The following is a 114,297-nucleotide window of genomic DNA, read 5'->3' as shown; positions in this document are numbered from 1 at the left end:
TATTCCGACGGGATGAGGGCTTGATCGCCGTGGCAGCTGGTTGAGCTGTGGGGCCACGGGTGGTACAAGGACGGGCAGCGCACTGCGGACTGTGGACTGTGGAACTGCGCACATGACAACGGCCGTCCTGGTTGCTGGTCCTGGTGCTGGCACGTGCGAGTAGGCGAGGGGGTGGTTTGGATGGGAATGGGGGATGAGGATGGGCAATTCCAGCAATTCCAGCAATTCCACCGTGATGGCCCCAGGCTGCCAGCTGCGAGGGCAGCCAGGCCGGACCATGATCTTCGCCGGGCTGGCGCTGGTCGACGGCTGTCCCCATGGGATGGAATGGATGCGCAGGATGCTTGGAACGCAACGCAATGGTGGCTTGCGGACCAAATGGTGCGTCCCTTTGCACAGATGGCCCGCAGGAGCGAGAGAGAGCCGATAGCTCTCGGTCCGCGAGCCACGGCGTTAGCCTCTAGGTAGGGACAGCTAGGCCCGTCCCAATCGAGCTGGTGCCCATGCGGACGAGAGGTGTCGCTAATGAGTGTCATATGCTGCATGTAGTCATGGTAATGTGATGTGCATCGAGGTGAGGCCCGAACGTCGACTGGGTCTGTTCGGGGGTGGTGTGATGGTGGTGAAGGCACGGTACGGTACGGTGGTGGTGGTGGTGGTGGTGGTGGTGGTGGCAGTCAGGGTAGTGTCGCGGTAGTGGTGGCATGAGAGATTCCCTTCCTCGGCCCCTTCCCAGTTTGGGCAATTGGAGGCTGATGTCATTCGAAAATGAGGCTGCCCAGCCCAGCCTGCCCAGCTGCTCTGACCCCCCACAGAATGGGCGTGGGACTCAGCTGAGGAACAAGCCATCATTTCTCTCCTCGGCAACAATGCTGGGGTGCATTAGGATCAAGCACTCGTAGGCAGCCATTATTACCGTGCATCATCCACCATCGCCTGTTCTCCTTGCTCGTTCTTGCTGTGAGGACCCCCCTTGCATCGCAGATGCATCACAGATGCTCAAGCCCGCCCTGAGTCGCACCTCCATTTCTCAATGCCAGTGGTACATATTTATCACGTAGATACCACATAGTCCACCACGTACCACTGACCACTGCCTGCCTGCACGTCCCGGCTCGCTCATTCTGAGATTGAGGAAACAGCGACGATGGGAAGAGCGAAAGAACAAGATGAAAATTGTGACGGCCCTCGCCAACCCTAAAACAAGAAACGTCCCAGGGAAACGAAGAACGGGCCTGGCCGATGCTGATGCCGCTGCTGATGCCGAGGGCTGATGCTGATAACCGGGACCGGGACTGGGATGAAGATGAGTAGATACGATGGCGCCCGCACAAGCCAGCACAAGCCCGAGCCCGCGTCTCGTCCGCATTCCATCCTACTTTTTTGTCTCCCATTACCACAGGAGCACGACACGGCGCTGCACCGTCCTGCGCCCGCACTCGAATCATGGCCCAACTCCATGCGCCGATCTCTGGCAAAATGGCCCGGGCCTGGCCTGGCCTGCTCGACTTCCCACTTCCTGGGCATGACAAGCTCCTCGCCCAGAGCATCCAGGGCTGCCGGGCTAGAGGGCAGGGGGGCCAAAATCTCAATTCCAGCGCATTCCATCAATCACCCGGACTCTGCAGAAACCACCACGGCTGAGGTCATCGCCAGCAGGGCCCTTGTCAGGTACTGTAACCGTGCTCCCACAACAACACGCGCGTCTGATGCTGGTGGCTGTCATCACCACTCGATTGGACCTGGGCCACCACAGCGAAAATCAAGACAATACGGTGAACAGCTTGTCCGGGGACAGGGCTCGGTAGCCACGGCATCCACTGGACGTGCTGGCCCCGAAGCCGGCAGCTCTGGGCTCGACACCATGCAGAGAACCGCAGAAGTACGGTGAGCGTGCAGCACGCAGCATTCAGCACGCAGCAGGAATGTGCTGTACACGCTCCAAATCTGGCATGCAAGCCCCAGAGGCCTCATGACCTACCTGTCAATGCGACAAAGCCGCGCTGGACAGGTTGCATTCATTAATCGCCATTTCCGTCGAGGTCCGACCGGACGGGACACCGCATCTTCCCTTGCCATAGAGCTTGGTCTATCGCCAAACGCTAATGAGCTGCGGGCGGCGACCGTCACATCGGTGCAGCGTCGTGTTCACGATGCTAGATATTGGCTTCCGCTCTTGGTCGCAGGTGTGAGTCGTACTAGTGGCGCCCTCATCCCCGGCGGGGGCCAAGTTGAAGATCCAAATCGAACGTAGACCAGACCGCCTGTGCATTCTCGCATACCTGGGACCCATGCATCGTCTCTAATGACGAGATGCAAGCGGCATGCTGCTGGCATGGGAAATGCTATCACCACCGTCTTCCCTCTATGCCGCACTGTTACAAGAGCCACCACCACCATGAGCGTCGATGGCTTGAGAAACTCGTTCTGCGGCCCTTTTTGGGCCAGGTTCGCCAGGACCCGAAACCAACAGGATCAGAGAGCCATGGCACCGCGCAGATTGCGACCTCGGACGGCTGGCGGGAGTTGAAACAGGACATCGTCCCTGTGCAGTATGATACAAGACGCATAGCCTCGCTGGTCTCCAGACGCAACAGCCCCAAGCAGCCCACGCTCAGATGAGGTCTCAGCATGGGCTTCCGGGGGCAAGAGCAAGCTGCAGACGACGGCCGCCCGTAATGATCCACGGCTCGACTATGCTGAATGGATAGGGATCAAGGGTTTTGCCACGACGCCCATCACGGACAAGCCCCGTAAGCTGAATAAATCCTCGGATCCAGGTGCTCGGTACTGGGGCGCGAAGGCAAATGGACAGAGGCAAGGAGGCTGCCACCAGGGGTGGTCTGTCGGATTCGGCCCAACCCAGAACGGTAGGACGGGGGCCGATCTGAGGAGCGCTCGCACCGTTTGTTTCAATTTCCAGAATACGCCCTGGACCATGTTAACCGTTGCAGTGTGTGATCTATTTTTTGTTTCGCATTTCGCAGTTTTCGGGCCTGGCCATCCCAGCCTCTTGGTCCGCATTCCTACGGTACTGTGATCCGTACAGCATAGCAACAACCGCAAGGTTCGGCACGTACGGCTGCTTATTACCCACCATCCACCATCCACCAACAACCACTCAGGCCACTGTCCGAGACAAATTCTACGGATGCAGATTAATTGGGTCTCAGGAGTCTGTTCTCGCGTTCCTCCTCCGGCCCCTTGCCCGCCGCCGTCAAACATCTATGCTATGCAGTACGAGCCGGGCATCAACAACAAAGCAGTTCGTCCCTGCGGACGCCAGGTGCTACAGTGTGACGCCTCGACACTGTGGCGTGCGTGATGCGGGGGGCTGTGATGGCCCCAGGAGTGCAGCTAGCCGCATCCAACGACTGCATCCGCACCCTCATCTGCACAGGGCGACACGAGATGCACCACGGGGCAGCGTCAACGACTTCTCCTCCTGCAGGCTTGCCACTGTCTAGAGCCGTGAGAATAGACTCACTCAGCGCCCACTTGCGTGGCACCTACGCCTGCACCGCGCGTCCAATGGACTGCGCGCGTTATCTGCAGCACGTCTTGTGAGGAGGGCCATGGGGCGTGGTTGGCCATGACGTCCCTTCAACCAGCCTCAACACCACGGCTCAGATCGCCACCGCCTCTTCCAGTTGGTGGGTGGGCCCAGGAGGGGATATCGCTGAACCCGGCCCTGGACGTGGCCGGCTCACTGCGACTGATCCCAGCAGCGGCCATGTGGCATTACAAGGTCGGGCATCGGTATTACCGTGTCGGCCACCCTGCCCTTTCTAATGTAAGTCCGACGCCAATGGTCCAGTGGGAAGTCTCAGAAAGATTATGGTGCAGCCGCAAATTGCAGTCACCTCAAGCACTGCATGGCATAAACGAAGCGACCCAACAACAGCGGCAGACATATCATCAAACATGACCTTAGGGTGGTGATGGTGGCCTTCTGCCAGCGAACTCTGCATCTTTGGCCCGGACAGTCAACAAATGTTGCAATGATCCACCGCCAGCCACAGCTAATTGTTCAGCGCTTGAGCCTACACGTGCATGTTACCCCGCGAAGCCAGGAAGCCAACTGAGCATCGTCACCCAATCTCTCTGTGACACCACGGAAGCAGTAAACGACGGTCGTCAACGTCGAATCCACACCTGCCACTACGGCATCGGTCATGCTACGTGTTCGCGTTCGAAGCAGAGACCACAAAATCGTGCATTCTTCCGCATCAGCGTGTGGTGGCTTTTGTCATGACGCGGTGGTGAACCAATCATCGACAGAGGTGGAGAGCCGAGCGCGACGGCGACCGCTACAATACATTGGCAATGCTGGGAGACGTCGACTACCACACTGCGTGACTCCGAATTGACGGTAGCCATGAAAGCTCTTCAGCTCGCCGCGTGCTCGCCGTCTTCTGTTCAGCCACAACTCGGTCGCGTCGTCCTTAGGTTAAACCTCCCTCTGCCAGGCACGTGGACATGCACAGACTAGGTTTGTCCGTGGTGGTATCCAGAGACGCTTTTGCTGTTTCAGAGGCTAGCCAACATGACTATGACGAGAGACCAAAGGGGAACTGGGTTCTGTGTCTCACGAGTCGTCACTCATGATACAACAACTCAGTGGCATATCGGCGCACAGCCGGAGCCGCGTAGCCAGCACAACACAATACTCCACCTTTCCTCGGTCCAGGAAACTCTGCGAAGGTCGTCCCGCTCACGTTTTGTCCTTTGCCTCAGGTAGTCACCGATTCGGAACATGCCTAGCGAGTGCGGTCTCGATGATCAAGATGCCCTGACTCGTCCGTGCAGATTTTCCTGGCCCTAAGGGCGTTTCATCACCAGGACCATTCAGCCCAACCAAACACTCGAGTCTTTCCACCAACCTCACTGGCGATTGGAGTTGCCCTACACGTTGTTTGCCTGGGGACAACACGTCAACCCCCGGCAGGCCCTTACACTCGAGCATGCTAACCTTCGGCGCAATCGGACGAGGCATGGTACACACCGGAGGGCCCTCGACGCCGTAGGCATCGGAAGGCTTCCTAGTGCAGAGGGTGACCGTCCCCGGAGGCCCGGGTCGTTCCCAGGGTCAGGGGACCGAGGTGTTAAAATTAGCAATTAAAAAAACCATGGGGGAGGTGGGCTCCGCCGAGAGGTGCTTGGGACAGGTGCCAACTGAGTAGCTGCAGACCCCCCTCGACGAACCAACCCTGCAGCCCCGGGGCGTCCCACTTTGTGAACCCTTCGATTCGGCCTTCTCGAAGGGTTTGACGCATCCAGTCCCGCCCCGCCGAGGCTTATCCTGCGGACGCTTAGAATGATCCACACACTCCTGCGTCTTGCGTCTCGACCGCTACTATGAGCTGACCATGCCCTCGGAAACATTGCGCCATTCGAATGTCCGTGTGGCTTTCCCGTCGTTTTGAGTCATCAAGGATCTTTCTCATTCCGGGGGCATTGAGCACACAGAGAAGGAGCAGTGACGACGTGGTACTAGCGGTGACCACACGCACTCGGCTTCGCCTCATGTTGCAACTCCAGGCTGAGCCGTGCAGGGAGGATGCCGGTCGCCAGCTTCCACTGGGTCAAATAGCGACGAACCATGTACGGACAACCTGAGCCTCTGTGACAAGGCCGGCTACTGAAGCATCGCGATTGGTTGTTTTGTAAACGGGTCCGCACGCCTGTTGCCGACGCAAAGTTTACGCCTCCTGCTTTCACAGAACTCTTGCCTCTGTCCAACGTTGGATATCCAATGGACCTTTTTCTGAATTGGACGGAGGCCGATTACTAGGCTGTGCTTTACCGCAACCTATTCACCCGTCTGGAACATGACGAGTCGGAACATCTGTTTCTGAAAGGAGACTCGGCGTTGTGCGAGGGACCGAGGGGGTTACAGAGCACAGCTATGCACCGCAGAGGCGACTCTGGTGATACTCGATCGTGCTCTTTGCGGGCCACATCTCAAGGCACAAACCTCTTACGGGCCATATCTGAATACACAAGCCGGTTAGTTCTCGAGACTTCGGGGCATCCATCCAGCTGTATTCCTGGTGTCTGTACAGTTGACATGGTCAATTTCAGTTCCCTCAGCCTTTTCTTCCACCAGCAGTAGAAAATAGGCAGTGATGAGTTACTGACCCGCCGCGCAAGGGCTATTCCCAAGCGTGTGTACATCGACCTGACTTCGAGCGACATCAGGAAGATGCCTTGAGAGCTCTACTACTCCATGGTTTCACAACATGACTCCGTCTCGTCACTTTCACTCGATTAAGGCGACTGATACAACCCGCCGTTGCAGTGCTTCATGAAGGTGAAGCCTTGACGAGCATCTGCAGAGGCGTATCGGTGGTCACTCATGACCGTGTCGTTTGTGGAAGCTCCTGGCCTTCCCGTTGGACAAGAGGCTATGGTGACAGTCGCACGAGCAGTGGGCTGGGTTTTATGCACATAATCACACGACAGGTGGGTGGACTTGAGACGAAGCCGTCCTAGGTGATACATGTCGTCTGAACGGTGAAAAAATTGTAAAAATTGGGGGCAAAGCGGTCCCATCTTGTAAGCACACCAACTTGGGGCGTGTAGTACTGGCAAGCCCATTGCGCATGCCTTCATGCCCAACCAAGTCTGTGAGCTCCAACTTGCTTCACCCGCCCACACCTACCCATGACTTGACTTGGTCAGTGTGCGTGGTGGCAGCAGAAACGCCAACTGGCTCAGCATTCTGGCACGCGACAGTTGCATTGACGCAGGTTCAGGACTCGTGGGGAAGTAGGTATCCTTCAAGTACTATATACGAGCTATAGTAGGTTGACGTCGAGTTACACAAAGCTTCAAACAATCACACTTCGCGAGAATGGACGATGGCTGAAGGGCAATGGAAGCCAAGGACTCGTTGCTGCCATCGCGACCAACCTTCCCGTAGTACCCTGTAGACATCCCGAGAAGAACCGGCACCGAGGAAGAATCTTTGATGCCACGTAGACATGAGAGGACATCACGGGACGAGACACTCGGATAGGGATGATGACGAGGTGAAGAACATCAGATTTCTTGCCCAATGATAGATGGAATTTCGGAGCTGGTTTGCCGCAGGCAGGAGCCAAAGTGTCCTCGTGCACATCAAGACTCAGTGCCTCGACCTTGCCATGACAAGGTGTCAGGACACCGAGCGACAAGCAACTCTCGCCTTGGCATTGCTTCGGATGTCCCCCTTAGATCATGATTCCCAGCCCTAGCCGGTGGCAGTGATGTTCTCAAGTGCGCCCCCGAGATGAAATGCCTCAGTAGCATCCAAAATAGACGTGTTGCCTGGCAAGCATCGAGCCATCATCAGACTACCTGATCGCACCATCCCCTTAAATCCTAACAAACGCCTTGAAGCTCCGTATCGGGTATGCCGTTGAAAATGGAATGATATCGTGTCGCCAATCGTCTGAACGTCTCCTGCAGTCTTGCCCGCCTATACCAACAAAGACAGCTGGAGCAAAGTCAGTAATGTTGCAAGGGCCACTCGGGAAGAATAACCATGGGTTCCTATCTTTTTGCTTTCAACTTACAGCCATGCCGACGCAGCATATACTTATGTAGGGGCTCAGACGCTCCCCTATCCGGGCGCATTTCCAGAAGACGCCCATGGGGCCGTCCTTTTTCCTGTCGAGGATGCTGGGGAACATATCGTGCACGTAGGCGCATGTGCAGATCAGGAGGAGGATGACGAGGAGGAGGGACTGGAAGTTGAAGAGGGCGGACTGCATCGCGGCGCAGCTGGCATTAGCATAGGTGTCGTTGACCTGAACTGGGGGGGTAGGGGGGAAGTACCATGGCTGCTCGCTGTCAGTCTTGCGGAATGCCGTGATTGTTGGCTTGTCTCCTTAATCGCCCTTTCTAGGAGCGATGTGTGTTGGCAACGTGAAGTTTGAGAGGTGAGGCTTGTTGTTCTGGACACAGTGTTGGATGCCGAGCAGGCGGGAGGGCAGGTGTGTCGTAAGGCCTGCCTGGCCGTCCTTGATTGCATGTGGTTGCGGCTACCTCTACCCACTCACATTAGGATCCCTGCAAGCTCCTGCATGCGCGTGCCTGAATACGTAGGTGGTCTGGGCGCACGGCCCCACTTCCGACCCCGGCGGCTCTCCTTCCCGACCATCAATCCACTCTCGACCGTCACCAGCACAAGCAGAGCGAGCTTCATATCCAGGCGCAAAGTTGTCGTCGCACAAACATCAGCCCTGTCTCGAAGCTGACGGCTCGGAGTCTCACATTTCGACGACGGCGCATCATCTTGACAGATCCTGGACGGCTTTTCCTTGGTCTCAACTCAAGGCGTCAATCAAAGATCGCAGGTCGTTCGTGGCACGCCACAGACTGCACTGCTCGCTCTTGTCTCGTGCCACGTCCGCTTTGGGACTCGTTCCCCGAAGCATCTTATCAACGGCCACCACAGCCCTCCAGGGACCTCGCCAAGATGGAGCCTCGAGCACGAGCTGGCAAGAATGTCGGGAAGGCGAACTTCAGCCATCAAGAACGTACGAGGCTTTCCCCAGGGCTCTCAACCCTCTTGCGCTCCATCGGCTAACCCGGACCCCACTACCGCAGTGACCCAGTTCCTGATCGCTCACGGCGACTCGCGACAGCCCCTGCCCGAGACGATCCGCATCCTCGACGAGATCCTGACCGAGTTCATCCAGGGCGTATCCTTCGAGGCGACGCGCGTGGCGCAGCTCGCGGGGCGCCAGAAGGTGAAATACGAGGACTTCCAGTTCGCCATGCGCAAGAACCCGGTGTTCCTCGGCAAGGCCGCCGAGAACAAGGAGCTGCGCGAGATTATCGACAAGCAGCGCAAGGTCTTCAACGAGGACGAGATGATTAAGGAGGACCTCGGCGCCGACGGCGCGGGAGGCGGCCCTGCCGCCGCCGCAGGTGGAAGCAGCGGGCCCGGTAGGGGCCGGAAGAAAGCCGCGCCTGGTGGTGGCGGCGGCGTCGGGGAGAGCAGCCAGGCGAATGGCGCGGGCGAGCGGCCGGCCGGCCGCCAGAACGGTGTCGACGACGAGGAGCTGGGCGAGATGGACGACGTGGACGACGCGGAGCTCGTCGGCGCCGGCGGCCGTAGTAGGGCTTAGGAGGCTCCTCAGGGCGGCGGCCGGGCTGCTCAGCGACGGAGGGTTTCCTTCTCGACACATGTTACTTCCAACACCAACAACACCTCATGACTGAGCATAGCGACGGCGTTTTTATTTGAGGGTCATACATTCATGCAGGGACGCACAGGATCAGGGCACCTGCGCAGGCATAGGTCTCTCGCACGAGAGGAACCAAGATGAGACTGGAATTATAAGCTGCCTCAATTCAAGAAGAAGCAGGAGCACGTCACGCAGAGTTTCAGTTACGGACCCAATTGCTTTGTGATCTCCGCCTAACCTACCTAGTCCACCTCACCATGAGGTCTCTCCTATTCCGACTGATGCTCACAACCTCGTAGAAGCTCACAGCATACGCTCATGAGCTTGCCTGCATTTCCTAGCCTTACCAAATGATGCGCTGGAAAATGTCACCCTGTGTAGTGCACCTGTGACCTGAATCCAAAGGCAGTATTGAGCCGCAGGTGAGCATACGTCCGACGAGATTTTGTTGACTTGGAGTACCAATTATCATCTCGAACCAGAGCATTACAACCATTATCTTCGCAGGCCGACAGTGGAAGCTTGACGGAGGCGAGTTTGGATTGAACAAATGTCTCATAGCTTGTCGGTGACCGAAACCACGAGAGCCATTCGACAGGAAGTAAACATTCAGTCTATCGCCCGCTCAAAACTCCATTATGCGATGTGCCCTAGACCGCCACCGCACGCCAATAATGAAAAATTATGTAAAATACAGCAGTAACCCCCCTAGAGCCGTTTCATTCACGAGTGCCCCTTATCGAGCCACCTGCCCCAGCCCGCGCCGTCCCTCGCCTCCACCTCAGTGCCAATGCCGTGGGCGTATTTGCTCTCCTCTTCCGAGAACTTGCGCCTCTCCATCCCCTCCCTGGCAAGGAAAGCCCTTGCAAACTTCCACGCCTCCGTGTCCGCCAAGTTCCAGGCCTCGATGGCGGTCCTCAGCGCCAGGTTCTTCTTGTCCTTGGTCGCGCCGACGACGTCCTTAGCCCTCTTGAGTAGCTGCGGCTCCCTCTTCAGTTCGTCCGGCTTGGCGACGGGCCCGTCGGTGGGGTCGTGCGCCGGCTGCGGCCTTCGCTCCGGGCCGGGTACAGGCGTCTCCGATTTCCCCTGGTCGAGGCCCTCCGTCGGGACGTCAAAGCCGAAATGCCAGTCGATGTCGTCCGGCAGCTCCTGCTCGGCGGTGAGCCAGATGGATTTTGAGGCTGTGAACTCTGCCGCCACGGCCTCCTTGAAGCGCAGCACACGTGGGGCACCGCCGACGCCGGAGCCAAGGTACTCCTTGGTCACCTCGGCGAGCCAGACATCGCGTGGACAGTCGCGGCGAATCCAGGGGACGTCGAGGTCGTCCTTGAGCTCGTTCAAAGTGTGCAGGGTGTATGGGTGGGGAACGGTGCCGATGGTGTATATGCCGGTTGTGTTGCGGTACCTGCTGGGACTTGCTATCTTGAGGGGCGAGGATGAGACGCAAGGAGCACACTTCGGGTTGTTAGGTGGGCAGGAAGTTTGTAAGGGCGACTCGGTACATTTCTGCAGCCGATTGGCCAGCTCGACTGCCGGCTGGACCATGGTCGTTGTGTGATGTGGAAGTGGCTTCAGCACTGCGATGCCCTTCTTGAAATTGTTCTGCCAGGTGAGATGCAGGTGGGAGGTGATGAGCTGGTTCAGGCTGTCCAGGCCCTTTGCACCGTTGTTGGCGATGGCCTTGGCAACCTTGTCGTACTTCTCAGATAGAGTCTTGTCGCTGTAGTAGGCCAACGACTTTGGGGCTTCGTCCACCCAGAACAGCTTCTTCTCGTCATCCTCCTGCTCGGCAGGCAGTGCAGACAGGAAGTCCTTGGCAGTCTTCGCCTTGGAGCTGCCAAAGACAGCCTTGATAGCGGCCGTGATTTCCTGCTTGGATCCTGCAAACAGCCCGTCCTCGAGACCCTCCCAACGCGTCAAGCCCTGGTATTCGCCACGGCGCAGATAAGACAGCAGCGGGTCGTCGTGGGCCGCCATGGGGAACAGACGATGGTGTGTGAATAGGCCACCTCCCATGTTCTCCCAGGCCAACCACCTCATCAAGTCGGCCTTCAAGGCCGGCTCGACATCCTTGATCCGCGTCAGCTCATCGTATAGGGGGTTGCTCGTAGCTTCTACATCGCTCAGAATGATGGGCTTGAAACCCTGCGCCCACCACGCCCGCCTCCATGACAGCAGAATCTCATTCTCGGCCTGCTTGAGTGTGGGGTCCTTCTTGGCTGTAGCATCATAGTAACAGTACACCTCGGGCCTCGTCGGCATGTAGGGCAGCAAAGCCCTAGTCTCGTCCAGCGTGTAACTCGAACTGAAGGGGATCGCGAGCCATCTCCAATCGGAGAACCATGAGGACTGGCCGTCGGTGTCGTTTGCTTGCCGCTGCGGGGGATGGGGTGGCGACTTGAAAGGGTTCCATGAGGGCGACTTCCACTTAGGTATTGACATGGAAAACTTGTGGTCGGATATGGAGAGCGTCGGCCCTGGGATGGATGAGGGCGCCGTAAAGAGCAGGCTGAAGACGGCGAAGATGGAGAGACTGGCCAGGAGAACAGATATGCGACGGGACGAGAGCCGCGGCAAAGGCCGGCCGAAAATGACGTGATGCTTAGGCATCGTGAAAGTTCGTGAGGTCGAGTTGGAACGGCGTGGTCAAAGATGCGGCGGGCAGAGCGGGAGTCGAATGTTGGGAGTGGCCAGCCCTTTGACCACGGGCCGGGCAGTCGGACGCGTTAACACGACACAATCGACGGGAGCTGATCGAGGGAGCGGCTGTGGCCAACCGGATGATGCCAACGAGCACTAAGCCGTAGGCATTGAACGCAACAACATGTGTAGTTGCGAATGCCTGCTGCGGGCGTAGAAATCAGAGAGAGAGAGTGTGTGTGTGTGTGTGTGTGGTGTAGTCTGGAGTCGGAAGGGAAAGAGGAATCGGGGCTGCGGTCACTGACTCTGTGGCCGGTGATAATCCAGATTGGACCGGGCCAGGTAGTTAGTTACGCAGTCAGCACGGCGGCGCACTTACATTGCCCAGGTACTTTATGCGGGTGGAGGCCGATCAAATCAATTGGGAACAACGCTTGGCAGGGACCGGGCCTGTCAGAAGCAAGGGACACTCCCTCAGTGTGGACCGCTTACTTGGAGGACAACCGCTTACGGGGACCTGACCAGCACCCTCTTCCTGCCTAGGCACGGGATAGCCACGAATAGGATAGCCACCAGTACGATAACTACCACCGGTGGGATGGCTTGATATGGGATGACCTCTCTAGCTAATGGACAACGGCTGTGTTAGCGGTGTCTTAGGCAACGGTCTACCGTATAGACGAACAGAGATTCCAGCAACCCTGCATCGCCTGTAGATCAGTCGATAATTTCCAGGCGCAAGCATTTCAGTATCACGGTATCTACGGCATTGTGTCATTGCCTTTTACAGGATCCTGCTCAAATCAATCATGGCCACCGGAACACTGATCAATCCGCCATGGCCGATTACACGAGAAGCGTGCTCCATTGCAACATGAGGTTTCGCCCCCACACATATATGCCGTCTTGAATACCCAGATACCCCAACAACAGCAGGATAGCTAGCGTCAAGTCATCGGAGCCAGCCCCATAAAGACCCCAAATCCGAAAAGGACGGGCACCTGGACGCAACGTGATATCTGGATGCCCAGGCAAAAAAGTTGGCAAAGACGGAAGGTAGTAACAAGAGCGACAACCCCGCTCAGCAGTCGACTGATTGAATGGGTATAAGAGACACGGCGCGTAAGCCGTGAGAGACATCTCCAACGCCCTGCTCTGTCGAGTATAGACAGTCAAGTCCAGCCTTCTGAACCTATTCAACAACTGGTGTAGATTGACAAAATAGGAGGAAAAAATTAAAGGCAATCCCTCTTTCCAGTCACAATGCTGTGGTACGGCTTGGCACATACTCTGCTCTCTTCTCTGCTGTTCTCCAGCTCTGTCAATGCGGCCGCAACAACTGCAATCTTCCTCTTCAAAGATGTGCTGCAGTCCAACACGACGGCACTGAAGACGTCTGGCTTCAACACACTGCTCATCTTCCGCATTGGTGTGCTGGAAAACGGCGACCTGGTCTATTACTCTACCGGCGATGCTGGTGAGGCCGTCGACGCACCCGTTATTACGGGCGGCGCATACGTTGGAGGCTCAGCCCTCGCCGACAAGATCAAGTCGTTCAAGACGGGGCAGACCCTCATCGACCGCGTCGAGGTCTCGCTCGTCTCGCACGACGCGACCTTCGTCAACATACGCAACCTGGTCAACGCGAACGGCACCGGTGCGGACACGCCTCTGTACCAGAACTTCGACGCGCTGAGGACGGCCTGGGACCTGGACGCCTTTAACAACGACGACGAGTCCGTCTACGACGTGAACAGCACCGTGAGCTTCGCCCAGCTGCTCGGCGGCATCGGGTACAAGTACTCCATCGCGCCCTACACCAACACCGGCTTCTGGGCGAGCGTCGTCCAGCAGCTGCCCGGCCTGCTCGACCGCGTCTATCTCCAGGTCTACGACGGCGGGGCGGGCAACAACCCCGGGTCATGGCAGGACTCCCTCGGCCTCAAGGTGACCCCTCTCGTCTGGGTCACCAACGACGCGGAGCCGAGCCAGGGCAATACCCCTGAGCAGGCGCAGACCAAGTTTGCCAACTGGAACGCTCAGTATTCCGTAGACGGAGGAGGTATGTGGAAAATGTCCCTACCAGTCTCTCCGATACTGTTTACAGTCAGCTAATTCTTGCTGCTAAGGATACTGGAATGATTATGATGTAGAAAAGATGGGGTCTTCTTACACCTCGTACGCCCAGGCGTTGACCAGTGTCTTTCAAGAATAGGTGCTATTCATGACAAGACAGATCACAGCTGTTTTGCCAGACCACTTGGAGAGGAGTGTGCCGATTGCTTATATTCACATTCTGTGTAGTCTCCTTTGCAATGCAATGGCAGGTGCCTTCTGGGTCTTGCAGCGTACCAGCAAGCTCTTAGCACCAAAGAGACAATTCGTGTCAAAGGCAGATCACTACCCCAAGAGAATCTGTATATACTAGATTTTATTGCCATTAAGGCGCCCCCCAGTCTACGAGATAAACAACCATTGCTATGAATGTGAAAGCCCTGCCCCGTGCGTGTTACAATATCCAAGAAGAGAGAATCGGAAGAGCGATTAAACATAATACACGCCGCCGGATGGCTTATAGATATCATGCACTCGACCCGGGCTATGAGTCCCTGGGCCGTTTCCAGTGTCGTTACCGTGGCGTGAGCGGGCTCGAGCCCCGCCCGGCCGACTTCTTGAGCGCCCGGAGCTCCTCCTCCAGCTTTCTGCGCTTGTTTTGTTCTTCCTGCAAAGATCGTTAGCTCTCAAACTCTCGAGATAATGACTGAGGAGACAACGGTCGAGGGAGCGCCTTACCCTGATTTCTTCCTGGAACTTCCTTCTCTCCTCCTTCATCGTCGCTCTGAACTGCTCGCTGAGCATAGAAGCGCCAGCCCTGGGGCCTGTGCCTGAGGCATTCGTCCCGGCCTTGAACTTCTCGGCGTCCAGCTGCTCCTTAAGCTTCGTGATCTCCGAGTTGTACCTGGTCCTCAGCGCAGCAATATCACTCTCCAGGGTCGACCGCGTCGACTCGGCGTCGTCCAGGCGGCCTTCCAGCTCGACCTTCTCCTTCTCAGCTGCGAGCGTCTCCTTGGTCAGCTCCTCGAGGTCCTTGAGCGTGGCGGCCAGCTCGGCCTTCAGCTTCTCCGACTGCTCCACCACGCTCTGCATCTGAGAGCTCTTGGTCAGCGCGGCCGCCTCGGCCGCCCGCTCTGAGCGAGACCCGTAGGCTCCCTCGAGCTCTGCCCTGGCGATGGTCAGCTCCGTCTTGATCTCGACCATCGTCACGTTGAGCTGCTCCATCTCCTCGTCCTTGACCCTGATCTGCTCCTCGAGCTTCCACTTCTCATCCTGTGCGGCCTTCTTGGTGTCATCCGCCTCTTTCAGCTGCTCATTCATGCTGCCCAGCTGCGCCTCAATAATCTCCAGCTTGTCCTGCAGGGCTTTGGCATCCGACTCCAGAGACACAATTTTGGCGTTCCGCTCCCGGAGTTGATCCTGTACGGCTGAGGTGGCAGCAGTCTCGTTAGCTGCTTGCGTAACCTGTAATGAGTCCAGATCCGCAAGGGCCCGGGCCAGCTTCTCCTGAGCTTCTGCGGCCTCCGTCTTGGACTGTTGGGCAGACTCCTCGCAGAACGCCAGGAGGTTCTTGGTCCGATTCAGCTCCTCAACCTTGTTTCGTAGCTCCACGTCCTTCTCGGAATCTCCCTTGCCATTCAGATCACGCTGCTGTCTGATTTGTCTCTTGAGCACCGACTTTTGCTCCTTTAAACTCGTTGCCTGTCGGAACAGCCACTGCACCTTTGCAGAGAAAGCGTCCAACGAGTAGGGCTCATCGAAGTCAAAGGCTTCATCCGCGGATACGTCGTCTTCATCGTCTGGCATTCCTTTGCCGAGACGCACTTCTCTTCGAGCATTCCGTTGTCGGTTGATATCCGCGTATCCTGATTGGATGATATCCCACAACCCAGTAAGAACAGTCTCGATCTGTGCGGCGCTTGCTGAAGAGTCCTTGTCCATTGACGTTTGCAAGACTGGCACTGCCGACTCGATCCAGTCGAAACGCTCCTGGATGCCCGAATCCTTAGCCAAGGGCGGAGGTGGCTGGCTCTCATCGACAGCCTGAACGGCTCGAAACACCTGTCGGCTCAATGCGTCTAATCTGTCCTCGACCTGAAGCATTACCATCGAGTTGTTGTCAGAACGCGGCTGTCCTTCCTGATCCCGCTGAATGGTTGACAAGGCCTCAGCGAGATAATCAAGCTGACTGCTGACCAACTCGCCAGGCTCGAAGTTCCCGGCAGGGGCTGGCTTGTAGCCTCCGTTGTTCGTGGGGTTCATTTGAACCACCAAGTCTCGCAGACGGTTGTTGAGGTCCTCGAGACTTCGCTCCGTAGTAGTAATAACATCCAAGTGCCCAGAGTTCTGCTTTTTCAATGTTTCCACCTCGTCACGCAACTGATTCGAACGCTCCCGCACCGGTGATCGCGGTGGTATCGGTATGTCGCTCTTAAGCGACCGGCCAAAGGTCTCGGGCTCATCGAGCGGGAAGTACAGTTCCCGGTCCAGATCATCGCTGGGGAATTGCATGCTGTTCCGCCCATTTGTGTACGTGTAAAGACTCTCCGGACTTCCGGGCATGCCATTAAGCATGGCCGGAGGTGGCTTTCGTTTGGAGGACGCCTTGTGAGTGAGTTGCAAGATTGCAGCCGTATGCTGAAGCAGGCGGCGTTGCGGCGCCAGTATTTCTTTCTCCAGGTTGAATAACTCTGTCGCCAGTTCCTCACACCTTTGCTCGCTTTCCTGTCTCTCAACCGCCGTTTCTTGGGCGGTTGGATCGGCAGTGGCTCGGTTTCCCCTTTTCCCGGCCGTGTATAACTTGGACATTGATATCGCGGCATCTCGATATTTCGTCTGTATCGCCAGGTTTGCCCGCGCCTGCTCGATGCGCACCGTCAAGGACTGGATCTGTTTCTTGAGGTCATCCACCTCTTCCTGCGCCAATATCTCCCATTCTTTGCTGTCAGTCAGGGCGGTCTCGGTGAGCAGGTGCACTTGGATGGGATCCTTGAGGTCGACGTGGGGCGAGCTCTGTGTCCGGTCTACATTCAACTACGTTCCCGATTAGCTTGAGACTGGGCGACGCGCTCGTGGAGGTACGAACGGGATTGTAGCGCGGCTGGTCCTGCGCGAAGCCATTCATTATGTCTTTCCTGTATCCCTCCATGATCTGTCTCCCGCCCGGACCCACAGCCTGGGTCGGGGATAAGAGGCTGGCGTTGTTGCCATAGTTCCCATTCATTCTGGCCTTGCAGCGTTGTTACAGTAGGTGACTCGCCGTCAATGCATGGTACAGTGTCCAAAGAACAGGTTGTGGCGTATCGGTGACTGGCGAGGATGCACAAAGGATGACGGTTCGAACTCAGGAAATATGTTGGTCACAAGATCGCTAAACAAGGAGTCGAGGACGTGACGGAGACGAGGACAGACGAGTGGGCCGTGGGCAAGCGAGCTGAGGGTATCATAGGATGATGCAAAAGAGTGACAAGTGGGACAGGGCAAATGAAATAGACTTCAAGCACGCGTCTCATACGGCTTTCATTGTCCCAGGGCCTTTTCGAGCGTTCTGGAAGGAGAGTGACGGTGGGAGATGGTGAAAAGAAGCCGACCGCCAACCGGAGGAGCTTTATGCGACAAAGGCAGATCTCAATTCGACCATGTTCTCAAAAGGGGCGGACACTTGAGCAACCCCCCTGAGGCCTTCACCGGCCGCTAACCCCAAACTATTGGGTGCCTATTTCCTGGCACGACAACCCGCAGCCTGCCAAGAACTGTCAATGCATTGGCCTCTGAGATATCCCAAAGTGAGCGCTAAAGGTTGTATCATTGAGCATTGCGCAAGTTGCCTGTATAGATAAGTTGGCATTTGTAATTGGCATTTTTGTTGAATTATTGTAAGTTGGCCAGAGTATTCAGAATGTACATTCTGTATGCATAGTAATGTACCTACGGATGCATCCGTACACGCTTGAGGGGCGGCAGGCTCCCTGGGCAGGTACCTGGTTACCCAGTTCCCCAGTACTGTCCTCCGAATCGAGAAAGACCCCTAGTCTTGTGGAATGTGGGTCCGAGCGTCCAGTTGGAGCCGCATGCAATTCGTACGTAGCGACTAGGCGGGAATCGTATACTGCAAAACTTCCCGGCGCATCCTCCCGCCGTCAACCCTCGACTCTCGCCATCGTCGTCGAGTCCTCTTGAGTCACGCTCATCCGCCAGAATCATTTAGCCATCTGGTTCCGGCTAAGCAGGCCTTGTGGAGGCTCTTGCTCGCACGCTGCTGTGACTTCTGGGTGTTGAGGCCCTGTCGCAGACTGACCCGCGTAAATTGCAGGTAGAAACCTGAATACCTCGAACCCAGGCAGCTGACTCTCAGCGCAACGACCTGGACGACAACACCAGCAAAGGGAGGAACGACATCGCGTCCCATCGTAAATACCTCTTCCCACACGAAAGTGATCGCACCCGAATAAGCGACTCTCCTTCCCCGCTCGACTAAGCGCGCATCCAACTTGAGGTGCTACATCTCACCACTCCAATCCTGATCTTTCGTCAGAGGCCCTAGCCGTCCACACACGACAAGATGGGTATTCCCGCGGCCTTTCGGTGGCTTTCCACCAAATACCCCAAGATCATATCTCCTGTCATTGAAGACCAGCCCGTGACCATGGACGACGGCTCCGTTATTCCGGTCGACCATACGCAGCCCAACCCAAATGGTGAAGAGTTCGACAATCTTTACCTGGACATGAATGGTATCGTCCACCCTTGCTCACATCCGGAGGACAGGCCTCCTCCAAAGGATGAGGAGGAGATGATGGTCGAAGTCTTCAAGTACACCGACCGAGTGGTCAACATGGTAAGGCCGCGCAAGCTGCTCATGATTGCTGTCGGTAAGTCACGACTGCCCCTAGCCACCACCCTCACGTACCTTACTGACCCATTTACGCCAGATGGTGTTGCTCCCCGTGCCAAAATGAACCAGCAGCGCTCCCGTCGTTTCCGTGCCGCCCAGGATGCCAAAGAAAAGGAAGAAGACAAGCAGCAATTGCTCACCCTCCTGAAACGACAGAACGGTGGTACCCACCCTGCTGAGTCTACCGAGGAAGTTGTCAAGAAAGCTTTTGACTCAAACTCCATCACGCCTGGAACGCCCTTCATGAAGATTTTGGCAGCCAGTCTGAGATACTGGTGTAGTTACAAATTAAATACCGATCCAGCCTGGGCGAACATGAAAGTCATCATTTCAGACGCGACTGTCCCTGGAGAAGGCGAACACAAGATCATGAACTTTGTTCGCTCCCAGAGGGCCTCGCCAGAACATGACCCCAACACCCGCCATGTTATCTATGGCCTAGATGCCGATCTCATCATGCTTGGTCTTGCTACCCATGAGCCTCATTTCCGAGTGCTGCGTGAGGATGTCTTCGCACAAGATAGCAGGGTCAAAATGTGTAAGTTGTGTGGGCAGAAGGGCCATGATGCCCAGAACTGCAGAGGAGAGCAGAAGGACAAGGATGCCGATTTTGACGGCAAGGACAACGCTCATCCGTTGAAGCCTTTCATCTGGCTACATGTCTCCATTCTCCGCGAATATCTCGCTGTCGAGCTCGATGTGCCCAACCTTCCCTTTCGTTGGGACATCGAGCGCGCTATTGATGACTGGGTCTTCATGTGCTTTTTCGTTGGCAATGATTTCCTGCCCCATCTTCCTGCCCTCGAGATCCGGGAGAATGGAATCGATACACTTACTGCCATATGGAAAGACAACCTGCCCCACATGGGGGGCTATCTTACCAAAGACGGACATTGCGATCTGGAGCGGGCGCAACTCATCCTGGCTGGTCTTGCGAAACAGGAGGATGCTATCTTCCGCCGCAGGAAGGAGACAGAAGACCGGCGCGAAGCCGGTTTCAAAAGGCGCAAGGCGGCTGAGCAAGCTCGCGCAGCTGGGCGTAACAACTCGGGCCCCCAGGGAAGGAATAAGCATCAGAAGGTTGACAACATGGTGCCCGGCCTTGCCCCCGATGCAGCTTTCGTGCCGATCTCGAGCTTGCCTGGCCCTCTGTCCAAGCCGAACAGTGCAATCACGCACGATATGGTTGTTAACAAGAGTTCTTTGCAGAATGCAAACAATGCCAACAAGAGCGCTGCCAGCGTTCTTAAGAGCCAGATCCAGGGTCTCATGAACAAACCTACCGAGTCCAAGGAGGAGACGGCGAAGGGTGAAGAAACTTCGCAGGCCCAAGAAACACCGCCTTCAGCTGCACGCAAGCGCAAAGCAGACCTTCTGGAGAAGGATGAACCTGGCACACCGAGCACTGACAGTCCTGACGCCGTCACTCCGTCCACCACGACCGAGAATGAGGGGCCCGTCGACACAGTGAGGCTCTGGGAGGACGGGTACGCCGACAGATACTACGAACAGAAATTCCACGTGGACCGTAACGACGTTGAGTTCCGTCACAAAGTCGGGCGCGCGTACGTGGAGGGTCTAGCATGGGTGCTGATGTACTACTTCCAAGGCTGCCCGTCTTGGGATTGGTACTATCCTTACCATTATGCGCCCTTCGCCCAGGATTTCGTGGACCTACACAAGGTCGAGATCAAGTTCGAGAAAGGAAGAATATCCAAACCATACGAACAACTCATGAGCGTTCTCCCTGCGGCGTCCAGGCACGCCATCCCTGAAGTTTTCCATGACCTCATGACAGATGAGGACAGCGAAATCATTGATTTCTATCCTGAGGATTTTGAGGTCGACCTGAACGGGAAGAAGATGGCGTGGCAAGGTGTCGCGCTCTTGCCGTTTATTGACATGCCGCGGCTCCTCGAGGCCATGGCGAAGAAGTATCACTTGTTGAGTGAAGATGCTTTGGCACGGAATGAGCCTGGAAATGACGTTCTCATAATATCAGATGCGCACCCAGGCTTGTACGACGATATCATCATTCACTTCTACTCAAAGAAGCAAGGCGCGCCGAAACACCAGCTCGACCCGAGGACAAGTGGTGGTCTGGCGGGTGAGATCAAAAAGATCGAGGATTACCTCCCTCACGGTGCTCTGACATACCCACTTGAAAGAAAGTCAATGCCTGACCTTGACTACGACCGCTCCCTGAGGTATGCCAGCACACTTTTCCCACCTTTAGCTACTTGTAGATGCAGTCACTAACAGTGCGCAGTGTTAACTACGAAATGCCAAGCAGCGCACACACGCACAAGTCTATGCTACTTCGCGGCGTCAAGCTACCGACACCGGCCCTCGACCGGAACGACATGGACGAGATTCGATCGAAGGGCCGCCGGTCAGGCAGAAGCCATGGTGGCGCGCCTCTGGGACGCCACAACTATCAGAATGGCCGTACTGAACCGATCAATTACGGTCCCGGACGCGGCGGGTATCAAGGTGGCCGTGGTCGTGGAGGCTCAGGAGGAGGCTATGGTGGACGAGATAGCTATCCTCCACCTAGAAACGGTGGTGGCTATCCAGCCCCACCGGCCAACTGGGTGCCACCTCCTCCTGGAACAGTGGGCTTCGGTAGCGGTTTGCCGCCACCACCACCGCCCGCTAATTTCGGCAATGGCGGTGGATACGGTGGATACGGCGGCGGATACAACCAGGGCTATGGCAATGGAGGCGGATATGGCGCACCACCAGGGCAGTATGGTGGAGGAGGAGGAGGAGGTTATCAAGGCTATCAAGGTCAGGGGTATCAACAACCGCCGTACTCTGGTCGTGATGACCGTCGACAGGGGGGCTATGGAGGGGACAGGGGCTACGACCGTGGTTACAGTGGCAATGGTCGTGGCTATCGTCGCTAGGTCTGGGTAGATGTTCACAATACCTTTGCGTGCCTTGAGTAGATGTGATTCCACAAAGGCGCCGAATAGAAACGTCTATTGAGCCCACGGCGCTGTCTACTTTCTCGCGACGGTCAACTGTACTTCATGTCCACCGTTTTTAGGAGTTCTCATTGCTTGTGTTGTTTTTCTGGGATGTTTTCTATTTCGCACGTTCTGATGAACGCTCGGGAATGCCTACTGTGACACACTCATACGTGTGGAGCAGCAATTCCTGGGTTTCCTTATCAGGGCCTGTGGCCACGGTTGTCATCGTCATTGCTTATTCTATTGGTTTTGTTTGCCATCAAAAGTTTGACCAGGATAGTTCCTCGGAATGCTATAAAACGAGCTCGAAAATTACATCTTTCTTATGAACCTATTGGCACAATCAACTCTGTAGACCGTCTGGATGGCGCTGATAGAAATCCATTGCTTACTCGAGATTGTCTACAAAGTAGGTCTCGTGCAATGCTCAGCCGGTGTTTGTCATGACTAGGCCGGTATTTGTATTTTGGCTAATCATTATGTTTCCCAGCCTCGCCGATTGCCTTGGAGGCCCTATAGATTTATGTGAGGTACCAGCAGAAGACCAGGACACCCAATGACACTTGGAGGTGATATTGTGAATACCCGGAACAAGAGCAAAGTGGCTCTTGTAACGCGAAAGCTGTCAAACACATGTCCGTATTCAAGTCTTCAAGCCCATCGGGTGCTTCTTTTCTTAAACGTGCTGCTTCCTGGATATACTTGGATCCACACCGTGTATGGGAACAGTTGGTGTACTCCAGGCGAACGAGTATCGTAGTGCCTGATCTCGGTATGAATGACCTTCCACCCACCCACCTCCACCGGGCCATGCAAAACCCCGTCAATTAACACTTTGGTTGATTTAGGTTGAGGCGAACGTGCCTTGGGAGCAGTGGCGGCTTAGGAGGCATCGGAACATGCGCCTCCATCATACAAGCCAGAGTCTGCTCGTAAGCTGCTATGGCTGATTCAATGCGCCCCTGTGTCAAGTCGAAGTGCACCCTTCCAGGTGGCGTCAAAAGGCTCGACCTCCTTTTCAGCCATGCTTTGATGAACGAGCAGGTTGTGAGCACAACTGGCAGGGAGGAGCCTTATGTGCGGGTCCAAAGGAGCACAGCCAGCGCTGATATGCTTTCCGAGATCAATCGTACGGATTGCGACTGAGCAACGGTATCAGGGGCTGCAAAGGCAGTCTCTCTGCGCTGGGGAACGAAATACGGCGACTGAGTGCATCAGTCATCATATGCCACACACTTGCTCAGGTTCCAACGCCAATCGGTTGCGTCCCAGCAAAGTTGTACTGCAACGACCCCCCATAGGTAAGGTTGGAGTATCCCATCTGTGTGTTGTTGTTGAGACCCGTGGCCAGATATCCACTGTTGTCGCGTCCCGACGGATTTCCTGACCCAACCGTGGTATACCTTGGACCATTCGAAGCCCTGCCCTGCTGGTTTGTGCTATTTGCGACGGTATGCCTGGGATGGTACCCTGATGACCCTTCGCCAAAGTAGAGGTAGTCTGACGGCTTAAACTTGTCGTTGTTTCGGTCGCTGGGGGCTGTAACGGACTCTGCTGGTGGTTTCTGAGCTGCGTCTGAGGGTTTCCTGCGGCCCGTGACTGGCTTCGGTGTAAGGGACATCTCGTCGGAAGGGGGCCTATTTGCTTGGGGGCGAGCGGCCTCGTGTTGCGTGTCGTCCTCGTATTCCCTCCCAGAAAAGCAGCACGCGAACATTGCGGGTGAGGATGGTTGTTTAGAGTTTGGGGGAACACAAGCAGAGGTGAAAAGAAATCCAGCCCGGCGTCCTCACGCACTGCAGATTATATGTAAAAAGACGACATTGAACTGGAGGAGCTGGGATTCGTCCATTAATAGAACACACTCTACGAGGGCCATGGTGGCTGAGTCGGACATGACCTGTTCCTGCTCCCTAGTAAATCCTTCCCTAAATGCGCCTTACCTTGTCGCATAGTAAGGACAGCAGGCACATGGAGGCTGGCCTGGTTATGTTGTCAGCAGGGCAGTTGATCAGTCATTGGTCGTTGTAGAGTCAGTTAGTTGTGCCCACGTTATTGCTCATGTTTGTGGGATATTCTCCTGGGATAAGGCGCCGTCACATTTTAGGATAGTCCCTAGCCCAAATGCAGCCGTGATATCCTTTCCTGGTAGTCCAGATGTGACCGTGGGCTCTTGGCTGCCTTGGGCACGCACAGCCCTATTGCTCAGCTTGGACATTACGTGGACTGGAGCTGCTTCTAGAGCTTGAGCTTGAGCTCGCCCTCGTCCGAGACCAGCTCATCCCTCGCGGTAATTCCATTGTTCTCTCGGGAGAAGGGGAGTTGTCACATGCTGGGCTCGAGCCTTGCGGGTGGTAGCCCTGCCCGGTTACTCCTCCAGCCCTCTGGCAATATACCAGACTCATGTGTACCTGCATAGGTACGTAGATGCAAGGTCGTGCGTCTGGAGGTTCAGTTGCATCGACGGCTGGCCCAATCTGCCGCGGTCGCTGGGTACCAAAGGGTGGGTTTTGTGTTCCAAAGTTGTCTCTCTTGTGTCTCTCCCTGCGTGTGCCTCTGGGGTGCAATGCAAGGGACCAGGGGCCAGCTTACCCCTGGGCCATGGGGGGGACGCCTCACCCGCAGCTCAGCTCTTGTGCCCAATCTTGCGCTGCCTCCCACGCCGGGCCTTGCTCCCCACTGCAGTACCGAGCTGGTCAACCATTTAAGCTTAGCGCGTGCCGCGGTAAGCACGGTACGGTACCCTACGCACACCGCAGTCTGCTGCTACCCTGCTGCCCTGCCGCCCTGGCCAGGCCTGGTACATGTGCATGTACACACCCAGCAGCCTTGGGAGGTCGAGGACACATGCAAGACAGGTCCATTGGGCGAGTGGAGGGAGGCCAAGGGCGAGTTCATGCATCGTCGACCGTTGCAGTACATCCGGCCCCAGACAAGCCCCTTCGCAAAACCACAGACGACCGATTGCTCAATCGAGGGGCGCCATCATCTGTTTCTTTGTGTCGATCCATTTCTGCTAGCCTGTTGTTGAGAGACCACGCCTACTCCACTCTTCAAACCCCATCGCGAGCTCCATCGAGTCAACGCCCGCTGCCGTCTCCCAGCCTGGCCCGTTCCCAAGCACCGACGCTGTCCCGACGCTCTCAATTGCCCAATCGCCCAATCGCCCGATCCCACACCATCCTCGCCCCGGTGTCACGCACGCATCGCGATCACTAGCCCGCTCCGACACCTACAAGCCCGTCGACTGCCTGGCGCTGCAGGCGAATCCCCCCCGGACCGCGAGGGCAGCCCGATCCCAGAACTGCCCAGGAGAGGGCATGCTGCTTTAAACATGCGAAAGAGGGAGACACACCCCTATGTCTCTCAGCACAATGAACGGTGATGGCAGTCTGGTTCGGTGTCTTGTGGAGAGGCTCACTACAAGGGTAAGGAGACGAATGACAAGGGGACGCCCCGAGGATCGCATTGGATGCTGTCCCGATCTCTGGATGCGAAGGATGGCGGAGAGAAACACCCGTGCTGACTTCCTGCTCGCCCCGATGTAGCTTCCGCACCGGACAGGCACCACCAGCCAAGACCTCGCTCAAGATGACATCGTTCTCATCACCCGTGCCACCCTGCTGAAGGTCAGCGCCGGATCCATCAATGTCGTCCTCGACGCTCTGATGGGCTTGATCGAGGACCTAGGACGACCATACAAGGCCGGAGCAATCTCCACCCACCCACCTCACGTCCTCATATCCGAGATCTATATATTTGGCCTGATTGCCGATTGCTGCACCAGCCACTGGAATGCTGTGGGTTCTATTCCGCCACAGCCCGAGTCTTGGCGAATGAGAAGTGCCCAGAGGGCCAAGTTGCCTCCTCCGCAGACACTCGATTCCGCGCTGGTGACCAGGGTTCTGGATATTTTGAGACTGTACGCCCGACCTCTCCCGGAAGGATACAGTCTGTCGACCCAGACCTTGCTTGATGAGTTCAATACCGAGCGCACCGTGGTGGCGGACCACCCCGAGCTGGCCACCTCTCTGCCGCCCGCCGGCAGCGAGCAGCCCGTTGAGAGCCAGGCGCTATTTGACTCGAAAATCGAAGGCCTGGAGCGCCAGGGCAGGACCATCGCTGAGTTTGTCAGTGCGTCCAACTGGACGAGCTCGTTCGAGTATCTGAGGAAGCTCATCTACATGGTCCGGACTGCCACGTCTGCGAATATCGCAACTGTCCAAACCCCAGCGAGCGCCGACGACGAATACACCGCATTAATAGTGTTGCGCCTAATCGGATGCTTCTGGGTAGACAGTCAGAAGCTCGGACTGATCATCCAGGAGATCTGCTCCAGTTATCTTCATTTTCGGAGACCGTTCCAGCACACCATCGCCATCGTCACCCCGCTTTTGATCACCAGATGGTTGGATCGTTATCCCGACGAGTTTGTTGAGTTGCACACAATTCACAAGAGGCTAGATGGTGGGCCGGATACCCTCTTTGATATGACACAGACAGTCGTGCATGACAATGGAAGGGCAGACTCGGTTGCCGATGGTGTGAGGCGGAAGTTCTTGCTCTACCCGTTGCAAATTACCTTACTTTTCCTCCTCCCTGATGTGTTCGAGGTTGCCAGCAACCTGCGAGAGGCCAAGAGTGGTAGCATGTCCAAGAAAGTCGCATTTCTTGACGGTTTGAGGAAAACCCTCAGGAACAAAAATGAACAGGCGGCGTACTGTCTTGTGCTACTTCTGCGTGCGGCCCGGCATTTTGACCCCGAGAGTGATTCGGCGTTCATGAGTTACGCCCTGGACGTGCAGGATGAGATTCGAGACGCTGTTTTCCGTCGCAACAGCTCGGGGCCGGATAGCGGGCTGTTCGACCAGGACATCATGACCGCTGCCTTTATGAGCCTAACTGACCTTAACTATGAGAGCTGTGTCGAGTCCTTGGCACCATCCTGCCTCGCCCCGAACACTCCGCTTGGTTTCAAAATCGCTGTGATCCAGGCCTGCTCTCACTTTGCGGGTCTTGAGGAGGCGGATCATTACACGCAGCTCTATACGATCGGGTTCGAGTTCACGCTGGCTCAACTCAAGGTATGTAACACAATGCTCTTGCACAGTCGAACATGAACTGACTTCGGCGGTAGACCATGTCCACAATATTTGTCGTGGGCGATCACGGGTCTTCGAGAAAAGCCCTGGAGCTAGTCGACAACAATAGCATGCTCCATCACATCATCTCGTTTCTCTGTGTCTGCCCACTGGGCGTCTTTGTGAAGATTCCAGAGCACAAGGAAAAGAATGAGTACTTTGAAGAGAGCCTCGAGTCTTTCCTGCCTTGCCTGGTCACTTCAAACGAAGAAGTGCGCCGATTGGCCGCGCAGGTAACCGTGCGCGTATTCGGCAGTACGATCATCATGGAGTCTCTCCGTGCGTCGAAAAGGATATGCTCTCTTGCATTCAAGCAAAAGTTCTGGAAACTGACCTCGCTTGTTCTAAGCGACCTTCTCGACAAGGTCGACTCTCAAGACCTTGGTGCAGGTATCAATTCGATTCACGGGTATCTTGAGTCCAGACTTGTTTTGCTGCGGAAGCTCTCGGAACTGGCCAACTTGCCGGAAGAGATACCCGAGAGAGCGGCCATAAATACCAGGCTGGAGACACTTTTGCTGGTCTCCTTGTGCTCGGCGAATATCGAGACGTGCCAGCTAGTTATCAGCTGCTTCGGCCTGTTCTTTGAGGAGAGTCATATTGTTGAGACTGCCTCCTCGAGCACCGCGAAGGCGGCATTATCTCTCCTTCGAAATGGCGATGTTTTTCGGGAAATCGGCTCGCGCGCGTTCCGCTTCACCGGACTGGTCGCTTTCCAGAAAAGAATCCGCGGCCTGCTACGGCGAATGCAATACCCAAGCGCGGGTATCTTGGATGCGTGGGCTCTAGCATTTGATAGGTGGCTGCATTTATCAAGAGATGTGTCGACCGCAGCCCTCGAGACTACATCGGAAATGGCAGTCGCCGAGTGGCGGAACTACTCTGGCTTCCTAGCCTCTCTCGGCGGTGTCTGCGTAGCCGACCAGACTGCGATTATCGACGACCCATCTCTTGGAGGTCTGAAATGGATTGATCGGCTGTCTTCCGACAATCAGGAGGAACCAATACTCAATAGGTATCTGAGGCTCAGCATCCAGCTCCTGGCTTGCAGCAACGTACGTGTGAGGGAGACCACGCGGGAGGTGCTCTCCTCGGAGATCTCGCCCGCATTGTACCAGCCTCTCTTCAAAGCACTCGAGTCGGAGCTGGATATTCTGTTCACAGGTGCACTGGAGTCAGCTGTCAAGGGCCTTGATAGCGAGATCGTTTTTGCCGAGCAGTCAATTTCCCTGCTCCGCGCCCTGGTGGACAGACTGGATGGCCCTTCCGATTTGGGAGCAGCGTCGTCTGTGCATCTAGGTGCACTCACGCTCAACTTTGCCAAATTCCTCGACGGCGTTCCAGACACCAAGAACAGCCTCATGGTCAAGATCAAAGTCTGCCAACTTTGTGAGGCTGTCGTGAAGAAAAAAGAGCATCTGAACCTGAGGGATGATGTTCGTATCCGCAACCAGCTCCTGGAATACATATTCAGTTGGATCGCAAGGCCACGCTCCCCAAGGGCGGAGTCTGCGGCGGCGTTTGGGCCTGCGCGGCCTGACGATTCACTGAGAATCCAGAGAGATCTCGACAGGGCTTGCCTCAGGTCGCTGGCTGAGCTAACGTATCGTCTCCCACTGCAACCAGGCGACGGACAGTCAGATGTTGGAACAAGTGAGCTCAAGTCACAGATGTTCCACACTTACTTCAACCGGTTTCTGTCGCTTCTCAATCTGGAATCTGCCGAGGCGAGCAGGCACGATCATGGGACGACCGCCAGGGACGACAGTATTACAAGCTCTGAACTTGCCATCACCGTACTTTCCAATCTCCTTAGTGCGAACATTGACGTCGGTCTGAAGCACTCTTTGAGTATTGGTTATCACGAGAACGTTGAGATAAGAACAGCTTTCGTGAAAGTTCTCTACAACATCCTGATGCAAGGCACTGAATTCAACAACCTGTCCGACACTGCCGTCACGGAGAAGTACGACGAATTGCTAGATCTTTTGACTACTGATACGACTCTGGCGGCTGCTATTAGCGCAGTATGCCCCAGCAGCGAGGTCGACGAGGTGACAATATCGCTGTTGAACATCTTTGAGACCCGGGGCATGAGCTTCGCCCTGCTGGAAGCTCTTGTGAAGCAAGAAATTGAGGATACGGAAAACGAATCCGAGCTGCTCCGGAGAACTTGCGTGGCCACGAAGATGCTCTCGATTTATGCAAAGTGGAAGGGCACAGCATACCTGAAAGCAACATTGCAAAAAGTCGTGGAGCGGCTCATGCTAACTTCAAAGGATCTTGACCTTGAACTGGACCCAGCCCGTGTCACGTCACAGGAGGAACTCCAGAAAAATGCGCTGCAGCTTCGCATAGTCGCCAAGGTTTTCATTGACGATATCTGTGCTTCGTCGGCGAACATACCGTCGCCATTCAGGAAAATCTGCAGCATCATATCGACGGCAGTCATGCCTAGATTCCCGGAGGCTAAATACACTGCCGTTGGCGCCTTCATCTTCCTCCGGTTCTTCTGTCCAGCTATTGTGGCACCCGAGGTCGAGGGCTTAGTATCTACTGCACCGTCCAAGGAGATGCGTCGAGGGCTTCTTCTTATTGCGAAGGTTGTCCAGAATTTGGCCAACAATGTGCTCTTCGGGGCCAAGGAGCCGTACATGTTCCCTCTCAACGACTTCCTCACGCAGAACATATATAGGGTGACAACCTTCCTGCGCGAGATTTCTGTGTCGCCTGAGAAAACAGATCCTCCCAGCACGAATGAATCGTTCGACTTTGGCTCCTGCGTGGCTTTACATCGCTTCCTCTACGACCACTGGGACCAAGTGCGGCAGCGCCTCGCCTCCCAGGAGAGAAGAGACTTTGTTCGAACTCCGGCTGAGATCTCTCGCATGCGGTCCCCTGTCCTTGAACCCCTTAGAAACCTCATCTCACATCTTGGTCCTCCAGCGCTGGCCGTTACTTGGAATAGGCCGTTGATCTCAGCCAACAGTCCACCAGCTTACTCTCGGTTCCAAAATTTTATGCTTCGCAATGCGTTCCGCAGTACCGAATCATTCGTCACGGCGAGGGCTGTGTATGATGGTGGAGAGAGCAAGGTAAGCCCACAAAGATCCTCAAAAATTCTGACACTTCCGCTATAAGCCACGGCTGACGGCTGACATTCTGCGTTCAGGATGGCTTGTCCATCATCTGCATCATCTTGAGGAACATTGATGACGAGAACATTGATTATGATACTCTGATATACTGCTACTTGAAGGTAAGTGCAGACAAAATTTTGTTTGTCACGACTCTATGCTGTTGCCCGTGACGCTGCTCTTTGCTCAGAATTGGTCATCGTACTGACACATGGACAGATCGCCAGCCGCCTGTGGCATCGACCTTTCGGACTACTCATCGACGCAACCTGCTACAATGGCCAGAACGACGAGCCCCAGGACGAGCTCTTCCACAAGCTCGAGCTTCTCACTCCCACGGAGCTGTCGAAGCAGCTTAGTCGTGTCTATATTTACAACATGAACAGTGCATTCCGGTAAGCAGAGTTTTGACTATACAAGGTGTGATATGGACGTCGGAAGGACTGACAATGTACAGCAAATGCCTGCGTCGTGTTCTTCGTGTCTCGACAAGAAAAGATGCCAGTGTCTTCAACCCCAATAACATCGAGTACCATCTCGTTGGCAGCATCAAGGAGCTACAAAATCACTTCCACTTCAACCAGCTACATCTGCCAAAGGAAACAATCAGCGTCTTTGCAGACACGCGCTACGACTTTAAGCCAGTCGTACGACTGTCGAAAACGAAAGGAAGGATCGCGTGCCGGGTCATGGTAGGCAGCCAATTCGTCCAGATAACAACAGCCGAGAAGCAGGAGGTACACCCCAACTTCCGCCTAAGCGCCACCATCAACGATATATTCCGCCTTGGTGACGTTGATGAGGCGCCTACGAACGTGAAGCCTGATGATGAATCAGCCTTTGGCCTCCGGGCTGACAATGGCAAAATTATCATGTACTTCACCAGCCCTAAGAAGGCGGAGATTTTACAGACGATCCGCGCCGCGAAGGCCAAGTACGGCAAGGACACGCGGTCGCTGAAGTCATTTGAAAGACTTATTCGGCCACAGGATGTGCCGGGTACGCTTTTGAATCTTGCCCTAACGAATCTGGCCAGCCCCGATCACGTCTTGCGACTTTCCTCATACAATCTGCTGGGCGCCCTATGCAAGGCCTTCAACTTCACGGTCGCATCAAAGGTGGTGTGCACACGAGGTAAGCCAAAATCGATTGGGACACTCTGGGAGCGGATTGTTGGAGCGCGCGCCCGCTGACTTGTTCTAGACATCGCGGTGCCGCTAGACCCGTCACGGTTTATCGTGGAAATTAGCAAGACGCTCGCTCAGGCCGAGCCTCAGCTCACGTCGGATTTCCTGAATGAATTCTTTGTCGGCTGGGATAGCTTTTCCGAAGAGCAGAAGCCTTTGAGTCTGGCCTACCTGGCGCCATGGCTGCCAGGCCTCCGATCATCAGTGCTGGCAGCTGAGCCCGACAGTGACAAAGGTCGCGATAAGATTGCGAGTTTGTTCCGGAAGTTAATCGACGTGACGCTGTCCGACCCGACTTTGAGCTTCACATTGGAGCAGACGATCTGGCCGGCCATCCATGGAGACGAGGTTCTCCTCGATATCTTCCTCGAAGAAGTGATCAAGACGGCTTTGAGTATAGGTCTCCACGATGAACAGACAGAGACATTAACCTCGATCGTTACGGCAATTGGCAGCATCTCGCTGCGTGGCAAGATAATCACTCGCTTGCGGAAGGCCATGAACCGGTCTTCTATGCGCCAGAGCAAGTACCTGCCTGACAACGTCGTCTGGCCAGAGGTCTGCATTCTGCTGCAGTTCTGCGTATCGCTGTCCTTCGACAGTGGGATACAGGCGCAGATGTTCTTGCCTGAGATTTTCCACATCGTAACGATGCTTGCGAACACTGGCTCGCCGGACATCCGCATACTGGTGCACAGGCTCCTGGTCAATTCCATCCACGCGGCCTGTACGTCGTTCCATCTGGATGAGGCCCGCCAGGCCAAGCTCCGGGGCATCCTCGAGTCCTTGTCGGAAACCAGGACTGATATCTGGAGCATCACGCCCGCATTCCCTGGGCGCGATGGGGCATCAATGTCTACGACACAAGAGTATGGCCCCAACCTAGCGGCCACGGAGATTTTGGCTGGTATCATGTTCGAGGTCTGCTCTATCGCAGCAATTTCCACGGATATTGCTAATGCTTGGCGATCGCGCTGGATGAGCCTCGTGGCCAGCACCGCCTTCCAGAACAACCCTGCCATCCAGCCTCGTGCTTTCTCCGTCATGGGCTGCCTCGCGAGGGAAGAGGTAGACGACGATCTTCTGTATCAGGTTCTCGTCGCCCTACGGATCAGCATCACTCGCTTCAGCGGCGAGGATAGCAGCAGCGAGATGCTGGTGGCGATTGTTACAGCACTGTCCCGGATGATGGCCAAGCTCCCGTCGACCTCCCGCTACGGTGTGCAGTTGTTTTGGCTCGCTACCTTCTTGTTGAGGCTTGTGCCAATCAACCTGTTCAACTGTGCGGCGGTGTTCTTGGAGTCGGTGCTCACAAATATCAACACATCAGGCGACACTCGCGGCCCCAAGCTCGTGGCACACCTGCTGCAGGGCCGTGAGCAGCTCGAGGAGGTGGCGCTTCCGCTGGACGCATTCTACGGTATCCACTTCACTGCCGAGAACTTCCACTTTGCAGTGTGCGCATGTCTCGTGCGTGGCCTGTCAGATACGATGACCAAATCTACAGCCCTACATGTGCTTGCTACGTTTTTGGACATGACAGAGACGGCTGCAAGTCCAATTGAGGGGCAAGAAGCCTCTTCCAAGAAACTGAAGGACGTGCCTTACTCTCCATACCTGTCGCTCATCCTGTCACGGGTGGTCACACCGGACGAGCTCAAAGACACCCTCTGGTTGGCGGGTATCAAGCCACCGTCGAGCCTGGCTGGCGTGCACAAAGCGCGGACCCCTGAGAAGCTCAGCACGGTCAAGGACAAGGACTTGCTGCTGAACTCTGCGATCGAGCTCATCGACTTCGCGTACCTCGAGGACGCCGCACAGAGCCGCACGCTACAGTGGATGAATGAGCTGGCAAGTGGACGGCCGAACGTGATCGTGCACCTGTGCGGGCCGATACTAGCAATACTCGACGAGACGCTGCTGCACTGCCAGAACTCGGCGACGCTCGAGTCGGCCCACGGCCTCCTGCAGACGTTGACGTCGAACCCCAAGTTCGCCTCGGCGATGGAGTCTGGGGGTGCCTCGGGGCTCAACGAGATCCTGGAGGACATTGGGTTCGGAGGCCTCTGGCGCTTCTGCTCGCTGAACCCGCAGCAGGAGCCAGACAAGGCGTGCTTTGCGCAGACGGAAAAGTTGATCGATGTGAGTAGCCTTTCAGAAACCCAACTCGCCACCAGGGAGTCAGACCAGACATGCTAATATTACGGACCAATAGTTGATAATTAATGCCGGGACGTACTGAGTTGCCCGTGCCCGTAAAACCTGGTTTGGATTCCACGACCGCAGCGGCAGACGCTTTCAGGTGTTTAGATGCGCTAAACCAGCCTGCGCGACCATTGCATATGGGCGCAGGAGCATGGTACGGAGTGGGTTTAGAATGGTGGCAAGATGTTTTGGATAGTCGCGAAGCTGGGTGTTTGTACGCAGAGATATCCTGACGATACAGTCGATGGTTGAATGGTTATTGGACCCCCGTGTGCATGTGTGCATGGGATGATCTTGCAACACCATGAAGGCAGTGCAGTGCATAGTCTAAACGCCCGTTTCCCCCTCCCTCTCTTGCTTGTGTAATCCCAAGCAACACCACAGCTAACTACTCGCATGCATGTCATACGTGAATGATCAAAACTTCCTACTTGGGCTACTTGGCCCGAGGATCCAGCTTGGAAATCCATCCACGGTGTTGCCACAGCCCTATATGCCAGGCCTTGCCGCGATCCTGTCGTGTCTCTCCCGCTTCCGAGATAGTTGCGGATTTTCACCGTCGCACAGATTGAAGGCACTGCCTTATAAATCCCTTCACCTTAAGGCGTGCGCGGGTTAGGCCGTGCAGCCACCGTCCTACAGTCGTACTAGGGCGCGTGCAGCACGGCATGCACGTCTGCACCACCTAGTGTGCACCTGCTGTGCGAGAATGGGACAAGGATTGCTATTCTTAGGGGGTGCTAGTTGCCACACGAGGAAACTCTCGCCTAGCCCACTCCACCCCACCCACACCTACCTTTCTTCCCGCAGAACCCCGTCAGCGGCTGAGTTCTGCATGCTGCTGCAGCACAGGATGTGTGTGTGTGGGTTGGGTTGCTCTAGACCCGCAGACTTGGACGCTGGGCCAAAGGCTTTTCCGACTTGACAGCCAAAGACCTGCGTCTTACACATGGAGAAGGGATTTTCTTGGAAACTCTTTTGCGCGTGGCCGAGACACCGAAGTGCGAGGTTTTCCCTGTTTTTTTTTTTCTTTTTTTTTTCCTTGCGTCACTTGCGCTGGAATATACGAAGCCTCATGTGTGGGCGGGCGGTGGCACCGCATACGCATGTACTATACTGTAAAGTAAAGCTTTCTTGGTGTTCTGGCAAAGGTTGAGGGATGTGGGTCCCCCGCCCGGGAGCCCAGGACAGGGCGGCGGCGACCACATGACAATGCTCTCTCTCGAGAATTGATTGATACTCCTCCCATCGCTCGTGTTTTTTCGTATTTCCGCGGTATGGGGTGTACGGTTGCACGCTTTGGCCCGAGGAAGCCCCCACTTGCCATCTATCTATCCACAACTTCCTAGTTGTTGTTGTTGTTGTTGTTGTTGTTGTTGTTGTTGTTGTTGTTGTTGTTGTTGTTGTTGTTGTTGTTGTTGTTGTTGCTGCGGTTGCTTGCTGCTGGAGTAAATACCTGCAGGCTGCAGTGCTGTTAGGCCGGCTGGCCGGGGAGGGTATCGATGTCGAGACGTCCAAGTAAACACAACTCCGTCGCCACCTCGACAACCGACACCCACCGCCTTTCCCCACACACGGGGTATCATGAAATCCGAAAGTCCTGGGTCATGTGCCTCGGAATCGCAGTGAATTGTGTAGGCTTCCTGCGATGTCCAGAGACCGTTGAGCGTCCCCCTCGGGGGGTTTCGAGGCTTGGGAGGCGGGTCTTCTGGCGCAGGACGACTGATGTTCCTTCTGCCTGGACATGACCAAGCATTATTATCTTCTTGTTCCTTTTCTTTTCCGCACGTGAACATCGCTGCATGTGTGATTGCTCATCAACGCTTGCTTGTGCTGCCTCGCAGGGCGCCACAGGAACGAAGACAGCCTATTGAGGGCTTTATGCCCCCGGAGGTGAGTAATACTTGGTGAAAGCCCGTCGAGCGTATACATGTAACGCATGCAAATGCACGAGCACACGCGGTTCCGCAGTCGTGGGTTGAGCTTGCAACATCTCCGGGGCGCCGGCCGCGGGAAATCCTTTTTGGGTCACACCGGGGTGGCTCATGTGACATGCGTCAGAGGGGGCCGCGTTTGAATTTGTCGATTTTATCGATTTTAATTCCTGGCATTTCTTTTATTTATCTAGTTGTTTTATTTTGTCGGGCCTGCTCTACCTGCTGCATGTCGGGCCTTGCAGTCGCTCTGGCCGGGCGGATCGAGTATAATTGTCGGAACGAGGCTGGTGGTCTGGCCAAGGTGAGAGTGGTGAAGAAAAAAACCCAATTGAGCGCGCGCGAGGGCCGAATGGGAGTGCGATTGGGGGATGTCTCGACTGAGCCCCCTGTAACGCGGCTGCCCACCACCACCCTCCCGGCGTGGGCTGGTTCACAGTCGGCCATCGGGGCCGCCGAACCACACCCCCAACGTTGTGTGCTGAGGTAACACAGCGAGTTCGGCCGACGGCCCACTGATTGGCCAGGCGCTGCTGCGGGAAATCTTTTTTTTCTCTGGCTTCCTTCTCTTTTTCGCTCCCACCTCTTATAGTATCTATCGTGCATTTCCGCGCAGCGCACCGCGACAAGCCGACCTATCGCCGATGTGTGCGTGCACTAGTTGTGTTTCACTTGCAAAGCTATGTCCTGGGGCAGGGTTAGGAAATAGAACAGAGAGGAAGTAAATGGAAGGGCCTGGAGCACGGTCGAAGCGTTGGGACTTGATGACCTGAGCTGAGCTGATCGAGTGAATCATGATGGGCCATGACCAGTGCGAGGGCGAGAGCGAGGGCGACGTGTAACATGCGAGGCAGCGGCTAGCGCTATTCATCGCGGTTAACGGCCTCGTTTGACTCCCGAGGACTTTTTTTTTTTTTTTTTTTTTTTTTTTTTAAAAAAAAAAAAAAAAGCCCCTAGCAGAGATCCTTAGATCTAGTGTAGATCGCAAATGACGGGAAGTATCATGTTCCCCACAATCCCACTCCCACCCGAGCTGGCTGGCCGTTCAAATTGTCGGGACGAAGTACAGCATGTAGGCTACATAATAATTCTATAGTGCTGACACATCCGGCCAGGAGCGTACCGAGGCTTCTTTCTTGTCCCCAACAGAAGGACTTGACCGTTGCTGCTGCAGCCTGGCAGGCCCGGCTGGGCCCTACCGAGCCCCCCCGCAAGACGTCGTACCAGGGCGCGCGGCAGCTCGGCTTGCCCTTGCATGAGAGCGACAAGACCGACGGGCCAAAGCGTGGACAGGTTGCATATGGGCCTATGGTCTCGGCCTGGTCTCGGCATGGGTCTTGGGTATGTCTGATGGAACCATGCGACGATAGAAAGAAGGAAAAAAAAAAAAAAGAAGAAAAAAAAGGATAAAACCAAAAAAAATCAATAACCAGCCAGGCTACCAGCCGGGGGAGAATTGAGGTATTCAACAACATAACCGCATACCCGGCCGGCCAGGCAGGCAGCTCGACCGAGGCTCGTCGGGATTCCGACGGACAATATGAGTCATCCGTGTTGATGATGGCTTCGTATGCAAAAGCGAGCGCGTGACCCGTGGCTTAGGCAGTGAGGATAGATTAAGGTAGCCTGGCCTACGTGGAGTCTGACAACGCAATGCAATGCGGTACCAGCACTGCGCTATGCACTCCTGGCTGGCAGTAGGGCTGAGTAGAAACTGGGTCACGGGACGCGGAAAAAAGCGAGCGTGAAGAAAAGACCTGAAAGGGGGAAAGAAAATCGGTAGAGACAGGGTGACAAGCGGGACACCAGGCGCCCGCCGTTCCGCGTTCTCGGGTCCCCCCCGAACTGGCCTGATTAATCAGTTTATTTAGAGCAGGTCTTAAGGCTGGGTACGGGCGACAGCCGGGGCGCCAACCCCAAAAGCTCGGGCACGCTTGTGGGGGAGAGATGGAGAGGCCCACAGGGGCCGCTGCGTGCCGAAGAAATGCCAGGCCTGGCACCAGCGACTGAGCCACAACCGTCGGGCTGGCCCCGCTGCCAACGCACCTCTGGCAGCGGCAGGCCAGTCTACCTATGTGTCCCAAGCCCAACACCAAGCCCGAGATGGACATGTGTCGTCGGTCATGGTCCTTGTCCTGGTCCTGGTAACCTAACCTCACAAGCTTGTGTGAACCAGGCAGCCAGGTAGGTGGACTACGGCACAGCCACGAGACAGGTGCGTACTCGCATACAGTTGACTAAAGCCACACGGATGATACCCAGCTAGGCGAGGGTGTTGATGCTGATCCGTCGACGTGGCACTCAATGCAAATCCCAGCAAGGCGTGGGATGGCATTGTTGGGAAACCCCATGTGTGCGGATGGACATGTGGTTGGTCCATCACATGCGAATTGGCATCTTGCACAGGGAAGGAGTGAGAGAGGGTCTAGGAGAGAAAGAGGCCTTGGGTGTGGCGAACATCTAGACGACAAGCCACACCTCGCGTGCCTGCATGCAAGCGTGACGATTGTTCCTGAGAAGAGTAATCACTAGCAGTAGTCTAATCTGGGGTTCATGGTCCTGTAAGATCAAGGGCCGGGCGGCTATACCTGGCACTTGCTTGTGCAGTGCATGTGCGGTATAGCGATCCCCGTTTGTTGATCGAATTGGTACGAGAGATCCGGGTCCGGAGACGGGTACGGGTACGGTTATGGGGTCAGGCCACGGGAGGCGACCCTCTTGTGTGGCTCGGCTGAGCCCTATCGCTGCGTACTGCAGGGCTGCAACGCGGTTAATCGTCGGCCGGTGCCTCACAAACCTGCCAGCTTGCAGACACCAGATGCAGCAAGAGCCAGCATTTGCAGATCTCAGCCCCTGTTTTGCGGTAGTCGAAATCTTGTTTGGGGTCAAGGAACCACGTGGAGGTTGCATCCGCCCATCCCACGCCGTCGTCGAATACCATGGCAGCAGATGGAAAAGTCGAGTGTGGCTGTGGCGGAGCAGAAGCCCCAACCCTCCCAGCCGGGAGGGAACTGACAGCGGGCAGCCTCGGCAAGTCAAGGGTCCACACGGCAGAGGACCCTGGATTTATCACCCACGGCCATTTGGCACCATCCAGGCCACGCCTAAAAGGGAAAGTACAGCAGAAACCTGTCTTGGGCCCGGGCCCCAGGTGGCCCTGCCGTGTTTGATGCACCGGCAAGAAATCGCAGCGACCAGGCTTACAGAGAATTTCTGATCTGTTGAGAGAGGCAGCCCGTCAAGCCAGCCTGGTCTGTGTTGAGGATGCTGTAATCAAGCCTCCAGTTCTGCTCCGGCCAGCGCGGAACCTTGGTGGAGGCTCGGACCCTCGGAGTTGGCGTGTGTAATCCTGCACCTGTCCATGACTGCACAAAGTAGGTAGGTACCCAGGTACGGTTTGCTGTGTAAGTCGGAGTGGGCAGGTGCAGGGCAACGCAACGGCCAGTGTCCTGCCACCCCCCCCCCCCCCCCGAAAAAAAATCCAACGTCACCAAAAGAACCACCCCTAGTGTGTCTACCACAACCTGGCACGAATGAGCAGCGACCCCAATCTTTCAACCGTCCGGCTCCGCGGCGATCAACCCGAGGGGCAGCAGACACACGACCCTGTGAAGCCAAAAAAAAAAAAAAAGGTCTTGTCCCTCCCTCGATTTGGGGTATTGGAGGAGGGCAGCCGACCATTGGCGACGTCACCACTGCATGATGGGCACGCAGAGGGGGCTCGATTGACGAATCAGATGCCTATCGTTCGCGGAAACAGAGAAAATCATGACGATCGTTGTTCATTTGGAAACAGATCCCCAAGGCTTTTTCACGACAGCCGCTGCGGCACACAAATTATGTCCAATCCAGGGTCCCCGACGAGCCCTGGAAATTAGGTTATGTATGACATCGCTTCGGTTGGGCGTCCCTCGACAATTCTCGATGCAGGACTGGAATTATGGTTCAGGTGGCTTGTTTTGCATTGCTCTCATCGCCATTCAGGATTTCCCATCATCATCAGCATCATCACATCATAGGCCTGACAAAGCCAGGGGAAAACGGCATCCCCAGAAAGCATCAGCCAGCCCCTCGTAGCCCTCGTGGGCCCTGGGGATGACCGCGCACACACAAAGACATGCCAAGTCATGCGCAGCATCATTCCGACGGCCACGGTACAGACATCCCCCCAGGTAGGTAACGTAGTACGTACGAGTGCTTGAGAGACCGGCCTGCTCAATGAGAGCAAGCGATCGCCCAGGTCAATTTCCTTGTATGGTTGGGCCGCCCGCCCGCTCGCCCGCGCGCCCGCCAACCTGCTTAGCAGCACCAGTCCCCGGGGCAGGGCAGGGGGGGATACGGTTCCCCCAGGCGAGGTCATCACACTATCTGCATCTCCCCAAGCTGGATACCACGCGAGATAAACCCGCTACTGAGAAGTGACCGGCCCCGAACAAACGGCTTGCATTGTCATCCACAGCCCACATCAAGTTGAGGTCAGCCACGAGGATAAACTTGATCGTCGTAGGTATTCAATCTGTCCGTCAGCCCCGGCCTCGCCCTGATGTACAGGCGCCTAAGTCCGGGTCTCCACGGATCGACAGGAAGATGTCAGCAAGTCCTCCTGTTCAGTTCTGTTAGCCGTCCAGGCCAGATCCTGTGCCTGGCAGTCTGACGCACAGCTAGCTTTCCCATGCTGTTGTGCATGGTGGTTCCTCACCCACCAGCATCGGCAAAGATGTTATTGACGACGACAACAATAGCGAGGCACATTCCCATTTAGCCTCTGTGCTGACCTGAGTGCCTGTCACCCGATCTCACAGACGTTGGTCTGATCGGATGTCCACACCTCGATCAATATCAATAAGCCTTCGCAAGTGGCCGGTCCCAAGAATGACTCTCCTGACATGACGGCTGACAGAGCCGTGGGCGGACGGCTATGACTGACGGATGACCACTCCCACTGTCGCACACGCTTGCATGGCTTACTCAAAGTCAAATCAGGTTAGCGAGCTCGTATGGCTCCCCATGGGTACTACCCCTTTGGGCTTAGCTCCCCGCAGGCCTCTAGCGGCCAAATTGTCATTCGGTGCCTATGACAGTAAATCCGGTCCTTCTCCCGGGGGGGTTAGGGGGCCTCACCAGGTCCGTGTGGGAGACAATGCACCATGTCCACACACACACCCTCTGTACGTAGGTACTTGGGTACGTACCTTCGAATCCCGGCTCGGGCGACAAGGGTGCCTCCTTCCCGTTTCCTGCACTTACGACATACCACATCTTACAAACTCGGCCCACGCCCTTATCCCCCATTCCCTCTATATATACAAACTCCCCGTCACCACAATGGCACTGGCCAACCTTAAATTCGCCACTCCCCCCTCGAACTCGTTATTTCGACAAAACCCAAGGACAACCTACCCATATAACCCGCCGTGATGATGTGGTTAGCCCCAAACAGTTCAACATATAATAACAGTCTCTCCTCGCATCAACGACAGCGATACTACACACAGCAAAACCCACGGCTGTCCGCCTTTCTTCCCAACACCACCGCCACCTCTTCAGACCCGATTCTTGATATCGACTCCGAGACCCAGTCGCAAAGCGCCTCTTCGTCGCCTCAGTCGATCTCTCAGTTCCCGCTGTCGGCTTTCGATAGCGTGCCCGCCGCAAGCGTCCCGCGAACACCTCAGGGTGACCTGTTCAGATTCTCGGCACCCTCCACCCAGGCCCAGGCCCAGGCACAGGCTTTGCCTTCCGTCAACATGATGTACGCAGATTCCTGGCTGGGCGATAACAGCCAGTTCCCAGCAAAGAACAGCCACAGGAACATGCACCAGCGCGAGTCCTCGCTCTCGTCGCTCGGGTCCCTTGGGCCGGCCTCGCCTTTCTCGTTCAACTCGACAAATCCACAGATCGCCATCAACGAGTCTGGCGAATCCTACCACGGCCTGCCCATGGCCGATGATCAGACCTACCACCTCGCCGCCAAGGCACCAAATCCAACCACCCACGACACCTTCTACACAAATATGCCCTACTCGTCTGATTCTACGTCGGTTCACAATTACGCAAACATGCTCGCACCACAACGGCAGCGAGGTGACCGCAGCGGCCTCCTGCCTCCTCCAGATTTCCCTAGCGGCGGCTCGACCAACTCACGTCCCGTGTCAGTGGCGAGTTCTGTCGCAAGTGACTCACCAGTCACACCGGCTGCCCCGGAGCCAGAAGAAGACAGGAGGCGAAAACCTGGTGAGGACTATATCCTGGCCGACTTCCTGAATGATGTCGACGAGAACACAGGCTTACCTTTCTTTAATCAAACAGCCATCCATACTGTCCCCAAGTTGGACCGTACCATGACCGATATCTACAGCGACGAGTTGTACAACCCTAACTTCTCAATCACTTCTATGTCGCCATCTCAGCCCAGCCAAACCACAATGTCGCCAAATCATGAGGTATTCGCGCAGCGGCTGCAGGCCGCCAACAGCCAACATCTCAGCGCAACACATTCCCCGATCTCAATATCAAGAGGCCGCTCGCCTTTCCGCCAGGGTTCCCCCTTGGCACCCGCACCCGCTCAGGACTTCCCTAATCAGACTCCCAACATGCGCTTCAACACTGCTCAGCACATGAGGGAGAAGAGAAAGGCGGAGCAGGATGCGGCTCAGGCCTTGCGCCAGGCTATGGCCCAGCCCAGCACCAGCACCGGCACGCCACAGACCATTTCGCCCAAGGATGCAGTCTTGGAGTTCAACGATGGGGATAACAACAACAACTTCCCGTTGTTCTCGTCTCAAGACTCGACTGGATTCGATGCGAACCAGATGTCGAAGGCCACCCCTCAAAGCAACAATTTCGGCGCTTTGTCGCTCGACACCTCGTTTGACAACTACCTGACGTCTCAGCTGTCCTCAGGAGGAATGCAGCTACCACAGCAGTATCCATTCGTCGCAAAGCACAGGCAACAGAGCAGCTTGCCGTCTGTCAGCAACGGGTCTTACTCGGTATCCTCTCGGCTTAGCTCGAGCACATCTGCATCACCTGTGTCGACGGCACTGGGCAGCCCCCAGAGGCCGGACGCAGTTGGCGCGGATGGCGGCACATACACATGCACGTACCATGGTTGCACGATGAGATTTGAGTCGCCAACCTTGCTTCAGAAGCACAAGCGTGAGGGGCACCGCCAAGCTCATGGCCTGAACGGTCTGCGCAGGCCAGAGGCGGTACCAACCACCTTCCTGAACACGCAAGCGGGACCTCACAAATGCGAGCGCATTAACCCGAGCACTGGCAAGCCATGCAACACGGTATTCTCACGACCCTACGACCTGACGCGGCACGAGGACACTATTCACAACGCACGGAAGCAAAAGGTCCGGTGCGATGTGTGCACCGAGGAGAAGACTTTCAGCCGCGCCGACGCGCTTACCCGGCACTACCGCGTCTGCCACCCAGACCTGGAATTCCCTGGCAAGCACCGCAAGAGGGGTGGGGCGACCAGCTGAGTTGCGCCGGACGGTGTTCCTGTCCGCCTTATGGTGCGAACAGGCGCGCTTGACGGCACTCTCATTACTACGCACGGGTAGTTGCACAAGACGAACCGCAGTGATAAAGACACACCCACCCTGACAGGAAGGGTGGGCTAGGCATGGGCGCGCATTGGACGGGCTCTGAGTCGATGACCGCAGCGTCGAAGATTCTTTGACGACATTGGCGTCATGTGGTTGGGAGATGGAGGGTGGGGGGAGGCTCTTCCGCAATGCGTGCTGCAGGCGCTACGCCAGGGTGGGCAGCGGGGATCCGGCCCCATCCCTGTCGCGTGGATGCCAGGGCTCATCATCCTACGTCATCCCTCTGCCTTAAGGGTCCTGCGCAGGGACCAAGCACGACTGCAGCATGACGTCACGCCGTCGCCGATCAGGGTCCTCGCTGACTTCATCCTGACCCAGCCAGCCAGACCCGACATCCGAATCCAAAATTGGGCACCCTGGCGCTCCTGGGCACGACAGTCTGAAGTCATATGCAACCCCACCGACACCATTCCAAAATACCGGCATGATTGTTATGTCCTGTCTGCTCCCGTCTCGTCCTGGGCCTGGGAATGGGAATTCTGGAAATGGACACGGGACCGGAACCGGAAACGGGGCTGATGCTGGAACAGGACATCATTACCGCATGGTGCCTGTTTCCTTCCGCTCTGTCTCGTCGCGGTCCCGGCCGTTGCTCCGACGCGCTCTGCGCCATAACATCATCGTCGTCATACCCATCTCGATGCCCCCAGTTGCATCGATTTTTGTTGTGGGGTGAGACGGCATGTCCCGTGTTGTGTCCATCCGAAAGAGGTCTTATCACACCACTCAACAAACAACACCACCAAGTCCCGATTCACTGGCACCAGCGGGCTGGGTCACCCTTCAACCCTCAACATCACTTCAAACACGAAAAATGGGACTTGGGACGTCACCGTAATATGACCTTGTGCGACTATTTGTGTACTATTATCTGGAGGGGGTCGGTTATTCACAAGGACTGTGTCACGGTTCTAGACATTTGTGCACTTGGGTCATGCATGGCGTGCTGGAGGAACTATAGAGCAGCTGCTTGAATGGTTTTTTTCCCCTTGCTTGTGTCTAGTTGAAGCATTTTGTACATGTGTTACTTTTCGAAGCTAATCGGGTATCATGATTGTCGGATGTTTTTTGAACTGGCACGGAACTCAAAATGGAAAACAGGGGACCATAGAGAAAAAAGAAAAAGAGACTCGATGTTTCCGTGCTCCCGCGCAGGAGTATCGGACTGTCACACGAGAATGCATTGGCGCCTCACCCAGGTTGGGTTTTGTTTTGGGCTTCCTTGATTAACCGGGCAGGGTTGCACGACATTTTTTGGGGCCAGCAGCACTTTGGTATTGGTCTTGATCTGTGTGGCTGTTTTTCATTTTCATTTTTCTCTTCCTCACGTTATGGGAACGGGGAAATGGGTTGCTTTCGGCGCATTCGCAAAAAAACAAATACCCCGCGATCTGCACCAACTATGACGACTTGCAGGAATCGGGTAACACACACCCCCCAATTTTGGATGGGGGTTGATCGTTAGGGGGGGAGCAGGGCATGATTTCCAAGGCAAATTTTTTTTTTTTGGGGGGGGGGGGGATACAACAGGCGCAAGACAAAGACTTGCGTAAGCTGGGCAAGGCGAGCATGGGCAAGCAAGGCAGGGCGAGCGAGCGGAGAGAGCGATTCAGGGTCCTTAGAACATACATGATTTGATTGGCGACTGCTCTGAAATAAACTTTTGCGTGCCGTGTAGGACTTTCGAAACACCGAATCCTTCCAACTCTAAATTCCTCTTCCCTACCTACGTATCTTTTTCCCTTCCCTCCAGTCCCCGACGCTGGTGGGGGGATGTCGGGCAGTCCTTGTGGCTTTGCATGCATGCATGCAATGCAGGTGTAGTTCGTAAAAAGGTGCTAGACATGTGTATATGCCTTACCGGTGAGGTTTATTATTATTATTATCATGTCAGTTGTATGTACGTTAACCTGATTCTTGGTCTCACAAGCAGGGCTGTCAAACCGGTCCTCATGCAGGCATGGCCGGCTGTTCCTGGAATGCGCCTCCTGGCATTGGTCATTCGCACGCCTTCATCCGCCGGAATGAGTTTTTGATATCGTGAGTGAACAGTGGGCCTGAATAAACGACCGAACGAGTGCGTACGTAGTCCAAGTAAGCGAGTTTTGCCTGCCTACCTGACCTGGGGCGCAGCGCCTGGCCATTTCCCGCTCCGTATAAGCTGTGGCTTGCTCGGGCCCGGAGTATCTTTCAACTTGGTACAAACTCTATAACGTGTACAACAACCAACACGCACTCCCGCAGCGCGCAGGAAATAGACTCTTCAGCCGGGGGGTCTTCGTGCGACACCTGGGCTGGGATGGGGGGGGGGGGTTCCACAATGATTCCTGCATTACACCTCTCTGCCCTCGGGGCGAGGCCGGCAAACCCGGGGAGAGAGTTCAGAGAAATGAATGTGGGGGCCCATATGGAAATCAAATCGCACCTGGGAAGCACAACTCCAACGTTCACGTTTTGGCCTCCCACTTCCCACATCACTATCTATCCGCGCCTCCAAAAGGGTTCTCGGCGAGCAGGGCTGCCGGCGGCGTTTCGTTTCCTCTTTCCCTCGCGGACAAGTCGCATCAGGTTTCCTTAGAAACCAACTTGATATCATTGGCAGCCTTGGTAACACCCTTGGGGGGTGCCTGGTTCGGCAAAGTTTCCCCCTGCCCACTTATGTCGTACGGACGACAACAGGGTCGTAGACAGCTCCCTCAGAATGCGAATGCGGGAAGGACGTAAAAGTAAAAATAAGGGGGAAAAAAAAGAAGCTTCAGACCGGCAAAACACCGACGTGTCCTTGCTTGCCGCCCGATGCGCGACATCCTTCCCTCACTTGGCTCCCCGCCCCCGCGTGTATCTTGTTTTGTGTTGCGTCTCCATTTCTCAAACCTTCGACAGAGAGTACCTGCCTAGTCAAGCAGCTCCGGCAATTAACCCCCCAAGTGATCTCAAGAACAAGAGTCTTGATCGGAAGGGGGGCCGGTGAGGGTGTGGGGCCGGCGGAGGGGGCGGGGAGAGACAAAACTATGGTCGACCTATGTTTCCAAGGCAGGGTAGGTCAGGGCACAATTATGCATTGTAACTGAACATGACTCCCGGCCCCGGATCATGTACCCCATCTCAGCTCCCGCTCAGCTCTGGCCAGGATAAGCTTCTCGAGATCTCGGTTGCACAGGTCGCGTCTGTTCGATCTCGTCCAAGTTTTTCTGTGGCAGCTTTCAATCGATGGGACGGCCTGCAATATGATGGTTATAAGTTGCCACTGGGCGAACGGTCCCGTATATGCGCACATGTTATTCCCATGTCGCCCGGAGATCATCCCATATGTGGAAATTCAAGAGACGATGGCCCCATGTTGGCACTGACACTGACACTGGCATACAGACACGTAACATGAGTTGATCCGATTCTAGACATTGTACCCTCTACAGTCTACGGACCCCCACAAATCATGGGAATCTCACATGCGTACGCTCGATCCCTCCCTCCGAGGGGCTAGATCACGCGGTACCGTTGGAAGCTGCCTCTTCGTCAGCCATGACCGCCTCCCTCGCATCTGTGTACAAGGGTGAGATCCCCGTCCAGAGTTGAAACTGTTATGTCGGTAGTCAGCTTCGATCGTGTACCTCGGTGAGCGAGAAAGTCAGGCATGTGCACTCACCTGGAACCACCCCTGGGAAGCGAGGACTTCCAGCCCGGGAATCGTCTGCCAGCCTGCTTCCTCCGCCAACGCCATGACGTCCGTGCGCCGCGGCTTGTAGGCCATCTCCAGCAGCGTCCTCTTCGGTACATTCCTCCCACTCGCCTCGTGGTCAGGGAGGTTCAGCACCTTCGAGACGATGTCGCTCATCCCTCCCTCCATCGGCAGGTCTGCGGGGATGGTGCTGACAACCACTCGCGGAAGTGGGCCGGCAAAGTCCTTCTCGTCCGCGCTCGAGAGGTGCTGCACGTGGTACTCAGCTGGGAACATCTCGGCCAGCTTGGTGACGCTGGCTGAGTTGCGAGCAACGACGTAGATGGGCGAGTAGCCGAGTGAGTGCAGCGCGTAGATGGACGCGCGCGTGGTCCCGCCGCTCCCGATCACCACTCCAGGCCCCCCTGCGGAGGACGTGCGGATGTTTCCCACGACGCCGGCCTCGCGGAGTGCGAACACCATGCCCATCCAGTCGGTGTTGTCGCCGAGCAGAGTCTGCTGGCTACCGTCTTCAGATGGTACGGGTATGACGGTGTTAACGGCGCCAATAGTCTTGGCTGCGTCCGACAACTTGTCGATAACCTCGATGATGTCGAGCTTCAGGGGCCTCGTCACCGAGGCGCCACCAAAGTTGGGGGATCTCACCAGCTCCTTCACATCCGGCGCATGGTCGGTTTCGAACCGAGAGTAGACGTGCGGTAGGCCGTTGGCCTTGAAAAGGGTGTTGTGAAGGGCTGGAGACCTTGACTGGTCAATGGGCTTGCCGAAGAGGTAGAACTGACGCTCATCCAGCTCCCCAATCAGCGTCAGAGCCTGGCGGATCTCAGCAGCAGACAGCTGGCCTGGCGCGGCCTTGAACGGAAGCGCGGGATGTGAGACCGGCGTTAGGAAGCCGTTGAGGATGCGGCTAAGCTTGCCAACAGGTCCCATGTTGATGGCGATAATTGGCGTCTCGTGAGCCGCAAGCATTCGTTGCTTGAAGCTCGCCAAGGCAAAGTTGTCGTCCTGACTCCGTGCCACGCCGACCAGCTTGATAATGTCACCAAACTGGAGCGCTCTATTGTAGAACTGTATCCACGATCCATTTTTCCAAGACAAAGTGCCCTGGGGGTCGTGATGTGAGGCAATGATGCGAGAGGAGCCCTTTGCACTCACCACACCTTGGATAACATCTTCCGGCCATGTCAGCTCGACATCAATGTACTCACATCCCATGCGTAAAGCGACATTGTAGAGAGCTGCAGCGCCTTCAAAATCGTTGTCCGGGAATTTGCCGCCCTGACTTTGGGTTCGAACCGTGAAGACGATTGGTATCTTGGCAGTGGCCCGCAAGATAGCCACCTGGATACCGACAAACTCAGCCGAGTAGTCCTTCAGCAGATCGACCCGCAGTTCGACGGCGTCTGATCCCGCAACCACCCGAGGTATCAGCTCCAAGGAACCCGACACGTCAGGCACAGTAAGCGAGACGAAGAATGAGTGCCTCTTGCTCTTCACCTTTTCGAAGTGGTCGCTGTGGCCGCACATAACAGCAATGAAGCTCCTAAAGTCCACTGGTGCCTCCCGGACAGCTGAGGAGCCGGCTGGATGAGGACTGTGATACTTGAAATTGCTGCACTCCTCGAACCAAGGTTTGCGACGCTCATAGACCTCGCGAATCTGCTCTGTGTAGGCCGGTCGCGACTTGTCTATGAGCAAGTAGTCAATCACTTGGTCCGTGTCGCGATGCACCTGAAGTACGTATCCACCATTCCCCTTGTGGGAAATCAACATCTGCCTGGCTTCAGGGGCCTCGACAATTCCACCGCCACAGGAGAAGACGTGGCCATGAGCGCGGTTCGTCATCATGTCCTGAAGGAGATCCAGTTCTGCCTTTCGGAAACCCTCCCAGCCGAGATCACCACGGATCATCTCTGGGATTGTTTGGCCCACCCTCCGCTCCAACTCCTCGTCGAGGTCGATGAACTTCCTACGCAAGGTTTTCGCCAGCCAGCCTCCTGCAGTTGTCTTTCCCGCACCTCTCATACCGATCAAGAAGATGGACCGATCTGACTGGGGCTTGGGTGCTTGGCCGTGGTGCGCGTGCTCTGACGCTGGCTCTTCGCCATCCAGAGTGGCTTTGAAAGACTCGGACAGGACATCCCACCAGCCCGGCCAGGTCTTTCCTGTGCATTCACGCTCCAGTATGAGGACAGGCTTTGGTGTGACCACAGAGAGCACACTGAAACTCATCGCCACACGGTGGTCATCATAACAGTAGATGCCGTCAACTGGCTCCTTCAGGCTTTGGTACGGCCGGCCGATGACCTCGATGCCGTCATCGAGCTCATTGCATTGCACTCCGAACTTGGCGAGCTGGTCCTTCATTGCAGCAATGCGATTGCACTCCTTGACCCTCTGGTTGGCAATCCCAGTGATCCTGGTTGTACCATCGGCAACAGCAGCCAGCACAGAGGCAGTCAAGAAAGCATCGGTCATGGGCTCCATGTCGACGTGTGGGATGGCCTTCAGTTGCCCGATTTGCGGGCCGGTCACCGTCGTCGTGTAGTCTGTCTGCTTCACGGTGGCGCCCATTGCCTGGAGCACATCTACGGCGAATCGTGAGTCGCCTTGCAGCGATTTCGACCCAATGTTTGGAACTGTGCAAGTAGTGCCAGTTGTAGCCGCGATAGCCAACGGGTAAGTAGCCGAACTTGCATCGCTCTCGATCTCATACTCTGCCGGGTTCTGGTAGGTACCCTTCGGGATGTGGTACGTGTTTTCTTCCTTGGCTGATCGCTCGACTTGTACGCCAAATGCACTCATCATGGAGATGGTCATGTCAATGTATGGCTGTGAAATGGGCTTGCCTCCTACGAGCTTCAAGGTGACTGGGTTCTTGGCGTACGGTGCAGTCATCAGTAGCGACGAGACGTATTGAGAGGAGACGGTGGCTGCAAGCTCAATCACACCACCCTCGAAGCCGCCGGCAGCATCGACCTGGACAGGCAAGCTGCCTTCCCGGTTGAGATACTTGACCTCAACTCCATTGGCACGCATAGAGTCGACCAGTGGTCCGATAGGTCTTTGTTGCATTCGCGCATTGCCAGTCAAGACCGTTGAAGAAACGGACGATGGCGAGGCCAAAGAAACCACGCTCGTCAAGAAGCGCGACGCGGTTCCTGCGTTGCCAAGGTAGAGAGGCTCCTGGCTCGCCTCAAGCTTTCCGCCCTTGCCTTTCACGACGAGGATCTCGCCGCCGTCCTCCCAGGAGTAGGTAGCCCCATTCAGACCCGAAACCGCAGATAGCATGTACTCCACATCGTCCGAGCGTAGGAGGTTCTTGATGCGCACCTCTCCTTCGCCCAAGGCAGCCAATACGAGAGCCCGGTTGGAGATGCTCTTGGAACCGGGAGGGGTCACATTGATTTTCAGGTCCTTAGGGACACCAGGCGTGACACGGATGGCAGGTGTCAGGACGACGCGGATATTACGGTCGTCAACCACACTTGCCTTTGGCTCGTAGCATTTTCCGATTTCGGACAAGAGAACGATCTTCTTGTTGGTGCCGTGGTTCTTCTTGTCGACGGCCATCTTGTCCAGCAACACATCCACAGGGCATTTCTTCCCGGCCGACAGTCGGACGATGCGGGCGTCCTTCAGCGAGGTCGGCAGCTCGTAGCTCGCAATACATTTGACGAGACGAGCAACGGCGGCGGGGCGCAGGACGCCGAGGAAGCGGGCAAGCTCTGCCTCCTTGACCATGCCGATGGCGACAGCCTCGCCGTGGAGCACCTGGGGTGTGAGAATGGCCTCGTAGGCATGGCCAATGGAGTGTCCAAAGTTGAGGATGTTCCGCAGGCCACCCTCCCTCTCATCGGCGGAGACGACCTCGGCCTTGGTGCGGGCGGACCCGAGCACGATCCTCTTGAGGATGTGGCGGATGGGAGCCAATCGGTTGTCTGCCTTTGATTTGACGGCCGCAAGAATGGTAGGCGCGTTCTCCTCAAGGGCGGTGAACTCGGTCTCATCCCAGATGGCAGCCGTCTTGACGACTTCAGCCATGCCGTTTATGAACTCCCGAACGGGCAGCGTCTCAAGGAAGGCCAGGTCAATGTAGACGCGGCTGGGCTGCCAGAAGGCGCCGATCAGATTCTTGCCCAGGGGCGTGTCAATGGCAGTCTTGCCACCGATGGACGAGTCTACCATGGCCAGGAGAGTGGTGGGGACCTGGACAAACTTGACGCCGCGCATGAAAGTAGCGGCGACATATCCAATCATGTCGCCAATGACGCCTCCGCCCAGGGCAATAACCACAATGTCCCTGGTGCACTTTTGTGACAGCATCCAGTCCTCAATCTCGGCCTTTGTCTCCCTGCCCTTGGAGCTCTCGCCCGGGGGGATCGCGTAGGTGAGGAGGCGCACATTGCCGGCATTCTTGGAGGCAACGGCAGCGGCGAAGGTCTTCTGGAAGGAGGGCACATAGAGAGGGAAGAGATTCGTGTCGGTGATGAGGACGTAGGTAGCCGAGGGGGTGTTCTCGAGGAGGTCGTGCGCGACAAAGCTGTTGAGCAGGCCGTAGTTGATTATGATGTCCTCGTTGCCCAGGATTGGGATTCGCGTAGGGCTCGAGGAGGCACCACCGTTCGCGGTGCCATTGGCGGTGCCATTGGCGGCGGCCATTGTGGCGTGAGGGTGGGATCAGCTGCCCGCAGCTTGCTCAGCTCAGGGCTCCAGTCGAGCAGGGCAGGGCAGAGTAGAGGACAGAGGCGAGGAGAGTAACTCGAATTGGTGCCGATCTCGTCTCCTTTGGCGTCCAATGAGTGTAGGAGGAGGGGATGGGATGGGATGGGAATTGGACCGTGGACCGTGGAGCGAGGAGGGGCGAGGAGCAAAGGACGGCCGGGAACACAACGTCCAAGATCACATCAGACGAGGTCTGCTCGAAGGGATGCTGTGGACTGACCGGGCTCCCTATGTACTGACAGGAGTGAGTACTGAGCAGTCTGCTGCCGAGTATGTGCCCACGGTGGCTCTACTGTGTATGCGGTGACTCTTCAGACTCCTTTGCGATGACTCTTACAGGGCTGTTGGTTGAGTAATAACCCCAGCAGCACGCAGCTAAGCTCCACCGCGATCGGACGGCCGACCGGGTTTGCTGTGTGGGCGGTATTTTTTTTTCTTTCTTCTTCCTCTCGCTAGCCTTGCATGATGCAGGGGTCGCAACCACTACCGGAGGGTCCTCCCCCACCTGCCAAATCAGTCCATCTACTACCCGCGCCCGCAGCGGGAACAGCCTTGCCTCTGGCCTGCCTATTTGTATGCAATTGTCGCGATCCGCATATATATATGTATGTATGTATACGTTTAAATGTGTATATATGTATAGACAGGCTAGACTGCACACTTCGATAAATCCACCGTTATCATCATCACCATCCAAGCTCAGCATGAGTGATATACATGCAGCCCGACGACTGTACAGTGCAACCCTGCCTGGGCTTGCATGCGAGGGGCCATTCAACAGTCGACAACAGCAACGAACTCTTTCCCGGCCCGAGATGTCAATACAACTCCACCCACCCATATCATGCCCTGCCATGCCCTGCCATGCCCTGCCATGGCTCGCTCTCACCCCGCTACTGCAGGCACAGACAGACAGCCCGCGGGACGCCATAGGCTACCTACTCAGCACGCTGTGTACCCTTCCGTATAGGCTTTGGACGCCCGCACCGAAGATGGCTCCACCTTACTCGTGCCTTCGCACCGGGCCCAACATGGCCGATTGATAGACTTACTCTGCACAACTCTCTCTTGTTCTGGCGTCTGACTTGAGTCCAAACTTCCCCATAACACAATCTCGCAGGCCGTGACTCAAACGTGATCGCACCTGAGTCCCACGGCTCTGGTAAAGCTGTCTAGCCGTCCAGTTTCGTCCGACACATGCCTATTATCCCCTGGCAGGATTTATCGATCTCTACCCGCCTCAGACCACATAAGATTACAAGTATTACCATGGAGTTCAATAAATGTATTTGTTTATTCGCCGTATAATGATCGCTGGGTTTGGAAACTGACCCTCATTATACTCCCTCGTCCCCATCCTTGTTCATACAAGTGGCCCACAAGTCAAGCAGGCCCACGATCGAGCACCCTCGTCGACGCGAGATTTCCAATAACCACTGTTTGGAAATGGCCGGGGTTTTAAAGTTGATCCCTACTAAGGAACATAACCTTATTGCCATCTCAGATGAGGTGTCTTCGCACTGCGACACTATCTTCCTTCTTACTCAGATCTATCTGCCGCCATTCTCGCCCACTCCGGGACAGACATGTTTCACGCGAACTAACCTTTGATCTACGGCGATGCTTGAGTAGTGGTAGCCTGCAAGAGCGTCTGTCAGAGACGTCCATGACTGCGTCCTTATGGCTTCCATTGCCGGCTGACCGCCGGGGCGGCCAACGGACGAACCGCATAGCTGCGTACTGTCCCAAGTCGGTGCGTCCGGTGTATGCACGAGGCAGGTTCCAGAAAGAGTCATAGTCTTTGCTCCCTTGCGGCCTGACGGCGAGATATACCAGACTCGTCAGCGCAGGTACCTTGATGAACTACTTGACAGATGTAGATAATCAATTGGCATGTAGAAGTCTACTACACACTCACAGCCGACATCTGTGCCACAGGTTGAACGCCATGCGGAACCAACTCGTCAAGAACTCCTACTAACCACTCCCTGCGGACACCATTGGCGGAAGGAACAACTAATCCTCCAAATCATCGGCCGTTCCGTACATTGAAATGCTACAATCAATATGCTCTACCTGAACTGTCCTTGCTTTCGTTAAGATGTGCATGATATTCCTGCTTCTTGTTAGAAGGCGCACTGCAAATGTTAGTGTAGATGCTGCGAATGCCTGCTTCAGATGGTACACCCATATTACACAAACACCACGTGCAGATCCTCATAGGCGAATGCAAGATTCCCACGAAGTATGAGATCTTAACTTTCTTCCGGACACGATTCAGCTTTGTCGGAACACAGACGTGACCCGGTTCTCTGTTGCTTATTTCACTGACTGGCTGATGCATCCCGTTGTACCAGACTCCCTATTGTACGAGTATGCGGCTTGAATGTGCTTCCCCCCCATCAACACAGAAAAACGAGACGGTCCCTACTCCTCCACTTTTCGTAGCATCAGACAACTACGCACTCTCAGCTCTCCTAGAACCCAAAGTTATCCAACAAGGACCCGGCGTCCGGCTCCTCGAACATCGTCGGCGGCGGCTGTGGCCTCTTCTTCTCACCCGTCGGCGACAGCAGCCCTCCCAGGTTCATGTCCGGCGGTCCCTTGCCGGATAATGGCGAGACCGGCATGTCCTGGACGACCAGCGAGCTGCGGCGCTTGAGCAGCTTCAGCGGGTTGACCTCGCCGCCCAGCTCCGGCTTCAGGCTCGCCCCGGGGAGGAGGAACTCCCAGTTGCGGACGAGGTCGAGGCCCAGCAGGTCGCAGCCCATGCGGTCGTAGAGCCTGGCGTTGTGCAGCACGAACTGCCACTCCACCTTTGGCGTCACCTTGGACGCGCCCCGCAGGGTCTGCAGCGTTTTCTGCCGCAGCTGTGCATACAGCACTATCAGGGCCGGGTCATCTGTCAGGAAGAGCTTCGAGTTCAAATTCGGCGCGATCGGTGTCTCAACCAGCGTATACACGGGCGTCTGTGGTCAATTGTTAGCACCAGAGCTAAATTTCGTGACAGACGGATGGAAGAATTATTCACAATGAGAGCGCGCACAGCCATATCCCTGCGGTGGAGCATCCAGAACGCCCATGATGCCAGCCAGCGGTTGCCTTCTTGTGCAGCGATGTTGAGCACCTCCTCTTCCAACAGTTTCCGCAACACTGGTCCTTGATCACCCTCGTAGACCCGAGTGATGGCGATGGCAAGCTGCAGGTCTTTGAGCTGGTTCAAACACACGTTCACCGCATCCTGCAGCCTGTCGGCCAGCAGGAAGAAGGCTGCACTATATTCTGTCCGGTATGTCAGATAATAGGAAGCAGGACCAGACAGCCGATGTCTATCACTCACCAAATCGCCGTTTGCTGAGTAGCGCGTAGGCATTCTTCAACGCTGAGGTCTTCCACTTTGGGTCTTCGAAATTGTTGGCAAGCAGTCTCTGCGTGCCGGCTTGCTCTCGGTTCCAAGATGCCATGCGCCACAGGCCCTGTAGTACTGTTTTCTTTCGTAACGCCAGGTAGTAGAGACTGCAGTCCACGGGATTCTTCACCTCGTTCTTGGTGTATTCATTGCGAGCGATCATTTCAAATTGCGCTTTCTGTTGCATAATGTCAGCGAGCTTGGTCTCTTTGCTGCCGCCGTCTGTAGACTTACCACGGCCGCGTTGTCTGTCAGCCACATGAACATGCCACTCTCCCGAGCGTGCTCCCAAAGGAGCCCCCCTGAGTGTTGCCGAGCCACAAAATCGGTCAGCATGTCCTGGCTGGTAGAGTGATACGCCCAATTGATCTCCCTCCATGACATAGTCACTTCGTTAGTCCGTCTTTTCCGGAGGGCGTGTTGTCTGTAGTATATCATGAATCTGGCACCATTTTCATCCATTGACCGACGATGTTTCTCTACCATGCCTATACACTCAATCATGTCCACAAGCTGAATTTGCTCATGGCCTGACATTTGAGGCAAGGCAATATTCGTTAGCTTCTCATTGATGGTTTGGGCGACATCCTCGCTGAAGACTTCATCGTCATCGTCCGGCAATGTACGGTCGTCGAAATAAGAGCGCGTCTCCTTCCCTGGCGTGAACGCTGCTGTTGACTTGTCAACGTAGAACTCGTCTAGCTCCAGCCCTAGATAGTCATCAAACTCATCTCCTTCAACCCAAAACTTGAGTGTCTTGTGGAGTGCCATGAGAATTCGATGTACAGCCATAACTTTGCCAGCGAGCATGCATTGACTGAGAAATTGTGGGTGAAACACAGGCAGGGGGCCGTTCAGTCGCTGCACAACGTCGAACAGGTCCCATTTGCGGTCCTTCTTGTATGGGAGGGAGACATCTTTAACAAGTGCGTGGGAGGCATCGAATTTGCGGTCATTGACGAAAAGTTGATTGCCAGCCCCAATGACGAGATTTCCATCACCCAGCCAGGTTGAATCACCGATGGGGTGTGGTGTGAACTCTCGGATATTGATTTCTCGCACCGGGGCCCATGCCGGGCCCTTGTTCAGGTAGTCGAATCGCATTTGCGAAAGTAGCAGGACACGCGATGGGAATCCAACGGCCAGAATAGACTGTAAGTCTGGGGTGGACGTCCAGTCCAAGTCCTGAATGGCGTGTTGTGCCTCAAATTGCTGGTTATATTCAAGCTGCGCGCCGCGTATGTCCCAGATTGTGACAGCACTTCTACTGCTGTTGACCAATGCCGCCTTCTTCATGGTACTGCCACTGGCAAGCGCAGGTTCTGAGACACCTGTCTCCATGGAGGCGGTTGACAGCCAGTCAACCTTGGCATCACCCACGCGAGCCGTCCAGAACTCAACGCGACCAGTATGTGTATAAGAGATGGCCACATCGCGTGCAAACACGTCAAGAAAGCCCTGTACCATCGGCGCAGAGCCTGCTGGGTCCACGGGAAGAACATAGGACAGATCACCGGCATCCTTTAGTTCAAATCTGTGGAATTCCTGAATTGATGGAGGTGCATGGCCGTTCGTACCACCATTTTTTTCAACTCCGTTTGTTGCAGACGAGTCATATGCAGGGAGCCTGATTTCCCATACTAGGCCCTTCTTTTCCGAAGTAATGGTGCCGATGTGTACCACCGAAGATTGCTCAGCGGTTCGCCTGGGAAGGACCAACAGGCACAGAGGCTTTCCCGAGATTTTGTAATCGATCTGGGCGACCAGAGACGGTGTGAGCTGTCTGCAATCCCAGACGGCCAATCTGTCATGGTGTAGGAAGACCACAAAGCGGCCCTTCCGTATCACTGCTATCCGGTGGATGTGATCTTGCGAAGATATTGTGCTCTGCCGCGTGAGTTTCGTCTTTTCGGTGAAGAGCGGATGTTTCCATACGACGGCCTCTCCTCCACTAGTCCTCGATACCACTGATCTCCCACTGTAATTTCTCACTGTTTTCGCAATGGACGCCGAATGGCCTGTCCATACGCATCTTGGCCTGATACGGCTCTTTCCAGCAACAGGGTCGAGGAGACGCGGGAAATTGGCCTCGAAAATTGCGATCCTGCCGTCGAAAAAGTGGAAGAGGAAATTCAAATGCCCGTCGGGTTTGTTGCAATATGCATGGATCTCAACGTGTGATGAAGTTCCTGGCGAAGTGTCCCTAAGGAAATCAAACTCGTTTGAGGAGATGTCCACCACTAAAGGCAGAATCTTCTTCTCGTCCTCTTTTGATTTCGATCGCGACTTAGACGATATGTTCTCCATAGCCCAGGCGGACATTCTTCCGTGCCCGTCAAAGGTGATGCAGATCTCAGGGTTCCGATTAGCCAGCTCCACGACATTGACCAGCGGCCCATCTCCTTTGCCATATTCAGAGGGCCCCTCCTGCACCGCCGTCTCCGTGGCAGCCGAGAAATCCCTTCCATGGACAATGGCAGCCCATCGAAGACTCGATCCAGCTGCCGATGCAGCAAGATCAATTTTCCCCCACAGCTGCAACTGCTGATGGCTGTGATTATCCGAGCCAGTCCAAATCCGAAGCACATTGTCGAGACATATAGTATAGAGGACGTTGTCCACGGTCTGGTCGATGTGGAAAGGCTTGCGCCACTGTAGGCTCGTGACGGCGAGAGGATGGGACAGGTACATAAAGTCGAAGCGGACCTCGTCCGAAACGTAACTGAGTCGCCGCCATACTTTCACCAGTCTGTCATGATATCCCACAGAGGCAACATACGCTGAGTCGTACGACAGATCAGCGTATTTGACGGGGCTCGCGAGGACCTTGCGCCAGGTGCAGGCAAGGTCGGGAGTTGTTTGATGCAGCGTTAAAGCGTATCGAGACACGAGTATTTCTTCTGAGCCGCCCCATGACAGGGCCATTGCGTATCGGACGCCATCGTGTGTTTCCTCGTCATCAACGTCTGGGGAGAAGGACGTTTCCAGCGCCCATTTCAGCACGCCATCTTCGTGTGCGAACGGCCTGTATATCCGGACGCTACGGTCTGTGCATATTGCTATCTTTCCGGAGGCTTCGTCTAATGCGACAGCTTCGAGGTGGGTTTCGTCGTCGTCGTAGATGGTCTGCAAGAGTGTTTCATGGTCGGACAAGATCGCGATAGCATTGCCGCTTATGTACGCCTAGTGGAAGCTTTTAGCACAGTCGGTCAGGGTCAAGAGCTGAGACCACTCACGATGATGCGCCTCGATTTCCAGAAGCCAGTAGCTAGAGCTTGAAGCCTGGCTTCTGGCTTTCCTGGTAGGACCACCTTCATGCTACCAGGGCCGCGCGATTTGAGCAAACATAGCAGGTGAATCGACAGGTTTTGACAAAGGACAAAACGCAAGGCGGCAGAATCCGGGGCGCTTCTCCTCTTCTAGGAGAGACCTGCAGACAAACGAATGAGGAGAAATGCAGACCGAAACCCGCGATGAAGATGGAGTTGTAGTCTAACGAGGATCTGACTTGGAGCTCCGAACAGCTAACAGCTCGCGTCATTCAACGGGTTGCACCTGACAAGTACAGGGATACGCTGGCGCTAGTCTACGTACTTAACAGGGGCCCCTGGCACCTTTGTAGGGGTCCTCGTAGGCTTGGCCGCCCGAAAGGCCCGTGGTATTTCATACCCGAATATCACACCAGGCAACATGCATGGAAGGGTATCTATATGTCATTGCTGTACTGGACCATTGCAGACGCGACTTTAGAAGGTTGTGAGTGGTGATGAATGGTATCTTCTGTGACAGACGCAATTATTGCGGTTATCTCTCCAGAATTCTCAGCAACAACCCAAAGCCAGCATGCAAAATTCACATGGAATGGCTTCGAATGCGATGCTGTTCCAAGCCGAGTGCTAGGCCTCTATGCTCTTCCCTTGGGCTCGTTCGTTGTGGCTCGAGGGAGCATCTCAGTATTCGAGGTCGACGATTCGTCCCCGACTAAAATTACTGGCAAGAGAGCCGGGCGTTTCTGCGAGGCATCGACAGCTTGATGGCCCCAGAAAACAAGCCTCCCACTGGCGAGTGCCATGATGCCTCGTATAGAGGCATCACGACCTTGGGAACACATTTATGTTTCCGTTATCATCATACTTGGCCTCTGTTCCGGACAATTAGCATTCGATGTTCGCAGACAGTTAGCGCGGACAGCTCGGATCAACTCACTGAAGAACGTGTAGCTCAGCGTGACGGTCTCGATGCCCTTCATGTTCAGGTCCGTCAACATGTCCGGATCCAGATAGAAGAAGACAGGCATGTCCACCGTCTCGCCCGCGTTAAGCCTCTGCTCCTCGAAGCAGAAGCACTGGATCTTGCTGAAGTACGGCGCCACCTGCGCCGGCGTTACGCTGTACGTCGCCACGCCTATTATGTCTTTGTCGCTGGTATTCGTCGCCGTGTAGAAGGCGAGGGCGGTCTCGCCCGGGAGGACTCGCACCTCGCGCTGCTGCGGTGTGAATTTCCACGGTAGGACGTCGGACACGGACGCGTTGAAGGTGACGCGGAGACGCTTGGCACCCTCGACGGGTACAAGTCGTGATGCGAGGTCGTCCTCGGAGCCCGATGAGCCGCCGTGGCTGGGCGCGCGGACGGGTTGCCCACCCCAACCGGTGGTTTGGCAGATCTGCTGAGGTCAGATACTGCTTCAGCAACAACGGAACATGACGCACCATCTTGTACATAGGCACCGAGCCGTAGGAAAGTGCCACCGTGCCCAGGATGATGCTCAGCGTGTAGAACCTGTTGGACAAAACCGCCTGGTTAGCACCATTCTACACCCTCGTGCCAAAGCAAGTGATCGCGCACATTGTTGTCCGATTCCTCCGCCTGTAAACCTCGCGCGCCTGCTCCATGCTCGGCGAGATGTGCTGAGGGGCTCTTGCCCTGGCCGTGGTGTTTTTGACTTCGGTCGCATAGCTGCGCAGATGCTGTCGGCAGCTGAGGGTCGGCAGCTCAGATGCAGGTCGAACTGCGGCACCTGAACAAGCTGGGCGCGATAGCGCCGTAGCCAAGCTTCGTAGCTTCCATGTTGCACCTCGGAAGCTGGACATCGTTGTCATAACATTGTCGAGACCTGGTTTGCAAAGTGGTACGGTTCGCAGGCTGGACGAGATCCCTTGCGGCATGATGCTTCCCCGAACCCTGACAGCAACGTCCGGGGGACCCCCTTACCAGTGCAGCAACCAACATATTGAAAATCCGCTGCAAGTATCACCAGTACATGAGCAATGCTTTGCTAATGATTTAAATTACCAAATTGTTTATGTGGTGCCTATTTATGCCTAAGGATACATGCATAAAGTCATGAGCGGTCATTACTGTCCCTTCAATTTCCCCAAGTGCCCATTGATGTGACCAACAACAGCCTTCTTCTCAATTGAGCCCAATGTTGCCACAATCCTCTCCAACGGCAATACCACGAACACGTGTATCAATAAGATGATGAGCCTCACAAAGTGATCCATCAAACCCAATACTGGAGCCCTGCCTCGGCTGTATGTCGAATCGACAAAGTCAAACGGCAATCGGGCGCCCAGGTGGTTCTTAGCCACCCGCAGCCCACTGCTAAACCCATCCTCGTGGAATCCGTACTTGGTCCACGCTCCTGCATAACTTATGCCCCTTCGATTCTGTATCTTTGGAAGCAAGGCCTGTGCACGCACCGAGTCGCCGTTGTATAGAGGGTGCGCGTACTCATAGCGGCCCTGGACGGTCTTGGGATCTGGCTCGTGTAGAGGATTGAGGGTGACAAGGACGTCGCCGAAGGTCGAGCGAGGGATATGCTGCAGGATGTTCATATTGTAAGTGAGCGAGACCTGGTCGATATTGGACTTTCCCGACCAAGGAGATGACAGGGTCATGTAGTTCCAACTTGACCAGGCCTTGCGAGAGGCAGGCATATGCGTGAGGTCGGAATGGAGAACCGCCGTGTTTTTGGAGGTCTGGAACTTGGACATGATCGACCTCTCTTCAGCGGTTGCAGTGTCCTTGATGATTTGATAAGCCTGATCGCCGTGTGTTGCGAGGATAACATGGTCGTAAACTTCGCTGTTGCCGTCGTGCAAGTGCACCCTCACTCGCCCATCTCCTTCGTTTGTAACTGACTTCACGGGGGTGTTCAGGAATAAGTGGTTGGGCGGGAACCCCTTCATCACAGCATCGATGTAGCTCTGAGAGCCCTCTTTGATAGTGAGCCATGAAGGTCGGGTCGCTATCGTGGACAGTAGGTGATGGTTCCAGAGGAAGCGCACCAGAGTGACAGCAGGAAACTCCAGCGTGCATTTGTCGGGACTCGTGCTCCACACCGCGGCGGTCATGGGGATGAGATAGTCGTCACGGAAAGCATCCGAGTAGCCCTCCCTTAGGAGATATTCCCCAATAGTCTCTTCGACCTTGAGAAACTTGGGCGCGGGCCCACCATTAACATTGCCATTCCCGTTGACCTGGTACGCTGTGTTTCGTTGGCCATCGTCATCGGCCAGCAGATCCAGAGCGAACTGATTGAAGCGGACAATGTCGAACATCATGCGCCACATCCTCGGAGAGAAGATGTGCCTTCGCTGGGTGAAGATAGAGTCCAGACTCGTGCCCGCCCATTCAAAGAGACCATGATCGCGTGAAACACCAAAGGTCATTTCCGTTGGCTCCTTCTGCACGTCGATCTTATCAAGAAAGTTGATGAAATTCGCTGTGCGGGAGCAATTAGTCTCGACGGTGGAGTTCGAAGCAAGACGGAGGAACCAAAAAGACTCACGATATGTTGCCGAATTCATCACAATGAAACCAGTATCAACCGCTGTCATATACTTCCCCCGGGTCCATGGCACGGTATTTGTGTGGCCGCCGAGGCGATCGGCGGCCTCGTAGACGTAGACATCGTGGGGTGTGCGGTTGAGAGCCCAGAGAGCTGCTATGCCCGCACAGCCGCTGCCCACGATGGCCACCTTCTTCCTAGAGACTGAGTTAGGCCGGCTCATGGGAGATGAATGCGACAAATATGAGTGGTGGTATGTCCGATCCTGAGATTGGGTCTCAGCCCCCGCAGACCTCGAGAGTACCTAGTGGCTTTACTTCAGGTGCTGGACGGGGCCAGTCGGCACGAGACTCTTCAGATTGGGTGACATTCCAGTGCGAAACCAGCTGACCAGAAATGGTTGTTGATGGTTGCGGCAGAACAGCTGAACAAGTTCCCAGGTCAACGGAAACATGTGCATGAAGTGACAAGAGTCAAGTCATGACGCACATGCAGCTGGTCAGCAAGCAGGAGTGCGGACGATGTTTGATCGAGGCGCAAGCAGCTCAGGGAACAGCGTTTTGGCTTGTTGCAAGTCGCCGCCATGACGCTACTTTCTTAGTCAAGCTCCTTGAGCTGGGCCGATGAGAGAGAGAGAGCATGCGGGAAACGGTTGGGGAAAGAGCATGTGAGACGGCTTGCGACTTACTCTGCAGCCATCTTGCACCTAGTGACGGAGGGATCTGGCTTGGCACGTGTATGGTCGTACAGGCCGATGGAGGTCTACAAGAAGCCTGCTGGTCCCAGAAGTAATGTGCACTTTTCGCAAGATGGGCTGACCGTGAGTGCATGTGAGAGAGACGAAGGAGAGATTATATTGTGAGAGCCAGAGCTGTCCATTTGGGAACAAGTTAAGCCAAATCAAGTCTATGAGGTAGTCCATCAAGGGAGATGAAACGGGAGCCACCTGTGGCTGGTTAACACAACCTCGGACCGGACGAACCGGGGTGGCAGCGGAAAGTCGAGCAACCGGTCTAACCTTCCGTGCTGGATTTGAGCTGAACGGAACAGGGCTGCGATGCGCTGGTGACTGATGGGAGCAGGCAGGGCACCACGATCTACTGGCGACTTTGACGGCGAACTGGAAAGTGCAGCTCGCCTCGCCTAGTCCAGAAGCATCACAGTCTGACTGACAGTCGCAGGCCGTGATGCCAATAGATGTCGAGACCCAACGGGATCGAATACTCAGGGAGGAGCGAGCATATTCAATTCTTAGGAGCGCCGAAATTTAATCTGCCCGGATTATTTCAACTCGACAATCATCACTGAGTCCCGAAGAACACGAACGTCGAGCCTTATTTCTGCACCGGGGTGTTTCAACTTTCTATGAAGAGAGGAGAGAAAAGGAAACGGAAAGGCAAAACTTGGCTGGACCTGATATAGCATTTTTCCTGAGAAGTGCAGCTGCGCCTTCATTGGCTGAGACCCGGCCGTTCTGCCCCACCCACCCATCAACTCCGATCAGTTGGGTACAAACCTGAGTACGTTACCCTGATCCCCTTACCCTTACCCTGAGAGGCCCCTACCAGTGAACGCCCCCTGACCGCGCCATCCAGGCATGGCGATTCACTGCTGACGCACTTCCCAGACCGGGACCCCCAACCGACGACGAGGCGATAGTCTGAAGCGTAACAGCCGTTTTCGACATCGACACGTCCTAGGAAGACTCACCCGCTTGCTGCACCATCCACCATTCATAACCACAACCTGCCAACTTGCTCGTCGTCCTCTGCCCTTGACAACACGATAGTCCTCGCCTCGATCGCTTCCAGGTTACCTCTCGAGTACCAGACAGGCACACCCCTTCCGCCCTCTTCCGCTTCCGCCTCCGCGCTCGCCACATCCACCATCATGTCGAATCCGCTTGACACCGACGCCGGGTCGGAGCTCTTCGAGAGCTACTCTGCCGAGTTCAGGCTCGTGCAGGCCGACCTTCAACAAAAACTGGACCAGATACCCGAGCTGAGCGGTGAGCCGCGAAAGGCGGCTATCAGCCAGGCCGAGCGGGCACTCGAGGAGGCAGAAGAGCTGGTCAGTAACCCAATCCTCGAAGCGATGTGTCCATGATACCGCCATCAGCAGACATGAAGGCAGGCGGCCGGGCGGGCAAGAAAAGACAACAAGCTGACCTATCGTGTTTCGAAAACCGTAGCTCGGACAGATGCAGCTCGAAAAGCAAAACATACCCACCTCGGCCCGCACAAAGGCCAACCAGCGCTTCCGCGACATGCAGACGACTATCGACCAGTCCCAACGGAAGCTGCGCGCCCTCGCCGAGGACCGCTCCGCCCTGTTCGGCAGCCGCGAGCGCTACTCGGACGACCCCAACGACGTGCAGCTCGAGCAGCGCCAGCAGCTCCTCCAGGGCTCCGACAGGCTGGACCGCAGCACCCAGCGCCTCAAGGCCTCCCAGAGGCTCGCCAACGAGACCGAGTCCATCGGCGCCTCGACCCTGGCCGACCTGCACCGGCAGCGCGAGACCATCCAGCATACTAACGACACCCTGCTGGACTCGGAGGGCTACGTCGACCGGAGCGTCAAGACGCTGAGGGGGATGGCGCGTAGGTACTGTGCCACTCCTAGATCACCCTCCTGCTGGACCTGAACCTATCAGCATGCTAACGGTGGCATCGTAGGATGGCTACAAATCGGGTGATCACGATCGCCATCATCACCATTCTGGTTCTTTTGATTGTTGCGGTAATTTTCAGCAAGTTTCGGTGAGCGAGCGAGCGAGCGGGTAACAACTGCCTGGGTGTGGGCATAAATCGCTAGTTCCAAGGTGTTTCTCGAAGGCGTTGTTTGGGACGGCGTGACTGTATTTTTCCTCAATTTAAATACGAAGAACGGCTGTGCGGATGCAGCCGGACTGTAGCAGTATCGGAATGAACAAGGATACGACTTTTGATTCATATATCTCACCAAACGCCGGTACTCGTAAAGCAACCTTCCAAGGCGACCTCGTTCAATCCTAGATCGTGACGAGTAGGAAGGCCCGCCTATTGCCCAACACAGGCAAGCCTCAAACTGGTGAGACGGTGATATTCACCTGCGTCCTCCCCTGGGCTTCATCACCCTGCCGTTTGATGGCGGGCCCCGTCGCTTCTCGCCCAGTCCTCTCCGCCCTGCCGCGATGCCCTTGCCAGACCTGTTCCCGCGAGCATGAGCGCCTCCGCGCGCGGGAGCACCTCCACGTGGCTTGCTGTTGCCCTTGCTCGTCTTCGACTTGATAGCAACCGCATCATTCTCATCAACATCCATGCCATCCTCATCGTCATTGTCGTCCTGGCCCTTCTTGTTCGACCACTTGAGCTTGCCGCGAAGCCCCTTCTTCGGGGCGTCCTTGCCCTTGAGCGCGGACACGTAAGCGTTGACACCGCTCTCCCCGGTCGGGGCAGCATCGATGTCCATCTCGTCAGCACCCGCATTGTCATCGCCGAGGATAAGCTTGCCGTCGAGGTCAACCTTTACCTTCGTCTTGGTCGGACCGCGCATCTTGACAGGCTTTGTCGACGAGATACTAGCCAACGCCCCGCGGTCCAGCAGATCGAGCGGCTCGTCCTCGTCCTCGACGATGTAGGCCTTGCCCTTCTGCTGCTTGCCCTTCTTTCCCCTGGGTGCCGGCTCATCATCGGACTCGTCTGAGTTGGCCTCGTCCTCACTGCTGCTGTAGAGGGCCTTGTCGAATTCGCTGTCGAAAGTCCTCCGGCCTCGCTTTGGCTCGTCGGCCTCCTCGCCGTCTTCCTTGGCGGCTTCCTTCTGCCTCTTGCTCCGCTCCTTCGTTTTGCGGATGTTGTTGATGAGCTTCCGGTCCTCTTCGGGGCAGTTCTTGTTCACGATTTCATATCCAAATCTGCGGATCATCCGCTCCAGGATGTGCTTGACCTTGGCACGGAAGTGGCCCTTGTGTTCGTGACTCCAGATCATAAGGTTGGGTATGAGAGTGCCCAGTCTTGGCTCCACCAGCTCCTTAGGAAGGCTGATGACGCAGACTTTGACAAAGCCAAGGACGCTCTTCACTATCTCTCGGTTGTTCGACGTCAAGAACAAGTCCATGGTCTGGACGATCTCGGCGAGGGTTTCGGGGCTCAAAGAGTCCTTGAAGTCGTAGAGGATGCGGCTGATCGCGGTGATGGAGGCCGAGATCATGTGCGGTGTGCTACCAGCAAGACCAGCGCTCACCATAGTGAAGAACTCTTCAATGTTCGCGGTCGCCGATGGGGCGTCTTTGGGCATGTGAGGCACTTTGCTGTTGTCGATAGTTGCACCGGTGGCTGACTCCATCTTCTTGCCCAGAAGGATCAAGAGCTCAAAGGCAGTTGACCTCGCTCGTTCATTCTGCTCTTTGCACCCAATCACAACCTCGGACAGAACTGCCGGAATGAAATGCAGCGAGTCGCTTGGAATGAATGGCACCATAGCAGACATCGCTGCCAACCGTTCTCGGCGGGCTGGGCCAGAGCATTTGTCTCCGCTGGACAAAATCAAGGCCTGCAGCTCGTTCTGTCGTTCTTGTAAAGCAATCTTTCCAATATCGGACTCTGCCAGGCGAGGAATGAGCTTGTATGCCTTCTTTTGCAGCTGTGGGTCGCTGTCTTTCATGATGACCACCGAGGAGATCTCGAACAACGCCGCAAAACTCTCCCTAGGCAAGTAGATAGACATAGTTATGACAAGGTCCATGAGAGTATGGGTGGTGGCGGGCATCTTGTCATTTCCTCCCTTCTTGCCTTCCTTTTCTGTCTTCGTAGCTGCTTCTTGGAGTGAGGACGCCAGCATCTTGCACACGCGATCAAAAGTCTCCATCAGCTCAGCCGATGGCGTTATGCTCAAGTAAGCATTGATAGTCTGCAGAATCGAGCCGCGCGAGTGTGGAAGAGTTTGTCCATAGACGTTAAACAAGACAGCCAGGAAATTGCCAGATAAAGAACCCAGGTACTCAAGGTTCTTTCGTGCTTGCTGTTTGGTTACACGGCTTTGGAGAATAAGGTCGTCTTCTTCCTCGATCGACGCAATGGCTTGGTTCGACTCCACAAGCGCCCTTAGGCCCTTGCAGATATCGAGGCGGAGCTCGACCTTTTGGTAGAGAAGATTTGCCAGGAGTTCGGCGAAAGACTGGTCGAAGGCTTCGCGAAGATCGAGCGGCAGGTCGCAATATCCGGGCAAAATAGACCAGATCTGATGGACGACAGTTTCGAAGATCTTGACCTCCATGGTCTTTTCCGATCCCCCATGGTCCAAGACCCTCTGGAACATCAGCTCACTCAGAGGTACGAGCTCAGAACGGAAGTGCGCCAATTTCGTATTTGTCGTGTAATCTCTGAGCAGGGGAAGCAACCATGCCCTGCCAGTCTGTCCCTCTGTTGGTTTGGCAAGGTTCAAGGGGAGGATCTCGAGTACTGCATCTGGTCCCATTGCCCTGATGGCTTTCCCGAGCACCTCGTCTGCTTCCTGCTTGTTGGCGAAAGAGTCACTCCCTCGCATGTCTCCGACTATCTTCGTAACGTTGAGAAGGTAAGGATGCGCCCTCCATCGGAGGCAGTCGAACATAGCTCCGATGACTTTGAAGGTCTCCGCCCATGCAGCTTGATATTTGACACTGAAAAGGCCTTCTACCACTTTGATGACCTTTTCTAGTGTCTTTTCGTCGTAGACAGAGGGATCTAATATGACCTGATTCGGTATGCAGGTTGCGAGGAACGACACAAGGCATTCGGACGCCGAGATTCGGATGTTTTCTGACGAGGACTCGAGGAATTGCGATATTAGTTGGAATAGCTCAGGTAGTTTCAAAAATGTGTCTTCCGGCTCGACCTGAGCCGAGACCTCGTACCCTCGGGACAAAATCGCTATCCAAGACGGCAGAAGTTGTGTGTCGTCGGACGCAGGGCGCAGTTCGGAGATGATGTCGAGCAATCGAGGCAGTTTCGCCGAGGCGACTTCGTCCGCTGCCATGCCTTCGAATATCATGTCGAATATCTCAAAAATAGCCATTGTCATGTGCTCGTTTCCAGTGCGGGCGATGCCGATGAGGAGTTCGCACAAGGACTCTATCTTCTTGCTTGGCCACCCCCTACTGCCGGATGCAATGGTCTTGATCAATTGAAGCGCATGGATCGTGACAGGGTCTTGGCTTTTATCGATGGACTTCTTCTCCTTGCGTGAGCGAGCCGCACTCTCTGCCAGCTCGGTCAGGCTCATCATAGCGGCCTCAGCGCACATGTCGGCTGCAGGATGGTCGAGAGACGGGGTAGGCGGGGGATTCTTGAGCACATTTTTGAGAGCTTCTTGGGCTCGCTTTCGGACTTTGGGACGCGGATCCAGGGAGAGATTCAGGAGACCCGAGACGGCACTCCGAGGCCCCATTTCTGAGACGGTCAGCTCCCACGATGCCGAGTCCTGGGCTAACAGAAGGGACTCTAGGCATCCAATCGATGGTCTGAGTAGCGGTGCATCTGCTTCTGGTTGTGACACGACAGGAGCGAGAAGCTGGAGGATCTGAGTGAACCTGGCGCGGAGGAGAGGTTGTGGAGCAAAGGGCGTGACGACGTCGAGGAGGTATACGATGGCCGTGGCGAGATCCTTCTTCTGGCCACCAGGAGGAGTTTGGCCAAGAAGCGCAAGGAGAGCAGCGAAGTACGCTGTTGGGGTAGGTTCGGAGTTTTGCTCTTTCAGGGTCGACTCGACTGCTCGCAAGACAACGGACGTCTTCAAGAAGTATAAGTCAGTTTTTCGACGCACTCGGGACCGAGAAGGATTGGGAAAGCCGGTGGTGTACTGACCTGCTGCTGGCTTTGCAGATTCGGCGACCGAATCTTGTCAAGCTTCTCAGCCAGACTTGGGGCAGACATCGTAATACTTGGCTGGAAAAGTGAGGACGGTCTGATGTTGCGAACCCTCAATGTTGCGCCGGCGGGACTTGAGAGCCCCAGAAAGTTTTTGGCGGTGGGGCCTTATCGTCGATAAGCTCGACGGGTTCTGCCGGGTCCCTCTAGAAAAGGTAAGCGGGATGGGCGGTGGCAGACCATCTATAAGCCAACTTGTTAGTGGCAGAAGCCAGGCTACGAGACGGAATGCGCTCATTTACAACTCGGAACTTTAACACTTATATGCAGCTCAACAGTTTGCATACAACCTGACCAGTATACCCCCTCAGCAGTACAACCTTCCAGTGATATGACTTTCTACAGAATAAGTTCCTAAGCCTTGATGATAAACTACACGATATCGCAATCTTCCAACTGTGCTCCAAGGTCTTAGCAGGGGAACAAAACACATGGATAATACCTAGGTAGGCAGCAAGAGCTGCAGCCTGCAGGATTGATGCCGCCGCTTTTGTATGTCTAGGCAGGCAGGCGGTGAGGAAACGTCCGCCTGAGCGGCAGAATGCAGGGTCCATGACTATATAAACCAGCTCCCCTCGCCCCTCTTCCCTCCCTTCTTTCTTTCCTCTCCAGCTCTCTTTGCCTCAATGGCTTAGATCAAGTGTAGTATCTGTTCTTTTCAGTTTAATCTCTGAAAGTGTTCCAACGGAGCACATTCTTGATTATGCTCATTTTTGCAACCGGGTGGGCGGCCCTCTGAGCTCGCTCATAGCTGACCTCCACTGTGTCCTCGGTACCACACTGTCTCCGAGTGACGCGAACTACCCTCTTCATTGCGGTCGTGGGCTTGCCCGCGACGTGGAGAAGAAGAAAGGAACTGCGTTGATCGGTCTGCTCTTGACGGTGCGGCTCGCTGGCCCCAAGGCTAGCATGAGCCCATGATCTACCTAAGGGTCTTGTGCCTGGTGCCTAAATGTTTGGCTGCGCAGCCAAACAAGACGCTATGGCGGGATGAGTCACAGCTGTCAGCATCGCCCTGACACGAGATTCCCACTATCAATCTGCACTTCTGGAGGTCGCAAAGGCTGACCGTACACCATTCCGTAGCATTCCGTACGAGGCACTCCAAAATCCCGCTGGTCAAGGCATATCTCAACGTGTGATTGTCAATAATACTGGATATCCTATGTAGTATATAGCCTTCCTGAGTGGATTTCTATGAAGAACCGATCTCATTCATACCGCGTCTTTGTTTCAAGGCCAGCTATGGCCAGATGCACCTCGTGTCTTCGGAAGAAACTGATATAGGGGCCAATGTACACGCCTGGGCAGTCCCAAATGGATTGTGTATTGGTGTGGAGCTTACACCTCTCATAGAGATCATGAGGGTTGCTCATTCCCATTGATATGAATATGAGTGGCCAGCTACTGGACAATTGAGTGAACGTCTGTAATGCCGCAATTCCAACGCCGTGTCAGCAAAAACAGGGAAGCAAAGAAAGTCAACCGCCCCTCCCCTCCTTCCTCCGACTCTGTCTAGCCGGAGCCTAGGAGAACTCATCCTGCTCGCCTTCGCCGCCTTCCACGATGTTGCCCTTCACCCTGAGCAGTAGAGCAGTCTTCCACTTGTCGAGCTTGCTCATCTGGTCATAGGCGTAGAGCTTGTCGGCGAAGCCCTCCGAGTCGCCGTTCTCGATGGTCTGGATGACGTCCACCAGCAGCTGGTGCTCGCGCTGCGTCCCGAAGCTCGGGTCCATGTCGCGATACTTCTCGAGGGCCCGGTTGGTGGCGATCAGGTCGTTGGTGGCGAGGTGGCAGATGCCCGCCTTGAGGAAGTACTCCTTGACGCTGTAGCGCATCAGGTTGTTGTTAATGGACTGCTGCGCGACCTTCTCGTAGTGCTCGATGGCCTTCTGGTACTCGCCGTCGAGGGCGGCGAGGTCGGCGACCTTTAGGTAAAGCTTGTTTGCAAGACTAAGGGAAGCCTGTTAGTTACTGCACACCTCGTGAAGCGTTTGTCCGGGAATCATGGACGTACGCAGCAGCTCCATCGCCTTCATACCACCCAGCAGCGGCCTCGTATGCCTCGAGAGCGCGCTTCATGTCGCCCAGCTGGTTCTCAAACAGGTCGCCCAGGTTCTCCTTGTGCGAGGCTGCTCTCCGGAAGTTGCCCTTGGTACAGTATTGGTTGATGGAGAAGTCGAGACACCGCGCGGCATCCTCGGGGTTTTCCTGGCGATAGACCTTGAACGCATCGACATAGGTGTTTGCGGCATCGTCTGGGTCCTTCAGGTTGTTGAGCTGGACTTGTGCGGCCTTCTCGAATGCTTGCCCTGCTTCTCGGTCTTGGTGATAGTTAGCTCCCGCTGCGATCAAGAACCTAGTAGCAGCACCCAGGCAGTAAGACTCACTGTTTTTTTGCATCCTGTACGCATTGGCGGCTTGACTGTAGAGGTCGGCGGCATTCTGATACTTGTCCTCCTTGTTGTTAAAGAAGCCGAAGCCGCCAGATGCGCTGGCGAGCAGCTTGTCTGCCTTTACCAAAGACGTTCAGCATGGAGCGAGTGTCTTCCAGCCCTTTGGAAAGAGGCCAACTCACCTTCTGCAGCAACGCACGAGGATCCTGCGCCATTGTCGCAAAGTGTTCAGAGGTCTATCGTCGATATCGGTGTTGGGATTCTTCGGGATCGGAAGGCGCTGCGGGGTCAGTGCCAGGAGTATGAGCTCGGAAGCCGTAAGGAAGAAGCCGTCTTGAAGAGGGTACGAGGATTTCGTCTGCTAGGAGAAGATCACAGGTGGCAGGTTGGCTTCAGTTGATGGTGCAGGTCTACTTTGGGGAGACAGAGTGGGTGGTTGTTGGCTGGCCGTGAAGCTAAGGTATGACGCCGCACCACGGCCGCAGCGCGTCAGATGGTGCTCCGCCTCCTGAAGTAGCTCTACCTTGTCTTTGGCTGTGGTGCACCCGTTTCATGACACGGGTACGTTCCTTTTTCTCGCGCGTGGCACTGGGGATCCCAGCAGGGCTCTCGACCAATCGCACCACATCAGCTTCGTCCAACGTCGACCCTCGAACACGGCCGTGGCCTGCCAAACCAGGTGGAAAGCCCCTATCGGGGCCCTGGGAGCTATTCGTCTAGGCCTGCTGGCTAATCTTTTGGGGGGGCCCCTGCTGCGTAGCCCCCCCCCCCCCCTACGGCGCTGCGCGCCTCCGGCTCACCCCCCCCGGCGAGGCCTACGGCCTTGCCTGTCCATTAATGGGGGTTCGGGTTTTGGAATAAGCCAATCAGCTTGCAAGTTTTCAGAACCATGGTTTCTCTCTGCTATGCACTAATTACTATGTGCTCCGTGCATGCCTGCGGCGGTTAATCAATTAGCTTGCAACTTTTCTGACCCATGGTGCGTTAACCGAGTTCCCATTCACAGACTATTCTAGACGAATAGCATATGGACTACAGCACGCTCGGCATCACTCCCTCAAGACTCGATACGTGCAGGGACAAAGCACATCTCCACAAAGACCCCGGATCAGGACAATTTATATCTTCTTCTGATAGCGCATCCACTCACAAAAGAGACTACTTCGAGGAAGACATTTTACCGGCTTCCAAAAAGGGGCCTTGAAACCTTTTAGCGATGGGTCCGGGTCGCCTTCCGTTCATGAGGCCGCTCATGGCCTCGGGCCTTCAACTTCAGGCCCGCGCGGCCAGTCCTGCCGTACCAACAGGATGGATACGCCGCCGTTGCATGTCACAACAACCAACAGACTCATCAAAACAACAACAACCAGCAGCAGCAGTAGCGGCCAGTCCCGAGTTATCACAGCCGTCAATAGGCGAGGAAACCAACAGAGCCCAAGAGCCTCATCCCTCACCCTCACACCCGCAGCAGTCCCCAGAATCCCCAGACCTCACCTCCATATTCGCCAACCCAACCTGGTCCGTCCGGTCCCTGCTGCCCTCGTCACCTCCCTCGGCGGACGAGGTCACCCCGGCCACCCTGCACCACCTCCTGCGCCTGTCCGCCCTGCCGCCCCCGGGCCAGCGAGGGGAGGAGGACCGCATGCTCGGGACCCTGCGCGCCCAGCTGCACTTCGTGCGCGACGCCCAGTCCGTCGACACCCGCGGCGTGGAGCCCCTGCGGAGCATCCGGGACGAGACTGCCACGGGCGTGGCCGAGTCGACCGTCACCCTGGACACGCTGCGGGAGGCGCTGTCCCGGGAGACCGCCGTTGGCTTCAGGCGGAGGCCGCGGCGGGTCAAGGACGCCCAAGAGAGGGTGCAGTCCGAGGAGGAGAGGCTGGTTGAAGCTGCCACGGTGGAGAGGAGAGACAAGAGGTACTTCGTTGTTGCCAGTGGCAAGGGAGCTGAGAAGGGGGAGTGATGGCTCGTTGGGAGGACAATTAACCAAGCACATATTCTCGTGTTCTCCGAGAAAACTTCTTGCCAGTCAACGTGCCCGACATTCGAGGAGATCCCGTCCTCAAGGTATTTGTACGGTCACGGCAGGGAAGCAGCCAGGCTTGCGAGAGTCTTTTGCTGATATCTACTTCCGGGGCCTACTTTCCACCGGCTTTTGAACTGCCATCAGGCGGTGACTTCCTCGAGTTCATTGATCTATGTGGCCATTTATGGCTCCAAAGCATACCGAACTCCTCCTTGGGCCGAGTCTCATGATACTAAAACTTCTTTGAAGCCGAAACCTTCAGTCCTGCGAAACCCAACTTTTCGATACTAAACTTTGCCTGATGCTACAATCATTTTGGTTTCGTTGCGAAACCTGACCGACGCCTGTACTTCAACTCCGTGTCGATGCCGAATATGCCGTGTCCTAAGATGGAATGATAGGGTGAGTGAAGGTGCAAAATCAAAGTGCCCAACCCTACCGCCGCCTTCCAGGGCTTCTTTTGGTTAATGTATGAATTTAGGACTAAGTGTCATGCGTGATAAAGTCGCCTTCTCGTTGCAGTCGTCGAGTCGTGATGCCTGTCGTTTGGTGGTGGTGGCACCCTGGAGTACTGCCCCTGTCCGGCTCGAGACGTATTGCCCTGTCCGCCGCGGCTGGGCCGAGCATCTGCATACCTATGGCCACGGCCACGGCCACGACCCTGACTACCACCCCTCTCAAAATTTGGCCTCCACTCATCTGGACCAGGATATTTGCGATGCCGGTCCTACTTAAGGCTCATCTTTCCCAGCTGCCCAGCGAGGCGTCTATCGCTGTTGTTGCGACCATTCCTGCCACCACGACCCTGTGGCTGGGTGTTCTCCTTGTTCTCAAAATGCCCAGGAATTTGCCCGCGTCCGCGCCCACGGCCCTGGCCCTGAGTGTGCTGGACCTGGCCGGGTCGGTTGCCCGCAGCAACAGGGGCTTTCAGCACAGCAGTTGAGGACTGTCCGACCGGGTTTGACGGAGGGGGAGCTGTGATCTCAAGCTCATCCCAACCTATTCGTTGTAATATGTCGCCGACGAGGGATGGATACTGCACATGAGCATCCAGGATATCGGACACATCGTGATTCTCAACGCCTCCCACACCCTCGATGCAGCCCAGGCCGGCCATACCGAAGTAGCTGGGTCCACTTCTCGATGCGAATGCCAGCATGTAGTCGTTCTTAGCAAAGACGTTGACAAAGCGGCCCGTCACAACGCTCTTCAGGGCAGTCCATGTACCAGTATCCCCAGGAATTGGTGCACCCATCAAGATGACAGAGTCAACCAGGCCGTATAGCTTCCTCTCGGCCAAGTACGTCAGGGTCAAGTAGATCGCGCGAGCGCCAACACCGTATCCGATGAGACTCAGTCCTCGCTCTCCGTGGAGATGTCCTGTGATCAAATCAGACAGACAAGAGGAGAGCTTGGTGCTGCGTGTCATGCCCATGATCCAAGCATTGTCGACAACCTTGCTCGATCTCAGGAGAGAATTCGGCCAGTCGTACAGGAGCATTTTGGTCAGGACTTTTTATTGTCAGCCTGCACACACGAGAACTTCAAAGGGGCGACTTGAGCTTACTGGGTGTGCGATTGAGGTCCTTTTGGCACTCAGCCCAGGCCTTACTCTTGAGCAAAGTTTCAAAGGCGCTGCCGATCTTCTGAAGAGTTTCGGTCTCCCAGCGAACAGCATAAATCTCGTTCTGAGATCCGAGTCGCTTCCAAGGGCTGCAAACATCGTCATTGGGTGTGAGCAGGCCGTTGACGCATAAGACAAGACGCATTCGCCGGTCCTCGGGCGCAACATCTTTCTGGTTCTGAAAGCCAGATTCCTTGGGACTGTGCAGCGGGATGAAACCAATGTCTTGGAGTGTGAGAGCGAAGCTGTCGATGGACTTGGTGGACGGCCGGTTGGGGTTAACTCCGAAAAACGTGGCAAGCGCGCTCTCATTATCACTCAAAGAACCGAGCAGGTTGGCCACCGTGACAGGCGGGAGGCTGACTGCTGGAAGGCCCTGTCCAGCAGGCACCATGCCGAGGCCAGCTGCAAGAAGGGTGGTGCCGGCCTGGGCCGGGTTCGTGATCGGGCGATACTTCCTGAGGGGCTTGTTGTCCTTGACCGGCCTGGTTCCTTGGACCTGCTTGGTCTCCTGGACCACCTTGGTGTCCTCAGCATCCGTGGTGTCGGTATGCTCGACAGCATCCGGCTTCTTGCACTCGTTTGCCTTCTTGAGCTCCTCGAGCTTCCTCTGTTCCTCGGCCTCGCACTTCTCGGACTCGTCGCACAGGGTCTTGTATATCTTGCCAAGACTTCGGGCGACTCGGTTCTCGTCCTCAATGAAGGCGTACATGGGAATGTGCAGTGAGGATGCGAGATGCATCATGAATATGCGGGAGTATGCGATGTAGTGCTCTGTGGACAGCAACATGAGCATGATGGAGTGGAGCAGCAGGCGTCTCTTGTCGACGGATAGAGTAGTCAGGGACGTCTGAGCTGGCGGGAAACGTCGTATCAGATTCAAGTCGGCCTGATAAGCAATGCCTCTGACCGCTGCGAAGCGTTAGCACTTTGTCTTCCGCCGCTGTAGATCAGACTCCCAGCCATTGTCTGCTTTCCGCATCGAGGGATCACGAATGGGATCACACAAGCAGGGGGAGCACCCAAGGTCTGGCCATCTTCAGACAGAGGACCTCAGCTTACCTTGTTGTGGCTGTTGGGTCCTACCCGAAGAACCAGCTCCGACTGCACCTCCACGGGGAGTGCCCTGGCCCTGCCCGGATGGTCCGGCATTGGAGTTGGGGAACTTGGGCACGACAAAGTCATTGAATCGTTTCTGGAAAGCGGTCTTCCACTTGCCAAAGTAGGAGCTAACATCCTTCTGCAGCTCAGACATAGACGGAACCGCGGCCTCGACGCTGTCGGCACTGATTTCGGGGATGATAATGGAAGGGACTTTGCCATCATCATCAGCACCATCATCGGTATTGCCTGCGTCTTGGGCTTTGGCTTGGTCAGGGTCTGGGTTTGCTTCGGTCTCACCTGGAACTGAGGTGACTCCGGCATCGTCTTGCTCCTGGACTGACCTGCCAGGCTTGCAGTATCCATAAATCACGACGCCGTTGGCTGGAGACTCAGCGGTAGGATCGACAGAAGCCAGGGCAGCCTCTATGATGGGGCCGTAGTCCCAGACCTGAACACGGTTCTTCTGAGCGAGAGGGTGACCGAGGAATGTGAAAGGCTTCTGGACTTGGGTGTTGATCTTCTCCATGATGGCCTCGACAAGGGTGCTGAGCTCGGCCCTCTGGGCCATGTTGATGATGGAGCTCATGTCGGCCTCTCTCCTGGGCGGAGGACGCTGACGGTTGGAAGGCATGTTCAGATCGGATTCGTTGATGATAACCTCCACTTCGGCTTCTTCATTGGGCGAATCGTCGGCGTCAGGCTCATACCCAGCGTCGTTGAGGGGCGGATCAGAGGGCTGGTATCCACCCTTCTTCGTCGCCTTGGAGCTGGATGGAAGTGAGGGCTCCATCTTGGCCGCACCTCGGGGAGGAGGCATTGTTATTGGGGTGTCTGTTGTCGGTCGCTCCTTCCCTACCTGCCGTGATGTGCACGTATCGTCGATTAGGAAGGTGGGGAGGTGAGAGGCGCTGGTGTTGGTGGCGGTGGGTTGCTCCTTCCCCGATGACAAGAAAGTTTGCACGTCGAGTGGCCTGCGCCTCGAGGGGAGCTGGACGCAGGTAGCTCTTGCTGCTGGGGGAAACTCGACCTTGGAATCGAGAGTGCAGGGACTGGCATACACCTGACAGTGCTTCCAAAGTTGGAGAGAAGGACTGCGTTTTCCAGGAAACAACAGAGATGCGCCTGAGGGAAGGCAAGATACGTTAATGTACGGCGCGGCCAAGGGCGGATGGCACTACAAGTGTTGGTTCCCCAAGATGTTTGTTTGCTTTGGTTGTACCTCTCGAGTTCTCGACTTTTGGCTACATTTGACGTCAGTAGCCGTATTGTGTTGTTTCGCAGTGAATCCGCTCGCAGTGCCTCACAGCTCTCCCTGTGACACAAAGGCTGCCGGCAGTTAAGCTGCAGTGTTCCATCCAACGGGCCTCAGTACCAGTGGTCTGGATGGCCGTTGTGGACCAGCGAGCCAACACACTCTGAGACATACAGTGACTTGGTCTTGCCTCCTGCTGTTAGACTTTAAAGGAGAAACCTCAGCTGTCTCCAGTCGTTTAGTATCGAAGGTCATACATGCGTCTTGCTCGTCTCCTGCGGCTACGTGCTCTACGAGTCTCCCTCTTTGAGGATACAGGAGTCTCGATATTCACCACTCAGGTATGGAGACCAGCTCGCCAGATACTTCACATCACAGGCACCCTGCACATCTGTGTCCTCATGGTGCCGGGCGTAAGATACAAAAATGTATCCTTTGCAGTAACAGAGACCCAGTCTCAGTCCCTACATTGACACATCACATCACCGCCCAAGCACCTAGCACCGTCTGAGAAGCATGAGAAACGATGATGCCTGCGGCGAGGCCAGCCAGCCTGCGCATCTCCACACCATTGTACTTTCTATAGACATGGGCTCATATCCCAGGTCGTACCAACGAGCTACCCCTGGCATGCGATCGAGCAGTCAGGCAATCAAGGCTAATGCACCCCGCAAATCTGACAGATGATCTGCCGTCGGTTAGGGCTGACAATCAATAACACTCCCGCATCTCAGATGTCAATAGCGGATTTCACCTGTGATGCAACAACGGCAGCCGGAGCCTGATTGGTACCTGGAATTATTTTGACCGGGTCCAGTATGCTTTCATGCCTCTGACCAGGTTGATCAAGTCGAGGCTCTCGACTGTCTTCAACGAACCAAAGATGATTTGGAAGATAGTCAGCGTTTGAACACAGCGTAGCTTCCGAGTTCACATATGGGATGTGGCTGTCCATTCGTACCCAGGACAACCTCTTCTTCTTTGTAGGTGTAGCACGGATGGTCCAGGGTGCTGACGCCCAGTGAAAGACAGCTTGAGCAGGTGGTGCTGATTACCCTTAAGAATGTTTACTAAGGCGGCAACTAATACGATGAGAGCACAAGGCATGGGCTGATATAAGGTCGGCAATTTTATACTAGGTCATCCTCTGCGCTCTTCTATTGACACAAAACATGCTCTCAGGGGGCCTCGGGAACGCCAAATCCAACGCCAGGTCTCTCCAGTGGTAATTTGCCCCTATCCCACTCGTGATCCAAAATGGAGGCCACCAATATATAGTTCAAATCCAAGAAAGAAAAGAGGAAAAGGGGCGGTTCGATCACAGCCTGACCTTGGCGCCGATGCCCCGACCCTCGTACCAGACCGTTTCCCTCCAATTTGCTATTCTCAGCCCGACAACAGCTTTCGCGTCGAGCTTCAAGCCCCCGCCGAGCGCATTTCTGATCTTGTCATACGTGTCGCCATTACCAATACTCCAGTCTACCGGCAGCCGTGGAGTCTGCGACAAGCCAGGTGGTGCAGCGATGGGCAAGTCGTAGACGATCTTGCCGACGGGCTCGGTATGGTTGTAGAATGCGGTGGCGTTGATGTGTTCAATGTACACGGTGTTATACTGCAGTGGACTGACGAGAGTGAAGGTCGCTGAGGAGGAGACAACGTGGAACGTTGCGCCTCTGATAAAGTGACCCGCCCTATCGCTGCCTCCACCGTCCCCGTCGTCGTCGCCGGGCAGCTGGAGGTGTGGTGTCGGCACAGTGAGGTTTAGGTGTGATAAAGCTTCGCCAAGGGCAGGCTGTGACGTATACTATTGCGGTGCGCTCGTACGGTGAGCGACGTGTTCCGGCCAGAGAGGTATTGGGACATTAGATCTCTGGCGATGACCTTGGCCTTTTCGCCACCTAGTGATGGATTCCACTTTGCCGTAACAATGAGGTTCGTGTTGTTGCCCCTCGATATATCGAGATCTTCCGCAGTGACTTCACCGATCACGGATTCGTTGCAGAGAATATGAGCGTTGACATAGGGGATGTGCGCAGTGTAAGGTGACGGATTCGTTATGTTGACAAGCGCTCGCAACTCTATTGAACCTGGTGATGTGTTCATAATCATAATGTTGCCAACTCTTGGGTTGATGCTGTGGAGCGGGTCTTCTTTTGGTCCGTTTGGCTTCTTCATGATAGCTGTGTGATCGTTAGAAATTGTTCGGATAAACAGGATCAAGGCAGGAAAGCTCAGCCCTGACAGACCGAACGGTTTCAAGGATACTAACACTACCAAGAAGAAGACGGACGTTTTACTGGAATCTTGCCCTCAGCGGGGACATCTTTCAAAACCAGCTGTCCAAGGACCGTTTGGACCTTGACATCGACCAGAGCCTTGACATCCAAACGAACCGACTTTCCCTGAAACAGCAGGGTCTGAATCACATCGGTAAGAACGTCGCTGTCGGTCACGTTCAGAGGCGCATCATCGATGCGAGACGTGATTTTCAGCTCGGGGTCTTCAGGGTCATCCTGGATCTTCGTGGAGTTTGCATCTCGCCACTGGCTCACGTCCAGAATACCCAGCTTCTTGCTCTTGTAGAAGACATCGGCGGATGCGCGAACTTTGGTGACGTTGATTCCAAAGTTCATGTCCTTGGGAAGTCCAGCAATGACATTGATAGTGCCTGACACTGTCGGATTTGATGCGGTGTCGTCGGGGTCAGCCAACGGATCAGGCAGACTGAAGTGTGCGTCGGTCAAGGAGAAATTGCGGATGAGGTTATCAAAGGTGCGACCCGGGAATGGTACTGGCACAGTGACCTGAGACAAAATTTCATCCACCCACTGAGGGGTACCAAGCCCCGTCTGTTGCTTCCCTCTCACAAAAACGGTAGCAGCTTTTCCGCCGAGATATTCCTTCAGGAATCGGTCCAAGGGCGACGATTCAGAGTTGGGACATAACCGCGTCAATGCGTCTGGAAGGTGCCTAATCACCCCGTGGACGCTAGCAACGACAAGTTCGCGGGGTCGTATGCCTATAGGGTCCGTCAGGGCGTCAGCGACGAGGATGTAAGGGTCGTTGAGCCCGCAGTTTGGCACAAGAATCTCGAAGCCAAGTGGTGGAATATCCACTTCGACGGGGTACTTGTTCAGCGCATCAATAGACACATCAGCAGCCACAGTGTGGTTGTCAATGTCTCGGAACAACACCTTAGTGATATTGTACTGTGGAATGCTGGGCACGTCGCTCCCTGTACGAGTCATCAGCCAGTTGTTCACAAGCAGCAAAGTGACTAATCGATGTAACAATAAAGTGACTTGATAATTCAGAAGAGTGTCTTTTCTCCGAAGTACAGGGACGCAAAGGATTGGTAGAGAGATTGACCTTCAATAGTCAGGGCTTCAGACACTGCGTGCGTGCCAAGCGGAATGATACCCGTTTTGAGTGTAATGTCGGCCTTCCCTTGCACTCGAAGCCTCCCTAGCCTGCCTTCTAGCCACTCGTTCGCGATGGTACGTATACCGTCAGCCTCTCCAGGCATGAGCTCGGCGACGAAATCGATGGCCGTGTTGTCGCCGTTGATCTTCAGGTCGAGCGGTGGTATCGCAGCACTACCGAGGCGAACATTGTCGTACTCTGGGAGGAAGACATGGACTTGTGTGGCGTCAGTGCCGAGTCCGCGAACGAACCATGTTGCGACACGTCCCACTCTCCTAACATGCTCGTTCTCGACCCTCGACCCGTCCAGCTTGAAGTTGGCCTGGATGCGCGCGCGGACACCATTCGCAGTGATGGACTCGAGCGAAAGGTTTGTTGGCTCAAGTACGGCAGCCTCCTTGGCGTATTCCTCGACGGCCTTTGGCACAAAGAAGGCGCCAAACATGATGCTGATCGTGAGCACGCCCAGGATGATCATGGCGATGATCGAGGCCCATCTCCGTCGTGGCGGCTTTCCCGTGGAACCGCCGCTGCGGTACGATCTGATGGACGCATCGTCGTTGCCGTTCTGTTGCTCTTGTTCGGCTCCATCGTAGTGGGCAGCGTCGGTCGAGAGTAGCGGCGTCGACTCAGTTCCGGTCTCGACTTCGTGTCGCGGCGCATTTTCATCCGCTGAGAGCAGCGGGGACGATTCCGAGTCGGACATCGTGATGTTCTCGCAGCCAAGTGACTGCTATGGTCGGGGTTCAGGATGAGAATGGTGTTCGGGGGTTCCAAGATTACGGTGGTTCGTTCAAGTTCAGGGGCCGACCTTGGTCGGATCCCCGGATCGAGGCGGTCGGGTGGGGCCCCCTGAGGTGTACCAAAGGATAGAGATGATGAAAAAATATAAGTGACAGCCGTCGTGATGAATATTCAGTCCGAGGAATATGCAAATGTTCAGGAACCAGACGGCGGTGACGGTGTTGTTGCGAATAGACCTGAGGGCTGTCAGGCGGGCATTCGGCCCCCAGTCCAGGCTGGCGGGATCGGCAAGCGCGACGGTGACGCAAGGGCCAAGGCGGTGCTGAATCCTATTAGCCGGGAAGGGTAGCTTGGATCCACACCTGTCAGGGGACATGGAGACCCCCGGGAGTCGGGGACTCCAGCAGAGCAGCGGACTCATCATCCCAACCATTTCCATGTGCACGCCAATCTACCAGCCTGCCAGCCTACCTATCTAGGTACTTGGTCTGAGTACCGCCGTTGCAAATTTGGTCAAAGCCTTACCCACAGAAGAGTCACCATAAGCCGCACCACTTACACGATCAAGTAGAATAGACCCATGTAATGACTAGGAATTCTGTTGCGCATTGGAGCACCAACATACTTTCCATGAAGCATTAGAGTGAGGCAAGGAATGATTCATCGGTCCTGTACTTTGTTGTAGACTGCTCAGGCAGAAAAGAGAAGCGTTGCAGCACTATCGCAGAGTGTGACTCTACCACGCGTGAGATCGTCCCGTACTGTGCTCCCCTCCCCACCATGCAGCAGACGGTCAAGTTAGCTCCAGCGACACCAATTGTTGATATACTGGCGAATCATCTGCTCCTCCACCAATCCGCGGCGTGGGAATTATCGTGACCAGCTGCCAGTTGCAATAATTCGACTCACCTCCCACCTCCAAGACTCATCGTGAGCTCCAGGAACCACTCAAACAACACCCCGCTCAAAACATCCTCAATTCTTCATGTGTGCAGGCGTCAAAATCCAACATTATCATACCACCTGAACACCGATTCGTCCAGGAGCTGAAACCTTCCCAGATTCCCAGACCAAGGCCGTGACTTGCCGTGTCAACATGTTCCGCACAGCCAGGACAGCAGTGGCCCGTCTGCCGCTGAGCAGGGCGTACTCCAGCTCCGCACAACCTCGTCACTTGATGTCCATTAATGATCTGACCCCAGCCGAGTTCACCAAGCTCATCCGCAACGCCAAGGCCCACAAGACAGAGGTTGCACAAGATGACAAGCTCAGTGTGCTGGGCGGCGCCCTCACGGGCAAGACGGTCGCCATGATGTTCAGCAAGAGGAGTACCCGGACCCGCGTCTCAACCGAGGGCGCAATTGCTCTCATGGGCGGTCACCCCATGTTTCTGGGCAAGGACGACATCCAGCTTGGTGTAGGCTCAAAACCTCGCAGCGCTTGGGGTGTGGGACGTTGCGGGTGCTGACTGACTTCTTGCTAGGTCAATGAGTCACTCTACGACACCTCGGTGGTGATCTCCTCCATGGTCTCGGCCATGGTCGCCCGCGTCGGGCCACATTCGGACATCACCGGCCTGGCAAAGGACTCGAGCGTCCCTGTCATCAATGCCCTGTCCGACGACTTCCACCCGCTTCAGACCATTGCGGACTTCCTCACTATCCACGAGGCCTTCCCGTCCTCCTCTTCCGGCCCGGCAAGTCTGGGCCTTGAGGGCTTAAGGGTCGCCTGGATCGGCGACTCGAACAACGTCCTGTTCGACCTCGCGTCCGCCTGCGTCAAGCTGGGCGTCGACATCTCCGTAGCCTCGCCCGCTGGCTACGGGATCCCCGAGCCCATGAAGAAGCATATACTATCTGCTGCTCAAGGTGTCTCCAGCCCCGGGAAGTTGTCGGAGACCACGGTCCCCGAGGAAGCAGCCAAGAATGCGGACATCCTGGTGACCGACACCTGGGTGTCCATGGGACAGGAACAGGAGGCGCAGAAGCGGCTGAAGGCCTTTACAGGGTTCCAGATCACCAATGACCTGGCCAAGAGGGGAGGCGCGAAGGAGGGCTGGAAGTTCATGCATTGTCTGCCGCGACACCCTGAAGAGGTCCATGACGAGGTCTTCTACAGTGACCGATCATTGGTCTTCCCGGAGGCTCAAAATCGATTGTGGGCTGCTGTTGGTAAGTACACACCCTCCGCTTCAGCTTCTACCCCATTGTCGAAAGCTAACTTTCTATAGCTGCACTTGAGGCCTTCGTGACCAACAAGGGCCGCATTATCTGATCAAGAAAGAAAGCAATCGCGGCCTTGGCGTTGTGACGTATTACTCAGTTTCTGGGGATCTCGGCCTGGTATTGGCGTCTAAAAGTGAATCAAAAGTCTTTGCACCCAATTATGTCTACGACAGTAAATTGAATGAAATGTCAAAGATTTTCATCGTAAAAATTAATTGCTTTTGTATTGTGGTACAGTTTACAGCAACACCTAGCCAGGTGGCAGCTGGCTGGCATCAACAACATCATCAGCCTCCTTAAGGCTGTTGTCGTCCCTTGGGCCCGTAGAGAGGTGACCGTGGCATGGCCATCAATCCAGTCCGAGCAGACTCGAGAATGCCGAATGGTCCGATCAGCTTGAGGAAGGAGTCAATTCGGTTTGGCTTCGCGGATCTGTGGGGAAAGAGTTAGTAAATATCATGTATAAGATGTCTGTGGGTCTGCCTTACATCTCGACAATGCAGCTGCTGTTGCTGATATCCAGCACCTTGCCTCCAAACTGGTGCGCAAAGTAGGTGATGCTCTTCAGATGCTCATGCTTCAAGCGCAGGGCCTCGCTGGGTGCCAGCCGGCTGGGGTGGAAGTCCTCCGATGTTTCGCCAAGCGAAGGCGTATGATCAGAAGAGGTCACTCCGTCCTGAACAGCAGTGCCCTCACCCTCAATCTCGGCGGTTATCTCGCGGGTGAGCCCACAGCTCCTGGAAGTACTCGGGGCCGAGGATGTTGATCTTGGCGAGGAGCAGCTCCCTCTGCACGAGCGCCGCGCTGGTGTAGTCGAGCACGGCCCAGACTGGGACCAGATCCTCCAGCTGGCGGCGCGCCTGCTCGACGACGCCGTCCTGGCCCGTCAAGACGATGGTCATACGCGACAGATCGGCGACCTCGGTGCTGCACACAACCAGGGAGTCGATGTTGAAGCCGCGGGCGGCCAGGATACCGGACACGCGGGACAGGACACCAGGCTCGTTCTGCACCAGACAGTTCAGGATGTGGCGCTTCGGAGGGGCCATGGATGGCGAGGGGGTCTCGTAGAGGATGTTGGAGACGGCGGCCTGGGCCGACCACGCTGGGGGCGCCTCATTGGTGGGCAGAGGAGCTTGTCGACGGCGCAATGCCTTATAGGCGATGGCTGAGGTCGAGGAGCTGGAAGAACTGTGGCGAGCGGCCATGGCGGGCATGGAGGTGGCTGCGGCAGGTTTGAGCCTAGAGGCTGCTGCCCGCCATTGCGACAGCAGAATGCTTCGGGGCGCCATGCTTTCGATCAACCCAGAGGTGGTCTCTGAGAAGAATCGATATATGGCTCTCCAAGGCAATGGAGCTGCGAGATCAATTGAGATGTGTGGCCGCCAATTGAGTGTCGTTTGGTGTTGAGCTCTGAGTCAACGTTCTGGCCGCTCGGCTGCGTTGAGGATCTGAATTAGTTCGGCAGACAGGACGACATCGGAGGGACCCTGGCGGGCTGCAAAGCTTCCCCAGATCGTCTTAGGCTAACAATTTTCATGCTGTCAGCGTTGCCCACCTACCTTACCTACCCCCTGTCAAGTTTCGCGGGACCGAGAAGCACAGCTGTCAATCGAGCACCGGTGGCATCCACCTGTCTACATGGTGCTGCAACCGATCAGCAGCTCTGAGCTCAACCACCATTCCCGAGATCCCACGATCACCCGACCATGCTTCACACTCGACGACCCACGCATTCTTACTCGTAGCCCCATGGCACTGATCGTTACCGGCAAATCTCCAAAACCATGTTCTCTGCCATAGCGACTGCTCCGGCCAAGCAGTCGGTGGGCGAAACGATCTCCGTCCTCAGCGGTCGTCTGAGCTCGGCCACCCTGCTCGAAGACCGGCGCGCCGCCATACAGGGTTTGCGCAGCTTCGCAAAGGACTACCCGGCTTCTGTCGCTTCCGGGGCTCTACGGAGCCTGATCGGGTGTCTGAGCAATGATGGGCAAGATGTGGACACGGTCAAGGTGGTGCTTGAGACCCTGCTGATGCTCTTCAACCCCAACGAGGGCAGCCCCGAAGCCTCAGAAGAAATCGCCTTGTGGTTGGCCGACGAGTTCACCCAGAGACAAGAGAACATCACGCTCCTGCTTGACTTCCTAGAGACGCCTGACTTCTACGCGCGATTGTACTCCCTACAACTGCTCATAGCGATCCTTTCTGCTCGAACAGAACGCACCGAAGAATGCGTGTTCACCGCGCCCCTTGGCATCTCGAGGCTCGTGGCCATACTCGACGACCGAAGAGAGGCTGTCCGGAACGAAGCAGTTACCTTGCTCATCTACCTCACCCCCTCAAATGTTGACATACAAAAGCTGGTCGCTTTCGAAGATGCCTTCAAGAGAATATTTACAATTATCGCCTCGGATGGATCCCTCTCGGAGGGCGGACAGATCGTGGAGGATTGCCTGATATTGCTGGCAAATTTGTTACGATTGAATGCTTCCAACCAAACCCAATTCCGCGAAACAGGATGTGTCCCTGAACTGGCGCAACTGCTCCAGAGCGCATACAAGCCCCCAGAAGACGGGGAGGAGGTGGCGCCTTGGGCACAGGCACAGCGTAACCGGAATGTATATGCCTTGCTTGCAGTCATCCGCCTGTTTCTCGTTCGCGGTGCGGTTGGCACCATGCAAAACCAGAGCGCTTTCTGGCAATATCATCTTCTGTACCACGCCCTGCAACTTGCCTTCAGCCACTCCGCTGAGAACCCTATCAAGGCCGAGGTACGTGCTGCCCTGCCCTGTATGTATCCTCACGTAGACCTAAACATCATGGCGGTAGGCACTCGTGACATGCGCCGATATTATCAGAGCCAACCCAACGCTCCAAGAGAATTTCGCGCAGCTCCAAGTCCCCTCGCCACTTGAAAGCCCGCAGGATGGACACGGTGCCCAGGCCAACGGTGTCCCCAAAATCTATGTTATTGACGGCCTTTTGGATCTCACCCTTTGCGTTCACAGTTTACAGGCCTTCGACATCCGAATGGCAGCGTGCGAAACCTTGAAGGCCTACTTTTTCAACCACCCCGGGATTCGCGAGCATTTCCTTCGGCGAGCCATCGAAGGGCACAAGTCGGGAACCATCGAAGCCGCGAACGTTTTGACGACCTTGCTTCGCTCGCCAACCGAAGAATCGACAGTGGACCCTTATAGACACTGGTTTGCAGCGTGCATAATGCTGCATCTCGTTTTCGAAAACGCGACAACCAAGGAGCTTGCAAGACAAGTTACTGAGGGCAACGAGGCCGAAGGGGAGGAGGTAGTGACTAGCATTCAGATCATCACGTCGCATCTGATAGGCAGTCTCTCGCGAAACGACGATGAGCGCATCACTATAGGGTATCTAATGCTCCTGCTCTGCTGGCTGTTCGAAGACCTAGATGGCGTGAACGAGTTGCTAGAGGAAGGTAGCAACGTCCAGCGCCTCATTCAAACTGTCGTGAAGAACAGCTCCAGCGAAACACTGGTTCAGGGTCTCTGCGCCATGATGCTTGGCGTGGCATATGAGTTCTCCACGAAAGACTCACCAATACCACGAGGCACTCTGCAACCACATCTGATGTCCAACATGGGCCGCGACAGATATATTGATAAAATGAGCAAATTGCGGGCTCACCCTCACGTGCGGGACTTTGAGATGATCCCGCAAAAGCTTGATCCTTCTACCGGCAAACTTCCCGAGGTCTACTTCGACGAGACATTCGTCGATTTCTTCAAAGACAACTACAGCCGTATCTTGCGGGCCATCGATAGAGATCCAGGGATGGAGATTTCAGTGGTCACGAACGGCGTCCAGAAAGGAATCTCTCGAGAACTGGTCGACTCGCTGCGGTCTCAGCTGGATGAGAAGGAGAAGGCCCTGCAAGGATGCCAGGCGAGCCTCGCCCACCTTGAGCAGCAACTTGGCCAGGAGCGCGCAGACACGAGACGTCTCAAGGAAACCAGCTCGGTCGAGCTCACGCGGATAAAATCCGTCAACGAGAGCCTGCAGAGGAACCATGAGACCGAAATCCGGCAGCTGCACGAACAATTCAGCGCGAGAGAGGCCGAGCTTCAGAGACACGTGGAGACAGCGCGGAAAGAAGGCGCTTCCGAGATCGAAAGGCTTCAGAAGAAGGCCGACACAGCGCAGAAAGAGGCGGCGGCTGAGGTAGAGAACCTTCAGAAGAAGGCCGAGGCTGACCTCAAAACGAAGGCGGAAGAGTACGAGAAGCAGCTCCGACTGAAGGAGGAAGAACACCAGAAGCAGCTGGCGTTGAAGGATGAGCAGCGTACCCGTGAGGTCGAGGAAGTCCGCAAGCAGACGCAAGAGGGCCACAGGCGCAGGCAGTCCGAAGCAGATCGGTCATCTAGGCGGGCGGAGGCAGAAAAGGCTGATCTGAAGGCCACAATCAGCAGGCTCGAGGTAGACCTTATGAAGGTAACTTCTGCCCAACTGACAGCCATCCTTGGGCTAGATGCTAACATGTTGTAGGCAAACAAGAGCAAGACACAGGAAGCATCAGCAGCCAAAGAAGCCTCGGAACGTGCTGCTAAGAAGGCTGCTGAATTGGAGAAGAAGGTCAAAGATCTTGAATCAAAGACCAAAGAGGTAAGCCACGCTCGTGATTATTTGACAAGGATCGTGCTCATGCTAATTCTGTCTCTAGGCCGAGGCACTTGTCAAGCAGAAGGATACGGAGAAAGAGTCTACGCAGGGCGAGCTGGACGACATGCTGATGCTTTTCGCTGATGCTGAAGAGAAGGTCAACAAGTACAAGGAGAAGCTCAAGGCATTGGGCGAGACCATCTCAGACGACGAGGACGATGGTGAGGACGATGAAGAGGGGGATGCAGATGAGGACGAAGATGAAGACAACGCAAAGGAGGACGAGACGTCGGAAAAGGGTGGGAACGACGTGGACTAAAACTGTTCACCCTTGAATCCCTTGCACAAGCGTTGGCCCAAAGTCGAGTCCCGGGGTTCTGGGAGGTCTGCATTTGCCGCTGGATATCCAGACGAGTTCATCTCTCGCGGCTCAGAAGGTTCGACGGGATTGTGAAAGCGTTGCACAGCCTGCGATGAGATTATGTAGCATGGTTATCAGCAAGATGAGGTGTATATAGCATTTGGGGAGCAAGCCAGCTATTGGAATTGACAAAACAACATCAGAACATCGCGCCTACTAAAAATGGAACGGCCAAAGGACATGATGTGACCTAGATCGGAAAAGTCTGGTGGTTCACGAGAATTGTTCTTGTAGGGGAGCTTTCTGTTCGGCACGACCCGTAAAACTTTCCCGCATGCAGAATTTTTGGGGTTGCAGGCTTGCAGCACTTGAATTTTTCGCTCGCCCGCCGTACTTACAACGCTGCGTGGATGTTCACCTGCGAAATCTACCTTGACATACATACACCCCTTCACCTACTTCGATTTTTAGCACGTGTTCGGACCCTGTAAGTTCCAACTTTTCTCAAGTGCAACGGTGCCACTGCCTTCATGATTTTTTTTTCAGACTGATATCAGAAGAGCCGGTTAAACAGCGCTAACAATCTCTGTAGTGCATCAAGACGGTTCAGAAGAAAACAAGGAGTGTTTTGTGCTCACCAGAATCCAACTCGCACTGCACCATGTCAAAAGAGGCAGACGACATTGCCAGCGGGTCCGAGGGCTCTGAGGGATGGGACGATGTTGACGAGGGCGTCGACGAGGAGAGCCTGGAAATCGTCTCGCTCCTGGATGACAAGGTCTTCCCCGATGCGCAGTCTATGCTGGAGCATCTCAAGAGCAGCTTCAACTTCGATTTCGTGGCGGTGCGCGACCGGCTCGGCCTGGACTTTTATGGCAGCATCAAACTTGTCAACTTCAGTTCGTTGTCTGCTCAAGCTCTTGTGTGACTCTCCAGCTAACGCCGTCTCCCAGTCCGAAGTACCGTGAAAGGCGGCAAGTCTCTGCCAGACCAGATCACTGAGGCGGATATCGAGGATGACAAATTCCTGATGCCTGTACTGCCTGACGATGCGCTCATCATGTGTCTGGATGACCTGCCGTCTTCATCGGATGTTGCAGATGGCAAGGGCAAGGCTCCAGAGGGTGCATCGACAACAGAGAACGCTGGCGACGCCGCCAGCAAGGACGCCTCACTGCAGGCCCAGCTCGACGAGCTCAACAAGCAGTTCGCCAACTACCGGCTTGCGGTGGAGCAGACCCTTGACAAGAGGTGGCATGCCGACGATGATGGCTCGTCATCGCGGTCGTCCGCCAGTTCGAAGAAGGAGAAGAAGGATGAATCAGCGTACTACTGGGAGTCCTATGCACACAACGGTATGCTGCTTTCCTGCCCTCACAGAACCAGGCAGACCTTGAAGTCCTAACAGCATGACAGATATCCACGAGACCATGTTGAAAGACACCGTCCGCACAGAGGGCTACCGAGACTTCATCTACAACAACAAGCACCTCTTCAAGGGCAAGACCGTCCTGGACATCGGGTGCGGGACCGGCATCCTGTCCATGTTCTGCGCCAAGGCCGGGGCAGCACACGTCTACGCCATCGACAAGTCAGCCATCCTGGACAAGGCGAACGAGAATATCTTCAACAACGGCCTGTCGGACACCATCACCTGCCTGCGCGGGCGCGTCGAGGACATCGTGCTGCCGGTCGACAAGGTGGACATAATCGTCTCGGAGTGGATGGGCTACGCGCTCCTGTACGAGGCGATGCTGCCGTCGGTGCTCTACGCCCGCGACAGGTACCTCAAGCCGGACGGCCTGCTGGTGCCGTCGCACACGACCATCTTCCACGCGCCCGTGTCGGACCCGGAGTACGTCGCCGACAACGTCACCTTCTGGCGGGACGTGTACGGCTTCGACATGAAGGCCATGCAGGAGGGCATGCTCAAGGAGGTCAGGGTGCAGACCATGCCGGCCGAGTCCCTCTGCGGCACCGCGAGCACGTACGCGCTGGACCTGTACCACGTAAAGGTCGAGGACCTCACCTTCAAGACCAGCTGGGGGAGCAAGCTCACCAGGGACGTGGACAACGTGGACGGCTTCCTCATCTGGTTCGACAACTACTTCGCCGCGTCGCGGCAGGAGGGGCCCGAGCTGATCGAGGCGCCGGCCGACGACTGGGAGGCGGCCCGGAAGGGCGGCAGCAACGCCTTCACGACCGGCCCGCACCGCAAGGAGACCCACTGGAAGCAGGTCCTGATGCTGGTGGAGGACAAGGACGGCCATGAGCGCAAGCCTCTCAAGGCCGGGGAGCAGATCGAGGGCACCCTGTCTTACTCTGCGCCCGAGGACCACGCGCGTGGGCTGCTGATCAAGGTGGAGTGGGACGGGCTGCCGAATGCTGAGAAGTCACAGGTCTGGGCTCTAAACTAGTGATTGGGTAGATTTTCCTCATTGGAGAATATATAGGCCATAAGCACCCACTCAAGACGCAAGACCAGCAGAGGTTCAAGGGTGCCCTGTGTTGGCATGGAATTCAACCCAACACACCCGTGGGACAAGCGCTTGTCACATGCGTATGTAGAATAGAACAAGCCGTGGCATGCCAGGAGCACAGAAAATGCCAATTTGAAAATGCCTTGATCCCCCCGAATCCAGCATTGCGGACACGTGCAAAGCTGGCTATGGGAATCCCGCAGGTCTTCAACATACCGCCCACAGAGGCTAGGTGGGCGTGCATCCGGTGACAGTCATGTTCCCCTCTCTACAAGCTTTCTGGTATGTACGAAAATGCCAAATGCCTATGCTATATGAAAAGGGGATGAGAAGCTAGAGAAGTGAATATGAATCCTATCCCCTCCTCGCCTCACAGATGCGGCACACCGGCACTCTCCATGATTAAATTGACAATACTCAAGAATCCCTCCCCAAGAATGAAACCAGATGCGAGCACAATCAACGGCGTGTCTTCCCTCGTGCCCTTCTTCCTCCACCACCAGGCCACCAGTCCGCCTACGGTTCTCGCCAATGTGAAGCTGGGCACTGCATTTTGTCAGCTGCGTTACTCCAACCATGCTGACCGATCGCAGAAGCTTCACTTGTGGATGGATGGGGCAGGAGAGGTAGGAGAAGCTGATACATACCGTTATACATGCCCACAGCCACGGCAATTCCGCCAGGAACGAGGTGCTGCCACCTCTTATTTGTAGCATAGATTCTAACCATGGTACTAAATGTGAACAGCACCGCAAACGCGATGGCCCACTCCCTGGCCATGTAAGGCAGCCCCTGGCCGGTGACCAGCCTCGCGGTGAAGATCCACACGTAGGCGGTCGGGACCTGGAACAGCGAGCCCGGGATGGTGTACACGGCCGTGTAGAGCCTGTAGATGAACGCGCTCACGACGGCTCCTACGGTGGCGCCGACGACCTGGCCCCAGAACTGGGCCTTGGGCGCCGCGCCCAGCAGGTGGCCCGTCTTGAGGTCCTGCATTAGGTCGCCAGCCTGCAGGGCGCCGGCCTCGGAGACGGCACCGGCGACGAGGTTGATCAGCACCGAGGTGGGGTGGGACTGCGGTACGATGAGGGCGAAGAAGAGCTGCGCCAGCTTGGAGATGCCCGACACGGGGTTCAGGTCCGTCTCGCCCAGGGCGCGCACACCCATGATACTGAGTACGAGTGCCATCAGTACCGCCGACACGGTCGCATACAGGGGCACCAAGTCCCCGAAGACGATGTGGATGCACAGCACGCAGAAGGCAATGGACAGCGCGAGCCCAATGATCACCGTACGGTTCGAGATCAGCTGTGAGGCTGGGGCGTCGTCCTGGTCGGCCTCGGCGAGGAGGTGCGAGATGGACGACTGCTGCTGGTGGTGGTCCTGCTCTGGCTGCTGGTGATCAGACGAGGGGCTGGGCGGCGGGAGGTCGTCCTCCTGGGGGCTGAGTGTGGTGTACCCCTGATGACGCGGCGGAAGCAGCTGGCTGAGGCTCGTGTCCCCATTCTGCCACCGGCGGTGGAAGCTGGCGCCGGCTTTGGTGAGGCGCTGGAGCAAAGGACGCGAGGCGAGGTAGCCGAGACTGACGACGGCGTCTGCGAGCATAATTGCAAGCGAGGTCCATACGATCCAGCCCTTGCTCCCGTTCTCCCAGTCGCTGACCTTGCCTGGGGCCCAGCCTTGGTGTTTAGCCAGGGGTGAGAGTATGCCCCATCCAATGATTGCACCGAGTAACTGCCGAGCAGTGTCAGCGCAGAGATCCGAGTGATGCTCTGTACATTCCAGGGCTTACCATATGAATTGTAGTCGCCGGTCCCATGATAATACCCTGCCCGACATAAGCCAAGCTCGGGTTCAGCGTCCACAGCCACGTTGAAGCTGCTGTTACGCCAAATATCGGCAGATCTCTCAAGATTGGGAAGAAGTAAGTCGCAAAAGTGTACAGCCCCGATATGAAGAAACAGGTCAGTAACAACCTGACGTTGGCCTTCCACTGCTGCCTCCGAAGATCTGCGCCTTCTTCCTCATCAACAGCATGTACATTCCCGTCTTGCCCGAGACGCCCGCCGAAGCCCTCGGGCACAACATGCTCCTGGTGGTGATGCTTAGGGGACGAGTCATCCCTCACCAGCCCCGTCTTGCCATGCAGCACACTGATCAACACCGCAGTACTGAAGCCGCTTGGGAACTTGAGCTTCTCCCGGATGATGACCTGCCGCCTCAGAGGGACGGCAAACACCACACCAAAGTAGCACAGCCCCAGGGACCAGACGACAAGCTTCCAAGTGCTGAGGTCGACGGGGCCCTGCTCCTCGGGCTTCAGGAGATACTGCATGGCGGGCAGCACGCCGACAAAGCCGCAGCCGAGCGGCATGATGGCCATTGACCCGGCAACGGTCTGGACGAGGACGTTCTCGACGGGCGAGAAGGGGAAGGCCAGGTGCCGGGACAGGGTCTTGAAGATGCCGAAGCCCATGAGCGAGGCAGGCATGGTCATCATGGAGACCCAGCCGGTCTGGAGGCCAAAGTACATGTTGGAGAAGCAGATGACGAGCCCGACCAGGAGGCCGGCAGCGATGGCGCGGAGGGTGAAGCTGCGGCCTTCGACGTCGAGCCCTGGCTTGGCCACCCTGAGAGCCGGTGTGGGTGGCGAGTGGTCTTGGTCGCCACCTCGAAGCGCGTCTCCCTCGTCAGGAGGCTGTCGTGATGAGAGGGCATCGTCACCTTGAGCGTCATCCTCGGACGTGCCAAGGCGGTCGTAGCCGGAGCGGTCTTGACCCCTATCGGGCGCCATACCTGCTGCAGTACGCGGAGTTCTCGGACCGCGAGTTGACAGGTCCAGCAGCTGGATGCCTAGACTTGGACTTGGACTCGGAGGGTTCAAGGACAAGCCTCTAGAGCCCGGAATACTGAGTGACGAGATTCAGGAATGCAGCAGACCGTGTGCCATGAGCAGATCACGGCGCACGGCATATCATTGGGGGAAGGGCCCAGACAAAGAAGCGATCCCGGCAGGTTGGATCTTCCCGTGACCGTTGCAACCGGCAGACGGCGACGATGATGCCATGGGCCCGGTCCGATCGGGGTGCGAGCTTATGTAAGCCGTCCCGTTCAATGGGATGCCAATGGATGCTAGTCTGCTCTGTACTGTTGTGTCGTCCACATAGCAGCCTGGGGTAGACTGGCAGAGCTATGGAATGGTAAGGATCCTCCGGCTAGCCTAGACGAAGGGGAAAGAGGGCAGAAGAGACAAGAAGGCTGGCAGCTCCGATGTCTGTTCTCGCCGTCTCGACGCCGTGCACACGACAAGCAACGGTCCGGTGCCCAGTTCCCAGTGTCGCGTTGGACCATGGTGTGGGTCTGCTGCGCCCTGCCTGCCTGCCTGTCCTCGCCCCCTGTCAGTGTCCTGTCTTGTTGACGCACGCCACCGACGAGAACCGCTTCGGCTCCGGCTCGGCCCAATGCAGGCCGCGTTGCCTTGCTTGACCGCGTCTGCGACCCGGACTGTGACTATGGCCACGACTATGACTAGCATCGAATGCTGTAACTTTATTACAGTATAGATCGCAGTCACTGTCACGTACGTGCGAGTCCCAGTCGCAGGCCCAGACTCCCCACAAGCTTAAAGTCGCGACGGCCAATTCCCGGCGTTGCTGTTACCCAAGTGGTCCCACTTGAGGAAGCAACGTCTCACCTGCGCCCTAGGGGCCCCAGCGACGAAATCCCCTCGTGCCCGAAAACTCGTCGTTGCCCCCCGGCGAGAAAAAATCTCTTCACCTCGCCCGCGAGCTCCTGCGCCCCTGCTATTCCCGGAAGATCGCTCACCCCCAGTCTGGCCATGCGCCACTTTTCCAGTACATCGATGCCCCTTCTGGCCCGTCCGCGTCTTCTCATACCTGCAGATCTTGGCAGCGTGGTGTGGGTTCCAACCCCGCGAGGCAGGCCTCGACGCGCGGGCTACTGCAGTTGCTTGTTCGCTCACCTTGGGCAGCTTGGCTCTTGGGATGCCTAGGCCATCGCAGCCCGCCGATTGTGATGCCTTGAGCCGTGAGAATCCCTGGGCCACCCTTTCGGCCATCCCGTCATGGAATGGGAAATTTTCAAAGGAAGAAGTCTCGAGTGAGGCACGCGACTGCTGGCAGGGGGAGGTGAGGGCTGTTGCCACGAGTGTTGGTGCCGGCCTTGGTGATGATGTCCAAGGTCACACCACGCCAGCTGCAGACGCTGCAGCATCGCCAACACTGATATAAGACCCCGCCCCGCAGCCGAGTTTCTATGCGTACAACATTTTGCAAATATCTCGATAGATCATCTAGATTATTACCTTCGCTAAACCCCCCATTCGTCCTCGGACCTGCTCGGCCTGGCCCAAGTGCCAGTCTAACGAGCCCCAGCTTCAAGCTTCGTATCCACCAGTCCACTTCCACGCGCAGCCACCACCCTGTCGTTCAGGCCCGTCCCCGAGAGACGGGGGAAAAGCTTTATCACTGCCTGCCACCCGGCCTGTCTCGCAGTACATAATTGTCACACCACTTGGACAATCTCTTGCAGTCACCCGTATATGCCTGTTCTCTCGTCTCGCCGTCCAAGTGCTGCTCTTCGCCTGCTCCGGCCGACTCTGCCCCCTGAGGACCCTCTCTGGCGGTAGCTTTGGCTCGACCTCATCCGGACCGGACAATTGTTGGGATTGGTTCTCCACCGGATCCCACACGGGAAAGAAAAACACCAGTATCAACGTCATTCTCGTGACTCACCAGGTCGCAGTTTATTTGGGCACCGGACTCCCACTGCTGGAACGGATCCCAGTTCCCGCATACCACTCAGGAGTCGCAATCGCACGGCACACCCAAGGACAGAGCTCAGCATGGCCAAAGCAGACACCATAGTCGCCGCAGGGCGCGGCGATGCCAGCCCAGACCCGGAGAAGCAGTCCATTACCGAGGCCTCTACCCATGAGCTGAAGCGGGAAATGTCAGGTCGTCACCTGCAGTTTATCGCCATTGGAGGCGCAGTAGGCACGGGCTTGTTCATCGGTAGCGGCGCTTCTCTGGCCACAGCGGGTCCTGTTGGCTGTCTGATTTCGTATATTGCTGTCGGGACGATTCTTTACTCGGTCATGACCAGCCTCGGCGAGATGGCGACATATATCCCGACTGCTGGCTCATTCACATCGTACAGCGCTCGATTTGTCGACCCGGCTCTGGGCTTTGCGATGGGCTGGCTCTACTGGTTCAGTTGTGAGTCTAGAAACCCCATGTCACCCATGGCCTGAGTGCCATCTTAGGCCGGATGCGGGCGTACGACTAACGTGCTTCAAGGGGCTATCACATGGGCTCTCGAGTTGACCGCCGCCGGCTTGATCATCCAGTACTGGAACTCCAGTATTAGTATTGGCATCTGGATTGCCGTCTTCTGGGTTCTCTTCACGGCAATCAACTTCGTTCCTGTCAAATTGTACGGCGAGATGGAGTATTGGTTTGTCTCGATCAAGGTCATTACCATTATCGGATTCCTCATTTTCGCGGTGCGTGCCAATCTGCCCACGCCCATGAATTCCTCCTGGAGCCGGCGGGCAGTGTCTGAGGGATCCCTGCGCCTTGGGGAAATCCCTCAACACACCGGATAAGCTCTGGGGACGCACTTGTTAAAAGGTTACTGACAAACTTGAGCAGATCTGCATCAACGCAGGCGCAAGCCCCCAGGGATATCTGGGCTTCACCTATTGGAAGAACCCAGGCGCGTTCGCCTCGTACGACGAAAACATGGTTCCGGCTACCGGCAAGTTCGTGTCATTCTGGAGCGTTCTCGTCACGGCGGCTTTCTCGTACCAGGGTGCAGAGCTCGTTGGCGTTGGCGCGGGGGAGGCTCGCAACCCGCACAAGACGGTCCCGGTTGCTATCCGGAACACCTTCTGGGGCATCCTGTTCCTATTCGTCTCCACGATCTTCTTCCTCGGCATCCTCGTTCCGTACGACAACCCTGAGCTTACGAACGGCAGCACCAGCGCCGCCGGCTCCCCGCTCGTCATCGCCGCGAACCTCGCCTCAGTTCCTGTCCTGCCGGACATCATCAACGCCGTCCTTCTCACCGCCGTGCTCTCGGCGGCGAACTCGGTCGTCTACTCCGGCAGCCGTATCCTCGTGGGTCTTGCAAACGAGGGCCACGCGCCTCGATTTCTGACCAAGACCAACAGCCACGGCGTTCCTTACAACGCCGTAGCCTCCACGTCGGCGTTCGGCCTCCTCGCCTTCCTGAACCTCTCCCCCTCCGGCACTGACGCCTTCAACTGGTTCCTCAACATCACCGCCGTGGCAGGCCTGATCACCTGGGCCAGCATCAACCTGTCCCACATCCAGTTCCAGCGCGCCATGAAGGCTCAGAACATCCCACGGCATTTGCTGCCGTACCTGGCTCCGCTGCAGCCTTACCTGGCGTGGTACGGCCTGTTCTTCAACACTCTGATTGTGATCACACAGGGCTTCACCGCGTTCATGCCCTGGAACACGGTGGACTTTTTTACGGCATACATCAGTGTCATTCTATTTGTAGTACTTTATGTTGGGTACAAGGCCGCATATCGGCCGGCGCTTGTAAAAGTAAGCGAGGCTGACTTGCACAAAGGTCGGTTACAGACCGCGGAAGGGGTGGTTATTGAGCAATGACTGCACAGTAAAGTGCATGGTGTAAAAAAGGTGTTGGTCACGCGGTTTACAGCACAGCGACAAAAATAATTTAATACGAGATAACAGATATCGATTCAAAAGAACCCAGTCTCCATGTCTTACAACACAAGCGTGATGGTTGCTGCAACAACCTACTGCAGTGTCACCACCTTGTGCAGTCATCTTCCGCATCATGAACTGGCGTGGCTCTACGAAGACCAACGATTATCCTCACCCCGGCTCAACTACCTTAATAAGCAGCAGAGACATGGCATAAGGTGTAATACAGCGAGTATTGCCTGATCTGTCTGAGTCCACGGGTAGGTATATCAACGTTTCTGCCACCATGCATACATAATCGTCTTGATGATTTTGGCGCGCATGGAATACATGAAGCCAGCCTACTTTGGTGCTTGTGATTGTTTGGGGATCCATAGTAAATATGCCCTCACGGCGCATCCCTTGCCTTCCAGCTCTGCGCAACACTTGCCATAGTCTCAAATGTGATCTCCCCTCCGCTGGACTCAGCCATCTTCACCAGCCTCCCAAGAAACCTGTCCACCATGCCGACGATGTGCGCTCTCCCAGCGCTCTCAGGGTGCCAGATCAGGGGATATATCGACCCATATCCCACCCCAGGCCCCTCGTCCAGGAACGACTCGTTCTCCCACAGCCAGTCGAACCGGTCCCACCACATCCTCTCGACAACACCAGTAGCAACATAACCATGCGTCGAAGCCGTGTACGGATAGAACCCCAGCGGCGTCATGTCCTCCGTGTACCATGAAGCGGGGACCTCGACCAGCGCCGCGGCCGCCTCCGCCGTCCCGGGGAGCGGCTGCGCGGGCAAGGGTGTCGGCCGCATCCACGTCGCCGCCGGCTTGCTGTAGTCGGGCACGTGGGGCACCTCCTGCGGGAAGGGGCGGGGCAGGAAGTAGGGCAGGGAGTCGTGCGCGTTCATGCTGCTGTCGTACAGGAACCCGCGCCGCTGCAGCAGGTCCACGGTGGACTCGCGGATCTGGTACAGCGGCGCGCGGTGGCCCAGCGGCCGCTGCTGCTGCCCGCTGCCGCCTTCGCCCCCGCCTCTGCCGCGCAGCAGCCCCGTCGCGAGCTCGGTGCACCGCTCCAGCACGTCGTCCTCCTGCTCGGGCGTCATTGCGTACGCGCCCTCGTGGCTGTAGCCGTGCAGCCCTATCTCTGCGCCGCTGGCGGCGATCTCGGCGGCCCTGCCCGGGAAGGTCTCGATGCTATGGCCCGGGATGAACCAGGTCACCCTCTCCGAGATGCCGTGCTTGGCGAACAGCCTCAGCAGCCGGGGTACGCCGACGTTGGCGCTGAGCAGGCCGGCCGAGTAGTCCGAGAGCGTGTTCTCGGGCGTGTGGCCCGTCCCGAGGTAGCCTGAGAGGGCGTCGAAGTCCACCGATAGGCATATGCGCATGCGGCGTGGCTTCGGCTTGGTTGCGTCCATCGGGGGCTATAAGGCACTAAAGGCTCTGTCTGATGTACAGCTTTTGTATGATCCCTCGTAAGGCAGGCAGGCAAGCTTCTATCATAACATATCGCGCTTGGTTTCGATGACGCCGTGGGGTCTTCTGCAGCACGTTGAACTGCTGTGGCAGGGGTTCACGGCGGATGCGGAGACCGTCTTCTGGATCGGCCCAAGGCGGAGCCAGCTAACAGCCCAGCAGATGCCCGACTGAACAATGTATTTGATTGCCGGATTTGTTGACATGATTTGATAGCTGCTGGCATCATTTCAGTCTGCAAAAGAAAGGCTCATGAGCCTGGCGATAGCAAAAGAACTTTGGAATTCGACACTGTGCTTACATTTGTGAATCCGACAGCTCACTGCTCGTTCTGCCTTGCATGCCATGAATCGACACCTGGTAGTCTTCTCCAACGGATCTAGAAATTGCATTGGGCAAAAGTGAGTCTTTTCTGGCCAATTACATATCATTAGATGCGAACAGGGGAGCTGACCCGGAAATGATCCCAGCCTTGCCATCATCGAGCTGAAGCTGGCACTCAGCCAGATCGTGCTCAATTTTGAGCCGGGAGAGGCCATGGAACCCGAGCTGGAGTATGAGGAGTACTTGGGTTTGACGGAACCCAAGGGACCGGTTAAAATTACTATGCGTGAAGGATAGTGAATGGGGTTTCTGCCAGCCGCTTTGAGGCAGTTCGATGTCTGCCTCCGTCGTTTGCTGCTGGACGAGAGGTACTGCAGCAGCTTCAGGTCCAGTAGGGCTGACGTTGAAGAAATGTGAGATTAAATGCATGTGTAGTGATTCAAATCGCAGCTTTCAATAGCGCTATAAAAACAAACAAAAAGCCTGTTTCCTTGTTTCGTGGAAGACTACACACAGGGACTGCTCCACGCAGGCAACCACCCCGTCTGCATGAGTCCCAAGCATCGCCCACCATCAGCCATCCTCACTCCCTTCCCAATGCAGATACCGAAATGCATGACCCCTATTCCAACCAATTCATTCAGCAAGGCCCGAGACATATCCCTTGAAGAATCCAGCACCGATTCACATTCGCCAGAGACCGAAGCACGGGGTGAAGACCGGGATCATCGCAGCACAAAGCGTGTAAGCTGATTGGCCAATTGCCGCCGCCAACCCCCCCCCCCCACACTCGCAAAATAGCAAACCAGCCAGACCCCCGTGTGCAACCCGAAGCCACAGCAGGGTCAACAACGACGCCGTGAGCATTTGACAGGGTCTCATTCTCTGTTTCGGTCTAAATCGCGATCATTTGATTCCGTGCGTGTTCCGTGTGAGGTCGCACGATGGTGAGCCTCCAGATCGTACTTGTCCTACCGCTCCGTTCAGCCGGGGCCCACAACAGCGACATCCTCCGGCAGGGTCAGGACTGGAGATCATGGCTCCAGGGGGAGGTGGGCTCTTCCAGGGAAGCAAGAACACACTCTCTTGGGAACCTGCATACGGTGGTGGGGAGCAGGGTTGGGAGGCTTTGCATGTGAACTTGTAGGCGCAAAGTCTCTTCGACCCTAGAGCATCCAAGAATGAGTGGCGAATAGCGTTATTGAGCCTGCATTTGTGCTTCTTTATGTACCTAACCCACTAAACAGCACTGCAATGATTACGAGGAACGCTGTAAACTGTACGGTATGGGTGTGTAGGTTGCTTAGTTGCTAATTATGCTTAAAGGGCAGTGCCTTTAGTGTTTTGGGCTGCAACGCTGCTTATATAAGCAGCTGCTTACTCGCTATTTATAAATCTATATTATTCCCTTTCTTAAATAAATTATTCTTAGTCTTACTATATAAATTATATCCTTTAATAAGGAAAAGTAAGATATATGCTTAATATTTAATTTATACCCTTATTAAATAATTATTCCTTTTTATTATTATAATAAATAATAAAGTAATGTAATAATAATATACTTTTATTTATTTTAATAGTTTGCCTTTTAATTTAATTGCTTTTATGGAAATTTATTAAAAAAATAATAGCTTTTAAAGAATAGCTTTTTAAATAAGGAAGTTTTAAGTTTAACTTTTAATTTAGCTAATTTCCTTTTTATCTTTCTTTTAATTAATTAAGTAAGGAAAATATAAATTGCTTAAAAATAAGGTATTTAGTTAAGTTAATAAAATGTTAATAAGCAGCTAATAATAATTAATAAGCTGTTATTTTTTATTTTTAATTAAGTTATATTAATTAAGCAATTTAATTATAATTATATTAAAGCATTATTTTATTAATATATTATAAGCTTTTAATAAAATAACTATTTATAATATATATTAAGAAGAAGTTTATATTATTATATATATTTTTAAGTATAATGCCGCTAAGGCTGCGGAAAGTATAAGTATTATTAATATAATAAGCGGTAATAACCTAGGAATTATTATAATAAAGCTTATACTTATAAGCATATTAATATACTTATAAAATTTAATTATTAAAAGTAAATATATATAATAATGCTTTATTTTTTTTAGAAAAATGCTTAAATTTAATTATAAAAGGCTTTTAGCTTTATAATATAGTTTTATGCTAATAAAGCCTTATATTTCTTAATTAATTATTTTATAAAATTATTATCTTTTTGCTTTATAAGTTGTTATATATAAGTAATATAAGGTTTATACTTTAAAGGTAATAATATATTAAGGAAAAGGAAATAAGGGTTATACTTACTTAACTTTAAAATTTAATTATATAATATAATTACTTGTTATATTAAAGCTTAAATATCTTAATTTAAATTAATTAATTATTTTTATAAGATTATATGCTTTAAGTTTTTATTAGCCTTCTTAACTTTATTATTACCTTTTAGCTTAATTAATATAATTAAGCATAGCTTTAATTTATATTAATAATATTAAGTTAAGGCAGCCTTATTAATAAAGTAATTAATATTATTAAAGATTTATTTATTAAGTATATTAAAAATATTAATAATTTTATTTAATAATAAGAAAGTGTTTTTAAATTATTAATTTAATATAACTTTTGCCTTAACTTATTTAATAATATATTTAATAATTATTAAAATTAATATATTATTAATTAATATAAAGTTAATAACTTATTTTATTAATAAAGTTAATAATATAATAAGGTTAAGGTTTAATAATATTAAGTTAAATATTTTTATTAATTAATACTTTATATATTTAATAATAACTTGCTAAATAATAAAAGTAATCTTAAGGTGTTAATACTTTTTTAATGCTTTTTAAAGGGTATTATTAATTATTAAATAGCTATATATTAAATATAACTTCTTTATAATTATAAATAAATTATTATACTTTAAAATTAATAAAAGGAGTATTGCTTTTAAAGTAATGCCGGCATTATAAAGAGAATTACTAAGTTATTATTTATATATATAAATCTTACATAGCTATCCTTAAATAACTATAAAGTACTTCTTTATTTATTTTAAGTTAATAATAAAGGGAATGTTATGGGTTAGCCTTGGGTTGTTTGCTATAAGGTGTTTAAATAGGGTTTATATTTAAAGTATAAAGGAAAAGGTTTACTTTTTATTTATACTTATATTAAAGCCTATTTTTATAAAGCTAAAGCTTATTAATTAATTATAATAAGCAAAGCTTAAATTATAATATATCCTTTTTTTTAAGTTTTTATAATAAGTTTTAAAGGGTAGCTATATAATAAAAAATAAAGAATATTATAATTTAATTATAAATTAAATATTACTTTTTACTTAATTATTTAATTATACCTTAATATCTTTTAATTACATTAAAAGCTTAACTTATTATTTATAATTAACATACCTTAGCCCTTATAATTTAATATATTAATTAAAGCAAGCTAATAAGAAATAATTATTTAAGTATAAGCTAGCAGCTAAATTAATAACATTTTTATAATCCTTTAATATAAGCTTTTTATATAAGCTTTTTTATTTAAAACCTTAAAATTATAAATTTATTATATAATTTATAATTAATTAATGCTTAATTATAAGTAATTTACTTTATTAATAAGGATTTTTTAAATTTTAAGCGTTTTTATAATATTAAATTAACTAATATATAATTAACTTACTTTAAGCTTAAATTAATATTAAGCTAGTAATGCTTTTAAGCTTTACCTTATAAAAAAAATTTATACCCCTTTAAATAAACTTCTTTTCTTTATTAATCTTAATTAATAAAAATTATATCTTTATTTTCTTATAATAATTAAAATAATTATACTTATAATAGCTAAATTAATTATATATAAAATACTTAACTTTGCTTATTAAAATTACTATAATATTATTATAAGCTAGCCTTAAGTTATTTATTATAAAATATTTAAATAAGGTTTATATTTAAAATATAAAGAAAAAGGTTTATTTTTTATTTATACTTATATTAAAGCTTATTTTTATAAAGCTAAAGCTTATTAATTAATTATAATAAATAAAGCTTAAATTATAATATATTCTTTTTTTTTAAGTTTTTATAATAAGCCTTAAAGGATAGCTATATAATAAAAAATAAAGGATATTATAATTTAATTATAAATTAAATATTGCTTTTTACTTAGTTATTTAATTATATTTTAATGCTTTTTAATTATATTAAAGGCTTAGCTTATTATTTATAATTAATATACTTTAGCTTTTATAATTTAATATATTAGCTAAAGCAAGCTAATAAAAAATAATTATTTAAATATAAATTAATAATTAAATTAATAATATTTTTATAATCCTTTAATATAAGCCTTTTATATAAGCTTTTTTATTTAAAACCTTAGAATTGCAAATTTATTATATAATTTATAATTAATTAACGCTTAATTATAAGTAATTTACTTTATTAATAAGAATTTCTTAAATTTTAAGCATTTTTATAATATTAAATTAATTAATATGCAATTAATTTACTTTAAGCTTAAGCTAGCATTAAGTTAGCATTGCTTTTAAGCCTTACTTTATAAAAAAATTTTATGCCTCTTTAAATAAACTCTTTTTTCTTATTAATCTTAATTAATAAAAGCTATACTTTTATTTTCTTATAATAATTAAAATAATTATGCTTATAATAATTAAGTTAATTATATGTAAAATATTTAACTTTACTTATTAAAATTATTATAATATTAATATTTATTGCTTTATAATGCAATTATAAAATCTTTTACTATATTAAAAGGGAAAGGGATTTATTAATTACCTAAAAGGCTCTTTTATAGGCTTATTAAGGGCATAATAAGCTTATTATACTAAGCTTTAAGGGTATATTACATTACTTTACTATTTTAAGATTAAGTATTATTTTTCTTTATTATAGCATTAAAAATACTTTTATATTATTATAAAGTAAAGCAAAAAGCCTTAAATATATTTAGCTACTTTTTATAATTAAGCTAAACTTTTATTATAAAGGTTAAGCTATTAATTATTAATAATATTTTATATTTATTTAACTAACTTTAAGTCTTTGCTATATAAGTTAATTAATTAAATTAAATAAGAAATTTTACTATTTTTTTTTATAATATTATTATAATATAATTAAGCTAAGCTTAATATGCTTTTACTTAAAAAGGTTTTTAAATATAAAATAAACCTTTTTTAAAAAGCTTTTTAATTATTCTTTAAATATCTTTATAAAATTAATATAAAATAAAAATTAATTATAAAAAGTTCTTAGCTAATTAAATATATAAAAAAATTAAGCCCTTTTAATATTAATTACTTCCTTATTTATTATAAATTTAATCCTTATCTTTATTAATTAAGTTATTAAATATTTTTAAAATAAAAATTTCTTTAAATAAAGAAAAGCTTAATAAGCTATTATTATTCTTTTTAAATTTCGCTATATTAAGTTTTATATAATTATATTATAAGTTTATAATATAAGAAAACTTTAAATATATATTATAAGCTAACTTTAAGTTATTTATTATAAAATATTTAAATAAGGTTTATATTTAAAGTATAAAGAAAAAGATTTACTTTTTATTTATATTTATATTAAAGCTTATTTTTATAAAGCTAAAGCCTATTAATTAATTATAATAAGCAAAGCTTAAATTATAATAAATATTAATATTTATTACTTTATTATTTTAAAATTAAATATTATCTTTCTTTATTATAATATTAAAAATGCTTTTATATTATTATAAAATAAAGTAAAAGGCTTTAAATATATTTAATTATTCTTTATAATTAAGCTAAGCTTTTATTATAAAGGTTAAGCTATTAATTATTAATAATATTTTATATTTATTTAATTAACTTTAAGTTTTTATTATATAAATTAATTAATTAAATTAAATAAGAAATTTTATTATTTTCTTTTTATAATGCTATTATAATATAATTAAGTTAAGCTTAGCATACCTTTACTTAAAAGAGTTTTTAAGTATAAGGTAAACCTTTTTTAAAAAGCTTTTTAATTATTCCTTAAATATTTTTATAAAATTAATATAAAATAAAAATTAATTATAAAAAGTTTTTAATTAATTAAATATATAAAAAAATTAAGCCTTTTTAATATTAATTATTTCTTTATTTATTATAAACTTAGCCTTTATCTTTATTAATTAAGTTATTAAATATTCTTAAAATAAAAGTTTCTTAAGATAAGGAAAAGCTTAATAAGTTATTATTATTCTTTTTAAATCTTATTATATTAAGTTTTATATAATTATATTATAAGTTTATAATATAAAAGGACTTTAAATATATATTATAAGCTAGCCTTAAGTTATTTATTATAAGGTATTTAAATAAGGTTTATATTTAAAGTATAAAGAAAAAGGTTTACTTTTTATTTATATTTATATTAAAGCTTATTTTTATAAGGCTAAAGCTTATTAATTAATTATAATAAATAAAGCTTAAACTATAATAAGGAAAATTAATTTTTTTTAAAAATATTTAAAAATTGCTTATAAATTTACTTAATTAAGCTTATAAAGATATTAAATTTACTTAAGTAAGTTTCTTTTTTTTTTTATTTAAAAATAAGTAAAGTAAATTTAAAGATTATATTTTTAAATAGCTTAAAAAAGTAATTAATAAAAATATTAATTTTATTAATATTATTATAAGTTAACCTTAAGTATTTATTAAAAGGTATTTAAAAAGAGTTATAAATTATAATATTTAAAAAGTAAGTTAAGCCTTAAAAAGGCTTAACTTTAAATTTATCTTTTAAGTATATGCTTTATTATATAAAAGAATTAAGTATAATATAAGCTTAATATAAGTATATATTATAGCTTAAATAATAGCTTAAGCTTATTATATAGCCTTTTTTTTACTTTTATATTATATATAATAAGAATTAAACTTAAAGCTTTTATAATTTTATATTAATTATATATTTACTTTATTATATATTAATCTTAAAGCTATATTTATTTACTTTAAAAGTAATAATTATTTATTTTATTTTTATATTAATTATATTTATATATTATGCTTAATATAATGTAATATAAAGTATATATTATATATATTATAAGCTATTATAATATAATAATATTATTATTATATATATAATTCTTTATTAATATATTATAATTATATATAAGTTATATATATTGCTAGCTTTAAGCTATAATGTGTTTTTATTAATATATTAACATTATTTACCATAGCTATTACCCTTGCATATTATAAGCTAGCCTTGGGTTATTTGCTATAAGGTATTTAAATAAGGTTTATATTTAAAGTATAAAGGAAAAGGTTTACTCCTTATTTATATTTATATTAAAGCTTATTTTTATAAGGCTAAAGCTTATTAATTAATTATAATAAGCAAAGCTTAAATTATAATATATTCTTTTTTTTTAAGTTTTTATAATAAGCTTTAAAAAATAGCTATATAATAAAAAATAAAGAATATTATAATTTAATTATAAATTAAATATTGCTTTTTACTTAATTATTTAATTATATTTTAATGCTTTTTAATTATATTAAAGGCTTAGCTTATTATTTATAATTAATATATTTTAACTTTTATAATTTAATATACTAGTTAAAGCAAGCTAATAAAAAATAATTATTTAAGTATAAGCTAGTAGTTAAATTAATAATATTTTTATAATCCTTTAATATAAGCCTTTTATATAAGCTTTTTTATTTAAAACCTTAAAATTATAAATTTATTATATAATTTATAATTAATTAATGCTTAATTATAAGTAATTTACTTTATTAATAAGGATTTTTTAAATTTTAAGCGTTTTTATAACATTAAATTAATTAATATATAATTAACTTACTTTAAGCTTAAATTAATATTAAGCTAACAATGCTTTTAAGCTTTACCTTATAAAAAAAATTTATACCCCTTTAAATAAACTTCTTTTCTTTATTAACCTTAATTAATAAAAGTTATATCTTTATTTTTTTATAATAATTAAAATAATTATACTTATAATAGCTAAATTAATTATATATAAAATACTTAACTTTACTTATTAAAATTATTATAATATTATTATAAGCTAGCCTTAAGTTATTTATTATAAAATATTTAAATAAGGTTTATATTTAAAGTATAAAGGAAAAGGTTTATTTTTTATTTATATTTATATTAAAGCTTATTTTTATAAAGCTAAAGCTTATTAATTAATTATAATAAATAAAGCTTAAATTATAATATATTCTTTTTTTTTAAGTTTTTATAATAAGCTTTAAAGGATAGCTATATAATAAAAAATAAAGAATATTATAATTTAATTATAAATTAAATATTACTTTTTACTTAATTATTTAATTATATTTTAATGCTTTTTAATTATATTAAAGGCTTAGCTTATTATTTATAATTAATATACTTTAGCTTTTATAATTTAATATATTAGCTAAAATAAATTAATAAAAAATAATTATTTAAGTATAAATTAATAATTAAATTAATAATATTTTTATAATCCTTTAATATAAGCCTTTTATATAAGCTTTTTTACTTAAAACCTTAGGATTATAAATTTATTATATAATTTATAATTAATTAATGCTTAATTATAAATAATTTGCTTTATTAATAAGAATTTTTTAAATTTTAAGCATTTTTATAATATTAAATTAATTAGCATATAATTAATTTACTTTAAGCCTAAGTTAGCATTAAGTTAGCATTACTTTTAAGCCTTACTTTATAGAAAAATTTTATGCCCCTTTAAATAAACTCTTTTTCCTTACTAACCTTAATTAATAAAAGCTATACTTTTATTTTTTTATAATAATTAAGGTAATTATACTTATAATAATTAAGTTAGCTATATATAAAATATTTAACTTTATTTATTAAAATTATTATAATATTAATATTTATTGCTTTATAATATAATTATAAAATCTTTTGCTATATTAAAAGGGAAAGGGACTTATTAATTGCCTAAAAGGCTCTTTTATAAGCTTATTAAGGGCATAATAAGCTTATTACGCTAAGCTTTAAGAGCATATTATATTACTTTGCTATTTTAAGATTAAGTATTATTTTTCTTTATTATAGCATTAAAAATACTTTTATATTATTTATAAAGTAAAGCAAAAGGCCTTAAATATATTTAGCTACTTTTTATAATTAAGCTAAGCTTTTATTATAAAGGTTAAGTTATTAATTATTAATAATATTTTATATTTATTTAGCTAACTTTAAGTCTTTGCTATATAAGCTAATTAATTAAATTAAGTAAGAAATTTTATTATTTTCTTTTTATAGCATTATTATAATATAATTAAGCTAAGCTTAATATATTTTTATTTAAAAAGGTTTTTAAATATAAAATAAATCTTTTTTAAAAAGCTTTTTAATTACCCTTTAAATATCTTTATAAAATTAATATAAAGTAAAAATTAATTATAAAAAGTTCTTAGTTAATTAAATATATAAAAAAATTAAGCCTCTTTAATATTAATTACTTCCCTATTTATTATAAATTTAATCCTTATCTTTATTAATTAAGTTATTAAATATTTTTAAAATAAAAATTTCTTTAAATAAAGAAAAGCTTAATAAGTTATTATTATTCTTTTTAAGTTTTATTATATTAAGTTTTATATAATTATATTTATAAGTTTATAATATAAGAAAACTTTAAATATATATTATAAATTAGCTTTAAGTTATTTATTATAAAATATTTAAATAAGGTTTATATTTAAAGTATAAAGAAAAAGGTTTACTTTTTATTTATATTTATATTAAAGCTTATTTTTATAAAGCTAAAGCTTATTAATTAATTATAATAAGCAAAGCTTAAATTATAATAAATATTAATATTTATTACTTTATTATTTTAAAGTTAAGTATTATCCTTCTTTATTATAATATTAAAAATGCTTTTATATTATTATAAAATAAAGTAAAAGGCTTTAAATATATTTAATTATTCTTTATAATTAAGCTAAGCTTTTATTATAAAAGTTAAGCTATTAATTATTAATAATATTTTATATTTATTTAATTAACTTTAAGTTTTTATTATATAAGTTAATTAATTAAATTAAATAAGAAATTTTATTATCCCCTTTTTATAATATTATTATAATATAATTAAGCTAAGCTTAGCATATCTTTACTTAAAAGGATTTTTAAATATAAGGTAAACCTTCTTTAAAAAGCTTTTTAATTATTCCTTAAATATTTTTATAAAATTAATATAAAATAAAAATTAATTATAAAAAGTTTTTAATTAATTAAATATATAAAAAAATTAAGCCTTTTTAATATTAATTACTTCTTTATTTATTATAAACTTAATCTTTATCTTTATTAATTAAGTTATTAAATATTCTTAAAATAAGAGTTTCTTAAGATAAGGAAAAGCTTAATAAGTTATTATTATTCTTTTTAAATCTTATTATATTAAGTTTTATATAATTATATTATAAGTTTATAATATAAAAGGATTTTAAATATATATTATAAGCTAGCCTTAAGTTATTTATTATAAGGTATTTAAATAAAGTTTATATTTAAAGTATAAAGAAAAAGGTTTGCTCTTTATTTATATTTATATTAAAGCTTATTTTTATAAGGCTAAAGCTTATTAATTAATTATAATAAGTAAAGTTTAAATTATAATAAGAAAGATTAATTTTTTTTAAAAGTATTTAAAAATTGCTTATAAATTTATTTAATTAAGCTTATAAGGGTATTAAATTTACTTAAGTAAGTTTCTTTTTTTTTTTTATTTAAAAATAAGTAAAGTAAATTTAAAAATTATATTTTTAAATAGCTTAAAAAAGTAATTAATAAAAATATTAATTTTATTAATATTATTATAAGTTAGCCTTAAGCGTTTGCTAAAAGGTATTTAAAAAGAGTTATAAATTATAATTTTTAAAAAGTAAGTTAAGCCTTAAAAGGGCTTAACTTTAAATTTATCTTTTAAGTATATACTTTATTATATAAAAGAATTAAGTATAATATAAGCTTAGCATAAGTATATATTATAGCTTAAGTAATAGCTTAAGCTTATTATATAGCTTTCTTTTTACTTTTATATTATATATAATAAGAATTAAACTTAAAGCTTTTATAATTTTATATTAATTATATATTTACCTTATTATATATTAATCTTAAAGCTATATTTATTTACTTTAAAAGCAATAATTATTTATTCTATTTTTATATTAATTATATTTATATATTATGCTTAATATAATGCAATATAAAGTATATATTATATATATTATAAGCTATTATAATATAATAATATTATTATTATATATATAATTCTTTATTAATATATTATAATTATATATAAGTTATATATATTACCGGCCTTAAGCTATAATGCATTTTTATTAATATATTAGCATTATTTACCATGGTTATTACCCTTGCATATTATAAGCTAGCCTTGGGTTATTTGCTATAAGGTATTTAAATAAGGTTTATATTTAAAGTATAAAGGAAAAGGTTTATTTCTTATTTATATTTATATTAAAGCCTATTTTTATAAGGCTAAAGCTTATTAATTAATTATAATAAGCAAAGCCTAAATTATAATATATCCTTCTTTTTTAAGTTTTTATAATAAGCCTTAAAGAATAGCTATATAATAAAAAATAAAGGATATTATAATTTAATTATAAATTAAATATTGCTTTTTATTTAATTATTTAATTATATCTTAATGCTTTTTAATTATATTAAAAGCTTAGCTTATTATTTATAATTAATATATTTTAACCCTTATAATTTAATATATTAGTTAAAGTAAGTTAATAAAAAATAATTATTTAAGCATAAGTTAATAATTAAATTAATAGCATTCTTATAATTCTTTAATGCAAGCCTTTTATATAAGCTTTCTTACTTAAAACCTTAAAATTATGGATTTATTATATAATTTATAATTAATTAACGCTTAATTATAGGTAATTTGCTTTATTAATGGGAATTTCCTAAATTTTAAGCATTTTTATAAGGCTAAATTAGCTAATATATAGCTAATTTACTTTAAGTTTAAATTAATATTAAGCTAATATTACTTTTAAACCCTACCTTATAAAAAAATTTTATACTCTCTTAAATAAACTCCTTCCTTTTATTAACCTTAATTAATAAAAGCTATATTTTTATTTTCTTATAATAATTAAGGTAATTATGCTTATAATAGCTAAATTAACTATATATAAAATACTTAACTTTGCTTATTAAGATCGTTATAATATTAATATTTATTGCTTTACTATTTTAAGGTTAAGTATTATTTTCCCTTATTATAACGTTAAAAATGCCCTTATATTGCCATAAAATAAAGCAAAAAGCCTTAAATATATTTAGCTATTTCTTATAATTAAGCTAAGTTTTTGCTATAAAAGTTAAGCTATTAATTATTAATAATATTTTATATTTATTTAATTAACTTTAAGTCTTTGCTATATAAGCTAATTAATTAAATTAAGTAAGAAATTTTATTATTTTTTCCTTATAGCATTGTTATAATGCAATTAAGCTAAGCTTAATATATCTTTGCTTAAAAGGGTTTTTAAATATAAGGCAAACCTTTTTTAAAAAGCTTTTTAGCTATTTCTTAAATATTTTTATAAAATTAATATAAAGTAAAAATTAATTATAAAAAGTTTTTAATTAATTAAATATATAAAAGAATTAAGCTTTTTTAGCATTAATTACCTTTCCATTTATTATAAACTTAACCTTTATCTTTATTAATTAAGTTGCTAAGTATTCTTAAGATAAAAGTTTCTTTAAATAAGGAAAAGCTTAATAGGCTGTTATTATTCTTTTTAAGTTTTGCTATATTAAGTTTTATATAATTGCATTATAAATTTATAATGCAAAAGGACTTTAAATATATATTATAAGCTAACCTTAGGTTATTTGCTATAAGGTATTTAAATAAGGTTTATATTTAAAGTATAAAGGAAAAGATTTATTCCTTATTTGCATTTATATTAAAGCCTATTCTTATAAAGCTAAAGCCTATTAACTAATTATAATAAGCAAAGCCCAAACTATAATATTGCATTATATTTATTATTGCTACTTAAAATAACTTCTTTATAATTATACTTCCTTTTATAATTCCTTCTTTTTAATATTATATTATTATTATAATGCATTCATTATATGCATTATTTTATTACCTTTATATAATCTTTTTATTATCTTTATAATTATTTCTTTATTTATATTAATTACCCCTTAGCTTTATTTTACCCTTAGCTAAAAAGCTTTCCTTAATATAATTAATATTTATATAATTTCTTAACCTTCTTATAATTTAATCCTTTAGCTATTCTTCCTTATACCTATTATGCTTTCTTTATAACTACCCTTTTTTATTAAAAAGCCATTACTTTAATACATTAATACTTTCTTAATCCCTTAACGGTTCCTTAATACACCCTTCTTTATTTATATTATACTTATTAAGTACCCTTTCTTTAGCCTATTAATACCCTTTTAATTCCTTAACATCCTCCTTAATACTCACTTTGCTTTTATTACATAAAAAAAAGAATAAAAAATAGCTTTTATTATAAGTTTTAATAATTAACATAATAGCTTTAATATAGCCGCTGCTAATAATAATAATAATAGCAAGCTACCTTATTACTCTAGCAATATAACCCTTAAAGTTACCCTATTTTTCCCTTAATATAAGCTTATTATAATTATTAACTAAATATAAAAATATTATATTATAAGATTATATTAAGTGCTTAATAATTTTAATAATAAGAATTAATAGCTTATTAAATAGCTACCCTTTCCTTATAAATTATACATTATAATATTTTATAAAATTAACAAGCTATTTATTTATATCCTTAAAGGTTATAATATATTTTACATTAATTATTACTATTATAAGCATAAGTATATTTAATATATATATATATTTATTAATTTATTGCTATTATAAAATATATAGCGTTATTTAAAAAAAGTAATTACCATTAATAATAACTATATTTTTATCCTTAAGTAAATTAAGTTTATTACCCTTACTTATAATAATGCAGCTATATTTACCTTAACTTTTAATTATATCATTATTAATTTTCATAAAGCTATAAGTATTATATTAATAAAGCCACTCTTTACCATCCTTACTATTTACTTAAGCAGCTATACTTATTTTTATAACATAGCCTTAATTAATACCCTTATTAATTCCATTAAGGGTATGCTTTTAACTTTATTATAACTTATTAATATATTTTTATTCCTTATTAATATTAATATAATTATACATTATATTAATAATATTAATATTAATACTTATTAATTAACTTACTTTACTTAAAAAGTAATAAACGCCTTTATAACTCTTAATAATAACTAAAAAGCTAAGGTTAATTATTATATTAATATAATATATATTCTTAATATAAATACCCCCTTTATTTTTCTTTTATATTTATATTAATATAACCTTAAACGCGCTTTAATGCATTTAAAAATCGCTATTATAAAAAGTTTAATGCAATAATTAACGCCTTAAATATCCTTACTAGCTAAGTCTTTAGCATTAAATAATATAATTATAATTTAAATTGCCATTATACTTATAATAAATTTAAAAAGAAAGAGTAAAAAGATAAAGAAAAAGATTTTAAGGACTTGCCTTTCTTTAGCTATAATGCCCCTTATTATAAGCATTAATTAGCTTAGCTTATTATTATAATTATAATAATTTTAAGTAATTAACAGCTTTATCTTTAAATAAAAAGTTTATAAGTTTAACTTTTATTATTATTAAATTATTATAGCCTTATTATTAACCCTTATAATTTTTAGTTTTATAATTAAATATTTTTAATATACTTACTTAAATAAATAATAATAAAGGAATTTTAAAAGGGTAATATATTTAATATAATTTTGCCTTGCGAAAAACCGGCTATATAGCTTAATTTTCTTTTAACTTAATATATTACT

At 50.9% G+C, this 114,297-nt stretch overlaps 27 protein-coding genes across 27 annotated transcripts; 12 read left to right on the top strand and 15 right to left on the bottom strand.

Annotated features, from left to right (window-relative positions):
- Positions 1-7,462: 7,462 nt before the first annotated feature.
- INS49_011237 (uncharacterized protein) lies at positions 7,463-7,757 on the bottom strand (the record flags this gene model as incomplete). Its single annotated transcript, XM_043171956.1, has 2 exons — positions 7,463-7,480; positions 7,560-7,757. 2 exons carry the CDS (start codon positions 7,755-7,757, stop codon positions 7,463-7,465), a joined length of 216 nt encoding a protein of 71 aa, XP_043023701.1.
- A 707-nt stretch (positions 7,758-8,464) lies between these two features.
- On the top strand, positions 8,465-9,119 carry INS49_011236 (uncharacterized protein; the record flags this gene model as incomplete). The annotated part of the gene is made up of 2 exons (XM_043171955.1): positions 8,465-8,525; positions 8,596-9,119. The coding sequence occupies 2 exons, from the start codon at positions 8,465-8,467 to the stop codon at positions 9,117-9,119; spliced, it is 585 nt and encodes a 194-aa protein (XP_043023700.1).
- Positions 9,120-9,902: 783 nt separating this feature from the next.
- Positions 9,903-11,789, bottom strand: INS49_011235 (uncharacterized protein; the record flags this gene model as incomplete). Its single annotated transcript, XM_043171954.1, has 1 exon — positions 9,903-11,789. The coding sequence occupies one exon, from the start codon at positions 11,787-11,789 to the stop codon at positions 9,903-9,905; it is 1,887 nt and encodes a 628-aa protein (XP_043023699.1).
- A 1,293-nt stretch (positions 11,790-13,082) lies between these two features.
- On the top strand, positions 13,083-14,034 carry INS49_011234 (uncharacterized protein; the record flags this gene model as incomplete). The annotated part of the gene is made up of 2 exons (XM_043171953.1): positions 13,083-13,881; positions 13,949-14,034. 2 exons carry the CDS (start codon positions 13,083-13,085, stop codon positions 14,032-14,034), a joined length of 885 nt encoding a protein of 294 aa, XP_043023698.1.
- A 414-nt stretch (positions 14,035-14,448) lies between these two features.
- Positions 14,449-17,097, bottom strand: INS49_011233 (uncharacterized protein; the record flags this gene model as incomplete). Its single annotated transcript, XM_043171952.1, has 3 exons — positions 14,449-14,541; positions 14,613-16,907; positions 16,960-17,097. 3 exons carry the CDS (start codon positions 17,095-17,097, stop codon positions 14,449-14,451), a joined length of 2,526 nt encoding a protein of 841 aa, XP_043023697.1.
- A 1,338-nt stretch (positions 17,098-18,435) lies between these two features.
- Positions 18,436-21,677, top strand: INS49_011232 (uncharacterized protein; the record flags this gene model as incomplete). Its single annotated transcript, XM_043171951.1, has 3 exons — positions 18,436-18,745; positions 18,806-20,975; positions 21,038-21,677. The coding sequence occupies 3 exons, from the start codon at positions 18,436-18,438 to the stop codon at positions 21,675-21,677; spliced, it is 3,120 nt and encodes a 1,039-aa protein (XP_043023696.1).
- Positions 21,678-22,983: 1,306 nt separating this feature from the next.
- INS49_011231 (uncharacterized protein) lies at positions 22,984-23,457 on the bottom strand (the record flags this gene model as incomplete). Its single annotated transcript, XM_043171950.1, has 1 exon — positions 22,984-23,457. The coding sequence occupies one exon, from the start codon at positions 23,455-23,457 to the stop codon at positions 22,984-22,986; it is 474 nt and encodes a 157-aa protein (XP_043023695.1).
- A 1,657-nt stretch (positions 23,458-25,114) lies between these two features.
- INS49_011230 (uncharacterized protein) lies at positions 25,115-33,447 on the top strand (the record flags this gene model as incomplete). Its single annotated transcript, XM_043171949.1, has 8 exons — positions 25,115-25,168; positions 25,289-26,824; positions 26,878-29,976; positions 30,054-30,140; positions 30,238-30,413; positions 30,476-31,152; positions 31,222-33,347; positions 33,421-33,447. The coding sequence occupies 8 exons, from the start codon at positions 25,115-25,117 to the stop codon at positions 33,445-33,447; spliced, it is 7,782 nt and encodes a 2,593-aa protein (XP_043023694.1).
- A 7,314-nt stretch (positions 33,448-40,761) lies between these two features.
- Positions 40,762-42,837, top strand: INS49_011229 (uncharacterized protein; the record flags this gene model as incomplete). Its single annotated transcript, XM_043171948.1, has 1 exon — positions 40,762-42,837. The coding sequence occupies one exon, from the start codon at positions 40,762-40,764 to the stop codon at positions 42,835-42,837; it is 2,076 nt and encodes a 691-aa protein (XP_043023693.1).
- Positions 42,838-46,448: 3,611 nt separating this feature from the next.
- INS49_011228 (uncharacterized protein) lies at positions 46,449-51,304 on the bottom strand (the record flags this gene model as incomplete). The annotated part of the gene is made up of 2 exons (XM_043171947.1): positions 46,449-46,541; positions 46,610-51,304. 2 exons carry the CDS (start codon positions 51,302-51,304, stop codon positions 46,449-46,451), a joined length of 4,788 nt encoding a protein of 1,595 aa, XP_043023692.1.
- Positions 51,305-53,844: 2,540 nt separating this feature from the next.
- On the bottom strand, positions 53,845-58,093 carry INS49_011227 (uncharacterized protein; the record flags this gene model as incomplete). Its single annotated transcript, XM_043171946.1, has 6 exons — positions 53,845-54,336; positions 54,399-54,649; positions 54,708-54,954; positions 55,011-57,498; positions 57,556-57,959; positions 58,013-58,093. 6 exons carry the CDS (start codon positions 58,091-58,093, stop codon positions 53,845-53,847), a joined length of 3,963 nt encoding a protein of 1,320 aa, XP_043023691.1.
- A 774-nt stretch (positions 58,094-58,867) lies between these two features.
- INS49_011226 (uncharacterized protein) lies at positions 58,868-59,843 on the bottom strand (the record flags this gene model as incomplete). The annotated part of the gene is made up of 5 exons (XM_043171945.1): positions 58,868-58,917; positions 58,983-59,439; positions 59,486-59,555; positions 59,622-59,732; positions 59,794-59,843. 5 exons carry the CDS (start codon positions 59,841-59,843, stop codon positions 58,868-58,870), a joined length of 738 nt encoding a protein of 245 aa, XP_043023690.1.
- Positions 59,844-60,130: 287 nt separating this feature from the next.
- On the bottom strand, positions 60,131-61,792 carry INS49_011225 (uncharacterized protein; the record flags this gene model as incomplete). The annotated part of the gene is made up of 2 exons (XM_043171944.1): positions 60,131-61,503; positions 61,570-61,792. The coding sequence occupies 2 exons, from the start codon at positions 61,790-61,792 to the stop codon at positions 60,131-60,133; spliced, it is 1,596 nt and encodes a 531-aa protein (XP_043023689.1).
- A 1,667-nt stretch (positions 61,793-63,459) lies between these two features.
- INS49_011224 (uncharacterized protein) lies at positions 63,460-64,332 on the top strand (the record flags this gene model as incomplete). The annotated part of the gene is made up of 3 exons (XM_043171943.1): positions 63,460-63,639; positions 63,761-64,173; positions 64,245-64,332. 3 exons carry the CDS (start codon positions 63,460-63,462, stop codon positions 64,330-64,332), a joined length of 681 nt encoding a protein of 226 aa, XP_043023688.1.
- Positions 64,333-64,653: 321 nt separating this feature from the next.
- Positions 64,654-68,459, bottom strand: INS49_011223 (uncharacterized protein; the record flags this gene model as incomplete). The annotated part of the gene is made up of 2 exons (XM_043171942.1): positions 64,654-68,316; positions 68,391-68,459. The coding sequence occupies 2 exons, from the start codon at positions 68,457-68,459 to the stop codon at positions 64,654-64,656; spliced, it is 3,732 nt and encodes a 1,243-aa protein (XP_043023687.1).
- Positions 68,460-69,979: 1,520 nt separating this feature from the next.
- On the bottom strand, positions 69,980-71,064 carry INS49_011222 (uncharacterized protein; the record flags this gene model as incomplete). The annotated part of the gene is made up of 4 exons (XM_043171941.1): positions 69,980-70,406; positions 70,471-70,771; positions 70,844-70,967; positions 71,032-71,064. The coding sequence occupies 4 exons, from the start codon at positions 71,062-71,064 to the stop codon at positions 69,980-69,982; spliced, it is 885 nt and encodes a 294-aa protein (XP_043023686.1).
- A 1,001-nt stretch (positions 71,065-72,065) lies between these two features.
- Positions 72,066-72,812, top strand: INS49_011221 (uncharacterized protein; the record flags this gene model as incomplete). The annotated part of the gene is made up of 1 exon (XM_043171940.1): positions 72,066-72,812. One exon carries the CDS (start codon positions 72,066-72,068, stop codon positions 72,810-72,812), a length of 747 nt encoding a protein of 248 aa, XP_043023685.1.
- Positions 72,813-73,602: 790 nt separating this feature from the next.
- Positions 73,603-76,393, bottom strand: INS49_011220 (uncharacterized protein; the record flags this gene model as incomplete). Its single annotated transcript, XM_043171939.1, has 3 exons — positions 73,603-74,255; positions 74,443-75,411; positions 75,562-76,393. 3 exons carry the CDS (start codon positions 76,391-76,393, stop codon positions 73,603-73,605), a joined length of 2,454 nt encoding a protein of 817 aa, XP_043023684.1.
- A 1,780-nt stretch (positions 76,394-78,173) lies between these two features.
- On the bottom strand, positions 78,174-80,984 carry INS49_011219 (uncharacterized protein; the record flags this gene model as incomplete). Its single annotated transcript, XM_043171938.1, has 4 exons — positions 78,174-78,587; positions 78,680-79,035; positions 79,146-80,090; positions 80,225-80,984. 4 exons carry the CDS (start codon positions 80,982-80,984, stop codon positions 78,174-78,176), a joined length of 2,475 nt encoding a protein of 824 aa, XP_043023683.1.
- A 1,134-nt stretch (positions 80,985-82,118) lies between these two features.
- Positions 82,119-83,296, top strand: INS49_011218 (uncharacterized protein; the record flags this gene model as incomplete). Its single annotated transcript, XM_043171937.1, has 3 exons — positions 82,119-82,439; positions 82,506-83,193; positions 83,253-83,296. The coding sequence occupies 3 exons, from the start codon at positions 82,119-82,121 to the stop codon at positions 83,294-83,296; spliced, it is 1,053 nt and encodes a 350-aa protein (XP_043023682.1).
- A 247-nt stretch (positions 83,297-83,543) lies between these two features.
- On the bottom strand, positions 83,544-84,455 carry INS49_011217 (uncharacterized protein; the record flags this gene model as incomplete). The annotated part of the gene is made up of 3 exons (XM_043171936.1): positions 83,544-83,679; positions 83,736-83,858; positions 83,980-84,455. 3 exons carry the CDS (start codon positions 84,453-84,455, stop codon positions 83,544-83,546), a joined length of 735 nt encoding a protein of 244 aa, XP_043023681.1.
- A 579-nt stretch (positions 84,456-85,034) lies between these two features.
- INS49_011216 (uncharacterized protein) lies at positions 85,035-88,201 on the top strand (the record flags this gene model as incomplete). The annotated part of the gene is made up of 4 exons (XM_043171935.1): positions 85,035-86,018; positions 86,077-87,714; positions 87,769-87,885; positions 87,944-88,201. 4 exons carry the CDS (start codon positions 85,035-85,037, stop codon positions 88,199-88,201), a joined length of 2,997 nt encoding a protein of 998 aa, XP_043023680.1.
- Positions 88,202-88,904: 703 nt separating this feature from the next.
- Positions 88,905-90,660, top strand: INS49_011215 (uncharacterized protein; the record flags this gene model as incomplete). The annotated part of the gene is made up of 3 exons (XM_043171934.1): positions 88,905-89,142; positions 89,197-89,598; positions 89,660-90,660. 3 exons carry the CDS (start codon positions 88,905-88,907, stop codon positions 90,658-90,660), a joined length of 1,641 nt encoding a protein of 546 aa, XP_043023679.1.
- Positions 90,661-91,093: 433 nt separating this feature from the next.
- INS49_011214 (uncharacterized protein) lies at positions 91,094-93,517 on the bottom strand (the record flags this gene model as incomplete). Its single annotated transcript, XM_043171933.1, has 3 exons — positions 91,094-91,269; positions 91,371-92,457; positions 92,516-93,517. The coding sequence occupies 3 exons, from the start codon at positions 93,515-93,517 to the stop codon at positions 91,094-91,096; spliced, it is 2,265 nt and encodes a 754-aa protein (XP_043023678.1).
- Positions 93,518-95,587: 2,070 nt separating this feature from the next.
- Positions 95,588-97,385, top strand: INS49_011213 (uncharacterized protein; the record flags this gene model as incomplete). The annotated part of the gene is made up of 3 exons (XM_043171932.1): positions 95,588-95,960; positions 96,042-96,247; positions 96,396-97,385. 3 exons carry the CDS (start codon positions 95,588-95,590, stop codon positions 97,383-97,385), a joined length of 1,569 nt encoding a protein of 522 aa, XP_043023677.1.
- A 448-nt stretch (positions 97,386-97,833) lies between these two features.
- INS49_011212 (uncharacterized protein) lies at positions 97,834-98,823 on the bottom strand (the record flags this gene model as incomplete). Its single annotated transcript, XM_043171931.1, has 1 exon — positions 97,834-98,823. The coding sequence occupies one exon, from the start codon at positions 98,821-98,823 to the stop codon at positions 97,834-97,836; it is 990 nt and encodes a 329-aa protein (XP_043023676.1).
- A 433-nt stretch (positions 98,824-99,256) lies between these two features.
- Positions 99,257-101,231, top strand: INS49_011211 (uncharacterized protein; the record flags this gene model as incomplete). Its single annotated transcript, XM_043171930.1, has 3 exons — positions 99,257-99,312; positions 99,382-99,482; positions 101,227-101,231. 3 exons carry the CDS (start codon positions 99,257-99,259, stop codon positions 101,229-101,231), a joined length of 162 nt encoding a protein of 53 aa, XP_043023675.1.
- Positions 101,232-114,297: the final 13,066 nt, after the last annotated feature.

The sequence above is a fragment of the Diaporthe citri genome (assembly GCF_014595645.1).
Source record: "Diaporthe citri strain NFHF-8-4 chromosome Unknown scaffold_5, whole genome shotgun sequence".
Classification (NCBI taxonomy): Eukaryota; Fungi; Ascomycota; class Sordariomycetes; order Diaporthales; family Diaporthaceae; genus Diaporthe; species Diaporthe citri.
The sequence above is the reverse complement of the archived record's forward strand: the minus strand, read 5'-3'. Positions and strand labels throughout refer to the sequence as shown.